The following is a 144,179-nucleotide window of genomic DNA, read 5'->3' as shown; positions in this document are numbered from 1 at the left end:
TTATACTTTCAATACCATCCAACATAAACATTTCCATTTTTATTTTAAAGTCTCTGGTGGTTTTTTTCCAGAATCCTGCTGAGTTTATACACTCCCAGACTTAACTTTGTTCATCTCATTTGGTTAACTCATTATTTCAGTGCTGTCACATGTACAGAATTTTGTATTGGCTGCACATGTTTATATAAATGGATTTATATTTTTAAACTAGCAGTATGAGCTTGCATACCCCAAAATTATGTGAAAAATCCCAGCACATAAATAGCTGTCTGAGTACATGTGTCTAGAAGTCCCAGTAGGCCATGAAAAGTGGTTAACCTACCAATATATAGGCACATACCAATTTTGTGTTCTCAATACATTTGCACTAAGAGTTAGATTTTCCACTCTAACTGGTCTATATTTGGAGATGGTAGAGAAAAGTTGGACATTTAATTCCTTAATTCCAGGAGATCTAGATTTAGAAGTAGGTCCTTTTATTTTCCACTGCATGAAGAGCCCCAGCAAATATACCTCAGTGTTAACCTGCTCACTGTTCACATACAGCAAATGGCTTTTATTAATTTCAAGGATGGAAACATGACCAATGCACAAAATGCTTCCATAATACCATGATATTTCTGCAGGCAGAGGATTCTGTTGCAATGTGAAAGGTTCTGTTGGTTACCCCAACAATTTTAAAATCACTTTGTACTATATAAGCAGGCAGGATGATTTAGCCAAGCCTGTTGCAGATAAAGCATTGAGTACCAGAGTGAGCTAAGGTTAGGTGTTGCTAGGAGATGGAGGCATATCCTCAGATGGCACAGGCCATTCCAAAAGCTACACTCATTTAAATTATCAAAGGATCTGATATTCAGTTCATTTAAAAAATGAAAAACTGAATCAACTGAGTCATTGTACAGCAAGTTGTGATCAGATTTTTTTAAAAAGGTAATTCAGGGAATGTACTCCCCAACACTGAGTCATGCTGCCAGGAAAGCATCCACAAGAACATTAAATGGATATAGCTCTTACTTTTAACTGCATACAAGACACAGATGATACTCTGTGTCATGCAACAGGATAGATGTCTGGTTCCCACCACATGTTCTGATGGAGGGTTTTACAGTCCTCCATTACAGCACTGGAAAAGAGTTTATTTCCTGGGTGCAAGGCACAGGAAAAAGTGCTGCCTTCAGGAAAATGCAAAAGAAATAAGCATTCTAAGGCATTTCAGCCAAATATGGGGAATAGATTCTTTTTCTGAGACCATCCAGACCAATTTGGCCATTAGCACAATGACTGATTTTCCTAAACTTTCTAAAAGATATTTTAAATACTATAACATGAGTATTATTGCTCTTCCAGTCTAGGCATTGCCATCAAAAACCACCACCTTTTAAACTAAAATCTGATGTCACTGTCAGGCTATTTAGCATGTTAGGCCCTGGACAAAGCATCAACACAGTCTTCAGGCCTGGTTTTCACTGTCTGTGAAACAGGGTACCCTAAGAAATGGAGTCTTTCTCTCAAGACCTCTCTAAGCAGGTGTTGTGCAGACTCCCAGATCAGCTCCTTGGAAAGAGCTCAGTTCTGCTTCAATCTTTGTCCCAGATTTGCTGGTTGGCCTTTGAGCTCCTGGCTGCTGTTTCTCCAGCCAGAAAATGTGTGCATTGATATTGATCTCCTTAGAATGGCCATGAAGCCAGTGAAGAAAGTACAGGAAATACATTTACAGTGAAGAAATACAGGAAATACAATTGCAGTGAAGAAATAACCAGGGCATTACAGAAAACATTAGCACAAGCCACAGTGAATAATTACTTTGTAATTGTCGCTTTTACTAGGATTTTAAGACCTAGATCAATATTATCACAGGCTCTGTAACACTCCTGGGGTTACAAGACCATCACAAGTTTGCCTTGTTCCAGGCATGCCCCAGAGGATGGAATTACCAAGGAGTAGTGGAGTGCCCACTCAGGTGAGTCAGGAGCTGCATCCAGCATACACACACAGTCCAGGCAGGTGTTGGGTGCAGATCTGCAGCCCCCAGGCAGGTTGGAGGTGGTGGCAGGTACAGCAGCACCACCCCCCTGACCATCACTGGAGACAATGGGGGAAGGCAGCAGGGCTGGCCTCCACCCTGACAGCCCCACCAGGCTCTGCAGGGCCTGGGCTGGCCACAGGGCTGCTGGCATCATGGTCACAGTCAGACTTGGGTCTCCAGGTGGACCTGGGGTGCTGGCTGGTGCTGGGGACAGGAACATTTGGGTAACTGCATGGTAGTCCTCTACATGGCAGACATGTTCTGTTCATTAAGCTTCTCTTAAAACTGTTAGCTTCTTGCCTGTTGCACTAGCAGGGATGCTCCACAGTCCTGCAATTGCAATTTTGTGACTAAAATGCTTCTTTCTCCTTCCCAGTTTGATTTGAAGTACAGTATATTTACCATGACATTTTCTTTCAGTCTTCTTCCTCTTTAGAATTTGTTTTAAATTTTCTTCTAAACAGAATCCTGACTCCCTATCAATAAAACATCCTTCTTCTGTTTTGAGGCAGCTCACTTCCATGGGCATGAGTGAGGGCAGTTGCTCAGCCAAGGATTGCCTTGCTTCCCTTCTCAGAAATAGCATGACCTATGGGCATGTGTGTCTTCTCATTTCTGCATTTCAGGGTGGTCCTGTGATCAGCCAGTGCTCCTGATTCTTCTCAGCCCTAAGTTAGCATTTCCACATCTTTGATGTGTCTGTTGTCTTCAGCTAACGAAGCCCTGGTTCATTCAAAAAACACTTGCACATTTCCCTTGTAGCATCCACACATTTCTATCTATCATTGTAATTCTCAAAGTATTTCAATCCTTCTCATATGATAGTCTGGTCGTGCTGAATATTGGCAATACCTCTTCACTTTAAAGCATCAGGAAACCTCATGATCATCCTCCAGACTTTTGTACCACTTTCTGCAGTGGAACTGCTAAATAAAATCTGTCCCCAAATGGGCTGCATTGTTTTCTCAGCACTACTGGTGGTCATATAATTGCCAATAGCATTTGTTCATCTATTATTTCTACATTAATAAAGGGGAAAATGTGCAACATATAAAACTGAACTTCAAGATCTGTTCATAAAATAATTATCTTAATTTTTTTCCCCAAATTGAACCTATTGTCTTCTCTGTATGCTCATTTAGCTCATTATTTTTCAACATTCCACATCTAAACATGTGTCATGCCTGCCTGGTGCATTTGCTTTCTTCTCTGAGTACTGCAAATCCTTCAACAGGTATTTCTCTGTCCTTCTGGCTCTTTTACTACGTCTTTTTTTTCTCTGTAATACTTACATTCATGTGATGTATCCACTGTTCACATTCCTTCACTCTCCTTTTTAGGTTCTTTACCTTATTTCTTTCAGTCTTTACCTGTTTCAATTCTTTCTTTCTAATTTCATTCAATTCTCTGGCTAAATTACATTATTTTAGCTGCACCATCCATTTGACTGTGATTCTACTCATTAATTATTTCTCTGTATTCCTAAACTTTTTACCCTTTTGTTGTAATTTTTCTACCCTTTACCTCATTTCACTGTTGCTGTGAAATAAAACATGAGTTTTCTTTGGAGATTATGTAAGCGTATCTCAACATTATCTGTGCATCTATTTGTTTAAAATTTTCCTTATGAATTACCAACTTAGTTCCACAAACTGGAACCCACAAACCATCTCATTAACCCAGTTCTTTATATTATTATTGTTTTTTTTCTCTCTCACTAGAAAAGATATTTAGGTTCCCTGATTTGCTTCTTTTAAAATGCTACCCATACGGCCTACTGCAAATATAGCAAAGCTGTATTTTTCTCACAATAAAGACTTTTTGTCAATTTGTCTCTACTTCTATGTATCCCAGAGCCTGAAAACCAATATGCCTTTTTTTCCTCTGGGTCTGTTCAGGAGATAAGCCCATTGATTCCTCTTAGTGGGGAATACCAATCACACAATCCATTTTCCATGATGGCCTAAAGAGGGTTCTTCTACTTGTTTGAAACTCATTTAATCTCATCTATAGTTCTCTTTCAAATCAGATGTGTATTGTCTATTTTGGCTGTTGAGTTCTAGTCCACAGCCATCCTTCATACTCATATCTTATTTTCTTGCATCAGCACTCCCTTTCAGTTCTGCCTTTCATGTTTTCTTTTCTGTAGCAGCTGTATTCTGTTACCCTGTATCTCTTCTGATATCCTATTTTTCTTCTGCTTATTGTTGGATGTTTCTTTGGATCTCCCTTTCCAGCAAACTCTGTTTTCCACATCTTCATCATCCAAAGTTATCTGCACCTTTGCAGTTACACCTGTGCCATGTTCTCCTGCTCCATCATGTCCCATCCCTGATGTTGGATTTGACTTATGGTTGCTCTTCTAGTAGTCCCAAGTTCTCCTCTAGGGGTGTGAGTAAACTTCTGGCCAAAAGTGCCTTCTGCCATAAATGCTCTGGAAAATAATACTCATCCCACAAATTCTGCAGCTGGTAATCTTTGTCTCCTCTCTTACTTGAGGCACTAGCATCTTTGATTCCCAATCTCTAGCATTAGCAAAAAATTAGGGCAAAATGCTGACCTCACCACATAATCTCTTCTTTTATTTACTTTAATGTTTTTTGCACTTTTTCCATTATCTAAAAGAGTAAAAACATAAAGTGGTCCCTCTGCAAAAATCAAAATCTGTAATTAATTTGGGCAAAGTTTTCAAAAATAGGAATTTAAACTCCCAAGTCTGTATTTGGACAATGGCTCAAATTTCTCAAATGAATGGCTGTCCACATTTCCCAGTGACTGAACTGCAGCAAAATGGAGACTTCAGGGTTTCACTTTAGGGATCTCAAAACAAACCTTGACCAAAGATTATGTACCAAAATCCTTATAATTTAAAAGAGCAAACGTTGCTCAAATAAAATGTGGAAGTGAAGAAGTGCCTGCAACAATGGACAGATAATGACTTGTAAAGGATCTGTAGAAAAATACAGGTAAAAAAAGGAAAAATTCACTTATTTTATGTTACTAGGAAGCTCTGCATTTACGAGGACTGAAAATTAATTATACAGTCTAGCAGTAGTTGAAACAGCAGCTCTACAGGGAAACTAAATAGGATATGAACTTGATTATCACTGTATCTTCATGATCCGTGACCAGACAAAGGTAGCAATGATAAATTGAGACAGTGTTATATTAACAGTCCCTCGTTCTGATGTGAAAAAGCAGTGACATTTAAAGGAGGAAGTTTACTGAATATCGAAACAGCCACCTTCAGGAATTCCCAAAGTGTAACTGGGAAGGAAACAGTGTCAAAAATATTATAAACACCATGATACATGTCTGTGTTATATGGAGAGTTATATAGACTGCATCCTACTAGGAAAAGGGGATAATCCTTGCAACAGAAGTATATAGACACTGTACTTTTAGCATGTCTGGAGTTCCCAAGAAAGTTAGTGGAAATTTCCACCCAATTAGAAAGGGTACTAGCTCCTTTTCCCAAAGAAAACTTAAGAATGATTTGGCAATGAGGAAATGTGTTTAAAAAATTCATTCTTAGTATTATTTTCTTTCCCCCAGTAAAGCAGAAGTTATAATTACTTAGTGAGAAATCATAGCTGTGAATAGCCAGTTATTGTTGGCATCACACCCAAGCACCACCACATTTTTTCCCACCTACTGTGTAGCATAGCTGGCAAGTCCCTGAAAATTAATGACCTACTCAGGAACAGATATTTGGACAATATTTTGTGAAGGCTGGAATGGTCTTTACTGCTAATATTGAGGGATAGGCAGCTATGCAGAACCAAGAGAACTCCAGGAGAGACTACAGAAGTGTAACAATCAATCCTATCAATAGTACTTATCACACTATCCATCTTTCCTTGTCCCCAGCATGGAGTCAGTCTTTGACTCCTGACTTCCAATGTGAGTTACTAAACTCCAGTATAAAGTTAATATTCTAGTAAAACAAAATACACTTAAAACCAAATTTCCAGTGAGAAGTGGTGAAAGAGAAGCTGAAAGGGCCTTTTTTTAGTTTTGTTTGCTCACTTTTGTGTGTTTTTCTCTTGCTATATCCTGAATTTTATTTTTTTTCACACATACAAATCCTGAGAGTAAAAAATGCTACTTAGCAAGGCATCAAAAATATTTTTTTCTGGCAGAGCTATGTTAAGGAACTTGTGCTGGTTATAGCACAATGCATTAATATTGCACAATATTGCACAATAGTATTAACCTGTCCAACATTCTTTGTGTGAATAGAATAGCTGCCTTCAGTTACAAAACTCTTCAAAGGAACTGAAGTGGCACAGAAACTGAGCAGACAGATCTCTCTAAAAAGAGAGTGAAACAAAGAAATTACCTTCTTTCAAGGGAAATTGTTGCTATTAACATCACCACATTGAACATTTACTGAAAAAAATACATTAAATGGTAATGATCATGGAAAAGAACTTCACTGGAAATTTAAGTATTCAGGTCTCATTTCCTGGCAAAAATATTTCAAATTTATTGTAACAGAGGGCTTGTGAAAATTAGAATCTGTTCATTTCCCTAATATATCCCCATACACCTGCAAAGCTGCAAATTATTATATCAGTTACCAGGAAGAGGGGACCCAGGCCCAAAAATTAAATACAAGAATATGTGAGAGTATATGCACAATCTGAAACATTTTCAAATTTTCTCAAATCTAATGAGTTCAAATAACTATGGATTTGGGACACAAATTATCAATCCGTTTTCTATCAAGAAGACAATTGCATCAAGACTCACTTGGAACCCAATGCTGAGTAATAAACCACCCATGCAGTTTCCATTTTTGACTTCTTGGTTTTGGGGGGAGTGGGGGGGTGGGGGGGTGTGAAATAAGCTGCAGATGACGGTCAAAAGCACAGACTTTGGTAGCTTCTTTCCAGTGAATGTCTTTTCCTGGACACTTGCTGTTTTGGATTTTTACAGTGTGAAAGTAAAGAGAAACAGTTGTGCAGTTTAACTGAGATTTCATTTGAAGGAATTGCATGATGGTTTCATTACTGAGATGGCAAGTACAGCTCAATCCAGTCAATATGGAATTTCCTTTTTCCATTCTCTAGATATAACAGGATACAACAGGCAGTGAAATAGGCACTTAGTCACTGGTTTTTTTTACAAATCCTTTTAATTCCCTTATTGCCCAATCTTGCATTTGTTGTGAATTTGCCAACATTTTTCTTGACATAATTCCTGCAAAAGCAGGCCCTTAAATGTGAGTTATAATTAAAATAATCTTTAGCTGCTATCCATGGATTGCAAACCATAAAACCAGAAATAATAAAATTATATATATATATAACAGAAATAATGTGACTTTTATTAAAGACACCATCTAATAGGCTAACTAAATGTGATAACTGTCGGCCTGGTTCATGACATTACATCATTTTACTCCTCACAAGTCTTGCCACCACAAGAAAGAGCCATCAACAGAATGTGCCTTCCTATATCCAACATTTGCTATAAGTACTGCAGGAACTAACTTTTGAGTACTCTCTGAAGGGTATTCAGAAGTCTGGTCATAATTTCCAAGAAAATGCAGAAGCAATGAGATTTGTAGCCATAGGCTCAACCCTGGCTGCATAGAGATAATGATAAGGAATTTGACTCAGAGTGTTGGAGTCACCTTGTTAGTGACTGAACATCAAGTGTGCATAGTCAGGTCCACACACCTGTGTCCTAGGAATGGATATCTGTCCCACCTTTTTCCTTCTCTAAAGAATTCTCACCTTTTTTACTTGGCCTTTTACAGGTTCTTTCACGATCTCTTTTTGTCTTTGTACTTAGGTCTTTACTGACCTTATGTAAATGTACATTTGGATGAACTCCAAACTACTACTTTTATGAATAATAAATATTAATGATGAAATAATAAATATGATGATGATGATAAATACTGAGGATGAAAGAGAAACATAAACACTTTAGAAAAAGCAGGAAAATTACTATACACAAATTTTCTATTGGTTATTTTGAAACTTTTTCTAATACTGTGGAAACAGAATAGACCAAATCCAACCAGGAGAAAAAAAAGCAGTTATTTTTTCCAAGTAAAACTAGCAGAATTTGACTGGTAACATTCAAACATGAGCAATATCAATGATATTGTACTGAATTAATGATTTGTATCAGAAATAGTGTGGCCAGTAGAACTATAGAGATGATCATCTCCCTGTACTCAACACTGGTGAGGTTGCAGCTTAAGTCCTGTGCTGAGTTTTGTGCTTCTCACTGCAGGAAAGAAATGGAGGTGCTGGGGCGAGTCCAGAGAAGGTCAAAGGAGCTGGTGAAGGGTCTGGAGCACAGGTCTGAGGCGGAGTAGGTGAGAAAACTGGGGTTGTTTAGAGTGGAGAAAAGGAGGCTGAGGGAAGATTTCTGCCCTCTGCCCCTACTTAAAGGGAGCTTGTGTGAGGTGGGAGTCAGCGTCTACTCCAGGTAAGATGTGACAGGATGAGAGGAAACTGCCTCAGGTTGCACAAGGGGAGGTTTATATTAGATATTAGGAAAGATTTCTTCATGGAAAAGTTTTAGAGCATTTAGAACAGGCTTTCTGAGGAAGTGGTTGAGTAACCATTCCTGGAAATGCTCAAAAAACATGTGGATATGGCATTTGTGGACATGGTTTAGTGATGAACGTGGTGGTGGTGTTAGATGACCTTATGGGTCTTTTTTAATCTTAAGAATTCTAAATATTTTTTTTTTCCTGAAAAAAACAGTCCTCTCTTGAAGTTATTGGGAAAATGCATTGTGTGACCTGGTACTGGATCCACAATGAAATATAATTACCCATTTTTGGTTGTTTGTTTTTTTTTAAATAGGCAATGCAGGCTTTCAATAATGATGTCACCAGTATCTAGATCTTGATTTCATATTGAAGCCTCCATCCAGTTTCTTCAGTGCTATTCCATGCCTCTCCTCCTTGATGATTTGACTATCATTTAAAACACCCTATTTCCTCTGAGGATGAAAAAAACGGGGAGAAGAATCCTCATGCAAGAAGAAACAAGACCTCATCTCTGATTGTTCCAGATTGTTCTCTCTTTCATGTCTTTACACTGTACTGTGGCTTCTCAGGAGCTGTCCTTGTGTTAGTTCACTTCATGGTCCATTAAAATCTGTATATTCAATAAAATCTGTACAAACACATTGCTTCCATTACTTATTCTTTTCACACCAGTGTTAATGAACAGCAAGAGCTTCATCAGGGTTGCAAAAGTACTGGTTCATTCTCTAAATCAAAGGTAGTACTCTATGTTTATATACTTTTTAGGCCATTCTTCTTACCAATGTCAAGTTTTTATATGTTTGGCTCTAAAGAGAGTTAATGTGTGTGAGGATTCAGACATGTTTTGCACACTCCAAATACATTCTGAAAAACAGAGTATGGAATTTTTTCCCCTTTCACTTTCCTGCAGCCCCCTCTTCTCAATCTCTTGCCTTCATGCATTTTTTATTAGTTCTGTAATTTAAATATGAAATGATCTTACCATTCACCTAGGTTAATCAGATCTGACTACATAAGAATGATATTTGGGATTATGCCCTGCATGAGGACATTTGCTAACTCCCTGAGGTCATAACTTTACTGCTGAGGTTTATGATCAGGAAGACTAATCAGTCCTGTGATATAGACTCTCTTACTATGAGAATAAGATTTTTTCTCCAACTGTTGAAAGAAACTGGAAGTAAAATTCACTGTTTTGTATCCATTTGATGGGTTATTTCATATTTGTTTTTCCTTGCTCTACTTTAGGAACTAGAACTGTGTTCTAAATAAAGAAAGAAGATAACATTTAACAGATTTTATTAAGTGTAGAAAATGCTCCAGCCTTTTTAATTGTGTGACGCACACTTAAGATCATAAGCCCACAAAATTTCACAATGGTAGCACACAAGAATCTTCAACAGTACATGAAGTGGGACAGTTTCTTTCCTGGCTATGTTCTCAGGTGACCTACATTGCAAAAAACTTGAAGAATGTAATTCTTTTCAAGATCCCCGAAGTTCAGAGATCTCATCCATGCACTCAGATGCACAGTTTTGGACAGAGGAAGCAAGCAGCTTGCATTTTCTTTCCACACACAGTGGTTGCTCTCAATTTTCCTAATAAATATATTTTCCTTTGTTATCATGAGTCCAATGTCTTCCTTCTCCATCTTTTCCAGTGAAAAATATACATATTGCATATACTTTTATGTATATATATATATATATATATACATATACTTATTGTGGGTAAGGGGCCTGAATTGATAGTACACTTTCACATCCAAGGATTTTAATGGCTTTTAAGCATAGAAAGACCCCTTGGCAGTGAAGTTCTGAAATCATGCTGACTTTTGAGCAGATGTCTGATATCACAGCTTAGCACAACACATAACTATGCACTGAAACATATATTGGATTGGTTCCTAACAGTGACGTGCTTTACATGCTTGAAATGCAGTCTGCTCACATGCCTTGCTAAATCTCATTTACCTATCTTTGTCGGGGGGGGGAAGAAAATACTATTTCAGCAACACTTCAAATAGTATTTGAAGTATTTGAAGCATCACTGGCAAAGCAAGATATTAAACATATGTGAGCATATGTGGTGTACCTTCTCAGAGAGTAGAATGCACAAAAAGGTTACACTTACATTAACTTAACAAATGGGAGCTCTAGCCATGGATCATGTCTGTAGAACACAACAAAAACCGTGTCTCTTCAAAAACGTTACTCTAAAATAATGAGAAAAGCAATAGAAATTTAAAAAAAGGCTTGAAAACATTTCAAATTATGATAAGAAGTGAAGTCCATCTTTGTCTGCTACACAGTTTTGGTTGCACACTAGCAGCCTGCCCACTGATGTTTTTTGCAGGCATCATTTTGAAGAGAGCTGTGAAAGAGAAAACACAAAGTGGCTTGACTTACCAAGTTTTATAGGGAGCTCTTCCCAATTGTATCCTGCAGCATCAGTTGACAAACTTTGATTAGAAATATTAACTGAAAAAGCCCTTTGCAGTGAAATTATGTAGGATGACCATCAGGGACTCTGCTTCCTTTCCTGATTAGCTATTACTGTTTATAGCCAGCACTGTATAAGACTTAAATTTATTACAATCATGAGGGAAACCATCAGAGAGGAAGAAATCATTTAAAAGATTCACATTACCACTGGGTAATTTTTGTGTTTTTCCTGAATCTTTCAGTAACTTCCCTAATTTTTTCTTCATTTGATAATTTTTATTTGACTTTCCTCTGTAGACTCAAGTAAAAAAATCTTAAGTTCTACTTCTAATCAAGTAAGAAATCTAGCATTTGTTTTGTTTTCAGTATTTTTTAGTGTAACTCAGCATAAGGTTTCCTGTATAAAAATTAACAGAAGTTGTGTAAAGAACTTTTATTCTTCAATATTCAAAAATTTATCAGAAAAAAATTGGTTCCTTCTGGGCCCATTAATACAGGCTGAATTCAGTGATAGCAAGCAGCTAAAATTGACTTCAATATATTAAATATTTACAGTAAAAAAGTAGCTCTCTTTGTTAGTTCCAGAAATGATAATAAAAGTTTTCTTCATACACATTTTTTAATTGTATACTTGTATCTTATTCTAAAAAAATATTTTAAGACTGAAGGCATGTCTATTTGAAATATCTCTAGGTTTATATTATGAAACACAGATTGGCAGGTTTTTTCTTTGATACATATGACTTACAAATATGCCACATCAGCTCCATGATCTTTGTTTTAAAATTATTATCATTCTATAGCTTGTACTTACCATGTTATGCCAGTAGAAATGGCTTTCACCAGAGGGCTTAATTCCTTCCATACTTAGCATAAAAGTCGGTAAAAGATGGAAGAGAGCTCAATGGTTCCTCATATTTATGCATGTAAAGACATTGAATATGTAAGTGCTCTTTACTTGAAAAGTGTTGCATAAAATTAGTTGACAGAAAAGATGTGTAACAGGTCCCTGTTTGTTCCTCTGTCGGTCAGATCTGTAGTCTGTGGTGGCATGTCCAGCAGCTTTATTTGATTTGAGTGTGATTCATGCACGTGTAAATATGAAGTTAGATAATACCAGGGCTTATTCTGAAATGTTCATCAGATTTTTTTTTTCAATAAGAAAGATGGAGGACAAAAATCAAGAGTTGGCACAAGAACTGTATATGCAAAACTACAAGTATAATCGAAAGGCTGAATTTAAGCTCTTTTGAGCAGCACAACTGTTTAATCTGGAGGAATCTTGATCACATAATGGCAACTAATTGAAAAACTCATTCACTCCTAAGGATTATGGTAGAGGAAATTATTTGGGGCCAAGGGATCTTAGTGTATGTGAGATTTTATCACCATTAGTACATATTATCCTCAGTAAGAACAGCAGGATTTAGCAAAATACAAAGAATCTCTCACAACATTTTCTTAGCAAAATATGGTACTTTTTGAAGGGAAAAAAGATAAAACCTTTGGGTACTTTTTAAAGGGATAAAACATAAAACCAGGCAGTTTTGAAGATGGTAATCCCCATCCCAAACTGAAATCTTAAAGTACATGGAAAGATGGAATGCAGAACCTGCCAGAAAAGATTTAGAAGCTCAAACAGGAAGGTAAATGAAGCAGTGCAAGAAAAGCAAAACAATTTCCACTGGCTGATCACCATAGTCTAATTAGAGCACCAGCATTGTATCCAGTTGCCTCACCTAACAGCCACTGAGGCATAACGACATAAAAGAAATCACCAGGAGAGTAGGAAAGCAACGAGCAGTGGAAAGTTCCATGAAGTGTTCCTGCTGCAGATGGCTTACAGGGATACTCAGAAATGGACACTTCATGTGTATTTTGTCATAAATACATCACGCAGGAGATCTGAATTAGAGTAAATGACACTTGTATTGAATGACTTTGACAGTAACTAACTGCTTAGTATCTTTACCTTTAACATAGAAAATTATTTCCAAAGTAGTTTTTGGACACCACCTCAAAGTTTTTTTTAATTGTTTGACTAAGGTATATGTCTCACAGTGCATGATGCCAGTAAAACTATCTTTCTGAAGTTATGTCTTTGTTGTGACTGTTTCCCATGTTAATAATGTGGAAAAGTTGGATTGTTTTTCCAAGAATCTTTTGCTTGGCGTAAGAGATCGTAAATTACTCAATCATGCACTACTTTTCTAAAAATGAAGGGCCTAACCCACCTCATGACTTATAGCTCAAATTTGGTGTCCTAAAGAGTACCATATTTTATTAGCCCAACCTTGTCATGATCATTCATGGTGATAGATTGTGACATATTTAGGAGAAATGCGTAGATGCTGAACCACACAGTCCATACAGTGACATTTGGCTTACAGGGAGCTGGCTAGCTGTGCCTTCTTGTCCACTGTGAAACATGAGCCCTTCGTTATCACTTCCATGTGACAGTCTTCTGTTCTCCATCTGCCCTTTTAATGGTTATTTTCCCCTTTTTGTGGTATAACCTCTGGTATCTTTTGTTTGAGTTGACGCTGCTTGCCCAGGAAGGATGTTTGGCTTAGGCACAGACCACGTAGGTTGCTGTACATAGCATGAGTTGCAGGGAGTGGAAGGACAGTGTCAGCCTTACTCTTCACCTTCTGTGTATTCTTGGAAAGAGTTGGGGCACTAAGAAATATCTGGGCAGAGAAAACCACCTTATTTCCAGCCAGCAAGGAGACCTGTAAAAGGTCAATGGCTCAATGGCTCTACCACTACTACCTGGCCCAGGTCACCTCCACTCCCCTTTGGAGCAGCAAACAGCAAAGGTACCTACTTTCCAGGGGTATCCTGGCAGTGTGGTGAAAGGTATTTCAAGCCAGTTCCTGCCTTGTGATGTTGTTAATCATATTTCAGCTTCCTCCCTTTTTCACTTCATCTGTCTCCAGAGCCTTTAATTTGTGATTAGTTTTTGGGCACTGGTCTGAATGTTCCTGGCCATAGAGAGCCAGCCTAGAGCTATGGCTTATAAAGAAGTGTAATTCAGGTATCAGCAGCCTTCATATGACTTCTAGTTACAGAGACATACAGTAAAACAGATTTTAATATGGTAGAAGTATGTAGGATTTAATTTTGAATGCAAGATTTCTGTTTCTGCATGGCATATAGTTCTTGTTACTCTAGCCTTAACATCGGTTTGTAACAACTCACCCTAATTTTAAAATTCATCTAGAATTAACTTACTGGACTTATTTTTTAAGGGCCTATTAATTAACTTCATTACTGAGGCTTATAATTTTTATTGGGAATTTTGGGAATTTAATTTATTTGGAATATTGGGAATTTGCCAATAAACAAGATCAAAATCTCTTAATCTTGGTGCTTTATAATGGGGCTATTGTGAGACTTACACACATCAACACTGAATTTAATTATGTATGCATAAAATATGTAAAGACAAAGCCACGTATGTCCTCCACATATATATGTGTACATGCAGATACAAAAGGCACTGGGAAAAAAAATAAATATATATATAAAACTAATTGGTACATAAATATATAAGCAATTTTGGATCCTTACTTTTTTACCAGTAGGGTCAATTTCTAATAAAGCCAAGGAAAATGCCTTTGTATCTAAGCTGGTGTTTTATTTTCACATCTTATTGAAAATAATCTTCTCCTTATGACAAGGATAACATGTAAGGGTAGGGTCAAGCCATCCCTACAGGCTGATCTTTTTTGCTTCATAAATAAACAAGTTGCTTGATATGACTAAATACAAGGAGAGAGATATGAGGAATGAAGAAAGGAAGTAAAATTGAAAAGAACAAGCTCATTATCCCAAACCACAGCATCACTGGAATATTTTACAAAATCATGATTATTGACTAATGCCTGTTTTCAGTGTGGTGTAGACAGAGAACACAGTCCCTGAACATAGGGATGTATAACCGTGTCAGGAGTGGAAATTTCAAAGTAATATAATATTAATTAGATCATTGCTGAAACACACTGCTGTCTGCACTTCTAAAGGAATCTTGGAGGCAGGGCCTTAGAAAAAAACTACAAGAATAGAAAATGGTCTAGGAATAGTTTATTTGCAGTGAGAGAATGACAGAAGCTCTATTCATTTAGTTAATTAAGAAAGTGACTGGATCATATTCTACAAATATCCATGAGGGGAGGAGATTTTTGATAACAAATCAGTTTTTAGCCCAGCAAAGGAAGGCATAATAAGACCCAAAGATTATGTTTAAAATGGTGAACAGAGTTTTCCAGCCATCCAGTGTTTTGATAAACAGAAGTCAGGCCTCTCATAATCTCCATTTCCATCTAATGACTTGTCAGCCTACAAGAAAATTTTATATTTTCTCTATAATACCTTTCTGAAATGCTTTGCAGCTCTTACTGCTGAATCTCCTGTGTAGTTCCCTGGGTTCCCAAGGCAATGCAGTTATTTTCATCGGCTATCCTGATTATCTAAGCTTCCCAATACTATACTCTCAGGATATTCCATTCCCACTTTTCTTTTATGACTATCAGGGAAAAGATTTCTCTTAATGCAGATGACTCCTTTCCAATATTGTCCTAAATCACCTACCATGGTCATCTCACAGTTGTGCTCTTAAGTTCCACTTTCTTCAAGCAAGTAAGCAGTTTTCAGCAGCTTAATGAGTGCATTGTAAAAGGACAGACAGAATATGACCCCTTTATTTCCTTTCTCTAGAAAATGAAGTCATTCTACTTAAAAGAAAAGAAAAAAATAAAATTAAAAAAAATATAAAACAGAATAGAACAGATGATGTTCGTTTGGCACATCCTGCTTTCTCAACCAATATTCCACTTTCCTTTTATCTGTAGCTTTAATAGTCTTTCCATCCAAAACCTGTTTTAAAACTACATGCATTACTGAGCCACACTGACAAATCTGCAGTTGCACACAGCAGCTTCCTCTTCTTACACACAGGCAAAGCTCTTGTTTTTGGACCTAGTACTATCACTAATTCAGTAAGCTTGATTTAAAGCAGTTACTACTTGATCTGTGTTTTGGTGCAAATTCCCTAAAAGGACAGCCACTGCTGTGTTTGTTGCCCTTTTATTAAAATCACCTGTAACTTTTTTTTTTAATTTCTGTTACAGTTATTTCCATTATTTCAATCCCATTTATATTTCATTTTTTTCCTGGGGTCAGTAATCATCAGCTTATTGAAAAGCGGAGAAAATTACTCTTTTGTTTTGTGTCAATAGCTATGGTTTCTTTAACCTCTTGACCATTCAGCTAATTATTTTAAGTTTTTTGCTTTTCTTCATCCCTAGGTGTCTCTAGACTTCTGTTTAGTGCATGAATACAGTGAAGAATTGCTGTAAAATAGTAATCTTTTTAACATATAGTTTGTCCACTGCTTCTCTGTGGTCATCTATGCCCATCTGGTGGTTAAATGCAAGGCAGCTGATTACTTTCAGTAATCAGGGACTTGGGCTAGTGTGTTTTTTCAGGACTGAGGTGTGTTTATAGATCATTTCTGGGCTTCAGAGGACAGGTGGCCACTTGTAGAGCTGTTGCTATTCACCGGACATGTTCTGTACCCACACCTTACCAAACTCTGGCCTTTTGAAATACTAAATCCACCTAAATTGCTAAATCTCTGCATCCTTCTAACTAATTTTCCAATTGCTCAGTCTAAAGTTATTTTTAGAATGCCTTCCTTAAATGCAAACTGCTCCAACTACTTTTATTAACTCTTTCAAATGCTCTCCAGTTGTGTCAGAAATTTTTGGTGAAGAAATGTGTATGCAGTAACAGCACAGAGATGAAGCTCTGTCTTCAGAGTGGTATTTTTTAAAATACAACTAAATATAATGTAAAATGAAAGTCTGTCATAATGACATATTCTCACAGAAATGGCTTTCTCTAGTATAAGCAATGAACCAGATTATTTGAGAAAGCAATTCTATTTTTCAGCAAGTAAGTATGATAATAACCATGATTCCTTGCATTTTTATTTAAAATAATGAGAATTATGAAAAAGCCCTCAGACTGATGGGGAAATGATTGGCTTACATTCAGTTTTCTAAACGTTTTGACCCCAGCAGTATATAGTGTACATATATAGTTATAGGAGGTATCACATTGCACTGAATAAAGAACACAATAATCCAGTCTAGAAGCAGACTCCTTTTAGGAAATACTTCCTTTTGTCACCTTTGTTTATGTGTGGAGTCTCTGGAACCCAAAACTCTGAAGACTTGAACTAAAATTCCTTGTGATCTCTTCTTGTGATCTTTTCCTGCCTTTTATTTAAGTGAAGTGATTCCAGAACAAAAGCCAACCAAACATTCTACACTTTTCGATGGTGGAAGGTGACACATACTTTGGGCTGCAATTTTTCAGCATAACCTTGATACTGGCTCCTATTTATTTCCAGAACTAAAAGAACTTCCAAGAAGATTAACTATAAAACTTTTTCAGTTGCCTCTCAGTTGTTGACTAATACTCTCCCCAGGCATGCATTTTTTCATACTTTGACAAAAGTACCTACCTAAGTGAAACCCTGGCCCTTTTGATGTCAAAGGCAAAACTCAATTTCATGACTGGATTTTAGCCTCTGGTTATATTTTCAAAATATACACTTCAACAGTATAAAATGTCCTGTAAATCCCATGCCAACACAACCAGCACCCCACATAGTAGGACATTTTTACATTGGCATGAATAATCCTGGCACCTCCCTTCCTGTGGGTTTGCTTTTTCTGTACATAGGCATTTAGTTTTAAATTTTGGGAGGAAATGTTATTTATACTTCTGTCTACATAACATCTACATCAGTATAAACAACACTGGTAATAAATAACAATACAATTACGCTTGGTTTGCTTTTTACATTGCCTTTATGGTAGCCCTAACCAATATTGTATTGATTTTACATTTCTTAAGTGTTTTTCTATTTTCAAGTCCTCTGCACTGCAGGCCTCTATTACAGCAGAGTGGTTCTTGACCCTCATCATAATGGGCATGTTCTCAATACCAGCAGTCTTTCTGGCTCAGGATACATTCACTGTAGTGTGGTGAGTAATACACATTTAGAATTTGGCTTACTCCATTACATTTCACATCACTGTAAAACCCACCAGAAATAAGTAAAGTACTTTTTAATGGACACTGTATTGTTCCTATAATGTACATCCTTCTTAAGAAAATCTGGTTTTTCCCCTGTTACACTGAAGGGTTCCTTTTCATCACAATTCACTCTTGATTTGACTGACTGCAGACTCCTACTTACCAAAAATTCTCATGGGCTTGGCTCCCCGTGGTATTAGAGAACACAAGCCTTTTCAAATGCATTAAAGATACAGTAACCAAGGAAAAATAAAATGCAATTCAGAGAGGAAAAATTACAGGTTTTAACACAAGGATCACAAAAAGATAGACCCAGAGAATCAGGGACGATGGACCAGTGCTCTTTCTTCAGTCTTTTTTTTTTTTTTGGACAGAATCCTTCTACTTAGCAACAGCAACACACAGTTTATGAAAACAAACAAGAAAAGCTTTTATTCTGTCAGATGGATTTCTTTTCATAAATATAAGTTGAATAACAGGTAACTATGTTTCTTAAAGAAAAAACAGCAAAATAACCTCCTCTGGTAAAAGAGCCTCATAAAACTAGACAAGAACCACAGGCACAAGAGCTTTTGGCATGGATAGTTATAGAAACAGCACTGAAAAGATTACTTGGCTTTTGGGAAAACTTGTCCCTAGTAAGAATACATAATCCTCACCAGACTTGAATAACAGATAATTTTATTTAATATACAATCCATGGTTCTTATGTTTAGAGATGTTATTTTCTTTTTACAGATCACCTTGTGTGAACAGGAATATATGGCAAATATAGATGGAAAATGTAAAAACTGAAATGGAAGATCAAACTCATCCAGTTTTTATAACAAACAAGCAAATAAACAAACAAAAATTATACATGGGATTTAAACAAATGTCTTACATGTGGAGACTGCTCATATTTTCCCACTCCCTAGTGTTTCTGTATATAGTTATACTGCATAATATACAAATCTAAAATGCCAGAGAACTGTCGTGCACTACTCTTGTTTTCATTAGGTGAACAACCTATGCCAGAGCTCCTTGATCAAACACCATTCAACAGTCACACAAAATTCTATCAAACAGAACAGAAAAAACCTTGCTATCAACACTCACTTATTAATATTATCTTCTTACTCAACTGATCTGCTTCCTCTCGGATTATTAGGTTTGTATCAACTGACTTTATTGACACAAAAACCTTTTGCTAACTTCATAAGCCCCACAAACCTAAAAAGTGCTTATTACTACATTTACTTATGTTTGTGCAAAACTAAAGAGTTGCTTGTTTGTTCTAATCAGACTCATGTTTTTCAGTCCTATTAGGAAAATAGAATTAAATGGAAATCACCAAGAGACTAACTTATCCACATTTTTATAACTGGTGAGAAAATGTAGTCAAGAAAGATATCATTTTCATTGTTTGCTCTCACAATTTGCAGCTTTGGCAGTTTACACAACACCTTTTTTTTCTTACTTTACAAACTGACCTCTTTTATTTTTGGACTGTTGAGATTCTGCAAACATGAAACATAAGGATATCAGTTTTATTCAGTTTTCAGACTAAAAGTAAGCTTTACGTGTTCGTGAAAATCCATTCCCAATCCTATGGTTCATGAAACACAAACTGCCCCACCATGTGAGCTGCACCTTTCTGCACACCTGACCTGCTCCAGTTTCCAGTTTCTATCTTCACAGCTCAAAGAGAATTACAGAAGATAAGTTCTGATGCAGTCGAGTGGCTACAGGGTACCGAAAGCAACATAAAATAAATGAACTATTGTTAGCTATCAGTTTGACCCTCTGCCAACCAACTAAATGAATCACTTTGAAAAATTAAACAAAAAGAGGTTTAATTTGACATGACTGTTGTTTGACTTTCCGCTTTTTTGTTTTAGTGGGAACTCAAGGCTGATGCCATGCCATGCTAGGCATGGAATAAGCACCACATATTTGTCCATTACCAACCCATAACTAATGCATTAAACCCTCTTATTTTTCACTTCTATTGTTTGCTATTAGAAATCTGTAGTGCAGACTCATAAGTCTACAATAAAGCCCCTGGATATTTTTCAATTAAAACTTCTCTATCCTCTTAAAATATTTAGCTGGTTTTCTTTGCCTTTTATGTAGTAAATAAGCCTGTAGGGATACTGAATACAGATAGCTAAACAATTTTAGGTCTTTTAGCAGTTTATGGTGCCCTTCAATCTCTTAGAAAAAGCAAAGGGCAGGAGAGGCAATAAAATGTTTTACACAGTGAATTTGGCTTGGTTGAGTAAAATGTTAATGTTGGAGTAAACCACCAGCTTGGCAAACAAAGTTAGCATGAGGCCTGTTGCCTGGCCATTTACAGTTTTGTGTTTCTTCTCTTCAATAGGTTTCTTTTCCTTGTTGCTACTTACAATAAACACTCTGGGCCAAATTTTCCACCCTGCTACAGCATGTGACCACATTGGCACTAATTCAGTAACACTGGTGTAACCAGGGCAGAAGAATTTGCTCTTCAATTTTATAGTCTTCCTTTCATCTGAGGATATCAAAGAACAATCCTGACCAAAGTCAAGTTCCAAGATCTAAACCCTCCAAAGCTTTGTGAGAATGTAGAGGCAGCCTGCACAGCCATATCCATTTCTGATCCATATTTAAGGTACTTCTGCCTTGATCTGAGTGATGCGATTAGTTACAATGCTCCCTACACAGAATTGAAACCTGAAGGAAATATTTAGAATTATTAGAACTTTTGGCTTATTTCAAAATCAACTTCTTGTTTAGAGACATAATTGTGGTTCTAGAGGGCATAAGCCCAAAACAGTTCTGAATATTTTATTTTCTGCCTAGTGCAAAACCAATTGCACAAATAGTTTTGCCTGAAAGAAAAAAAAAGCCTATCTAAGGAATTTGAAAACTTGGTTCAAGTTGCCTGCAGAAAGGATTAAACAAAATAAACTGTTACTATGAAACACATTATTCCATGCCTTCTAATCAAAACAGCAGAAAACCATTTCAGTTCCTTCAGTCAATCTATCAGTTCAGTCAATCTGATACATTTCCTGCAAGGTTCAGAAACTAAAAAGTAAAACAATACAGAAGTGTCATCACTACAGAAGAGAAATAATTCATAATAATTCATAATTTTAAAAGAACCTGAAGTAGGGGTCATTTGAATTGTGTTGGTTTCCATTACAAGGGTTTCTTTAAAACATGCCCTGTCCTGCTCAAGGACCCTGGCTTTGCCAGATGCAGAATTCACCTGAGCAGATGGCTGGGCTGATCTGAAGACAACACAGCCTGTTTCAACTTGTGAGGATGGAAGTAACAGCATAACTCCTTCTCCTTCCTTGCAGAGGGAGCCAGGGAGGTCAGTGAAGTTTCCTATGACCTTCTTCATGAGCAGACACTAAACTCACAATTTTTCAAGCTACTGTAAGTTGCTTTTACTTTTTAAAAAAAAGGAAATAGTAAAGATGAACATAGGCTGGCAGATGACTTGGTAGAAGTAAATTTTGAACTGAATTAATGGCCTTTAATTTTTCTCATTGATTTCTAAAAGCTGGGGGGGAGGCACAGGGGGCGGGGGGGAAGGGAAGAATAATTACTAGAAAATACACAACTAAGAAATTTAAATACCCCAGCCTCAGCATGGCACAACATCCCTTCTCTACAGAGAATTCAGCTGTGGGGCAGATGAGAGCAAAACAACAATTTTAAAAGTTGTAAGTCTGCTTATGTTGTTCTAAAGTATGACCTGAATGCTAATGGGGCAGAGCCAGGCTGTGTTTCATGGACCTCCCACTGAGTATGTGCTTCACCCACTACACAGAAAGACAAATTTTGCATGTTAGACTAAAATTAACTCTTCCTTTCCTTCCCTCTAAATGAAGAGATGCTGCACTGTGCACGATGCTGCTGTGGGCCTGTGAATCCAGCTCCCACCAGCCAGACCATGAACAGCAGCACAACTGTCAACAGCAGCACCCCTGCCACCAGTGGTGCAAGCTCGGCACTCCTTCCAGAAAAAGGATTTCCATTCACAGGATTTCTATCCACCTAGATCACCTCTGGGAGTGATCTGGAAAAGCTACTGGACAGCCGTGTCAGAGGTGACTTCTCTGGAAAGGTTTTTATTGATAGACAACAGGCAAGTCCTCTTGAGAGAGGACTTAATTCACATTAAAGTGAGTTTTAATTTTGGGTTGGAAATGAATGGATGTAAACCAACGTAACTATCAGTCACACTCCTCTCTCAGAATGGGTGACTGAAAAAAGATACCTATCTTTTTGCAGTCTTTTCTATGACTCAAATATCTGCTCCTTTACTACTTGTATTTTATAGGCTGAAATTTTTCATTGAATAATTGCCAACAGGCAACAGCTACCTTTATGTTATACCTTTCTGTGTTTTATAAAATTATCCTGAGCTCTAAGTTCTTAAACTCATAACAGCTACTTTCACAATTTCAGTGTCTAGAATTTGAGAGCAACCTAGAAGGCTGACAATAGCTGTCTAATGCTTTAGCTCTCCTGACAGATTAACTGCAGGTTCTCTGCTTTGAAAAGTGGGAGAGATTTAAAAGATGTTTTAGAAGCAAGATTATTCTTTTCAAGTTACTGAATGTAACACATTTTCCATTTTAATATATCTACATATAAGTTTGAATAGTAGTAATATAATTGTTACTTGTAGTTTCCCCTGAGAAAGTACAGAACTATTGTATTCAACTTTTAGAACATTTCTTCTAACAAAAGAAATATGTGTACACAGCTTCTAGGCCAACATTATTCAAAAGAAGGTCCCTGTGTATTTTTTAACATCTGCCCTTTCTTTTCATTTCACTCACTCTACAAATCTCAGGTTTGTAAATGCTAAGAAGTGAGGATTTTGTGGTATTTGAGATTAGCTAATTAGCTCTGACAAATGGAATTTACATGCACAGAAACACGTATTATACACTCTTCTAACTTATACCTTACTTCACAAAATCAATAATGAGACCTGAACAAAATCATACTGGAGAAACCAAAGACCTCCAAACACTTTCTATGGAGTAGCTGAGCCCTAAGCATAGAGAAAGGAGAAAACTATTACATTTGAGGTCTTTACAGACCACCATTAACCTATCAGGCTTCTTTTTACTCAAAAGTGAAAAAGAGACAACACATACATAGTACAGAGTCTGAGGAACACTTAAGAATAACATCTTTTCCTCAGGGCCTCCATGCAAAAGCACGCTTGAACAAAGGCACTGGTGTTCTCTAAAGCCTTTGTGTTGTATCCAGGAGGGATGCAAACACTTAAAGCAAGGCTGAAGTTGGAACTGAGATCCTGAGGCTAAAATTGGAATCCAAATAAGACTCATCAACTGTTGCCTAATCTTGAAGTTGCCTAAATTTACCCAGAATATAGGTATATGATTGATTCAGTGTTTCGTCGGATATTTCCAGCCCATTTATGGCCAAGATCCAGAAAAAACATGTTCCACTAGCTTAAAACCTCTAAGCAACTAAACAACAGACATTCAGAGAGACATTTAACACATATTAATGGAAGTGGGCTTTCTAGAGGCAGGAGTTGTGAGACATTGTGTTTATTTTTATTTAACAACCAGAGGTGAGTGCACTCCTTTTTAAATAAGATACTACACCATTTACCCAGAAAGGTAAATTGAACTACATATGGACATAATTAGAGAGCACTCAGATTGTGCCCTGGAGCTGCTGGCTAACACAGAGGCTATCATACATACTAAGATCAGTTGTGATACCACAGTTTACAGCACAGAGTATGTTTCTGAGTGGTAGCAGTACAGACCATTTGCCAACCAGATGGAGTATTCTGGGTTCTGGTATTTGCTCCCAAGGTTGGAATAAGGACAAAAATCCAGAATCACCACTGTGATGTATGTAAATAGTAAGCACAAAAATGGGTTTCTTCTTGGCTTTTTTGGCTCAAGTATCTTGAATGCTTTTCTGGATGGTGTCACAACTTCAATAGTATAGGCAGGGTGTAGTGTAAAGGCATTTTGTTGGAAGTAAGAAATTATCGTTTCCTGCCCTTGGTTATATGGAACCCTTGACTCAATAAATGTCCCCCCACATCAACAACCCAAAGTGGAACAAACTGCAGCTCTACACCATCACCTCCATGTCCTCCTGGCAGAACAAAACTGATGAGTACAGCCTGAAATCGAAGCCTCTATGTGTTATTGACAAGTTCCTGACGAGATCACAATGAGACCAAGACTGCAATGTTCATTTCAGAGTCCACCTGCCTGCATGCAGATTTGCCCCTCAAGACAATGGCTGTGATCTCAGCTCTTTCAAGTCCTCAGATTGTTAGCCCTTAAGCTGTCAGACAATTAAGAGAAGCAGATGGCTGTCACACCATCAATAAATGTGTCATTAAATACCCTGAAATTTGAGAGTCTTTCATGAAAAGGGTTCTAGACAGGTATCCAAGGTAACAAACATAAACCCTTTGAAGCTGTAAGTCAGATTTGTTCCTTCAGCAGAAAATCAAGATTCCTAATGTTTCTTTCTAGCCCTCTGCAGAATCTGCCTGTACAGGTCTCTTGCAGATGTTTTTTGGTTTATCCTCTCTCCCCATGCTTAGCTCAGCTAACCCTAGCACTTAGCATAGCATGTGGGATGCAGTCTAGAGTGCCTTATTTAAAAGTGCCTAATTTTTAAGGAACTTTTACAAGGGTAGCCCTTAGTCTGTGGACTGAACCAACTGTTAACTCCTATGAAAGTATAAGTGTTCAAAGAAGCTCTTTAAATGACAGTCTGTGAATAAATTTTGGCTCATCTAGGTAGTGTCTGCAGTACTCTGTGAGACTTCTTATATAAAAAGCTCTGAAAAATCTTGCTATTCCAGGTCAGTAAGTCAGGAACTTATTTAATACTTAAACTAAGGGAAACATCCTCACAGAGTGCTTAACTGAAATCTATTTAAAAATTTAAGTTAAACCAATACAACTTGTTTCTACAAGCTCAGGGCATGCTGCCCTGCATTTATTCTGCATATAAAGACTTCTCCAAAGGGAACACAGGGAATAAGATCCCAGGTTTGAGAACAGTCCATTCCATATAATCCTGAATTAACTTGCAAAAAGGCCAGCCACTGTTGGTTAATGCCATTCTGGCTATGGGTTTAGTACATGCTGTTCCCTTTAATACCTCATTGCTCTACATTCTTAATTCACTTGAGCACTGTGCGCACTCAGTTTTGGGGCAACATTCATGTTTCACCCATTGTGCCAAAATACCCCCTGCCATCACAAGCAGGCCTACCAGGAGATCTGGAGATATTATAGCCCTTATTCATAGTTCTAACAAAAGGCAGCTTGGTTTATTGCTCTCTCCTTGTCAAAGTCTTTACATTCAAAGCCATTATATGCCAGAAAGCAGGCACAAAGGAGACTGTCTTTATTTCTCATGACTGCTAAAAAACAAATAATAGGTGGCTATACGAAAAGGGAACTAAGGTAGATATAGCAAAGGACACATCCTCTCCTGTGTGTCACCAGTTGTCACCCTATGCTTGCCTGATCTGAAACCCAAATTTGAAGAAAGATGGATGCCTAGAAATAAAAAATCTGCTCACTTTTTAACTGAAACTAAACTCAAGTTTCATGTGTGGAATTAGGAGACTTTCATAAAGCCTTGTCTGGCCTTGGATGATTCTGAGGTATTTTTGTTGGGCCCCAAACTCTATAAACTAGCCACTACTAACAGCTTCCTTCTGTGAAAGGCTCTGGTTCAAACTACAGCAAAACTCAAAGGCTAAGTCCAAAATAAACAGTTCCTGTAAAAGTAAATTGATAAATAGCTCCCCTGTAATCATATAATTAGTGGTACAATGTGCTAACCACTTTTGTGAAAGCAATTTTAATGCTTGCCATTCACATTGTCAAAAATATCATTGACCCAGTAGCTTAAAAACAATTGCTGAAATCAATGTTGGTCTCTACTGTGGTTATTAATGCTGGGGCAGATCTTGTTGTATACAGATAGCAACAGATCCTTCATTGGTACACATTCATGCTGAATTTTGTATTTTTTTATTACTTCCTAAGAAAATTTGGAGATTGAGGCAGGGTGGCAAGGATCCACACCTGGCCTGCTCACTTATCCCCAGCCACTGGATCCACTAGCCAGACTTCCTGCACACTGAGGACCACTAGCTGGTAGGAAAAATTGTATGACAGCAAATTCAAAAGTTTTGATATCTAAAGCCTCAGTTATACAATCATACTTCATAGAACATAGATGTGATCCCCACCCCAAAGGCTTTCTCATCATAGGGATAGACTCCTACATTTGCAAATCGGGTAAAACCCAGAGTAACAAGAGGGACTTTAAGGAAATTCTGCACCTCTTACTGGGAAATAGAGATCAAGATGTTTAGAGGTCCATACAATCAGGTCTAAATAAGTGTTGGAATTCAATCAATAGAAGCAAATACCCTCCTTTTAACTTTATCCAAAATAACCATCAAGACTGGAAAACTTCTGCAGTCTGCAAAATGTTTTATCTTTGTAAAAGCTCTAGCCCTTATGTGTGAAAAGAGTTTTCCACTTGCCTACCATTAAGTCAGTAATTATAGAACAACATTTCTCAAGATGTAGACCATTCCTTAGGAAATAGGAAATAACTTCAGTGGGCAACATTCCTAACCTAGGCTAAGAAGCCATTATTAAAAATCAAAGCTCTAACTCTTGTGGTTGTGATGGGTGCCTGCAAAAAAAAGGGAGCAATTGGCTCAGAAGGATCTTCCTGCAGCTCTTACTCCTGGACATGCACTAAATCCACCAACTCCAAGAAGTGCTAATGCCAGTACTGCTCACTATTTCACTACTAATGCAAGAAAAAAGGAAAAAGTGCCCTAGAAGGAATTTTTAACCCAGTGATTCTGAGTGTAAACATTAAAAGATGGCATATAATAAGGAAAAACTAGAATATACATATGCTAAGGTGTTTGAAGTAGAAAGCTCATGGAAAAGAAATGGTTTCAATTGATTTCACTTTGGAAATGAGCTCAGCTTTTAAAAGCCTGAGAAGTACTATTACAGGAAGATGTAAAGATTTTACAGTAACAGCAGATGCCCAAATAGCAACAAAGCACTGCACACAAAACTCCTGATTTGCAAGTAAACAGCTGTGCAGCCCATGCCTATTATTTTCAACTCTCAATTTTCAACTCCTTGCCTCCTGTGCTTAAAAGAAAATTCCTTATTAATAAACCAATAAACCTACCTATAAATATTATCTTCCATTCAAATGTCATTTAACCATAGTTTGACCCAGAAAAGGGATTCCGAAGCTTTCTTTATCAGCACACCTGGTTTCAGTACAGTAAACCAAATTCTTATTGGTTTCTCATCTCCCACTCCTCAGAGTGATTCTGATCACTCCCCATGAATGATACAGCTTCCCTGTCTGGGAAACACTAATCTTGATTGTAAGACTTAAAGAAGAATGAGCAGAAGTGCCACCACCTTCAGAAATAGGTATATAGTCAATATACCTTTCACTTTGAGATGTCAGTATAAATATAGACACACTCAATCTCATACACAGGTACACAAGGGTTAATTCAGCCAATCTATAAACTAAGGACCTTTTTCCTACACTCTGGACCAAGTAAAAGGAAAAAATAAGCTTATATTGTTACAGATATTTTTATTTCTAAATACTCAGGAAGAACATTGATACTTCAGTAATGGACTAGATGGACTGTAGTAATAATTGTGCAAAAAATCATATCCAGGGCAACAGCATCAGGGTTTGATGTCTAAATAAAACAGTATTCTGGCATGTGCAGCTCCTGTGATGGACTTGGAAGAAGACAAACCAAATTTCAAAGGAATAGCAAGCCAAACCTATTAAATATAAACATGATGTTGAAGCCAGTCCTTCAGTCCTCACTAGTTCAAATGTTCTTCCATACCGACAGGACTTGGAAGCCAAGTCATAGCAAAGAAAGCCATTTAGAATCAGTGATGGAAATAAGTACAATTAAGACTGGAGCTGTAAAAGCAAATAGAAATATGTGATGTAGGACCAGGATTGTCATGTGCTGTTTGTTGTGGAAAATACCTTGAAGGTAACTTTGTCTGTAAAATTGACAGTATATGAACTTTTACAAAAAATACACTAAAAAAATAGCTCTAAATCAACAGGAAACACTGAGAAGGCTGGAATTTGGATTCATATTCAGCCCTTCAACGAGTTCCATTCTACAATTACTCTTTTTCAGAACAGCTCCTTTTCTACACGTCCATACTATTCAAAACTTCCAAAGACCATCACCTGGAGGCTGGGTGTCAGCTCCACTCATAGACCATACCATGCAAACACTGGAATTTCCACACAGCTTCAAGAAACGCAGCTCAGCACAAATCTAGGAACAGATGCAAAAGGCAAAACCAACACACTGTTACATCAAGCAGGTAGTATGTCTGCTTGTTTGCTTTCAGCTCCTTCTCTTACTTTGAGCACAAACTGCCTTTTAGAAAAGTAGAATTGGGATCTACTCAATCTTCATATTTTTGCGCTTTTAACAGAAATCAAGAGTTAAATCCTTTCATGACACAGCTGCATAGAACAGAGTAGAAGAAAACTTGATCATGTTGGGGAAGGGCTGCAGGGAAGAGGAGGCAATGGTCTTTCATTGCTTTGTTCCGGACATGCAGGAAGACAAGATGCAAGGGATGTGGTTTATTTTGGCTGCAGCTTTATTAACTCAGCTCCTCTGGGAAGTGCCATCAATAACTTGTACAGTACAGGTCGTCATTCTTTCCATAATCATTCCCACCTGCTGGGGAGCTGCAGTTGGCCTCCTTTCTACCATCACTCCTCCCCTCACTCCTCCCACCCCCACCTCTACAGCTGGCCACCAGCTCGCTACTGACCACCATATCCCCCCAAAAGAGAGTAAAGGGGCTGGAAGAGACAATTGATTCCTTGCTGTTACAGACTTTAGCAATTCTTACTCTCTCTCAGCTTTTTACTTTTCTCTAATTCTTCCTTCAGTCTCATTTTATCACATATTCAGACCTTCACTGAACAAATGTCAATATTGCATATCTGCCTTATGGAGGAGACAGCAACTAGCTTGGCTGAACTTGTCTGCCCCTCCATCCTTTTTCCCACAGAGTTAACAGTGCAGATTTGTGGCTAAGCATAAAGCTTCTATCATCCTCTGTGTATACAGACTCAGCAAAGGGCCTCAAATAGAAATAAATGCCTTTTATCCAGAATTCTGATTATCATGACATTTACAATTGCTGTAACAGTTCGAAAATACCATTCTAAAAAGCAAAGGTTTTTAAAAAGCTGGTTTTTACACTGGTCAGAGAAAGTGAGAAGCAGAGAACAATCAAATTTCCTTGATTTTTATATACACATCAGAAGATCTCTTTTACTTGCACATAGCCTTTGGCTGTAAGAGTGGATATGATACCAACAGAGAGGGAGACCAGAGGGCTTGGAATGAGAGGGACAATGTGTTTCACAAGTGCCAAGCCTGCACCTAAGAGGGGATGTACCTACTGACTATCTGCACACACAATCAATCCCTTGGGCTGCTCACACATCAAGTTTATATGAAATGTAAAGGTCTGCATGTAGACCTGCTCCCCACGTTTCCTGGCAGGAAGATGGGCTCAGAGTGTGCAAATTCTGTGTGGAGGAATGAGGGATGAACAAAAGCAGCAAGAATTACACTCCCATCAAAAATCTCTCTTATAAGAAAATATACAACCAAAAGCACACACAGAAAAGGTTTCCTGATACAATGCCAGCTATTTATCAGGTAAAAGCCACAAAAGTGTATATGGAAAATTCCATCTGGTATTCCAGTGTTATGACTGCTGCATCTTAAAAAGCAATCAGTCTATTTTTGTACTTCTGTTCGTCTAAGATTTTTTTTTATTTGTTTTGGCAATGTATCTACATTTTCTATGAATTATCAGTGAACGTGGGAAAGGCTTTCTAGGACCTTCAGTGCAACAAATGTGTTTGGAAATACTTATATTTCTTAAGCCATTAAAATGCAGTTTTAAGCAGTAGCTATGATATCACTGCCATGTCTTTTTAGATAATTATCTCCCTTCTACAAGTAGAAGCTAGTGCAGACCCACTGACCCTTCTCCCTTCTGAACTAATTCTCTTTTCTCCTCTTACTGCTTCAGTAACCAAATTGAAATAATTAAAAGCTATACCAGATTTAGAGGCAGTGTAAGACCAGAAATGGATCCGTTCCCATTGACTTTAGAGAAAATAGGACATCAGGATGCATGATGCTGGCTCCAGGAATACAAAATTAGAAGGACTTTGCATTTTTGCTTTCATATTTATTTATTTTTCGCACAAACTTCATTAGTAAAATCAACTGCGTAAAGAAAAAATGCATTACTAATAATGGAACACATTTTCATATGTTTTTTATGTTTTCTAAATTAATTTCCTTGAAAATTAAATACATAATTGAAACATAAACTATATATTTATTGCTCACAAAAATATATCATGATCAAGATGTTAAATGTTGAACTACTTAAGAAATTTACTCCTTTGCATTTTTCACATGAAGTTGCATTATGGGAACTGATGGATCTTTTCTGGAATCAAGGACATTTTTCTCTGTTCCCAAATGCAGAAGAATGGAAATATAGTATTCTATCATTATGCTGTGCTTGGTCCAGGTCCATTCAATTTTTTTCCTCGTGTTTTGGAAATATACAGACATGAAAACCAATGTCTGCCTGGCCCAGCAGGAGATAGTAAAATGCTTCACAAACACCAGATGGGATTTTAACAATGTTTGTAAAACATAAAACGCTTGAAGCATTCTCTGCAAACCAAAAAAAAACCCCAAAAACTGAGCATGTTTCATCTCATTATAAGTCTTTTTTTTCACCTAGTGGAAATTTTCACATTTTTATTATACAACTGACACTAACAGATATCTGACGTTTAAAACAGACCCAAAAATCAATTATTTTTGAAACTAATATTGATACAGATACTTATGTGATGTCACCAGTGTAAATAATAATATAATCTTTATAATGTGACTGCATGGTCTCAATGTTAGAAAAAGAAAACAATCTATACTTTTGTTTCATTCTTCTATTAAATAACAAAGGCATTTGTGGGTTTCAAGATACTGTATTATGTTTATGTTTCTAACCATCAGATAACATTTTAAGAGTACAAAAGTAGACTGCCTATCCATCATCACATCGGAAGAAATAATAATGAGCTTCTACTCCTCCAGGATTAGGAATGCTGCTGAATGGAAAATTCAAGAAAGCTGCTTTTACCACAAGATACAAAATGATTTAAGCTGAAATTGTCTGGGGGAGATGAGCCAAAGGCACTGAATTTCTTATTAAAAAAGGAAAACATTTCAAAAGCATTGAGAATACTTATTTAGACTATTTTCTAACTAATTTTTTGTTAGTTCAGTTTTCCTTTCAAAGCTATCATCTTAAAATGTAAGGCAGCAATAGCTGAAATAATACCTTTAAAATGGAATTATATATTTAGAAACAATCAAAAAGAACAACTCATGTCAAAGTAATAGTTAAGTTCACAACCATTCTGAAATTTCAGCATAGTGCCTGTATAATGGATGAACAGAACCATCAAAATCTTGAAAGTCTTCCCAGGATGGAAAATCATTTTAAGCTATCTGAAACAATTAAGTTAATTTTCATGTAATATAATATAATTCTCTAAAAGAGAGACTACTTTTCCTCTTAAGTCCAAACATAATCTGAATTAACTGAATAGTTGAAAGCATACTGTATAGAAGTATTCTTATTTCTCTTGCTAAACATTTCTGCTTATATATTTCTGCTCTTTGCCAAACAAAGGATATGCAGCTCTTGTATAATCTGACAATTTGCTGCCTCCATCAGACAAAGAAGTTATTCCAAGATCAACACATCCTGGACGTGTTGCTAGCATTAAGGGGTGTGTGCTGTCCTGATCAAGGAGACCTGGTCTCCCCAGCTTGGTAAACTGCAAAGTCACACTTTATGGCTCCACTTGGATGCAATCCCTTGTGTCCCCAGAAGCACAGCAGTCCAGGTTTAACCAAAGGGCTGTCCTTTTGTCATGCACTGAAGATGCCACTGCTGCACTCTCAGGGGAAGTGACAGCCAGTGACTCCAGAGAGCCCAAAGCTCCTCTTTCTCACCTCCTGGCAGAAAACTGAGAGCAAACAAGACAGTAGCACTAGCATTGCTCTTGAAGTCAGTATCAGGGTGTGACCAGTGTGTGTAAATGGAAGGGTGGCTTTGTATGAAGCAGGAATCCCAAAGTCCTGCAAGCCAGATGAAGAACTCAGATGGGGTAAACTCCTACCCACCCTGGGGGTCACTTCTGCATGGGCCTGCTGGCAACTTCAAGGGCAATCAGAGTCATACTAAAGAAGCACTAAGCAGCACAAGATGTAATGGTGATAATGGTGGAAAATAGCTTTTGTGGCTGCTTCTTCAGGAACTAGACACCTCATTTAATGCAGTTTCAGCAATCTTCAGCTTAGGGAAGTAAGTGGTGGTAATGCAAAATGGCTTAGGTTAGAAAGATTTAATTCCAGAAATGCCTGTTTCCATCTGAAGGTACTCAGGAGAGTGTGGCAGTCTAGATATTTTTGCATCAGGTTTACCAGATCCTCTCAGTTGCAATTTATATCTATCATATAATTTTAAAGAGGTGTCAAAGGAATTGTGGCCCCCTAGAATATGCCCCTTTTAGTTGTGACTCTTGGATGACTTTATACATAAAAGGGCAGGGTGTTGAATGAAGTAAAGCCACAAATGAGTTATGCATGGTCATCTTTAAACCAGAAGAGTATTTAGTGCCTTTAAGTTTCCCTATCCCTTTGCACTGCAGGCCAGATTTTCATAAGGTGAAGCTTGATAGCTATATATTTTATGAGCCTAACTTTTGCATCAGAAAATGCCACAATTGCATTAAACACAGCTTTATTTCAAGAAAACACATGGATATTTGTGTGACTAAAGGATCAGTGAGGTCTTACTGAATTCAGTATGAACCTTTCCACCAACTTCAGTGGGATTAATGTCAACAGTAAAATCATATTTTATTAAGAAATGAAAGATTTCTGTAGACAATTGCATAAAACAAACAACAAAAGGATGGAGTAGATATGTCATGATGTTTGGCTTGCTTTGTGAAAGTCCTACCCTGAAGGTCGTCCAAGAATGATTTCAGAAGAGGCAGTGCTGGCATAACATTTTTGTTATGCTTTTTGTAGAGTTCATTTTTATATTAATTTCATAGCAGATATGGCTATAGCAACTGAAATGTTATGAATTATTAATTGATTATTTTCATTCTTTTTTCCTGTGCTGCATTATTGTACTTTCTGAGGGTTTCATATGAAGTGCAGTTTGTGCATATTGGTTAAATATTTTTAAACCAGTAACACTATCAGGCTAAAGAAAAGCCAAAATATATTCTACTCATGAAAATTTTATTTTGGTTAAGTAATGTATAGATACATACACATGCTACACATTTGGCTGCATCCATTTACAGACAAAATCTGCCTCCATAGAAATTTATGTGCTGAAACAAGGGACAAGCTTTAAAAGCTGGAACACTTCAATAGAGATCTTTTTATAACAATCCTATAATTTGAGTTACTCAGTTCCACATGTGGCACCCCCTTGACAGCTACAGCAATTGTGAGGCTACAGTCACAGAATTAGGAATATAGCATATAAACAACCAGTGTCGGAAGGAATTCACAGGATAAAACATCTCTCACTATGCAGTTCTTTACTATAATACTCCCTGTAAAACTCTGGTCTTTGACTGTTTTTATTTCACAAAGACCTCGTTGATTTTGTATCAATTTTATGCAGTTTACAAGCTAAAATATGTTTGTGCTTCCTTTTGTAAATGGCACCCCTCCAAACTAGGCCTGAAATGTAAAAGTCAAAATAGATTTTCTCAATTTTATACTCATCAGTATCACCTGTAGAAGATGCTTCACAGCTGAAGCTCCATTAGAAATGCTATTGTGCAAGACTGAAAATAAATCAGATCCCTCTCACTAAATTTGTTGGCTCTTCAGAATAAAAAAAAAGCAGCTAAAAGATACTGGCAAGGGCTGTGCTACCTTTGGAACAGCTGCAAGCACCACTGCTCGCACATGGCTGTAGAAGGATCTGCTGCAGGCTGCTTACCAGGGCCTGCCTGGTGGTGCCTCAGCTTGCATTCTGCCCCGCTCTGGCTTGCTTTCTGTGCCATTTTAGGCTTCAGAGCTCCTTAATCGGTGCCTCCATGCCTTCACAAACCCTGAAGAAGTTCACAACTATAGCGCATGAGTGTTGTGGCCCTCTGGCTTAAATGAGAATGACCCTCTAGGGACCACACTCATCCTTAACGTCAGCACAGCAAGCTGGCAAAGCTCAGCAGATAATAGAGGCAAACAATCAGAGGAAAAATGAATCATTTTTAGTGCACAATTACTGTGAATTGGAGTTTATTCACAGTAATTTTCCTCAAAATTGCTTACATGCAGAGAAGTAGGCTCCGAATTTCAGTGGGAAATGGGAAGCTGTGACTCCCTTTGCCTTCTTTGAAAATGGCTCTTTATACATTAGATTTGATGCAGCAAGAAAAAAAAGTCAGCTTGAAAGAACTTTTTTTTTCCAATTTCTTTTTGGCTGTAGAACAGAACTGTCAATTACTTTTTCTGTGTGTGTATGTGTCCAGGTGCTGCTTTTCAAGTAACACATCCTACCCAAACTCCACATTATGACTCCATCCATGCCTATAGCCTTCAACTCCACTAAATTCTCATTCCTGCCTTCCCTTTCTCATCCAAAAGAGAGTATGAAGCTGCATGAGTACTGAACTACATCAATTTTAATGAACCCAAATGCTAACTGCCCTCTCTGCATTTAAAAATTTACATCTGGAAACAATAATAAAGTAACTTTCCCTATAAGTAACTCTATCCAAGCTACTTACAACTTAAAGAACATTTTATTTGTATTTCTATTTAAATAATTTGAGTAAGGTATCTCTGAGATGCTGGCTGGTTCTCCTTGGCGAAAGAATGCAGTGCACCCTTTCAACCTCCAAATGTGGTCTTTCAGTCTCTTCTGAAAGAAGTTTCTAAGGAAAGCCAGTGGTGTTGGTTCACCTACCTTTCCTAAAACCTATTATTCATAATTTAGAACACCTACTTGAGGACTGTAAAGGCACAAGCTACTGGCTGGGATTCAGTACATTTTAGCAAACATTATCCCATGTTATTATTACAGCAGACAAACATAATGTGCAGAAGAAATTATTTCAAAAGAATTTGTGATTGCAAAGCAGATACGCCTAACATAAAATTAGGCTAGAAAAAAACCTAGATTTCACAGAATGTATGCTGTATTTTAATAAATAGTGCATACTTCTCACAGGATTTTTTTTCAGGCTGCATATGGAATATTTTTTCTTTTGCATTTTGTGATAGGATCACATATGCCAAAACACAGATAGAACTGAGAGTAGGGTAATCATATTCATATTTTTACAACACATCTTGAAAACCCAGGCATTCATGTCAACAGAGTATTGAGTTCTCCAGTGCATCAGAAATGTGCTAGAAAATAAAAAGCCGAGTAAAACTAATGGCCAAAGCTGTGCTCTATTTTTGTTTCAGAAAGCAATGTCTTTGATTCTTCAAGTGCATCTCTACTTTGCAGAATTATTTAATGCAGCCACTTGGCAATTTGCACAACTTGTAGATGTAATGCTTAGGGACATGGTTTAGTGGGACTTGGCAGTGTTAGGTTAATGGTTAGACTCAATGATCTTAAGAGTGTTTTGCCATCTAAATGATTCTGCAATTCTACGGCATGAGCTAGCTCAGCTTTGCATTTGTCCTGAAAGATTTATCTGCTCAAAGCCAGCTCAGTTATTTCAATATAGAAATATAGACACCCTATTCTGTGTCATAATACAGCCTTCGTGAGTCAAAATTTCCACTGAGATAAATTAAAATTAGCATAATAGAGTATGGACTGAAAGACTGGCACCTACAGTTATAGAGTTAAGACAACTATGGAAGAAAATTATTCCCTAAACTTATATTTGTCTCAATGTGAGCTCTGCCATTCATAACATTATATCCCACCTCAATTATTATTAGATTTTTTTTTCCTTTGGTGACAGAAAAACTAAACCTTGAAACCTCACCCTTCAAATTCCAGTATTTTCCATTGTGTGTCTGAAAGCCAGGTATAATGGCAGAGGAGTACCTAAGGTGAGGGTGCTTTCAAAGCAGTTTTTTTCTTCCACTCATTGCCTGCATGGAGCTTAGAATGGTAAATGGTGCCTTAAGGGTTTGAATGTAAGTGAATCGTGCACAGCTAATAAATGCTGTTTATGTGGGAAACTTCTAAGGTAATCACATAACAGCAGTGAGTTCTAAAAATCTACAGTTTATTAAATCCACATATATGTATAAAAATATGCATACTATACCTATACCTATACCTATACCTATACCTACACCTATACCTATACCTATACCTATACCTATATTCTGTTGTCCTGGCAACATCTGGGTCACTGCTGAAATACTGAAGATGCAGGTGGTTCATAAACCTGAAGGAATATTGTTTGTTTTCTGTGTAATATCTACAGTTATCATGCCAATTTAAGTATCAAAAGGACAAAAAAAGTTACAGATGTGCTATTATAACTAAAATTATTTTGAGTGTGTTTACATTATACTACAAAGTCAATCTAAGGATTATTGTGGCAGGTGTTACAACATCATCTGGAAATGATAATATCAGCTGCACACCTTTCTTCACTCTTCTGATAGGCTCCATTAGTGGCCAGTACTACCATTAATCCCATGGACTATATTTTAGGTTCAGCATTTTCAGCAAGTATCTCTAAACAAAGCAACCTGTAAAACATACACTGACTTCAAAGTCTGTTTTACAAATGACATTTGCAATGCCAGTTCCTCCGGGTAAATAGAGAGGCAACTTGCAAAAATAATCCCATGAGGTTTCTTCAAGTTACCTGTGTAACTTTTGCTATTTTTATAATTATTCAGTATAAAATATATTTGTAATATATTTTATAATTATATATTTTATAATAACAATTTTTGTATTTTTTCATAATATTTTTTATTTTTATAATAATTTTTATTTTTATAATAAAATTCTTGGATTTTCTTATTTTCTGAAAAAAAATCAAAAAAATATCCTAGTAATGGTATTGTGACCAGGCTATCTGAGGATACAGTGTTCTCATCAGATCTATAATCATAGAACTATCAGGGTGGTTTTTTAATCTTCCTTCTCATATCTGCTTACCTTGTAGCTGGGTTCATCACTGCTAATATGTGACAGATTTAGCCACCCCGTTTCTTAAAAAGTTCAGAGGGTTCATTCGGAATTACCCCTTGGAGACTGGGCTCTAGTAACTCCCCAAAAAACCCATCTTGAAATATAGCTCACAATAATTCTGGTAACATGTTTGTAAAAGAAGTTTTCCAGAAGATTAGTAGAAAAAGCATGTCTTTTCTTTGACAGTTATCCTAAGTGAAAATCACAGCACAGGCCCAAACACACCTGTAACCTGACATGTCCATGGCAGAATGATGGGAATTTGTTGTGTCAAGATGATCTCACCGCTTTTCCACATATAATTCAAACTCATCAGGTGAAAAACCTCCATATATATCCATGGCCTGAAGAAATGAGAAAATCACTGGACACTGGAGTGAGAGAAGGGAAGGAAACATTCACAAAGGTTAAGTTTAGCCTCCAAAGACCAGATTTGCAAACTAATTCAATTGTTAATAAAAGGAAGTAAGCTGTATTGGAGTGAAATATCAAGGATGCCTAGATAATGACTTCTACTCTGTACCATCTTCTCACTCTTGTTGTATTCTATGTTGCCCTGCTTTCCTCTGACAATGAAAACTTCTCTTTCAAACAAATTATGTGCTTCTGTTCACTACTTTGGGGAAGTAAGGAGAGTTCACCTTCATCTTCCCCCTCTCCCATGCCAAGCATGGGAACAGTTGTGCCAAGCAGCTCTGTGATAGCTGTTGGTCACAAAGAAGGGTGTTAAAACCTTTCCCTGTCATCTAGACTGTGATGCCTTTGCTGGGTGTCGAGGTATGTCAGACCTGACTCCTCTGTCTAAGAGATGATGTGCAAGATTGCTTTGAGATGAGCTGTAAGTGGTTTTCTTCAGCTTTATGAATAGCTGGTACAGGGGACATGCAGCCATTTTCCTGAATGCCCAGGGAGGTGCCAAATCTGCAGCCTTGTCCTCTGCACCTCTCCTCTAGCAAAGGCCTGCTGGCATGTAAGGGGTCAAAGTGCAGAAAGGGGACCCAGGCTTCTCTCTTTACACAAACAGAATACCATTTTCTACCCTGGAATCTAAAAGGCCTTTCAAGATGAACAAGGGGCTAAAGGCTGTACTATACAAACTCTTTTTCAAAAGTGTAATCTTTCACAGAAACACAGAGCAGTGTATGCTGGAAGGACTTAAAGAGGTTACCTTGTTTAAACTCCAGCTCAAGGACCAACTTTAGATTTGGTCTCTCATGGCTTATTCAGTTGAGATCTAAAAAAAAATTAATGGACCTTGAGACAAATTATGCCCAGAATTTGGGGCCAGCTAAAAAGTGAGAGTGAATATTAGTTTACTGCTGGGTTTTACAAAAGAAATAGGATTAGTTAATCTGTATTCTTGCTTCTCCACTTCTCGTTTCTCTCTTTTAGTACCTGAAATCACAGAAAGTGAAAACTTGTTTCTGTCTAGTATTTTATTTTCTGGTCTATCTCATGCTCTTTCACCATAAAACTACAGTTACATCAGAGTGCCTGAGCATTTCAAATGCAATTTTTATACTTCTGATGCATTTTGAAGATTATATCTAATCTATTTTAATAGACATTTGATTGCACTTTTGTCTCAAAGTGTAATTGGTTGAAATAAGCTGCAACTTGTGCTTTCTCAGTTCTACTGCCCACAACGCCCGGAGGCGAAGGGCTCAGAGCTCCTGCAGCAACCAGGAGAGGGAGCTCATGCTTTTGGCTTGGTCTTGTCTCACTGACGGAGGGAGCAGTGTGGAAAGGCAACATAACATCAAGCATGCAGATTCTGCACAGATAAACTCGAGTTTTGATAAGAGATGGCAGCCAAATTACTTTTTAATTCAAGCAGAAGTATCTATCTCTTGGGTGTGTGTGCTTTTGGCAAAACAATAAATAAAATCCACACCTTCCAGTAATAAGCAGTTAAAAAAATGAACTGTTATAAATACAAAAATATATGGGAAGCCGTTCAATTTCTTCACGGATAAGCTTGTGGATATGGTTGGAATCTATTAATTATACCTTGGCCTCATATGCTTTTTAATGTCACTTCTTCTTCAAAAGTCAAACTAATGACTTCAGCTACTGCTTCATCTTCCTCAGTTCAAGCACAGCTTCAGACTCCAGCGCTGCAAGCAAACCTATGGACTTATTTTGTCCATATGAGGATTCTCAAAGAAGTCATACAACGTACAATAAATAGGTTTATAAGATATACCTGTGACTTTCCCAAAAACTAGTTCATCCTTTTAATATGCTACTGAAATCTAATTGCTTGTGTTATTTCTAAGTTGTCGTATTGGTTTTAAGTTGTTTTTGGTTTATTGTTCAGATACCTTTTTTGCAACACCGTCTTTTTGTGAAAGCAAAAATAAACATACTTTTCATGCACTATGGCTATGTTTTTACAGAGATTTCTGTAAAACTGATTTTCTATAATCTGATGAACAGATTCAATTCACTTAAACACAATTCTAAACTTGTTAGGTTTTACTCTGGAAAGGTACTGAGATAGAAATAGAAAGAATAGCTTTGCATGCCAAATGTTATAGCACTACCACAAAAGCCTCTTTAATTTAGACAGACCGCAGTAAACAGTATTTGTATTTGAGAAACATCTACGTACCTGTTATAACATTTTCTTTGTATTTGTCAACTCAAAGCAGCTGTAAGAGATGAAATAACTCAGTCTCACCACATTACACCAAACTTCTACACATCAAAATAATTTGATAACAAAATTAATTTAATGTTAAATTTAATGCTTTCCCTTAGATACATATTCTCAAAAAATATAAATTAAGAGTTCTTACCTCATAGAAGAGGCTTCTCTTTAAAAATGCTGTGGGAAAAGCTTTGTTGATATACTGCTGGACAACTGTAAAACAGGAGGAAGTTCTAAACATTAAAGCTCCAAAGTACAATATACCATAAACAATCTAATTCAATCAGTGCAATAAATCCAAATTTAGGATTTCAAAATACCTTTACTTGGTCTAACTTTTGAAACTCTTTTTAAGTTATTCTCAGTTTGTAATTAAGTTGTTCGAAGTTAGACAGCAAAAACTATTTCTGTAAAAATTAAGAGTTAGATTTTAAAAACAAATAAAGAGAAACATCACATTCTGAAGATTTCTGAGCACAAATGAGCATTACTAAAGAGTGGAGTCTGGTTTGACACCTGTATTCACCTGTAAATTCACTTGTAAATAACATGCTTCTGCCCTAAATAAAATTTAATACAATGTTAATATATATGCATATTATAATGCAAAATTGGACAATTTATCCTTGACACTGTACAGAAGGGGGAAAATTTGCTCTCTGTTACAAATGGGTCAAGCTGTAAGCTGTTGAGGGAATAGAAGCCTGAAGCAAAATAGGACAGTTGAATTCTGTTTCATGGCCACAAGCAACACAACATCCCTTCTGCAGTCTTCCTCTCCTTCCAAATCATTTCAATTGTGATAAGTGCCCATGTCCAAAGAAATAATCCCTAAGATCATTAGCCAACAGACTAGACATCTCTTACTTTTTCTGTAGGAAGATTTACTAAAATTCTGGATGAGGAGTAGTACTAGTAGTAGTTGTTGTTGCTGTTGTTGTTGTCATTATCATTATCATTATTAAGTACATAGAGCGTGTGTTTGTTTTACAGATGAAGATATTTCCTGAAAAGGAAAACTTACAATGGAAATGAAATTGAAAACATACAAATACATTGCTTTTGACATGTGGCATTTGAAATCCATTCCAAGGAGCCAAAGTGAAAAGTAATTGATTTTCAATACCATGCATTACTCTCTTCTTTTGTCATTTTCTTTCTCTTTTTAATTTTTTAATTCCATCTGTTTTTACCATAGTTCACAGAAATATTTCAGAGAAAAATTAAACTTGACCAGCTGCTCCTTCCTATACCACTGCTGCTCCAGACAGATTCCAAGTGGCATTAGACCAAAATGGTCTGATTTACTTTCGATCTTCTTTTTCACCAGTCTCAGGGGCTCATATATTGAGCCAAATGCAGATCAAAAAATGTGCATAAACAGAACATACTAAACCTGAGCTTTTCATATTAGTCCTTGTTTGCCAGTGTTTCCTGCGTGTAATTTCTCAGGGTTCTGATCTATTGCAGCAGTAATACTAATTGTAATCAATGCCAAGATACTTTTGCATAGTGATTTATCTACAAATACATGAAATCATTAACTTAGGTGCTTTGAAACACTTTCTGGAGGAGTCTATTACACTTAATCAGCTTCAGAAAGATGCCTGAGAGATTAAACTTGGGTGGTATAAACATTTTCTCCTCATATCCTACTGTCTCCATTAATTGCTGAAGAAATGTAGCCAAACCCTCAGAGGCCCAAGTTGTTAACAGAAATAAATACACTGGCTTCCATGGTCCAGGTCCATATAAATTTGGATTTCTTTCAGGCAGCCATTTAAAACAAAACTCCTGCAGCAACTAGGCATTTGGAAATTTCAGTTCTCATGACAGCAATTGGAGGGATATCTGAACCATCCAGCATGGGAAACTGCAGTAGCTCTGAAGAGGCTCTAAGGTTCCCTGGGAGATCTCAGTGGACAGAGAAAAGGGCTCTCCCAGCTTGAAGCCAGAAGCCAGCAACTGCTTTGAGCAGGTACCTCTCTTTCTTCAATGATGACAGCTGAAGCTAAATGGAGCCACATCCTGCTCCCTGTTTTGTAAAGACATTAGTGTCATGGGTCTGTGCTGGAGCTCTGTTGAGATGGGATTTATAAAAATAAAACTCTCTCAAGTAAATAGCTTGCTTCAAAGACAAACACATCCCAAAATAAATGCCAAAGAACAGAAGAGCAATGCAATGCAATGCATGTTATAAACATGTTGATGTTGTGTAAGGCCCTGATTCTGACATTCAGTCCAAAAATACATCTCTACAAAAAAGTTTAGCACAAATACATAGGAATTCACAGAGTATTAACACTGTTGGGGTAGTTTGTAGAAGAAAGAGCATAGAAACTTGTCAATTGTGTATTTCAGCTGACTGAATTTATTGCATGTACCAAGGCCTCTTGCCTCTTTCTCTTGCAAGTTTTTGTGGGCCACCTTCCTTCCTCTTCTCTGTAAAGACCTCCCTGTCACTCCCCTGCTCTAAGACTCCAGTTTGCTCTGAGTGTCCCCATTCTCTTTTTTCAAAATACAAGGGCTCATCCAACTCACTCATTTTCCTACACACATCCCTGCTGCAGTCATTCTTCCTCCCTTTGCTTCATGCCTCCCTGCATAAGGGTCCCTCTCTCTCCAGCTCCTTGGCAGCTGCAGATATCCCACTTTTCCTTTCTGATGGTAGGTCTATCCAAATTCTTGACCAGTTCCCTTCCTCCACCTACAGTAAGGGCTTTGTATGATTGCCAGCAACACAGAAGAAATAGCATTTCTCATACATCCATGTATCTCTGGCAGGCACTGGTGGAGACTTTGTGTATGTGTTGAAGGTCACAGATAGTATTTTGCTCCTTCCCTCCCTTTGTGTCATTTTACATTACTGCAGATGGGACTGGATCAACTTCAGAGACTCAACACAGGTGGATAATGTATCCTGACAGTTTACCACCATGGTACAAAGTGTGAAAGAAGCATGTGAGTCACAGAAACAAGGACGCTGCAACAACTGTTCTGATTAACTATAAAGCTTTGGGAATTAATTTTGCACCAGGCAGTATGAAAATACTTTTCAAAAACTTCTTGAGAAATTGAGTCCCAGAAGGCATTTACCATCTGATTTATTCCAAAGTTTCAGTCAATTATAGAAAAAGCTCTGCTGTCAAGAGGACAGAGATGTTTGAAATTTTTTGGTCTTACTTATCAACAAAAAATCTTGACCTCCTTCTCTGCAAAGAAATTTACTTTTTCTGTTCTTACACCTCAGATGACAAATACAGAGAAAGCAATAAAAATACAGGTCTCTCCCTCCTTCTGGAGGGGAATTTACAGGAAAACACAGTATTACACCACATCTAAAGCCTTCTGACAATTTGTCACAATTAAGTGATCCTTTCTTACATACAATTCTTCCTTTTGCATGTCGGCTAATCCCAGAATGACTAAAGCTATTACAACCACCACAAAAAAGAAAAAGAAGTACAAAAAATATTATTGTGACCTCCTTCAAACTACTACAAAACAATGTAATCACTCATTATACAATATCATGCAAATATACTTCAAAACCACAGGAACCCCAGGGTATTTGCCACACAGACACAGTGGGAGAAGGAGGAAAGAATTGGACAGAATTTCTGTAGGTGCTGCTGAATTAAAAAATTAGTCTATTCATGCTCATGTACTCTTGTCTTTTACCCAGAGCAGAATGCAGATTAACACAGCACATACAGGACACAGAAATACATCATGCCTCTCCACATGCACACATATTCAAAGGTTTGACATTTTATAAGGGTTTAAGGAAAATAAATTCATGCTGTGGAGTTAACTTCTTCACAGAAGTGGAAGCATTGACTTCCATGGGAGTGACGAACTTTTGTTGCATTAAGTGAACAATATTTTGAAGACCTCCCTCCAAGTCCCAGTGACAAACCCAACAGAATGCAGAGCTCTCTGGACTTAACTACAGTGCGAAAATGCACAGTAGTGCATTTCTAAATGTTTGGTTCTCACACCTGCTATTATAAGGAGCAGATAGCTATTGATTATTGCTTTTGTCGGGTGAGAAAGTAGAGACCCAAGACTATGCAATTCAGAAAACAGTGATTGTCTGGGGCTACAAATGAGACAAACTTCAAATGGGCAGTTAGATATATCTTGAGAAAATAAGACTTAGTGAGCCAAAATGGGAGCTCTGGTTTGTTTTCAAAGATTAGGTGTTCTGGTAAAAATCTTGTTCCTCATTTAATGCTTACCATTCTTCATGTATCTTTAGACATACCTTACATGTTCTCCTCTTTCTTCTGGATTTACCTGAGACATACAAGGATAAGGCAACAGACCAGTAAGTGCTAGAGTTTAAAAGCTTTATTTAGAGTAAAGTTTAAGCACATAGTTTCTGTGTTGGTGAAATACTTAATGCTTTTGCAGCCTGGCTTTGATTTTCCAAATGACGTCACATCCACCCCAACTCAAAATAATAGGAGGTTCTCTTCATATATCTTATTTTCAAATTTTCACCTTAACACATGGATTTTATTTGCTAAACAGAGAATTACTATAGCAATCAGCTTTCATTTCCTCAAAAAAAATATTCACTACATCTGCAGCCTACATATTTACATGTTTCCCTTGCTTCTTTCCCAAATTTCTAACGATTAAAATGTGCCTGGATAATCCTGATTTTTGCACTAACGTTGTGAACTTTACCATCAGATGTTTTCAGACTAAAAATAATGCTCATACCTATCAATATTTGTTCCAAAATTATACGTATAAGCCAAGTGTCACTGTATGAATTGTAACAGTAATAATACCTGTTTTCTAGTTTTGTCCCTTCCTCCCATTAGAAACTTGAGTATTGAAGAAGATTCCAGATGAATCCAAGTAAATCTTAGCTGTCAGGTATTTTGCCTCAGTCCTACCACCACACTGACTACAGAACTGCTGAGGGAACCGTGCAGCTAGATGGCAGCATGCCAAACTAAAGAATCAATATGATATTGACTATTTCTAATAAGGCATGACATAGCATGCCTTAAATGGCATGAAAACCCCAAAAACCAAATCCATAATGATAAAATAAAACTGTCCATAATATTATTGTGACTGAAAAGCTGTAGTCAGGTGGTAAATTGAGCCAGGGCAATTAAAAATCCTGTATTTCATTAATTTATTCATACCCTACCCACCCTACATTTCAGGTACCAGCTCTTATCACTATGTAAAACAGAAACAGTGCCATTTGCCTTGGTTTGAACATACTCGTGTTAGTTCAAGTTTGTCTCCACAAAACAGGACAGATAATGCGATGCAAATGAACGGGAACATACACCAATAGGTAAATATGGAACCAAGAGAAGACAGCACATAAATAGCCTTCTGCTGTATGTATAAAAAGCCTCTATAGTGATAGACTAAGGCATGCACCATTCTCCAAGGCTAGCTGGGATAAAAGGACAAATGAGGTGTCCTGAAAGGAGGAAAGGATCCTTCTGCTCAGATCACTGGGAAGTTGCTGTACTGCTCTCCAGCAGAACAGCCTCAGGGCTGCAGAGCCGCACACCTGCCCACTGAACCCTTTCAATGTAAGGATTTCAACACATTTAATGAAGAATTTCTTAACCCAATAGTCAGAAAAAGAATTCCACCCTGCACAGGATGTTTGTTTTCTCCATAGTCTAAACACACAGTTGTACTTACTGCCTTCTAGGAATCTAGCCTTCATCCATAGGCAGGAAAGGAAAAGACATGCTACAGTCAGCTACTGTGTTCTCTGCTGCTGTGCTTTTCCCTTTGGCCCTGTATTGGACTTGTCTTAATATTTAAACTAGCTGCTACCTTTGCTAGTACAAGGTCTGTTAACACTTCTGCTTTAAACTCCATTTTGGCTGGGATGACTGATCATTTCAGGATTAAACACAATTTTCCATTGTCAAATGCTCTAGCCACACTTTTTAAAAATAATTTTATTGAGTTTAAGTTTACAAAACAGAAATAGCAGTGAATAGTTTAGATAGACAGTTTTCTTTTTACAGTCCTATATTTAAAACCCAAATTTCACATAAAGTCTAAAATCTGTCATGCTGTAATGATGTTAAGTATTTATATATATTATATATATATATATATAAATATAAATATATATAAAAATATAAATATCTGCTGTGCATTCTTAACATATGAATTGTTACACATTTTTTCTGCTAAGAATATATAACACAACATATAATTTTGTTTACTTGTATAGTATTTCATAAAGATACCTTTTATACTGATAAACCTCAGGCTAGAGCATCATCATGTCTTATATTCAAAAGATCGGGGGTTTTGCATGAGTATCAGGAAGACAGATTCAAGAGAACATTCTGCTGACATCCCTGAGGGATTTGGTTTATTGCCTTGATGAAACCCAAAGACCACTGATGGTTTTACATGGATGTCACTTCAAGTGACCGAGACATTACGGTGAGATGTTAGAACCTGCAGGAAATCTTACAGTCCAAATAGCCTTTTGGAACAGTAACAGCACCTCCCAGAGACCTCAGCAAGCAGACTCCTGCTTTTTCTTTTTCCCTTCATGGCGAACTATAGACCTGTGAGAAACATGAAAAGGAAAAAACTGTACAGCCTAGTTTAAATGTATAAAGGTAGGAATTATCCATATCCGTCCTTACAAAATCCTTCTTTTAATCTTCAAGCTACTTTACTTCCAAAAAATATTTAAGTAAAATTGTATAGAAGTACATTTAGTATTTTAAAGAAAGCCACTAGCTCAACAAATGTACTTATGCAAAATAACATACAGAGGATGACTTTTACAGTTGAATTCTCACTACTAATTAAACTATGCCTAACTTCAGGTATCTTGTGGAAGCTGATAAATCCTTGACAGAAAATGAATAAACAATATACTCTTGGCTTTCTAGAACAAAAAAACAAAGCAAAACAAAACGAAAGTATAAAAGCCTCAAGTTAAATAAATACTGTTTGTTTTATTTATGAAAAATAAAAACTTATAGACATGGGCAAAAGACCGCCAGAACTTTTGGGGGAAGAGGTCTCCTGGACACATATCATGACACAGATTGAAAAAAAATCTCTTCCTGGACAGTTTTTCTCTTTAGGAATTTCTCACAGGCACTTTATGCTTTCATCCACAGTTGTTATTATCTTAGGACAAGGTGATGCTTGGGGAAAAGTTTCACAGCAGCCCCATAGTCCAAAACATTTTGGTCTAACTAGCCAGACAGCAGATTCCTTTTTTATTATTTCAAATAAAACACTTGAGTACCAGTACAAGATCATTCTGCAACTCAGATTATACCAGATTATGGTCCAGAGGTGAAAACAGGTGTTATAAACTGGGTGGAATATAAAACCATGTATTTTGCTGGCCTTTTCATTAGGCTCTCATTTCAGACTTAATTGTAGATTCAAAGAGAGTGTAGCAGAAAACCTTTAACTAATGTTCTCCATTGTATATTGAGTAGCCTGACCAACAATTTAGTTACCAGTCTAAACAGGAATTGGGCTGGGACTGGGTTCTTAAACTTGCAGCTAGTCTCAAATCTGAAGTTTGCGGCCAACTTTGTTCACACTGAAAACTGATTTGGAGGAATAAGGTTTTAAAAACCTTGCCATCCTCACCTTTGCCTCATTCAGTCACAGACATGTAGCACAAAGGCAAGTTTTTTGCGCACTATCTGAGGAGAACCTCTGGCAAGAAGCTGTGTGAGGGACATCTCAGTGGCAGCCTCACTGTTTCCCTCAGCAGCCAGGCCCATTTAGAAAATGGCTGCCTGCTGGCAAGCCTGTGATTCAACCATGTGGGGAGAGAAGAGAGTGGATCACCATCACTGACCGGACCATGGTCTGCAGCTGGGACCGACCAACTAAACAAGATCTTAGAGGTTAGAACTCCCTACCAGCCCACTAGAGCACCCAAGCCTTCAGCTCATCACCCCAGAGACCCACTCCTCACCCCATGACCTCAGGACCTTACCCCCACTTCCACAACTGCCTGTTCTCCCACCTTCTAGAAATGTCCACATGTGCATCCCTATTGTGAGAAAGGATTCCCCCTTAAAAAGAAAGGACAGAGAAGGCACTTCATAAATATGTATGAATACCCAATGGGCAGGAGGGAGCTCCAAGAAAGTGAACGAAGGCTTTTCTCAGTGGCGCCAACCACTAGGACACAAGGCACCGGACAGAAGTTGGACAACGTTCTCGTGCACTGAGTGATTCTTGGGGTGTCTTGTGCAAGGTCAGAATTTGGCCTCGATGATCCCGACGGCTGCCTTCCAACTCAGCTTATTCTATGGCTCTATGATTGTATGATGCACAGGAAGTTCCACCTGATTACGAGGAAGAACTTCTTTTCTGAGCGGGTGATCGCTCATTGGAACAGGTTGCACAGTCTCCCTCACTGGAGTTACTCGGGAGCTGCCTGGACGCAATCCTGAATGCCATGTGCTCTGAGATGAGCGCTTGGGCAGGGTGCTTGGCGCATATGACCCGCTGCGGCCTCCTGCAGCCTGACCCACTCTGTGAAGGCGGGACGAGGGCCCGAGGCGGGCGCCGAGGCGCGGCCCGCACGGAGGGCAGGCGGAGGGCGGCGTTCCCCCGCTCCCTCCTCCCGCCTGCCCGCCGGGCCGCGGCCGCCCCCGCCCACCCGCCCGCTCGCACGGCGGCGCGGGCAGGGCCCGCTGCGCCACGGCGGGCAAGGCTGGGGCGGCGTCAGCGGGCGCGCGGTGCCGGCTCCAGGGCTTTAAAGCAGCGTGTAAGCTGAGATGCTACCACAGACAGCGGCGCGGCGGCGGCGGCCGCAGGAGCTCCTCGAGCCCAGACGGGCGCCCGCCTTTCGCCCCCGCCGCGCCCCGGGGCATGAGAGCGGCCGCCCCGCGGCTCTAGGTACCCCCCGGGCCCCATGGCGACGACCCGCGCTGCCCGCGCCCTTCTGCTGCTGCTGCTGCTGCTGCTGTGCCCGCCGGGGCTGCGGCGGGGGGCGCGGGGCGGCGGGCAGCGCCCGCGGGGCTGTCCGGCGCCGTGCCGCTGCGAGCTGGACGGAGTGCTGCTCCGCGCCGACTGCTCCGACCGCGGCCTCACCGCCGTGCCCGCCAACCTCAGCGTCTTCACCTCCTACCTGTAAGTGCGGGCGGGCCGGGAAGGGCGCACCGGCGGCGGCGGGAGGGCTCGGGCCGGCCCCCGGCGCTGACAGGAGGCGCTCGGTGCCCGGAGAGAACGCCGGACTTCAAATAAGTTTCTAATCGCTTTTTAATCAGCGGACGCGTTGTAAAGCGTTTATAGGTATCTGGCTATCGCGGTGCCCGGTCCGGCGCCCGGAGGATCGCTGTGTGATGTGCCGTTTGGAGGGTAATTAAAAGCGATTGCAACAGCAGAAACTCGACGCGATCCGCCGGGACGTTATCTTCACCTTTGCTTCCCGGGACAGGGCTTTGAACTGCGGCCGCCGCTGATTTAATCGTTAACAGATCTCCCCTGTGCTGAGTGGAGCAAAGGCAGTGAAAAAAGCGCGCTCCCGGGGGTCAGGCAGCGCTCGGGGACCGGAGTGCCCGTGTCCAGACACAGGTGCCTGTGTCCAGATCCGGCCTGGGGCCGGCGCACCCCGCCCCTCGGGAGGCTGCCCCGGGCCTCGCAGTGCCCGCCTGAGCGGGCATCCCCGCCGGCACGGGCTGCGGTGCCTGCGAACTGCGCTGCATCTCGGGCGCGATGAGTTACAGCGTGTAGGGACCGAGCCGGCGAGAACGGAGAAACTTCGTATTAGCAAAAAACCCACCCAGAACTGTGGTGAAACTTTCTTTATTTCCTTATTTATAGCCCAATATTCGTCGTTTAGCCTCTCGTGGTTTTGTCTTTCGTTGAAAGTGCTGGTGCTCCAAGTGTTGCTTGAGTGTTCTCCTTACTGATTCCATAGTTTTTTGTGGTTGCTTGACCAGTAGGTTGTTAATTTACTGCTTATTCTTCGTACCCAGCATAAGGTATGTCTGGCTTTGGACGTTGTTAGTCCAGTCTCTGTATCCTGACATGCTGTTAACACGCTTGCTATTATAGTTACTGTGAAGATGCTTTCACAGTGTTATGTGTCTGGGGTACTAAAGTAATCATTCTGAGCGCACTTCTCTGTTAATACCATACTTCAAAGGACATGAAATATATCTTACATCTGGAAAAATAGAACAAAGTAAGCTAGAAATGGATTTCTGTGAGAAGTAGGAACATGACAACATAGACAAGGTGGAAATTAAGTGCAGCCAACCAAATATAAGTATGTATTAGGGGAAAGCCTAATTTAAAGAAAATAACATACATTTTTAAAGAGGGTGAGCAGCTGAAAGACTTTTTTTATATAATATGCATGTAAATACTATTCTGAACCTTTTCTTAAGATCAGTTTTAGCTTATTTCATCAGAAACATTTCAAAGTCAAAGCTATTATAATGTTAGAAGGCAGGAGTCAGCAGCCAGCATTACTGAACGACCGCTTGAAGTATAGGAAAACTTTGGCTATGTGTAATGAAGATGCAGTCCTGAAGACACATAGAAGGTCTGCCACTAGTTCCAAAAGTAGCAGGTCAGTATTTTGGGTAAACATGAGATACAATGTTTTCTGGTGCTTTGGAAAGCCATAAACAGAAAGGTAGATGGTGATGGTATGAAGGCATACTTAAACTGTACATATCCAGTGTTAAGAAGTAGAGTCCCTAAATTCCTCACTGCTTGGAGGAATGCTAAAACCAGAAAAACATGAGAGAATCTACTGTTTGACTGTTTTATGAAGAAAAAGAGAGCATATATATGGTGTTGTCAAAATACTATTGCTGGGGTTCTTCTGCCTCTGGTAACCTGCTTCTTGGGAGGATTGTGGTCTAGTCTGTCTGCCCTTTTGTTTTTAAACCTTCCGTCCTTCAGAAGGAATGTCTTTCTCCAGTCAAAAATCCTCTGTTCAGTAACATACTGAAGTGAAAAAATGTTATTTGGAAGGGCAGACTTCTAAATGACTAGGACTGCATGCAGGCAGTATAAAGTTTAAAAGACTAGTTCATACACATAGATGACTACACTTACCATTTTCCAAATTTACAAGGCTGCTATTCTTGGATTGATTAATTATTGCCTAATTATGCAGAATTGTAGCTCCTGCCTGCCTTCTGTAAAGAACTGTCAAGTCTCATTGTCTGTAGATGGCTAAGCAATGGCAAATTTTAAAACTTGCCTGCTTGTTATAGGCATGTTTGCCTCCCTGAGCTCAGTAATGGCCAACCAGCTGCTTCTTGATTATTCTCCTTTCTGTTTTGTTTTTTTCCCCCCAAAACCCCAAAAATGTCTTTTTCTGCTCTGACAGTTTTTACCTCAGATCAAAGCAAGAGATTGATTCAAATTGTATACTCACATTTAATCTCTTTCCAGAAAAAAACAATCTCCTTCAGTTGATTCTGTTCTTCTACCACAGATATATCTGACCAAAACCAGTGCATAGTACTACTTGGGATTAAGTTTGAGCTTTTAAGGCTTGGGGTTTTTTTCTAAATTACTGAACTTTTTATCTTAGTTTAACACTCAGGAGAAAAAGGTAACTGTTTTCTTGGCATTCACTGGAGATGGTGTGAAAAGCTGAAATGCTGAGGCCATTAAAGGTTTCTTTTATTTTGAGACAGATGTCTATAGAGCACGATGTATTATGGTGACTGAATTTTGCATGTACCATCATTTATTTTATGATGGTGCTCTTGCAGCAGAGCTCAATGTACTCTACAGATGGACCTGCTACAATTTCTCCATTCTCATTTATAATCCCAGGCAGCATTTCTTGCCTCCTATCAAAAATATTTTTATTTATGATTATGTGTCTGCTGCCATGAGCTATTAGACTTTTTAGGAGCAGGCAAGGAGAGTCCAGGAGTTTCTTTCCATTCCTTTTTCTTCATTTACTTTTAGGCTAAGTAACGTATTCAGTGTATTCAATGCAACTCCTGTTGACATAAATGAGAATTCCATGTGCTGATGAAGGGCAGCCCTGAGTCTCTGTTTCAAATTAAGAACAGGTCACTTTCCTATCAGTTCACAGTGGAAAGAAGAAGCCAGAATCTACAGGTCTGTTGCACATGGGACCCTCATTAATTCTCAAACCAAAACCGTGAGTTAGTGAAATATTGTTACCATTTGCTGTGATGTGGAAAACTGAAGTGGAGAAGGGCTTGCTCAGAGTTAAAGTTTATGACAAAGTCAGCCATTAAAGAAATCCTAACTCCATTGTTTAACCGTAGGCTTGTCCTACTTTACCTAAACAATTAGTCATTAAAAATTGTGTAAAATCTGGAAACTCCTGTTGAAGAATATTTAGTATGACAAGTAATGAAAACAGATTTTCTTTTCAGTCTCATGTGATGACAATATAGAAGACAGCACTTAGAGATTTTTAGGTTCTTTGTTTTGGGCCTGGACAATACAAAAAAGTAAATTTATTATAACTGCCAGGGCTATCTAAGAATTCATATGCTGTGTTTGTGATCAAAACCTGTCAATGATAAGCAGAATGTTTGCAAAATGTTAACATCATAGATTGACAAAGACACGCATGAATACAAATCTAAATGTTGCAGCAGGTTGCCTTTTACATTATAGTTTACTTTAAAAGTTTAAATTTAAGTACATTTTAAATATGTGTTCTAACACTTGGTGAAATACGATTAATTTTTTTTCATATAAATTATTAAGAAAAATTATTTTTCAAAACTTTGACAATGTTGATATTATTACAGTAGAACCTATAAAGAAGAAATCAGTGCATATTATAAGGTTTCAAACCTATCGATCTTCTAGTAAATTTTGACCTTCCACTTCATTGATTGCTATACTATTTTATTTGATGATAACTATTCCTGTGGAGCGCAGTAAAAAAAGATTCTGAAAGTATTTAAGACTACTAAACATAAAAAATGAAAAGAGAAATGTAATGAACCTGAATGAAAAGATTATTTACTATTTTGAAGGTAAAGAAGTACAGTCCCAGAAATTAACAATACTTTTGAAATAAGAAATATAGTCATTTCTGTGTCAGGAATACCCAAAATCATTGGGTATCAATAAAAAATTGATTAAAAAAAATAAAAAATCAACAAAACCAATCCTTTAAGGTAAATTTGCATCCTTTTAGTCATTTTATCTCACAGTGCAAATTCAGGTCTTGTCTGTGTCTTCTTGAGAGGTATTTTGGGAATGACCGTGATTTTTCAAATAGATCAAACAGCAGCATATCTTCTTACAAAGAAGTGAGATTTTTAGTCTCTCACACCTTCCAGATCTCTTGACAAGACTTAGGAGTTAGGTATTTTGTAAAATGTCTATCTTTTCTTAGAAAGTAATTACTTACATTCCTACAAACTTTATAGACCTTAAATTAACTGATTGTCATGTGGTTTCAGTTAGTAATGTGAATCTTGTCCTGTTTGAGGATGAAGGTGAATCCAGGTTCTGGATTTAGAATTTAGTGCTAGATCTCCGCTTTTGAAAAGGAAATAGAACATTTCCTCTGTACTCGTGGTCAAACAAAAACTCAAGTAACAAACTATGTAAAGTATCATGTTCGTCAGTTTTCAAGAGATTTGCTTTTAATTTCAAAACATAGTGTGTTTTGAAAACAAAGTCAGTTTCTTTGAGGAAAAAATTGGATTGAAAATGTATTTTGAAATATCATTCTTCTCACTTGAGAATACAGTGTTAAAAATAACTTTACACTGCTTCCTAAAGAGCCTTTTGCTGCTCACAAAGGAAAAAAAGGCTCTCACACTTTACCTCTCTCCTTTAGCATTTGCTGTTTGGAAACACTGCATGAATTGACAGGGAAAAGGAAGCTGGCTTTAAACTGGGAGAATATAAGGTGCTGACAGAGTGAAGGCACCTTCCCTTTGGTTGGTACCTCAAGTGCATAGGACAATTGTCCGGGCAGAGGGAGCCTGACTCCAGCTGAGAACGCGTGCACCGGGCTGACCTTCCCAGCCAGCATGCCAGCAGAGATTAGACTTCCCTCAAGTGCTCCCTTGTTAACCCAGTCTTTTCTGCAATGTGGTTTGTCTTTCAAATGCTTAAAATTGCTACCAATCTTTCAGTAGTCCAGATCACTTTGTTTTATTCTGTTTGTTGGCCAAGATAATAATTCATCTGCATGCACTGCTTTCTTATTTCTCTGTTGGCTATTTAAATGGTCATGATTAATACAATTTATGGTGTTTTCCCTGACTTCCTTGAACTGTCCAGCAGATCTGATTCTTTTCCCAGTAAAAATCATGGTAAATAAGGTGTGGTTCCCTTGGCTCCAAGTAAACTGATTGAAGGCAGAACATGATGTGGTGTTTTTGAAATACCAGAACAGCTTTAGACTTCGGTTAGAAGAAAATACCCTAACATCTTTAAAAAAAAAATAAGATGTGATCAAAGCATGCTTACTCCTCGGACATTTAACAATTCATGTGGCAAATCCATATGCTATATGCTCTGTACTGTTTGCTGAGAAAACCTGGGAATCTCCTGTACAGTTTTACTGATTAGATGTGAGAAATTTATCGCCTGGAGAACCATAAAAGAAACACGTGGTTGGGGAGGCGTAGGGCCTGAAATGGTGTTGCTGACACTTGTTGAAGGAGTGCTGCCTTCTCGTATCTCTGAGAATTGAGGTTTAAATTAAAAATGTACAAAGGTAGTGAGCTGTTTCAACTGTACAGGGTGGAAACTCATGGTACCCCTGGCTTAGTCCTAGTGTTTTGGTTTTTTTCCCTGAAAGTCTACAGGCAATATCTGGAAATTTTTGAATTAGAGACCTTAAAATGAGTATTAAAGAAGCAGCAGCACCCAAATGGAAACACTGTTCTGGAATATCTTTGCCATTTATATGAAAAAGACCCCAGCCAGCTTATATTATGCTAAGCACCAGCAATCCTTGTATCTCTAAGCAGTAATGAAATGGGATTTCAGTGCAAGTTCCCAGGAACTGGTGCAGTTTTATCTGGCTTTGCTTAGACAGTACATTCTGTATCACCTTCCAGTTTTATTATTTTTTTGTGTTTTACTAATTTTTAGCTATGAGTTTTGGGTTTTAGGGGCCGTGGCCACAATACTGAGGCCATTCTCTGAAATGACAAGTTATATTTTCATGTCTAGTCACTGCTGCAAAAAATAATTAATTTGAAGTGTAGTGTTATCCAACAATGATAATTATAATAATCAGCCACTCCCAAACTGGGATTTTATTGGTAACAAATGGGCTCTTAGTTTAGGTCCAATTGTATGATTTGGCTTCAGTCCTGCAAATACTTCTCCAGATACTTTAGTGTCAGGAATGGTTCCACTGAAATCACATGTGCAAATGTTTGTTGATGAAGACCTTTACTTATTCTAAAATAATTGTCCCTTTCCCAAGTATCAGCTCTGGGGAATAGTTTCATTAAGCTGTTCTACACCACTGTCTCATTGCACAGCCTAAAGCATTGTATATATTATAAATCATTTAATATCATTGCTTTTAAAAACATGTCAAAATCTTAGACTGGTTTGAATATTCAGCTTTATCTGGAATGCACCATCTTCCATCAGTATTAAATTATGTCATTACAGTGAAATAATTTGAAGGACATATTTTGATTAAAAATTTCTAAAACCTTTTGCCTTATTTTTCAGAAGTATAGTTAGTTTTGCACAGGTGATACAATATTGTATGCATGGAGGTGTCTGTGTATAGACAGATGTTGGACAAATTTTTTAAACTATCCATCAGTCTAAAGCAGCACAAACAACTGTAGCTCTCGCCACACAAAATCTCTCCCCTTATTTGAAGACACTTGATGAAGCGGTTTCTTTTTATTGAGAGTAACCATGCTTAGTGAAATTACTGAACGTAAGCATTAATTACTTAAGAAATGCAGAAGTATTTTTTTAATTGAAACTTAATGTGCGTAATGATTGTGAATAAAATTAACCCTTTTTTTGTGCTTGTGTCATACAGGTTTTCCCATGAAAAGTGTAAAATAATTTGATGCTGATATTTATGAATGGGAGAAGAGTAAAGCTGGTGTTTGGTACTACTACTTTCCTTTTTTTTACATTTTTTTTTTCTGTTCATTTTTTTACGTGACACTTCAGGCTGCTTTGTTTGGGGATAGAACAGCTAAAGCACTGATATTACACAGAAATTGGAATTTCCTAGCCCTCATTTCTGCAGCAGTAGGCATCTTATGATGCCAGTTATACCATGTCTTCTGGATCCTGGGATAATAAAAACTCTAGTGTAAGTGAATGAAAGAACAGATGTGAGATGATGTCAGCATCAAGGGAAGTGTAGCTGCGCTGATTTGGCATTCACTGAGTTTGTAAATGAGTCTCTGTGTAGCCTCAGGGAAGAAGAAGGTCATAGCTGGCAAAGGAAGCAAGTAAGATAAGACAAAACTCTCTCTCATCCACAACTGAAAGTTACCTGTTCTGAATCACCTTGATGAGTAACTTGCCTTTGAGCTTGATCCTTAATCAGCTTGGTGTGGAGGCTGCCTCAGAAATTAAGTATTTCTCCTGTTGGTCTCGCATATGATGAGGCTGCATTTATGTTTGTAGTGGACGGTGAGACCAAGTTGTCCAGTGTCCAGAAATAAGATTCATCCTTAGGAAGGCATAGAAACCAAAGTTTCTTAAACACCCTAAATCACAGAGATTGTCATTTTGGAAGCATGAAAACAGGGGAGAAACTGCTTCTGAGAACAGGGAATATAATCAATTAGCCATAACTGGGATTCAGGTAGAGATCTTGAAGTTCTTCTCCTGGATGTTGTATGAATTCAAGTAAACACACAACTTTACTCTTACTCCGTATATGTAATGGCTGGGAAAACTGCCTACATCTGAATTTGACTAATTTGGTGGTGGTTGAAAAAAGCTGGAGAATGATTGATAGATTAAGAATACTTAATTGGGTACTAATTATGACATGGTAAAATAAGGGAGGTCCCAAGGAATTTTCTTCACAAGGATGTATGTCTGCCTTTCAGTTTTGTTCCTGGATTTGTGACCTGAACTCTGTGATATATAAGCTTCTTATTGGAATGAGTAAAGTCTGTGCAGGCATCTGAGAGTAATATTTGACCTGCTGACAAGGAAATACAGGATGCATACGCTTGGTGCAATATGGAAGTATTGCCTGCACTTGTGCTGAAGTTGTGCAAAGACAAGGATTTGGAAGCAGTCCAAAAGAGTTGCAGGTTCAACCGTGTGACCTGAGAAGGGTCTCAGGGAGTACATTCCTGTCCTAGAGTGTCCCTGCATAAAGCCTCACTGTATTGACTGTAACCTGCAACAGGCAAACACAATTACAGGAGGGTTGACAGAGCCACAAAAATTACGTGGAGAACAAAGAGGCAGCAGGTTGCCTGTATTGGTGCTATAGAGTGACATGTACCTCTTATCAGGCAGCTCAACCAATTTTAAACTTTTTAAACCCTCAGAAGTGTCATTCTAGTCTAGCACTAATTTCTAAATCCCCAGTTCACATTTGTGCCATGTGTATGCAGTAAGACTTTGGCAGAGTTATCAGAAATGTTTGTTTCTTCAGTGAAGATAAGACCTGAGGATATAATTGTGGTGGGGTGAAGAGTAAGGATGTGCAGTATTGCTGATAGGTGTTTTTAAAACTTGAGTGTGAGGCACTGTGGAAGAGTAATTGGTAGCAAGAAAAGGGTCTCATGCTCTTTTTTTAGGCCTAGCACTGAAAAGGGACAATGTGAAAGCTCTTGATCAGAGATTAGTATCTGGGAATACTGTAAATTCCTCAGTATATGGAGACTTCACTTTGTCTCTTACCTATCGCCTGCGCATATGGAAAGTAGTGTGAACTGTGAAGTGCCAGAACTTTATTTCCTTCTAGGCAAGACAGAAGATGTTCAAAGAAAGACCAGGACAATGACTTAGGAATATCCTAACTACCTGAAGGCCAGAGACAGTACAGAACATAGTTAAATACATTCTTGAAATCTTGAGGTACATGTTTTTAAAATAAAAAATGTTTACTGAATATTCACTATGATCTCAGAAATGCTTGCTACCCCTCAGCCTTGATGAGAAGCACCTGGGCTAACCTTTTTTTTCTTATCAGAAACCCTGTCTGCTCCCAGGAACTAGTTCTGTCTACTGAGATCCTGTTTTTTAAAGAACAGCCATGGAAACTTATTTTTCTTGCTTGAATGACAATCCAAGTGGAACAATATTTTTGTTATTAAACTTTCAAAGAAAGTTACCGACCAGAATTGTGACCATGATGAAAAATTACTGTGACTAAAGCCTTGAGACCCTACAAACAGGAGTCCTAAGTGAGATCCTTTGAGCTCTCCTGGTTCACAGCAGGCTGTGAGTGGGAATCTCCCTCTACACGGGACACCTCTCAGAGCCAGCGAACTCTCAAGTTTCTTTCCAAGATACTTGGAGGATCACTGCCAAATGCCACCCATGGGACCTAGGTCAATATCCCCACTCCTTGAAGCTCAAACCTTCACCCATAGAGAAGATTAAAAGGTGTCTGATATGTGTACTGCACTGAAACTGGAATTTTTCACAGATCTATACCTTGTACATATTCCTTTAGGTGTTTGTGTGAGTGTGACTATGCTACAGCAAATGTAATGCAAATGTTTCTCTCTTAGATTTTTAAGTGGGTTAGATTAATAAGGTATGTATGAGTTGCTATTGTGCTTATATAGTAAATTCTATTGAATCTTTCGACAGATTGTTCAAATTAGGCTATTAAGTGCTGCTAAATTTAAATGTGGTTAAAATGTTTATGTGTAAGCCATTGGTCAAGTCTAGGGCTAAATTAGGCAGGCAGGTTTACCCTAAACTGTGGGACTAAAAGAAAGAGTCTCTCTTACTCCTTTTAATCCTTACCCTTTTTTCATCCTCAGCCTCCACAGAGATCATTTTTGTAGATTTTTAGGTTTTAGTCTGATTTTTCTCTCTTTAACCATCTAGTTAGCAGTAGAGTGAACCTTGCCAATGAGCTTTGTCATGTTTTCACTTTAATATTAAACCTGCTTTTACCAGTGATTCTTTGAACAACCTGAGACACCCACTCATGACTCAGATTTCTGTATGCCGTTCCATGCAGGAAAATTAGTAGATTTATGCCAAGGAAGACTTCACATAGTTTCTGCTATGCTTATACTAATGGAACTAACTTAATTGTATGGAATTGGTACTACTGAAATAAATTGAATTTGAAAATTTTGAAGATTTTTTGGAAAGCATTAATTAATTAAATTTAAAGTGCCAACTCTTCACAGAAAAGCTTCTGTTGTGTCATTAGTATGCACAGTGCTCATCTTTTTGAAATAAACAAAAGTCAGTTTTTTCTTAAAAAAAAAAAAGATTTTGGGCATACCATTGAGTAATCATCCTTATTGCCTTGTTTGCATCAGGATGCAGATTCTGGCAGGTGAGTTGTGTTGTGTCAAGGAGTTGTGTCAACTGTACAGATCATGCAGGAGTTTCAGGAAGGAAGGAATTTCTTTTGGTTTTCAGTCCTTTTGTTGCCATTGTTGATAACATTAAGTGAACAGAGCAACAGGTATTTTGGTTCTGTGCTGTGGTACATTCATTCCGCTTATAGGCAGAAACAACTGTCATACCAAATAGAGTTATCAAAATCACATTTCTGTACATATTGCTGCCTCAGCTGTTCTGCCTTCAATGGCTGTCTCTGGTCAATTTGTGAAGAATCCCATAAACCTGAATCCAGATGTGGTCTGTTTTCTACATTTATCATCAATCATGGGTACGGCATCTTGTAGTCATGCAAGCTCTATGTTCCTGCCTGTCTTTCCATAAAGCAGTGCTGGAGGAGCATCAGATTTCACAAGGAATTTGTAATATCCAGATTTACTGGATGGTATTATTTGCAGTGTTCTATCTCTGTGTGGGAAGTCTATAAGGAAATGCTGTCTGCTCTTGATGTGCTGCTGTCTTAATCCCTTCTGATAAGGGCTTGTGAAAACTAATTATGAGCCAGCTTGGTTCCCAATGAAGCTAGAACTGAAACTCCTTTCAATTATGTGGATGGAACCCTTGGTATGTCACAGTTTTATTGTAGAGGATTCTGTTGGGACATGATGAGTCTAATCTAAAGGAAATTACTCTTTATCCAAATACTTCCATATTGAGTTGAGAACTCAACTTTTTTTTTTTTTTTTCAGTATTTAGTGAATGAGTTATTACTGAAGTATCAATGATAGTAATTCAATTGTTAATGACATTCATTAGTGGTTTGGATTGTCTTAGCATGGAGAGCTTCCATTAAGTTGTGTTCACAGTTTTTATAAAGCAGTATTAAGGTGGTTGTTCAGTAATGACCAAATGAAAATAAGAAATCTGTTTATCATCATTTAACAATATGAATTTGGTAAATGGATGGATGTCCCAACCGCAGGAGAATTATAACAGAAAGACAAAAAGGAAAAAAAAAAATACACCTTACCAGCAAAGGATTATGTCTGTGTTCTTTCAGTTAGTAATATCATTACTAGTATTAAAGATAAATGTTTTTTCTCTATCTGTAAAATGGTGCTGCTTGTCAGAAAAAATTCCAAAAATTAAAAGACTTAGTAATTTAACATTTATGAGTAGGTTTAGACATAAACAGAGTGTTCCTCTATGCTGCTGAGTCTGTTTACAATGAAATGCTTTGGGCCAGCACTAACCAATAGGACACTTGAGAAGATGGATCTAAGGAGTGGACCAAGCAGCTGGGGTATTTGTACACTGTTTAACTCTCAGAGCAGCTCCTGGCTCACTGGGGAAACAGAAGTCCTCGAGCAGAGTGACAAGCAAATGCCCAAGTCAGTCCCCTCAGGGGCAATTAGAGCAGGCCTGTCGCCCCTGCAGTGACCCTGGGTGCACTTTGGGAATGCACGGTCCAAGGCTGTGCAAGCTGACCCGAAACAAACAGGGCTGCACCAAGTGGAAGAATGACAGAGGACAAAGGGAGTTCAAAATTTTTCTTTATACACTATGGCACAGTTATTGATGAAGATGAAATATGAGGTGGAATTTCTCAGCAGAGTGCGAGATAGAAGCCTTGAAGTTACATCATAAGATGATTCTGCAGTGCTGTTTCAGAGCATATAATTATTGAGTTAGTATTTTAATGATGTACTATATGTATATTTTCATCTCTTGTTAAAAAAGATGTATTGAATATTTTGTTCTTTGTCAGGGAGAGTATAAAGGAAGAACTTCAGAGATTGATTTCAGTAACACAGGGTTTAAAAGGATAGAAAGAAACCTCAACAACATTCAGATATTTATGTTCTCTTTTATGTCATCCACCAAAACAGATAATGCAGAGTTTTATTTCCTGTGAATATTTCCTTTTCATAGTAGTCTTGTTTATGCAGTTGTCTCTGACTGCCAGTTTAAGTAAAAATGCATCATTAAATGTTTTGATAGGCAAGATAATGGGGTTTTTTTCTGATAGCATGACATCATAAACTAACATTATTATCAAGCACTCAAAGAATAAATTGTATTAACATAATATTTTGAGTATTAACATATTAATTAACATGAGACACAATATTGATGGATAAAAATTCAAGCTGGACAAATGAAAGTGAATGTTAGACCAATGGAATAATGTCTTCAAACATACGACACTAAATAGATGTGCAGTTTCCTATGAATAAATTACTAAAATGCCAGATTGCTGCTGTAGAGAAACAAGTCTGGGATGTCACTGGGTAAGTATATACATAAGGCTGAGTGGTATTAAAATGAATAAAAGCTTGATTACCAGTTTGAATACCTCTTCTGTACCTCATGCTACTCTATCAGTATTTCACAGAGTATGCGATGCCTCTGACTGCGCTACTTTTGAAGAAATATTCAGTAAGGGGTATTGGAGCAGAGTTTATGCTGCTTCTAAAATTCAGGAGCAGGGGTGGCTAGAGATATATATTGCTATTTTAAAGTATTTTCCTTTGTAGGTTACTTAAGACAGCAACACAGCTCACAAAGAAAGGCCTTAAAATGCTTCTTAGAAAAGCAGTCAGCTCATGTATAGATAGGGAATTGTTCTGCTAGTCAGAACTGTCAAGCAGAGAACGTAAAATGTCTTTGTCTGGCTTCTGAGGAGGTTTGCCATATACCAGTGTCTCATCCCAAGAGGGCTAGAGGCAGATGAGGACTGTTCAGACTGATCCACTCTTCCTCAGTTCTGTTAAAAACGATGATCTGTCAGAGCTTTAAATTTAGTTCAGCAGTTCAAGTCCTTGGCTATTCTTGGATCTTAAAAAAAATTACATTTATGTTCTTAAACTATCACATGCAGAATACATGACAGTATACTACAAGCTTTCCTAGCTTTAAGTAAAGCTCACCACTAAAATGATTTTATTTATTATATATACTGTGTTTTCTGGGGACATAAACAAGTGGCTGATGCCGAAGTGTGGTAATGATTTCAGCTGCAGTGGTTCTTTATAGTGCAGTGCCTCCACACACCCTTTAAGTAATGTCTTTCAAGTGTAAAATATGTTAAATTTCTCAGTACCTGAATCCTTCATTCTGTCAAAGTGGAAATACTGCTCACCTGTGCATTAAATTTTTCATTGGATACAAAGATATCCTGTGTTCATGGGAGTCTGGCAGTTACATTATTTTGGATCCAGCTGTTGACCTAGCCGGTTTGTGTCTAGAAGGAAAGATGGATTGTGCTGTGACTGGGGTGACATCAGGCAATCAGCTGTGGAGTCTGTTACCTCCACATCTTCTGCTCAGTGCCTGGTTCCTTCCTGCTATGTCTGTTTGCCTTTTTACATCTCTGAGTGCCTACACAGATTTTATGACCTTTAGCCTTACAATCTTTAATGTCTTACACCTGAAAACAAAGCTTTTTCAAGCTTCTCACATTACTACTCCAGATCTAGGAAGACACTATTCCTAAGATTATTGTAGCTATTGAATCTGATTTAAATGGCTCATTCTTTTTAGACATTACCTGAAAAGATAGACTATTTCCTTTCTAAGTTGTACTTGATGGAATACATAGAGATACTGTCTGTGCCTGTATTTGGCATATATTTGAGCCTTGTGATATTTATTTTGTTGTAAGCTCTTATGGTAAATTGTTTGGGATTTTTAAAATTACTTTAAATTAAAGTAATTACAAGCACAAAATTTCATCATTCAAAAGTAGGAGAAACCAAAATGGGATCTTTCTCCAGGCTGTGAAAGGAAACAGATTTAGGACTGGCTAGATCTGTGAGGAGAAAGAATTTAGGAAAAGTAGACCACCAAAAGTGAACTTCCAAGGTGCCACCATGTATGCTGACCCCTGAGAGTCCTGGCTCAAGTGCAATTGATGATTTTGCTTAGCAGGCACTGGGAAAAGAACTTGCTTTCTGCAGCAGAATTCCCTGTGTAGGAGTTACTTGTCTTTGCTAGTTAAGTTTCTGAATTCATAGAATTGGAAAGAAGATAGTGCTCAAAATTTTCTGGAAGATTGGAGTTGGAAGAGCAAACTCAGGAAAAAATGTGCTTCCATATTAAGAGTCCCTCTGAAGCGGAGATATGTTTAGATGTTCATATTGGCCTTCCCCTCCCCTTGGAGCCAGTTGGTCCCACGCTTCTGCTCTTGGCTCCATCATTTTCAGCTGTGCTGACTCAGCTGTTTTTGGACTCTGCTCCTAAACAGTTCTGTGAAATAATCTAGTTTAAAAAGAAGCACATTTCTGGTTGAAAAGTATGTGTCTCATTTCACTGATACACTTTAGAATGTTTGGCAGAAACAGCCAAACCAGCTGAGCTGGATGGACAGGGACTACAAATGTGGAGTTCAGTGAGCAGGTGAGGGGATCAGAAAACTTTTCAAGTGCCCTTGCAGTGTTGCAGATTGCAATGCAAAAATGACCCTACAGAAAACCATAAGGACGGGATTTTCTTATCTTTGATTTAGTTGTAGTCATGTGCTCATTAGCAAAGGTCTTTTCCCTTGATTAATTTGGTATAGTTGATGAACAGTATCTTGTAAAAATCTCATTGGCTATGCTTATAACAGACACAATATAAATTCTTCAGAATTTTCCAGATGAATCTAGAATTCAGCAGAACTGAGCAGCCAAATGTTCTCAGAGAATCTGAGTTCAATTACAGTCTTTCAATTTAGTAGTCAACCAAGAGAATAATTTTTACCCAGACATAGCTCTCTGAAAGTCACAGTTCCAGAATTTGTGAGTGTGGTAAATGGGAACTATATACACCAAATTTCATATATATATATATATATATATATATATATATATATATACAAATGGATAATTTCAAAATAATGACTGGGGGGAAAGCTTTTTCCTAAAATAAGAAAAAAAAAATCCTCTTTATTCTATATTGGAAATATGGGTCACCCCAGATATATGGATATAGATATCATTAACTTATAGAGCACACAAGGCCACATTTAAGAAAGTGAAAAGTTTATCAGGTATGACCTTAACATTGAAAATGTCACCTTACTCTGAAAAAGCCATGAAATACATCATCCAGAACAGATTATTAACATTGATAGTAGTTATTAACTCTATAGAAAGAATTATGGCTTATCTGCATATACTTGACATCTTGCTACAAAAATAATTCCATTCCTTTGGATACCATAGCATTATTATGATACAATACCAGAACAAAAGCATTGTAAGAAGTGATTGCAGCAGCCAATTTCAAATATATTTGCTGGTTTTGCATATTCCGTATGCAGAAAGGCAATATTCTCTTCTGTCTTCCAACTGCCATTGCTTGCTGTGAAAATCAGCCAAATTCTGCATCCACAACCAATACTCAACAAGTAAAACAGATAAAATTACAGCAATCAACCAAATTGATAGGTTATCGTTTCATATTATCCCTTGGGAAAAAAAAAAAAAAGAGGCAAATATTTGTTTTTTTCAAAAAAAAATAAATCTTCCAATTTTATGTTTTGCTTTTCTAAAATGTAACAAATTATACTCTTGAGACACCAAGGAAAATGTACCTTCATAAGTGAATCATCTCATTGTGAGTCTCTTACAGTAGCCAGAAATTGCATTTCACCTGAGGCATACAGCATGACAACATTCATCAGAACTTTTTTGTTGCTGAGATTCGTATTTTAACATTTTCAAGGCAGTTCTGTATTTCTGGATTATCAAATATCAAAACCCTCAGATGCATTTTAGAATCATCACCCTCTATATATACTTAGCATTCTTAGAAACTATTTTAAATGTATAACCAGGTAAGTACAGCTGTATGTTAGACTCTCATTTCTCTTATATGGTGTTTAAGGCAAACAAAACTTATATATACTTCTGTAAAAAGTGTTTATTAAAATTGGCTTTGTTTTACAGTTTAGCAAACTCTGCAGGTAGCCTTAAGAGCCTGCTCAATTCATTATCATTAAATCAACAACCAGATCTTCTTCCTGCCATTCCCTGGCAGGATTAATGGATTTTGGCATGATTTGTGTGTTTAACAGTGAAAGCTCTTGCTGAGTAAGCTAGCAAGCTTGACTAATTCTCAGTTGTGCTAACTTCATAAACCTATTTTAAAGTTTTAACTTTGACTAAAGAGTAAAGATAGTGACACATGCTGCTACATTTAAATGTATCTAATGTGATTATGGCTAATAAATGTAACTAAAACATCGAATATATGTTGTATGGTACTTACGAATATGTGTATGTTACAGATATTTCTCAATATTTTGGGGTTTTAAAGTGAGATTCCACAAAGCAATTGATGGACTAATATTAAAATACCTGCATATATTTAAGTAAATAAATAGAAATAAGAAAATTAAAAGAAATATTAAATTACACTTTTTAATTACAGAATTACTAAACTCTGTAAAACGAATGGATTGTTTGTATTTCAGAATAACCTACAGCTGAATCAGAAAAGTGAGCAATTATTTTATTTGATCTAAAGCTGGCTTTTTCAGTAAACCCATTTTAACCCATCAAACATTCCAATTTCTATAATTTTTTTCACCTTTTCAGAAAATCCTAGAATCAGTATTCAGAAAAACCTGAAGAAAGGAGAAAAGAGAGGAAAAAATATTTTCAGCCTGTCTGACAAGCCTACATAAAAAGCTTGTGATCAAAGGATCTTAAATACACGTTACTGGTGTGACAAACAACATTTTTGTCCTTTTATTAGATTTATTTTCCTTCTGAAAACTGGAATGGCCAGAGTATAGGTTGTGAAAGAAAGCTGGCAGGGTTGTATTCTTTGATTCCTAATTAACACCTTCAGTCTCAAAAGAGAACTAACAGAAATACCATAAAATGTTGCAGCTGCATTGTTATTCCGCTTGGTTGGTTTGTTAAAAGTCGGCTGGGCATTGGCAGCTGCAATAAAGGAAAAGCTCAATGGATGTTTTGTATTGTGCCCACTGAAGTGAAAGAAGGCAACCATTTTATTTTCAAATGGGCAGCTGCATAGTGATGTTTAAATGGAGCTAAATGTGAGATTTACTGTTAATTTATAGTAATTGGTTATAAATAAAGTGGCCATATAGCTTGGCTTTTATCTGTTAAAGCCATAGAACACAAACTGAAGGGAACTGAGTTATGAAGGGTAAAAAGTGAAGGATAAAATAGTAGAGAGCTAGAAAATGCAGTTACTTAGAAGGAGTAATGGTATTCAGTTTTACAATGTGATGCAGCAGCCACCTTGGAAGCAAGTAGTCAAAGCCTTCTTTAGATAGTGCTTTGAAAAGTAAAGGTAGCCATCCCTTTGTCCCAGTGTAGAGGAAACCAGTGTTTTAATGCTGAGATTAGAACCAAGTGCAACTCTGCCTGGAGAGCATAGGTTTGTATTTTCAGTAGTGTAATAAAGGGAGCATTTAACTCTGGTCAGATAAATCTCACTCACATTCAGAAAATGCAATTAGGGAAATATGTAAATCTAGATGTTTCATCAAATGCTAGCTAAGGGGTTACCAGTTCTTTCCTTGCACAATGACTGAACTAAAGAACTTCAGTGTCTGTGTAAGAACCATTGTCCCAGCCCCAGAGCCCGTTGGAAACCGAGTCCAGACTGGTCGTGGGAAATACCTACATATTTGACACAGGCCCCATTTCTGAGAGAAAAGGGGGTGGAATAGAAAGTATGGAGATTTTACTGTTGCATTCTAATCAGCCATGATCTGCCTAATTTGCTTTGATCAGGAAGATAAACTAATTTTCCTATAGGCTAGATAAAAGTAATTAGCAATCCAATGCTTTCATGCTTTTGTAAAGGGTAAAGAAAAGAATAGCAGAAATTATAATGGTGGGAGCAAAGTACCCCTTTTCGGCTCATCTGAAAACATTGTTAATTGAAAATAGGATGGTGCCATAGGAGAGAGGCCCTGATTAAGGTGCTTTTTTTGGGCTGGGATAGCATTGTTCACTGTGATCTATAATGTTACGCAGCTACATGTTTCTGAAGACTAATTTCACATGAGTTTTAGTATATTTAGCTTCTGGAAAAAGCATATTCCATGTAAACAGTACATCCATCAGTCTGCTGTTTGATTTCACAAGGCATTTTAATATCTTTTTCCACAATTGCATTAGAATAATTCTGTGGTTCATTAATGTCTGGTTCTGCCGCTACCATAAGACTTCAGGATGAGGGTTTCTGAAGCCATAATAGTGAAATCAAAAACTCTGTAGCCATAGCCAAAGCTAAATTACAGTCTCCTGATTCTATTAGGTAACAATTGTGTGGTTCTGAGGGCCTGAACTGTGACTGTTAGCCTGACACATGTGCTGTGGTGTAGTGTGTCTCAGCTGAGTTTCCTGGGAGCTGTCAGTCCTCCTTGGCTTTGGCTGTTCTACTTCAGTATAAATCAAGATGTCTTGCAAAAGTTTCACAGTAAACCCCTTAATATGCAGACATAACGGAATGCCATCTTTATCCAGGCAAAATAATCATTCAGATCCAGGCAAAATACTCAATTCCATAGGCTGTAGAATACCTCATTTTTAATATCTGTCTTCCCCTACATTTCCTCATCTTTATATGAATAGATTAGTTCAACCAGCAATTGCAACCAGTTTGCTTAATAATTCTACCCACCTACCTTTTGTATTTTCAAAGTCTTATTTAAAAAGTCAGATAAGCTTATGGACTCTATTTATTATCATTTATGTTACAGTTGAATTGCAGTCCACAGCCATACTTGGGATTGTGGGTCCACTATGTCAGGAATAGCTAAAATACAGAGGCAGGCTCTATAAAAACTTTCATAGGAAAAAAAAAAGCAGCTATTGGTGATGAATGGGGAAAACATTTTATGGTGTGGATAGAGAAACAGGGGCATGTGTTCTATCTCAAAGACGCTCCTATTAAAAAAATAATATCCTTTAAAGATGGAGTTTGGAAAATTAATTTCCCCTGCCAGCAAGATGCATTGAATAGTATTTGGAGGAAAAAGAAAAGCTCTGTTCTTGTATGATAGTAGTCTTAAACTGAAGTATATAACAAATTTTTCAGTTGTCTTTCTACGTTCTAAAATATGTTGACATTGTGATATTCTGCAGTGTTTGTATTCTAATATGTGATGGCAAAAGCTGTGTTAGTTTCATTGTGAGAACATAGTAACAAAAACTGATGTAAGAGTTATAAAAAAAGTAGAAGCATTCATTGAAATAGCACTGAGAGTTGTGTTTAGCCTGGGAATATTTATTTACATTTACAATATTTATTTGTTTTGCTTAAGAAGGCAGCACCACCTCATAGATAAAATATCGATTTGATATTCAAACTTTGATTTTCATTTCCTTATTGCATTGCTTAATGCCACAGCAAAATTGTCTCCCAGTCTTCAGTCTCCTCAATTCCTACTTAGCAGTTAGCTCTTTATATTGTTCCTTGAAAAATATTGCATAATTGAATATTGCTGTACAAAAAGTGCAAGAGGAAAAAGACAGCAAGCACATAATTCCCCCCACGTGTTGGCAATAAACATCCTTCATGCATATGGGTGGGCAGAAGTTGCTCCCCTGGCCCTCTCAAGAGAAGACATAGCAATTCTGTTTCAGACTTTCAAATTACATCACTTTTTCTGTAGAATGGGAGCTAAGAGTTTAGATTCCTACAGGTGTTATTCACAAACCTGAGGAAGGACTTGAGGAGATTGCCTCTGCCTCTTTTTCAGTTGCACAGAAATTAGTTTCCTAAATCCTTAGAGTTTTTCCACATGAAAAGCATGAGGAAATCAGACTATCTCTCACTCTTGCAGGAGGAAAAAACTGACTCAAATTATGAATAATAATATTATTCATTTATTACTCATATTAAAATAATATAATTATGAATTTTGTTCTTATTCCATAGTGCTCTGTTCATTAGAGGCTGAGATATTTCTTGTGATAATATGGAAATACACAATTGTCAAAATGATGCTGAAAAACACTTCTACAAATTTCACGATTTTGCAACGTCACTTGTTTCTTGTCCTAAAGAGTTCAGCACACGTATGAAGTCAGACCTATGTAGACTTAGGAAGATATGTGTAAGCTCTACCCTTGTTCTGAGCCATCTGGAAATCATCAGCAAAGCACTGAGCCTGACCTTACCTGAGCACTAACCTTACCAAAAAGGATGGTTTTTATCTGGAGACACCTAAGAAACTGTACAGGAGAGAAACTTGTACCACCTCATTGAGCCTAAAGGAGTCAGACTACAAGATTGAAACCTACATGAAACTGGGCTCTCTAAGCTCTGCTTTTGGGAAGCATATTCTGATTTACAGAGATGAAAGATATCAAAAGTGTTTTAATTGTTGTTACAGCCTAAATTACATTGAATTTCATTAGGGTTTTACTAATTTTTAATGAGTTCTCCTTACTAAGTTTTCTGTATTTCTAGGAAAATCTACCTATATATATTTTATAGAAGAAGGCCCAACAATCAAGTCACAAGTCTTAATAAGTACTGACAAAAGTAAAGACAGCTTCTCACTTTTCCATATAAAGAAAATTAGTTTATTTCACTAAAGGAAAAGTTTGAATAACCAACCAGGCATATACTTCTGATGTCAGAAGACTTGTATTGGTGCAGATTAGAAATCAGATCTCTTCATCTACTTTCCTTGTTCTACCAGTAGTATAAATATTGTGCATACATTTTGTCTTCTGATACAGTTTCTCACCCATACCTGCTTTATGCCATTTAAGACACTGCAGGTTCTCTGAGGTGTTTCCATGAGATACATATGATATGGGGTCTACAGGAAATGCATCCTCTACAGTGTAAACAGCATTGCCTGGAAGCCAGGCAAGGGATCTCAAGAAGCGACAAACCACAGCTAAAACAATCTGGCAGTCTGGTTTACTTTTAGTCGGCCCATAGCCATGGCATAGTTCCCCCAGAAATCTTAAAGATACATACAGAGAGTTACAGTATTGTTAACACAGTAACCTGTGTGAAGGAGGAGATTTGGAGTATAAAACACCTTTTTTCAATTTTGTATAAGGTTTACAGGGAGTTGGGCTAAGTGTGGACGATCTGTTACTCCATATCCAAGCTGCAGAGCATTTTCAAATTTAAATTATGAGGTTTCTTCCTTTGATAGCAAAAAAAGTGGGGGACATTGTGACATCCTACCCCTGAGGCAGAGGGAGCAGTCAATATTTGTAGGTGCCCATGGTTGAAAAGGAATGACAAAAGTCAGAGAGTCTGCAAAAACTTAGTTTTATTAGCTAATTCTACACTTGGCATGGAAATTGGTATCAATTAGTCTTACAGTATAATCCACACTGTTGTTGATTTTGAATAAGGGGTAAACGGGAAGGGAAGGAAAGACTTGGCTAAGCTTCTCCCTTTCAAAAGCAGTAGTGGGAAGGATAATCTTTGTGTATCCTGGTAAGGGTTATCCAGTGAACTTTGTTGATCCCCAGGCTATGTGTCCTTGACATTCACAGTAAGTTTTCTAATACAGTGGAAAGGTTAATTTGTTCAAACAATGAGATAAGTCTAGAATGGGGGAAATTTGACAGGGGTCTGAATTAGTTTATCTTTTAATATTGAAAAATTTGACTAGCATTGTATCACTGGTATCTCAAACTTTGCCTAGGGTGTCCAGTGTGTGATGCTGTTCTGTTTTTCTTCTTTTCTGTGGTGCCTCAACATTTTGACATTATAATAATAATAATAATAATAATAATAATAATAGTAATGCCTTGTGCCTGTCAAAGTGGCTCATAGCTCTGCTCTGGTTTAAGCTATTAGATACAAAATGAAAAAAAAAAAAAAAAAAAGAAGAAAGAAGAGAATAAAAATGTCCCTGGGATGTAAGAACATCCTAAAAAACGTTCGTGTGTAAGGGGCACAGGTTTTGAGGGTTTAAAGCCTGTCCATTAGCTTTATTTGGAGAAAGTTAAAACTATGTTGTCCGAAATGACAAACACAAAGCAGTATGTAACATGTTAGAAATTGTTAAACCTTTTAAGTATATAAAGTTTTTATAAAATATCATAAATTATGAATGTTGAATAAGGATTAATATCAATTTCTTGTCCATACTTAAAATATAAAACAAAAAACTTCTGACATCTGATTAACAGAAATTCTAGACTTTTTCATTAGATAGAGCAATCAGGTTGTGATTCAATCAGTTTCTTTGTTGAATTAGAAGAAACATACCTTCCAGTCTTAAAATAGTAACAAAATTGTAAAGTTGTCAGTCTACGGTTTCTGTTTGAACTGATTACACTTGATAAAAATAACAAACCATGACAAATAGTGGGGCTAGGTTTCAGTAATTCACTGAAGAATGTCTCTACCAAGTCTTTGTGGCAAAACGTCTTGTTTGCAGGACAAATGCAGAGTTGGAATAACAACCCATGAATACCACTGGTGAAATGGCTGTGTACACAAGGTGAATGCTAAAGTTTTCCCTTCTGAATGGACCTTTTAATCTAGGCATTATCTGAGCTCTGAAAAAGTCTTCAGAGACCTTACGTACAGATTAATGAGAAAATCTGAGACTTGGAGTTGGGCTATTTGCAAAAACAGTTTTCAAGATTTACTGATGGTTGACAAATGCCATTTAAGCTTTCAAAGCCATCAATATGCTATTGAAAGGGATTTAGAGGGAAATCCTCCCACTATAGAGAACGAGGACTTTGAAGGATCTCGGTGGAAGCCCTTGGTCTCCCCACCCCTTCAAACCTTTCACTGGCTTCCTTCAGCATACAGAGCCCTGAAACGCGTGGCTATGGGGAAGGGGGGGTGGCCCCTTTAAAAGGCATTTGTATATAACTGAATGTGCCAATCTGCTTTTGTTCAGGCATGAGAACTAAATAGAAGTGTTTCCAGAAAAAGTCTCTTGTGCTCCTGGTCAGTTTTTCAATGGGTGTTCTGCTAATAGATTTTTAATATGGGAGCTGGAAATGGTGAAATACGAGTTTGAAAATTCTAGTGAATTGAAAAATTGCCCAAGAAAGACTCTCTGCCCTATAGCATTTGTTAGCCATGCTACCATATCCTTTTTCTAATAGTGGCTTTCAGACAAAAGGAAGTTCATACATTATACATGTGACAAGACAAATCACCTGAATTTAATTTTTTGAAATAATGTCCTTTATTCCACAGACATGTGAAAACCTGTTTCTATGTTACTTCTTTCCTTTGGTTATTTAAAAACTCATTTTCAAACCATATGCTTTTATTTTTAAATATTCATTATGGGATTGAGCTAAGAAAAGATGATGAACCTTAAATGGTCATGTTTTAGTTAAAGGGGTCTTAATTTAAGATGGGGATGGCCTGAAGTCCTTGCTTTTGCCCATGCTGTTCAAAATCAGCAGGATTCAAGATGAAAATTCTGAAGAGCTTAATAAAATTGTACAAATGAAAAAGTGGCAGAACCTGCTGCACAGTTCTGGAAAAAGGGATCTCTGGAATCTCTGGTGGATTATGCAAGGATATATTGGGGTTTTATTCATGAAGTTCCTGAGAGATTTGTGGTTTTCAGTCAGAACAAATGCCCACAAAATCCCCTCTGTGCTCCTTTTAATAGCAACAGTGGTTTTGCATGTAAAACCATGTGGTGCTGTCTTCCAGTCTGTCACAAGTATGTGAAAGTTGAGCTTCAAATGCCAAGACTATGACTGAGGGGGCATCCTTCACCTCTAATCTTCACTCCCCACGTGGGACAGGAGAAGAAAGCCAATGATGTGGGCTGCTGCGGTCTCTTTATACCCACTGTGTGGTGTGAAGAAGAACATCACTGTGCATCCCATCAACTCCAAGCTCCTCATGAAGGGAAAGGAAGGCTGACTGGATTCTACAGAATGTGGAAAATAGGACAACACATTGCAGCAGAAGACTTGCTTTTGCTTAGTGAGTGCTTTGACTTTACTTCTGTCCTCTATTTTATTTCTTTCTGCACCTTTTCATGCTGGCATCCATTTTGCCACCATTTGGGAAGGAGAGCTGCAGTAAAAGCGTGTGGCAGGTACTGTCTCATGTGAGGTGACCAGTGATCATAAGCCAATGTCATGTAGCAGTTGGGTGTTGTGGTGTTCATCTGTGGTTGTTGTGTTGTGGTGCTACCTGTTCATTGCAAAGCAAATGAAGCCTATAGGAGAACTCCCAGATTGTCTAATGCTTCTAGTTCTTAAAAAACAATGGTGCATCTTCTCCCAGAAAGAGCCAACTCCTGTTACATCCCACTCCTCTCCACAGGTTAAGGGGAATGTAGTTTGATTCTCTTTAGATGATATGTGGGAGAAAACAAAATTCTCAGGATGTTCAGTACCAAACTTACTTGCAAACTTTAGAACATTAAGGTAGAATAAGGTACGTGGCAAATTTTAAATAAACTTAGATAACTTTAACTTATCCAGACATACAGAGGCATTTACAAAACATTGACTGGAATTTTTTTGTCTAGCTTACAATATATTTTGAGAAGAAGTTAGAATAAGAAAGAGAGAAGGAAAGGGTAAGAGTAGAAAGATATTACCGCCTATGGATCCAGCAGTGAAACTGGATTGTGGCAATTTAGATGGCTGCTGATCCAAGTGATGGTCACAGTGTTGGTCTGACAGGGGTGGGGGAAGCCCATGAAACACAAAGTTCAGTAGGTTAAGATACAGTGAGGTTCAAGTGGGAATGCCTAGGTACCTCCTCTGGGTGGGGGGTAGAATTTTACACTGTTGGATGCAACACTGTGGATCATGTGCAGTCTTCTAGTGGAAGGACCTAGAAATGAGTCTGGGGGTTCTTTGGGGATCTTGGATGGTTTATGACACCAAAGACATGACAATTGCCTCTCATTAGAGTAGCCAATAATGTCCCATCAGAAGAGACGAACACCTTCAGACCTACATGTGAATGTCCCAGTATCTCCCCCAGAGCGAAGTTTTATGCCTGAGCCAGTTGCATAAGGGAGGGCATGATCAAAAGCACTACTCCACCTCCCAGGATTTGCTGTTTATCAGCCTCTTCCCTTACCTGGCTCAAATCCCAACTTCTTGCTAAACAAAGGTTGATTTGTGGTGGTCATCCTCTGGTGCTCACACCCACTGCACCTGGGCTGTTACCTTGCACATTGTCAGCCAAACACCCACTGGTTTTGCAAATGGCCAATTGCTTGAGCCTTTAACCATTAACATTTCAGTCTCTCACTCTATCACCATGCACTTTATTCTGAGTAATCCTTCTGGCTTTCTGATGGAGCTGATTGGAAACCTGAACTTGATGTTAAAGAAAAATTGAGCAAAGACTATGGAAAAGAGAGGGTGAGAAAGGAAAAAATGGACAGAACCAGCTCATCACTTTGAAAAACAACAGGAATGAAAAGTTATGTACCAAAAAATTTGGATCAGGCATGATAACCAAACAGAAAACAAAGAAAGGCTGTAACAGTGGAAAATGTCACACTTTCCACTCCATAGTGACCCACATGACATCTTGCTTTTAATTCAGCAGATTTTAGAAATTATAAAACGGCTGAAAAAAATACATAGAATACTTCCCTGTGAACCTATCAGTACCACATGCACTATTTCAGGCAAGCCAGTGAGCTGTTGCATAATTTCCACAACCATGAAATACTACCTATTGGGTAGAACCTGGCATTAGAAACTTGTAGGCCTGGGATGATGTCTTCCATCCATGGGAGTCACTGGGTTTTCTGCTACCAGCATCAGTAGAGCCAGGTGTTTACCCCCAGGCACTGTTCTAGTGCTGACATTGACTTGCTGTATTAGGAGTTTAAGACTGGTAAATAATAGGGTGACTGTATGTTTCCAACATTTTTATAACATTTGGAACAGAAGAAGAGATCTTGGAAAGTTCTTTTTGTGAGCAAAATAGGCAGACTAGTCAGGTCCAGTATGAGGTTACACTATTTCACATATGCACACAGGTGCAATACAGTTGGCAGCAACTGTTTACATTTGGTAAAGGTTTGTTTTGGTTACTGATGTTTTGTGATACTGTTTTGTGATATTGCCTCCAGGAAAATCCAGAACTCATATTTGAAGCCTGAATCAGAAACAAGGCAGAGGATTTAGCTGACACCACCAGCTAATTGCTTGCCCTGAAGAGATTTTTCTGTTGATCATCGTAACAATCACAAGAAGTGTGGGTCATTGCCCTCAAAATAAGGTTGCCAAACAGTGGACTATGTAAACTCTGTGAATAAAAGGAAGGAAACAGGGATCATTTTTTTTCTGGATCAGAGTGCAGTCTCTGTACCTACTAAGTATTGGCTTATCCTGTGAACAGCCCAGCTGAACTCAGTAGAAATAGTTCTGATGTATTTTGCCTCCACATATTAATTGTAAAGCTCTGATCCCATTAATTTAAGTTGTAAAAGGAAATAATTTATTGAAAAAGAACACATTTTATACAAGAGAGTGCAGCTCTTTCTAGTATGATTATGCTGTCGTAAGCATATGAAGAATATGTGCCAGCCCAATACAACACATGAAGTCTATCTGCTGGAGATTTCTCCTTGGTAGGATGACTTAGAACATCTCAGCCCTGCTCCTTGACCTGAATTGTTTAAAGCTAGCTCAGGTATTTCAGTAGTCTGCCTATCTGAAGGGCAGCTGATCAGTTAAAAGCAAAGAAAATGTCTGCAGACTGGATACAAGTGATGTCAGTTTAAGGTTAAGGATCTGGTATTTATGTATATTAAGACTGTTTTGTACCAGTCCATGTGAAGGTATCTCATGATGAAAGTGAATTTTGATTACTTAAGAAAGAATAAATCATTACCTGATGGAGAAATACAGTGGTTTTAAGTGCGTTATCTTTGTAAGAATCAAGCTACATATTTCTTGGCACTTACTGTTGGAGAAATTTGTATGTTCAACCGGTCAGGGAAAGATCTGACAGTTTTGTCATTCCTCTGAGCTCTGCAGGAAGTGTTGGAAGAGGCTGTCAGCCAGCCAGGAGCTGGCAGATCTAGAGGCCTATTGTATTTCAGCTAACAACCTCTGTCAGACATAAAGGAGAGATGTGCACAGAAAAAAAGTCCACAACTTCCTGTATCTGAGGAATGTTTACAGTATTTACATCCTAGGTATAACATCAGCCTACATTAGTCCAAGCCAAACTGCCAACTAAAATAAACCGGTTCTGCTTCACCTTTCTTATGTGTTTCTCCTCTGTATTTGCGTTTGTGGAGGCACAAACACCAAGGTAGTGAACAAATTCAGGCAACTCATTTCAATTAAAACTAATTTTTTTTTTTCTTGCTGGCTATTTTTTTTAAATACAGATCAGTTCCCAGCTCTGGTTAAACAGCATCTTTACAAGGAATGAGCAGTTCTGGATTAGGGGAGAGATCAGGAGAAATCCTTTTGGTAGCAACATTGAATGAAAATGAGTGTGTTGATAATATGACATCCATTGGCTTGTCCATGCAATAAAGAGAAGATTCTGTAAATAATTATTTCAGCTAAGCAACAGCACAAAAATGATCAAATTAGTATTTCAAAGTAGAACTCTCGTAGGTGTAATGGAGCATAGCATCATTTTTGCTGCTGAAATTCTTCAATTACTGTTCAACAGCACAAGGTGTTACTAAATTGTAATAAAAGTAGAAGTGACAGTGCTCTGCTAAAATGACTGGACATGATAATATTAATGGTTTTTCCAGCCTAAACAGTTCTATGGTTCTGAGCCTATGATTCAGCACCAATGCATAGGAAGATGGAAACTTATAGGAAAAGAGTAGTAAAGAAACTTAACAGCATTTTACTGTTAAATCTTGTGACAAAAAAAAAAAAAAAATCAGTTGAGATCAAGGGTATTGACTCTTGTCTTTGCTGACTTATTTTTGCCATCTCCTTTACCAAACCAGAATTTCACCCAGAGTACATGTATTTTGCAGTGAACTATTTTGGGAATACCCAGTGTATATATTCATGACACCTGCTACATTATGTCACGCAAAGTGGCATTGTGCAGAGATCCTGTGTTGTGAAATTGGAACAGTCAGAGCATCATCCTGCTGTACGTGGGATAATTAACCTCTCTGAGGGTGCCTAATGTGGTAATTTATCTTCTAGCTCTGGACCCAGCTCACTCTTCTGAGCTTTGGGGACCTTTGTAATGTAGGAGATGCATTTCCTGCCCTGAATACAGGTCTTTTGTGGACAGAGCTCCAGATACTCATGCTTACACCATCACCATTGAAATGTGTTTATAGTAGATGCTCTTAAAGCTCTTTGGGTTTAAATTCTTCAAATCCATGCTGTGGAATTGAGTTGAGGCAAATTAAGATGCACAAAATAAATTACTTACACCGTATCTTGTTATGAATGAAATCAGGCTAATCATGATCAATTTTCACCCTCAGCAGGCCCACACAAGTAATCTTGGGTATTTTGGTAAAGATGAGTTTTAAAATTGGTTTGTGTAACTTATAATTTGTGCTGTACATAATTTATGGTTAGGTTTTCAGACCAATTCACTACTGGTGAGCCATAATAGTTAATTTAGGAATTTATAAGTTTAGGGTTATATTTTGAATCTTTGTTTACACTCACATATATTCTGAATTAGTTTCTGCTGTAGACCAGGGGTAGCATGCATTATGCTGTGCTTTTTGTACATGTTCTCCTCTCATATAAATAACCATAATTTAGAAACAGCTTCATTGAAACCAGAAGGATGAAATTATAGACAGGGAATTAGAAGAAAATGGGACCCCCAGTTTCTAAAATGGATGAATGTGTCCAGTCATTCAGGAGAAGGGAAAAAAAAAAAATGATATTTTTGTCATTTATGTGGCAAATAGTTGTAAAAATAAGCAACATCTGGAGTGGCAGAAAATATTTTGAAACCAAGGGTTTCTTTTTCCAGACTTGGTCACATCTAATAAATATCTCTTGTCAATTTAACTGTGCTGTTCTTCATCAGAATAAGATAAACAGTACTTGATAAACAAACAAGAAATGAAAAACACAATAAACATGCTGGCAGTTGTCTTCATAAATTACAATAAAAACTGATATTATTTTCCTGTTGTATATTGTTTTAGTATTTGAACAAGATTAATCATGTATGCAGTACTCTTGTAATCTGTTTGAACTAGTGCAGCAGAAACAAGCAGTAACTCACAAAGTAAAAATGTACTCATACAATCTGTGGGCATGGCTAGGAGTTCCATTCAGTCCTGTTTTAACTGCCTCTGCTGACTTCTGTGTTATAGAATACTCCTTTAGTTATTTAAGTTTTTTAATATGTGAGTTAAGTACAGCAAATGATTGACATGTTGGAATGTTTTTGTTATTGAATTTATTACCCTGGTAATAAATTCTTTAGCAAACTGAGTCTTCATCCTCAAATGAACAGCCACGAATCAGCTTTGAAAGGAAATGGTTAATTTCATCTAGTGAGCATCATGAATTTGGTATTTTAAAAACAAATAAATAAATAAAGCAGAGAGCCAGAATCTTTTTGCCTAAAATGATATGTCAGATACTTGTCAGATTAATTCAGCACTGGGTGTGTTTGATCTGATCTTTGATCTTTACTTTCTTTTTTTGACCCCAATTGTTTGCTCTGACCTGCTCCCTCTGCTGGAGTCTTGGATAAACTGAATGGCAAAATTGTTTCCTGAAAAGATTAATCATACACGTACTGTTTGCTTTACAAATGTTCTGCAGTCCAGATATAAGTAAGATTTTGATGGTTGTTTATATGGTAGAATTGCCTATGTTCAGGAATAATGCATGGTGTTTAAAATCACTGTGTTAGAGAGCTTCTGCGTTAATAAGCGAAATTTTGCTGTCTGTGACATCAGGGGAACTCAGTGACAGGTGTTGGGAGTGCAAAAGTCTGGCCAAAGCATTTTGTTACTTTGTGTTGAATCCAGATGTGGCCTATCAGCCTGCTTTGCCAGAATCCTGTGTTATATGGGCCAATACACAACAGCACAGAAGAGATGTAGACAGAGCCCTTCTGACCTTACCTTTGAGGTTTCCCTAAGTTCAAGGCTCTTGATGCTTACAATGTATTTCTATTTACAACTGCAGTGACTGGAACAAGCACCACTGGTGTGACCAGGAAAGGTGTGAGAGGGACAGAGGGAGTACTGTCCATTTACTGGCGTTAAACATTCCGTGAGTTGTGCAGGTACACAGGCTCACTGCAGAGTCTGTTCTGACGTGACTACACAACATCATTTGCTTTACAGGGCATGTGTTAATACAAAGGAGTTGGGTCTCTGGAAAGGGTGAGCTTCAATGTCAAGTAACAAAATTTTTTTTTAACAAATGTGTAACAATTGATCTCTTTTAGCCTTACACCCCTTCCATGTAAACCTGTAGCATAGGATCTGTTGCTGGTAATTTGCTATTGCAAATATTACATAGGATAATGAATTTTTAAATACTTAATAATAGCATTTGTCATTATCAGTATGCAGAAGGGCAGAAATATCCATGTTATTGCCACTTGTTATTTACCTTGAATACCTTGATAGTGAGATTTCCTACTCTGTATAATGTCTGTCTGTAATGGTTCTCTCTACTAATTTACTACTTCTTCTTTCTGAAGAGTTTTCCAAATACAAAGAATCACTTAGTGGAATGATTTAGTGGAATGTGAGGGATTTAGTGGAAATTCATATCTCAATCATAGTTTACTATAGGATCCTTCAAGAAATTGCAGATGAATTTTGAAGCTAGTTATGAGAAGTGCTATGGTTTAATTTTCAGAAAACACAATTCTTATTTATGCACCTTCATACTCTGCCCTGTGCTGCTCTGCATGGGTGTATTGAACATGCAAATACATGACTAGCAATTTTCATGTTGACTTTGAAAGATAATGCAATCTAGGAATGTTAAAATGAAAATATGGTCTTTTTTTCTTAGTCCGTTGACAGCTTATGCATTGTCCTTTGGTATATTGGTGTAAATACCATGATTGGTCAGTGTAATGTAATGAAAAGGGTGCTGGACAACTCATCAGTGTAGTTTTCCCCTCTGTGTTGTATAAACATGTGTTTGACTGTGAACATAGTCATTATGTGACTGTGTCACTTAGCCATTAGGTGTCTTAGTTTCCTTTCTTTCCAAAACGATGGTAATTATTATTCTATTTATTTATTGATACCCTCAAATGAAAACATCTGTAGCAATTTTTTTGTAAGAAACAAGAGCTTCTATTACTACAGTGTTGGCAAACAGATTTTTTTCCTTAATGTAGCTGTAGCATATGAAGATATTTTGCATAAAGGATGAAATATTTGCATTAGTAGATGGCATGCAGTTAATAGCCAACATATTCTTCCATCGTACAGTGGAGCTAATACTAGCTGTGTTCTGCCAGTACTAGAAACAAGTGCTGTGTTAAAAGGATGGGCCAAGAGAGCAAGGGAAGAGCAGAAGTAGGATTCACCTGTTTTCATTATTTTGTGTTACTACATTTAAGCTAGTGTCAAATTTTGCTGTAAATTAGTTAAGGAAATTGTCTTAGTTTAGAAACTGTTCTCAGCTGGTAACAACTAAGGGACTACATTCAATCTATTGACAATATTTTATGAGAGTGCTTTATCTTTCAAAGACTTCCCTAAAAAGAATTGTTAATACATCTTGGATAAGGCAACCTTAGAAGAATCAAAATTAATAATCCTAATAATAAGTCTTGATAATTTTTTTAAAACAAACAGGTTGCAACTGTTTAAAAAAATAGGCTACAAAATTCATTGTCTTTAATACTGGATTATTGTATTAGACCTGGAATGGATAGACAAGTTTCTACCATTCAGTATAGTAGATGTTTAGCCTAGTAGAAGTTTTTGCATGTATCCCTAGGCATACTTTTGTTCTCCTTTAAAAGACATAAATATAATGTGAAAAACTGATCTTTGAAGATGAATAGTAACTGAAACATCTCTTGTAGTAATAGTTAATAAAAGCTTAGTAATGTGGCCTGCAGACTCATCTATTATATGTTTAGAACTAGTTCACTTAACTTGTTTTACTGGCTCTCTGGAATTCATTGTGAACTACTCGCTTTTAAGATGGTGACTGGATATTTTTTCAGTGTGTTTATGCATGGACAATAAAACTGGGGGAAACAAAGACCTGTTGTATTTGCCTTCTTGGGTGCTGTTTTGCAAATGGTCAGAATTTGCTCATCTGCTCATCCAGAAAAAAACAGATAGATGCATGGTGCAGTTTTCAATATTTTCTGGTTTTCAAAGATTTAATCAGAGCTAAGATTCCTTTAATGAGTCACCAGAGACACTGCATGGTGATTGATTGGAACAGAGTATAATTAAGATATCATTGTAGTGAGCCATGTTGCCAATGTAGTTACTAAAGTAAAGCTTCTTATCTTTTGAAAAGGTGAAAGTTTCATTTGCTGGTATATTGCTCTTATAGTCAGCAGGTAGCAACAGACTGCAGGAATGCTGATGGGAGAAGGGACAATGCATTCATCTCACTGTTCAAAACAACATTATTACCTTTTCAGTACGATATGGCAGATCATGGTGGTTTTCATCAAGGTAGATGTGGGACTATGGCTGTCTCTATTCAGAGCATTTGTACACTTAGGGTATACTCTTACCCTATACTTACTCTTACTCTTATATTGCTCCTACTGTCACCAGTGGGGTTTCTGTGTGCTGTGATGCTGGGAGATGGGAGTAGTTCTGTTACATTGTCTTATTTAAAGACTTTCAGTATTCTAATAATTCCAGGTTTTTCATCACTGTAGTTTTTAAGAGTCTACCAAGATTTGATACAAAATCAGAACCATTCCACTGAGGATGTTTAGCCAACTGGTACTGCTGGAGGAAGTAGAGTTTTGATTTCTGTTCCTGAAAGTTTCTCAGTTTTTCTAATTGTCTCCCCCTTACAAGAGTAGCACATTGCCAACATAGACTGTAATGTCCTGTGTATTAGTTGCTGATACGTTAAAAGCTAATTTAAAAATAAGTTCTTGAGCAAGCTTAAATTTCTGTTACCTCCACCATCCCTGAAAGTATTTAAAAGATGCATACATGTGGCACTTAGGGACATGGTTTAGTGATGAACACGTGGCAGTGCTGGGTTAAAAATTGGACTGGATGATCTGAAAGGTCTTTCCCATCCCAGACAATTACATGATTACATGAAATATGCATTGGTAATGTTCAGTAGTTTGGTTGCACAAAAACACCATGGTATGTTATGTTCCAAGAAAAGAATCGTCTGGGAAAAAAAGTAACCAATCTAACAGAAGGAAATTATTTAACTGGTAGGTTTAAAAATAATTATAAATTGCTGTAGTGTACACTGGGAAAAACGAGAGGTTCTCCTCCACCATATGATGTGGTACACATACTTTACCACATGAATGGAGTCCAAAAAGGAGACTAGGACATAGCAGTTCACTGTTGGCAGATCCACCTCTGGGGTATAAAAGATGTTATGAAGGAAAATGCGCTTGTTGATTTTCTCCTTGGGCATCAAAGCACATAATGAAAGCCACCTTCTCTTGCTCTAATCCTCTTAAGATATTTGGGTCTGGTCAGTAGACTGCTTCTGACTGGTTTGTCATGGGGTCCTGTGAGTGATACAAGCAGACAAGTAATAGAAGTCAATATGCTAGAAAAAAATGACTGCAGGTTTGTCTCATCAGCCAGAGCACTGATTAATGCTGGGTTTGTAGAATATCCTACATACATGTGCATCTGAAGATGAATCATTGCCATCTTTCACCAGGGCTTGCTTTTTAAGTCTAAAATATGATTTGGCATGTTTTCAAAAACCCATTAAGACATGTGTTGAAAATATCGCAATCAAAATGATCTTGTTAAAATATTTGGTTTATCTTAATATTCAGTAGTATATAATTCACTACCTGGATGAGTTTTTTTTTTGCCAAATAAATCCATGTTTTTGTTCCTTTGCCAGAATAAATCCTTTGAGCCTTTATCAAAGTGAAAGGGCAATAACCTGCTAAACAGTATGAAAGAATTAGGTGATAAAGTGTTACAGTAAAAAATGAATTTAATAAGTACACATTTCTCAAATTATACTTTGATTTTGAAGTGAATGCAGAAACCTTACTCAACAGTGATTTGATAATTGTTGTAAAGTATTAACACATTTCCTTTATTTCAAAATCTCTATGTGAAATATGTTTTTAAATTATGCATTTTAAAATTCACCAAAAGATCAAACATCTAAATTAACTATGCTGACTGAAAGCATATATTCTGTAATGTGAAACAGACTGTGAATAATAAGAACTAGATGGAGTAGGAATAGGAATGCCTACCCACTGAAGTACAGATAACTTATTTACCTTGTAAGCTCTCAACAGCTGGAAGAAATAAACTTATCTAAATAGTACCCAAAGTAGCTGGAAACTATAAGCACTGCTACAAATGCATAGATATGTTTAAAGAGTGGGGAGTTTTAAATTACTGTATAATGCTTGCATAAAATATGCAGGTCACTCCTAATTTTATTTTAAGAATCTACAGAAATGCTGATACAGTTGTGTAAGTCGTATCTTCCACACAGAATTTTATTATGCAGTTTGTTTACAGTCTTGATGCTCAATGAAAAGCAATTATAATTATACTGTAGGGCATGGGGAAGATGGTGGAAAACAATGAAAAGGCAAGTTAAGAATAAAAGGGTATTTTATGAAATTTAGTCTAAAACTTGAATGAGCTCTGACAGAGCTGATATTGCTGGTAGTTTCCTGTACCAGGAACTACCATGGAACCCCACCAGGAAGTGCATTACAGAGCAGGATCACATTACACCCTTGTTTTATGGTTCATTTCACTTATTTAATGCAATTTGAGTACCTGTAACAAAAGAGCACTCAAAAACGGAATGTTTATTATTTGAAAATATTTCTGTAAGTCATGTTGGGTTTTGGGGACACCTGATGTGCCTGGGTGAGGCAAGGCAGATCAACAAGCTCTGTGGCAAAAGCAAAGCATTTCCATATTCATAAAATTTTAAGGATGATGCAGATACTTTGTATCTGTTTGCTTTTGCCTGTCTACTTTAGTAAACCAAGTGTGCTACAGTGCTACAACAACAAAAATCATAGTAATTTTCCTTTACTACTCCAAGTAAATTTTAATACAGTACAGTGGTTTATTAAAATTATGTCAACTAAAAGTGTTGTTTAGTGTTCCAGCTGATTTATAGAGCGTGATAAAACATTCCAAAATCTCTGGAAATGAGGAACATGCTACAGCCTGTATTGGTTTGACAAAGCTGTGTTCGTACGAAAAAGGAATGTTTAACGTGCTAAGTAGATAATGATTCATCAATTCTGGCAGAGGAACTAATTTTTATTAATGTAGTACTTAAAAATGAGTGGAATGAACAGCTGGATGCCACAGTTGTGGCATGCCATATTAAGTCTCTGTCTGTTTTCCCCTACAGTGATCTCAGTATGAACAACATCACTAAGCTGCCCTCAAACCCTGTGCACAACCTCCGCTTCCTGGAAGAGCTGTAAGTATCATTGTATCCTTCATGGCCATAGTCAGCACTAGACACATTCCTGTGTTTGTCTCTCCTGCTTAATGTGGGAACCAGATAAAATGGTGCAGGAAGGCTGTCAGCCTGACACTTTTGGCACATGCGGAAACACTTAGCTGAAAAAAAACCAATTGCTTGTGATTCTGGAAATGAACTTATAAAAGAGTTACCATGAGGCTACAACTTCTCTAAGCAGAGACAGAGCCAAACAAATTAAAATTTTTAAACAAGGACTGTTTAAAAGAGCTGGATTGCTTTTTGGAAATAGTTAAGCAGCAGGATATTAAAAGTTTGAATACTGGCTCATGTTTATTAAAATCCCAAGTAAAGCTGTAATCAAAACCAAAACCTGCTGCCTTGTTCTGCCAGTGTCAAGGACAATTGAGTCCACATTTCATAGTATGGAGGCTTCTTGTTCTGATCACTTTTAATTACTGTTTCCTTAGTCTTAAACTTAGCATCCCTGAAGGCTGACTGTAGAATGCAGAATCCTGCAAAAAGCTTAGTTACGCTATCTACTGTATTCACCGTGGGGGAAAAGTGCATTGCAAAAACTTGCTGATCAAGCACAACATCAAAAGAGGAATGTTGGCTTGAAGTGATGGTGACTAACCAAAAGTGAAAAGTATTGTGCATTCATGAGACCTGGATTTGGCAGTGACTCTAGTTATAATGGCCCAGGCTTAAAAGAAAATTTGAGTTTCTGAGGAGTGATGGAGACTATAACTGATGCACCATAGATCTTGTGGAAAAAAGCTGGCGCCTGTATTTGCATGAGTACCTCTAAATATTGATTAAAAGCCTTCTAGGAAATGTGGCTTTTAAGTTTTTAGAACTGAAAACCTGCTCTTTTTTTTTAGCATGCTTAGCTGCTATCATGCCATAAAATTCATGTATGATGTGCAAAGTCATGATGCTACCATTCTTGCAAAGATGTGGTCTGTTTAAAGCTATGAATGTGTACAGCCCTCTGCAATTTAGGTGGGTATTCCACTGGCAACTTTCAGTGTGCTTGCTAACACTCAAATGAATTTTGCCACCTGGTCTTTCCAGCCAGCATCTGCCAAAAAAAAAAAAAAAGCTAAAAAAAAACCAACAAAAAACCCAGAAAAGAAACAAAACTAAAAAAAACTAAAATCCCCAATCAAACCAAAATAATTAAAACTATTTTGTATGCTGACTTTGGACAATACCCTATTTGCAAGCAGGTTTTCCTTTCTTGTCTTAGTTTTATTCCTCTCAGCACTTCTGTTTGGAAAGCTTTATTTCATTTTATTCTTTCTCTCTTCCCTTTTCCTTGGTTATAGATATCTTTCTTGCCATTGTTGCAACTTCCAAATAGCATAACAAACATGAACATAATGCAGAGGGATGTCACACACCAAGTGTTAACAATATTAAGTGCATATGGAGTGAATCATGCCTCAAAGCCCCTGCTTGTGAAGTTCTTCATCATGTTCATGTTTGCTTGTCCAATCTCCTGTCAATTGTAATAATCCTGCTAAAGCCTGCCAACCCAATTGCTCTCTGGCTATTAAAGGAAAGAACTTAAACAAAAGTTTAGGCTTTTCCTGGAAGGACATTCTAATACAGCCAGGTTACCTTTACTCTTTTATTTTATGATTAGATCACAGAATCACAGAATCAGTGGGGTTGGAAAAGACCTTTGAGATCATCAAGTCCAACCTATGATCTAACATCACCTTATCAACTAAACCATGGTACTGAGTGCCACATCCAGTATTCTTTTAAAGACCTCCTGAGATAGTGACTCCACTTCCCTGGGCAGCTAAATGGCTCAAATTGTAAGACTTAAGTCACTGCCTGAGAAACTGTTCTGTGGTATATGTTTATCCTTCTAGTTTGTATTCACTTTTAAAATAAGCTTTAAAAACTGAAGCCTTGGAAGATGTGAGGCAACTTACTGTGCTGAGAGATTGTTTGGTGATCAGAGGCATGCAATGCAATTCAGCCTAGTATTATATAGAAAAAGGTGCGAACAATGGAAAGGGAACTTCTTGTTTTATTCAGTTTTGAAGTAGAACAGCCATTGTAGTTCTTATGCTACCCTATATTAATTTTTGAGCAGTGATTATACATACAAAAATTATTTTTCCCATCCAGCCATTGCCACATGATTTTTTTCTTGTTTATCTGAGAAATATATATTTTGTTTGTGTGGCTCTGTTAAAAAGTACTCCTGAAAAATGTAACTTAGTCCATAGTTCAGACATTGTTAAAATAAGATTTTATAAGACTTTTGCTAAAGCAATGTTTCATAAAATTAAAATCCATCTTAGAAATTTCTATCTGATCTTTGAAGTATGCAACATCAGGAGCTTGAAATGCAGCTTTCAGGGTTTTTCTAGTGTTGAAAAAAGTCTTACTAATCCCTTTTTTAGAGATCTGGTTTGAACATCTGATAAAAGCTCATGGCTGAACCACTGAATTTTAGCTTAGATGTTACATCCTCAATGCCTGGTTTGGCAATACTATTAAGTAATCACCTTGAAAGAACTGAGATTTTGTTAAAACAGTTAAACTAATTGTTTTGATTCCAAAGCAGTGGCGTATAACACAGGTCTGTTTAGCCAGTTCTGACCTTCCAGGCTGAATCTGATCCACTTTTACATCCAAGGTTAGACACCTCTACATGCAGCATTTTTGCAAACCTGATGATCATGACTGATACTTATTCTTAGCCAAAGACTATGATCACTGAAGTAAAACATACTGAAATTGCTTTTAAGGTGCATGTTCCTCTGAAAATTTTGGAAAATGTTGAAGTACTTGAGACTTTCTGATTCTCAAAAAAATTAGTTCTGAGCAAAGTCTTTTATTTGCTCTGAATTTATTTTTAATTGTGAAAATGATGGGCCTTTCAGATTTAATTTTATCTTAAAGCATATATGACAGAACTCCCACCAAGAAAGAAATATTTTTCAGCTGCTTGATTATCAGCAAGTTGCTCTGCATGAACTTGTACAACACTATTAAGTCAAATTCTTCATTATAAATTAAAAATAACTGCAGATATCTATCAGTCTGACTGAATTCAAGACTCAATCTCATGGGGATTATTTCTAGACATATGTCATTATACAGGATGTGTAGAATGCCTGTTTTAATAGAGCAGTGAATTAGAGTAATGCATGGAAAAAGGTTTTTTTAAAAAATCTAAAGGGTGGGACTCTTAACAGTTTTAGAGGCAGCTACATCTGAGTGCAGACCTAACATTTTGTGATTAGTTACACTTCAAAGCAGTGCCTGAAACTATTTTATTTTATAAATTAATGTCTCAATGAAATGTGAGGAAGAAAGCCAATAATAATTTAAAACTATTTGAATCAGACCTACATACAAAATCTCTCCAACTAGATATATATCCAGATATACGTACATATGCATAAATATATGCACAGACACCCACACATGCACATATATAAGGTTTTCGTTTTAATTTTAAACATAGGAACATTCCACAGATAGCTTTGATATTAGTGATATTTAGTAAATTGCTATTTTTCAGCACCTTATATTTTTATTTTAAGCATCTTACTAGGTGCTTTAGTAAAACAGCAACAAAAGACTGTTGTATTACAATTACTTTACTACACAGCATGACAGTCCCAAATAACCTCTTTTCTACAAAATCAAGCAATGAGGTCACCCCAAACTATTTGCAATCTACATACAAGTGCAACAGTGTTTTCTGACACATGGTTATTTTGAAATAATCTTAAAATCAAATAAATACAAGTTTTTTAGATTGATCTTGGCATTTTTATAGTGGTCTCTCAGGCAAAAGTGCCTTTAAAGGTACAATTTACTGTAATACAGAAGTGCAGAATTGCAGATACAATACGTAAGAGATGTATTATGTGAATCTTACCATGATTTGTGTTGAAATCCCTTTACACTCCAAAAATTGTCAAGAAGCCACTATATATGTGAAAATGAAGTCCTAAATTACCAGGCATGATCCATTATGGACTGGTTTGGATTTTTTTCTTTTTACTTCTCCCTCTTTTTGCTCTTTCTCACTGCAAAGAGGTTTTCAAAGGGTTAATGGGAATTAGGTGTTCTTTTCCCCACTGATTTTGAATTGTGGGACTGACATCTCTGGTCATGTACATTTTTCAAAACTGAGAGCATTTGCTCTTGGGGTTCTGTACAGAATTTTTTTTTGTACTGGTGTAGGCATATTTGACTAGCATTGAAAACAGATTCTATGCTTTTAACTATAACATAAACTGGTAGAAAACATGAAAGTGCTGCAGCCATAGTCCAAAACTTTTTTGAGAAAGTGGGGGAATCATGTAATTTACTTTTAATAATTTTGGAACATTATCATGAAATACTAAAATATTTCCTAAAGGTTAATCTGCATATATTTAAAAACCTCTAAGGCAAGAGTAAAAATGGTGGCAACTGACATGCAGAACTAAAATAAAAACAGAGTATTATCAAACTGTCCACACATTCCAATGTCACTTCAATACCAGTTTTACAGTTCTTGCACAGCAGGTGGAAATTGGTTTGTGTCACCTCCACCAGCTAAAGTTTCAAGAGCTTCAAGAGTCATTGCTAAATGACTTGTGATCCCCTGGATAATTTCAGAGCCGTGCACAATCTAACACCTAAGTTGTGAATTCAGTTTCTTTATATAAATAGCAAATTTGGTTTCTTCATGTGTGCTTCCATGTGGATCAGACTGTGTCACTGTGTTCAATATATGATGTTTGTCATATATATATATGATGCTTGTAAGAAGTGTCTGTCACCAGCCCAGTAAAGGGCCCATGGCACACTGTAAATTCTGTTTCTGCAAGACAGATTTTGTTGATACCTGAGGACAGTGGTTTCCCAGCTTTGCTTTAATACAGGGCTGCACTCCAAGTACTGACAGAGAGAAGTGCACTAGTTGTCTTGAAATATGTTGATAAAAACATAAGAAGATGTTTACCTAGTTAATCAGTTGGAAACAATGACCACAGTTTTCTCCCCTAGTTTTTGCATGCATAGTTTAGGTTTACTAGAAAAGAACAGACCCAAACACAGAAGATTCCTGCTGTATCAGCTAACAACTTGTAACCTTCACATCCACAAAACAAGGGCCCCGATGTTCTGAAACTCTCACTGCTTTTGATGCCATCCTTTTGATGCCAGCAAAGTGAGTAACAACAAAGAACTTGCCCATGTGGATGTGTCAGCCTGACATCCTCCACGCTGCCCTTTTTGCCATCTTATCAAGAATAACAAGATGAGGAACAGGGAAAAAAAAATAGAAAAACAACAAAACAAATGCCTTACTAAATCAGAGCTGCTTGCATTTCTTGTTGAATAGCTTGTGCTGACAGATAATCATTCTGGAAATGTTAATGCAAATTGCATGGAGAGTAACCTTGACACTAGAACTGCTGTGCATCTGTGGGGTAAAGGGGAAGAAGGGGAGATGGTGGGGTAGGAAAAGGATAAAAGAAAACGGAAAACATTCAGATATACTTGCAAGCAGAAGCAGTAATTATTCTAGGTTGATATCCAAGAAACCTTGTCAGTGCTGCTGTGTTACTCGTATCAGGTGTCTGTTGAAGTTTGGTTTTGGCTTGTAGCTTATAAATGCTTTCTGGTACTAGTAATTTATTATCCAGCAATATTCATTAAGAACTTGTTTAGAACATCAAAAAGAGTCACTGGAAGTGCTTTTTGTGTTTTGAGATCAATACAGATACAGTGACATTACACTTAATTAAACTAGGGTGAAGTGTGCTATATATCTGTAGGTCCTGAGGCAGGATTTTAATTTAAGTCTTACACATTCATTGTGTACTGCAGTAGCAAGTATGCAGAAATAATTTCCTTTTTTTTTGTCCGTGGAAGTTCAGCCTGTTTGTAAACTGCTGAATTTCAGTGCAGTGAGAACTTTTGATACCTACATGGGTCAATTTTTTTCACTTGCTTAGGATGATGAGTAAGGAATTCAGATCACATTTATATCTAATAAGTTCTCGAGCACAGTAGAACCAAATTCTTCCCTCTAAGTGGTTGGTTCTTTTCAATTTCCAAAGGGGAGTACCCATAATTCCTCCAGTAATTCATTGCTGTTGCCTCATTGAACCACTCAGAAAACAGCAGCAATCTCAAAACCTGGACCTACACAATTTGTGTTCTTTGCCTGTAACACTGAAATGACTAAACAGCTAATACATGTTTAATTATTTTCAGTTTGATCATACTGTGTAGTGTTGCACTACACTTCAGCCAGTTCCTGCTGTTAATGTTTATTATTTCCTGTCTTTTCTGATGATAATGACACTACTGGGATAAAACCAAAACCAGCATCAGAAGCGTAAATGACACTTGGGAGACCCAGCCTAGGAAGTATTATGTATATGATCCACCATTTATTGCTCCAGGTTGCTGTAACATTTAAATACTTAGAAAGAAATTTTAACAATTTCGTTCTGAGAGCTGTGATTTGGTGACAACATTCTTCAAACACCAAAGTAGTGCCTCTAAATGATTGTATCCATGGGATACAATCTGCTGGGAATCAGTGTGGGATGTCCTGGCCAGTGCTGGAGTCCCTCCTGAGAGTTGTCCTTGCTGCAGCTGAAGGCCGGTACTTGGATACCTGTTCAGGAGAAAAACCTGCTTGTTGTCAGTGTCAGCTAGGGACAGCTTCACAAAGGAAGAGATCAGTTGTCTTTAGCAGTGACTGGATCACAACCATGCCAGATGCAGAAAGAGCATGTGCCTTTTTTAAGTGGAGAAAGAAACAGTATGTTTTGAACCAACCAACTGACAAAAATCTGTGATCTGTTTCATCAAAGCCAGTTCAAGATCAAATACACACTGATTTCATTCCAACTGCTTTAGGTCTGTTGGAGTTATTCCAGTTTACACCCTATGAGAATTTGGCACAAGCATTTTAAAAGGCAATTAGGCCCTAAAGCAAGAGCAGACTGTGTTGTATTTGAATTTCTAACTGAACTGTAAGTAGCAATAAATATAAGATACAGCACAATTATGACTTGCACACTCTCCCTTATTCAAGGAAAGGAGAATATCTTTACATTTTCTTCTTTGATCTCTCTAAGCATTACGTTTCTTTTTATAATACTGTAATTTTATAGTCTTAATTAACATGACAGATTGAAATATAAAAAGATAATTAAAATACAGACTAACAATTAAATTCCTACGGTAGCAAAGTAATTCGCAAAAAACATTTTGAAATACGTGCTGATATCATCTGTGAATTATTAACACTTTAATTAATCACCCATTAATTCATACATTGCTATTGCATTGGCCTGAGAATAATCATTAATACATATAAAATGAAACTCTTATCCCAAAATTTTAGTTGACTTTGGTTAAGTGCTATATGGATATCCGTATTGTCAAAGATTTTTTGATGTAAGTAGCAGGAATATTTCATTTTACCTATTTATTGATGTATATGTAAGCTGAAGAAAATTAGAAATAAAAATATATAAATTATATACTGACTATATATAAGGGGAGTAAATATATGTGTAGTTGTCTGCTTGTGTACCTTTAACAAAGTTTGACAGGAAACAAAATTGAGGTAAGATTCAAGATTGGTAAATTTTTCCTTGAACAAAGGCAATTTTTTAAACCAGAAAAAGTTGTTTGAGAAAAAATATTTGAAAAATTATGTTTTCTTGTTATACTTCCACGTTGTTCCTCCCCAAAGAGTAATTTTCCCCATTAGAAATTGGGGTAGTAGGTTTAGGATTGATAGTAGTGTTATTGGTGTAGCTCCTCAGAGAGAAGTAAATTACTGGCAAATATGATACTGTGGCAGGATGCAAATGAGAGCCCCATTTCTACTTGTGTCAGCACAAATTTTTTCCCCAGACTTCAATGAGACTGATTTCACCATGGATCTTTATCAGGTATTTAGAACAATTATGGCAGTTGGAGGAGGCAGATCAGGCTTTTAAGAAAGAAGTTTCAAATTACAAAAGAGAGTTTCTTATCTGTACACAAGGTATAAAAGACACAGTCCATGATTACATTAATTTTAATGGAATTTTCTACATACTAGTGTTTTAGCACCAGATTCAGGAGCATACACACAGTAGAACAGCCCCATCTTTTGGGGCTTTTACTGTCTCAAGCCTTCTGAACCTTCAATTTATATTCACCAGAAAAAAGTACTCTTTTCACTTTTCTGTCTAGAGAGGTTGTTAGCTGTAGCATGTAATGAAGTAAATGATGAATATAACATCTGTTTTTCAGGAAAACATACAAATACAAAACTGACTGTATTGTGACTCTCTTGGTATTAACCTAGTCATGTATATAGATGTAGATACAGAAATTGATATATAGGTATAAACATATCCATGATAACATTGTCTTAGTGTGTGCAGTCTTTGCTCTCATTCCTTAAATAAAAGCAGACAACCAGTTAATGAACAGAAGTAAAATGCAGAGTCAGAGACATACAGAAAGGATTCTAGTTCACAGAATTATTCTTGTAGAAATCTTGTAGAAATCTTTGCACACTTCAAGAATGATTTCAGATTGCACTCACAATTCCATTGTGTATAGGATATTGCACTGCATGGAAACTGATAAAATATAATGCAATACAAGTGATGCAATGATATATAACCTAATGTGTATGAAAGGGCATGCACTGGCATTAGTCTAGAAACATTGAGTCAGTCTGGTATTCATATCATAGTTTACTGGCAAATACTAAGAGTCAAATATATTTATCAGATATTTGAGTGTAATGAATTTCTACTTAATTGTATCTGTTCTGAAATACAATTACAACAGGTTCACTGAATTTGCACTTTTACTAGTAATGAAGCTTGACTCCTTTTACATTGTTTATTCTCATTATATATTGAGTCACACTGAGATCCAGTGTCATCTGTTCTCCTATGTTAGAGCACCTTGCAATATTTGCTAAGTAACTTGTCTCAGAAAATTCCATTGTTCTGATCCTGTTAGAACACAGTATGAATATTGACGAATGTAAAAATATGCTTTTTCCCAAGGACACAGTTACTTCCCTTTCATGTCTTTTCTTTAGGTTTGATACTACTAGATTTGGAAATACACAGATGCTTGATCAGCATTTGTTGGACTAGATCTTATTTAAGCAGAGAAGGAAAACAACCACTATTGGTATTGTACTGTCACTGTCTTCGGCAGACTGAGAAAAGTAGCTGGGTTAGATTTCCCATAGGTTCTTTCTGCAGTTAGTGGAAATGTGTTTTCTTTATTAAATGCCACAGTTTTTTATCTGTAGAGAAGACTTTTTAGTGTTTCAAGTTCACCTTCATCCCAGCAGGTATAGAGGAGATAATTACCAGGTAAGGTTTTTCCTGGTGCATAAAACATCTACACAAAAAGCTGTTTTGAATTGGCAAAAAAAAATTATTGTACTAGAAATGTAAAGTTGACTATTCTCAGTCACAACTCGTATTTATTTGCTTCTTTCTGATGAATGAAGTTTTTCTTTTCAGACAATCAAAGGAAAACAAGAAAGGGGTTTCTGATAATTTTTTGAGCTTTAGTTCTCTTGTGTGGGAGTGTTCTTTTGACTGGATGACCACCATATAATAAAACTATGACAGTGCAGGAGAGGTCAGAATATGTCAAAGGGGTCAACAGATGGGGAGCACTCAAAGGAGAACAAGACAGACCATTTCTTATATCTGATCATAGGCCATGAACACGACCTGCAGCACTACAACTATTCCAACAGTGCACACTGATTGCCAGTATGGCTCAGTAGCATTGAAAGATGTTTTATAAATTACTGCCGTTTAAAAGTATGGAGGCCAGTTGCTTTTCTCTCAGTTCATTTATTTTACATCTTTTAGAAAGAAACTTGCAGTAGTATAAAAACTATGCCTAAGCCAAAAGTATCCTGGCTTCAAGCACAGCAAGTAACAACTGCTGAAGGAGGTGGCTCTTCCCTGTAAACTTTTCCAGCCTCCATTCATTTGCAAGATTATTCAAAGCAGTGCAAGTAAAATCTATTAATGCAAAAAAGAGGATTCTTTTTCATTACTTACATTAAAGACCTGTGACATATTTAAGCCTGAATGGGATATCTCTGAGAAATTTTTAAACTAGTGTCAGAAATGCTTAAAATAGAAGAACTCCTAAAAGTGGATATTCAAAATTGTGCAAACATTAAAAGTCAACCATTTGGTTATGTAAGTTCTAAAAACAATTTCATTTTTGCTCTCAGAAATTATTAACTAAATACTCAGCTATGGGGATAGGTACTCTGTCCATTTTCATGTGTTCAAGGAGAAATTGTACCTACCCATTCAGACTAAAATTGCTATCCAAAGTACATCCAAAATTCAGTAAAATACTGGGCAACTTCCCTCAAATAATTTAGCTAATGGAAAACAAAATCCCTGAAGTGGAGAAGAGTAAACCCTAGTAGACACTTGATACATACTGTAGTGTCAACAAAGGGATGAATTTTCCCTTATGCCAAGGCTGAGAATAGAAACACAGTAATAGCAAGAAAATGCTGAAAGGAAGACATTAAAAATTTTCAGGAATAAATAAGCCAAATTTCCTGAGCTTTGCAGCATGCCGTAAAGGGCTCGTGCTAACTTCTATCCAAGAATACTAAAACAATTAGACAACCATCCAAATGAATAATTTTTGCTGATTTTTACCAAATACTGCAGTACTGGGGAATTCTAATGGGCTGGGAAGATGCTACTATTGTGCCAGAAGTTGTTTCAGAGAGCATCTTGGGAATGAATAGGTGCTTTTGCTGATCTTGTTCCAGAGAAAATCATGAAAAGTGCATAATGGAAAAGCATTTTGCATGGTAAATGAGGGTCAGACAACATCATTACATCAAAAATAATTGTTGCCAGATGTCTGCCTTTTCTGACACTGTCAGGTTGCTTGGTGGGGGAACTACAAGGACATATATATCCATATGTGGCATTTGTGATACACTTGATGTTGCCCTATGCTGAAGTACGTAAGGTTGTACGTGAAGAACATGATCTGCTGCTGCATCAGCAGAGGAATGTCATATAGGATAATTCTAAGTACTGTCTGTAAAATTAGTGAGAGCTCTTTTCAAATTAAAAAATATTCAAAGCAGAACTTCAAGAATGACCTGAGGTTGAAAAAAGAACTTGTAAGGAGTAAATACAGAAGTTGTGCCTACCAAAAAGTTTAACATGTTGCTTCTGCATCTGTCTAAAGTGTTTGTACAAGAGACATTTTTAATAATTAGGAAGTTGTGATCTAAACGGAAAAGAAGCAAAAAATTTTAAAGAGGTTGTAATCTGAAAAAAAACACAAGAAATAAAAATTACATTTTAGTTTTACAGTTTAGGTAACTATTGCTCTGAACTGCTCAGGAGCATGGCTGTACATTTTCAAAAATGCCATACATTAAGGTTTGCTGCAGAGAGCCACAAAGGTGCTCCAAAGCTAGGAAAAATTAGTATTTAGATACTGAAATGAAATGTTAAAGCTGCACAGTGTCCCAATCATATTGCCACAGTCCTGCATTTACAGGTAATTTCCACAGCCCTTCTCCAGGAGCTCTTTAAATAGGTCTGAGTTTCTCAGCTAGCCCACTTTATGAAGAGTATTAAGTTCAAACAGGGGGTATTAATTAACATGTGGTGCATTCAGCAGTTTGCATTGCCTCAATTATGAGTGAAGAAGGGGTGGCAGCCTGAATAAGCACACTCTTGAGTCTTCAGACATGTGGGTTTAGTTCTCTGTTCTTTATCAAGTTTTCCATATGACACTCACAGCAGTAATTGAAGGGAAAATCTCAATACCTGCCCCTTCTTATTTTTCTCATAAGGTTTTGCAAACTCATAACTTTCTGGTTCATCCAAGCTCATGTCCAGAATTCTGTCCAATCATGTCATTAAAATGGCAGAGCAAAAAAGTGCTGTGGGGGTGAAGTAATCTTTAGGTTTTCTTTTAAACAACCATATCATAAAAACTGAATTAGACAGGTCTCAACCTCTGCTCGTTAGTGATCCACAAAAGGAATTTACTGTTAGGAGCACAATCTATTGTGCCTAACATAGCACATGCTTTCTTGATCCTAACAACCCAAAAGTCATTGCTGTTTGTGTTCAGAATGAAAGCTGAAGCTTGCAGAGGGCCCTCTCACATCTGAAAAAAGGCCCTCACATCTGAGCCTGTGAGTGCCTCATCTTGGAGTAAGAGTGAGCCAGGTTTGGCTTGCACGTCCACCTGCAGGAATTCAGCTGCGTGTACCCGATACCAGGACATCTCCAGATGTCTGGAGATCAGACTCCATTACATTCTGCAGTGAGAGACAAGCCCAGCAGCTCTGTCTGATGCTGATTGTCATTGCAGAGCAAATTACCTTCATGTAACAGAGCTAGCTCAACATTACAGGTTATATAGCTCAGCAGGGATGTCTATACAGGAAAAAAGCCTTTTCCACTAACTGAAAAATCCTGAAAAGTCTCTGGAGTTAAGATCTAGATGTTTTCTTTTTATTTTCTTTCTTTTTATTTTTCAACATAAAGCCAAATATACCATTTTATTTGCTGTATGAAAGCAGTGGCTAAAAGCAAGGCATGCACAGGACCCTGTAGTTAGCTCAGGGAAAGCTCAGCCCCAAAAGAAGACAGCATTTAAGGGCCAGTCAGTGCTGGATCTTTGGGACTCCAGTCAAAAGTACTTGTCCTTTTCTATGAACAGTATTAGCAAATCAGGTGCCTATTTCAGCGCTGTAGGTTCCTCTCTGGCAGGGTGGTACCCAAGGAACTTCCTGGGACTAGTCCTGTGCTCTCTCCTAAGGGGCCAGAGGCCAAATCAAATGTCAGCTCTGGTATCACATCAGCTGGGCTATGGGCTCTGCAGTTCTGCTGTGCAGTATCTTGGCTGATGGGATGTACAGTTCCACTTGGCTTAACTTGTTCTGCAAAGAGGGTTACATCATACCAGTTCGAATTTTTTTTTGTCAGCTAGGAGCACACACTGGGTCCCTACTGACTCAAGGTATCTTTACTGGGAAGTGTCCTTTAGCAGATTTCCAGGTAGGGTACAGGCATCACAGCGAATTCAGGCTGAGTTGCGATGTCAGAGGCTGAATGCAAGATCACAGAGTGGGTTGGGTTGGAAGGGGCTTTAAAGACCATCTAATTCCAACCCCCTTCCATGGGCAGGGACACCTTCCACGCTACCATGTTGCTCAAAGCCCTATCCAACCTGGCCTCGAACATTTCCAGGATCCTCTGGAGCTGCACTGATGGAAATGGCATTATTTCATATCAAATAGATTCTCTCTTTCCTAGATACAAACCTTACAGAATGATGCAGTCTTTTTTTGTTGTTCTTTTGTTGTGTGTTTTTTTGTTTTGTTTTGTTTTTTGTCAGAGTAACATGCTTTACAGAGGTATTTGGTGTACTTACCTAGGTCTGTAAAATACCTTCAGGCAATCTGAGAGCAAGATGCAGTAGAAGTGGGGGGGAAAAAATTTTAACAGATTTTTTGCCAACCTATTACACATCTGCTTACAGGAAAAACTGTTATTCCACCAGTACAGCATTTTTATGTGTAGTTATTTCAAAATGAACTCTAATCATTGTTATGTACATTGTTATGTACAAATGAGTGAACTGTTCATGGAAGTCATACATGCACAATTCCAAAAGTGCATGCTTGTAAGTCCTATGATGCTAGTGGCTGCCACTATATATTTTAGTTGCTGGGATTGCTCTAAATCCTGAAAAGAATATGAATAATTCAACGTACATTGTAAACCATAAACTAAATTTGCAATGAAATTGAATTTTTTTTCTCTGCAGTCCAACTTTCTGTGGATCATTTGTGCAGTAACAGGCTTCTTTTTTGGGGGGGTTGGGGTGGGGGGGAGTTTGTTTGTTTGGGTTTTTGTTTTTGGGGTTTTTTTGGGTTTTGTTTTTTTGTTTGTAAAAGTGTATTAATGACAAAACTAGGCTCTTAAACCACTGCCTCTGGCATCAGTCGCTCAAACATAGCTGTGTTGCACTTTTTAGCAACCAAATTAATTCCACATGAAGAGAAAAACTATTCATTCTTTTCCTTTTTCAAACTTTGCAGACGTCTTGCAGGAAATGGCTTGACATACATTCCTAAGGGAGCATTTGCTGGCCTTTTCAGTCTTAAAGTGCTGTAAGTAAACTGTGTGTTGTTTGATATATTTCTGATTTCCTTAAATGCTCTAGGGGACTAATTAACCAGTGAAGTTTTGATCAAGTAAATTACATATTTTGATCAGCTCATTTTGAACAATTCAATTGAAGATACATATGAACACCATTAAATCTTTGTTTTTTTCACATAGAAAGTATCCTAAACAAAATTTGGAAAACATTAATGGCATTCTAAAAACAACTTGCTCATCAAATAGATGTGTCTGTACAATATCAAAGGTACAAACTGATTCAGTTAATAGTTTCTTTAATTATCTCAAAAGTACTGATTTCAGCCGAACTTTCCATGATCACACAAAACTGGGGATTTCCTTTTCTTGAGAGACAAGGGAGGGAAAAACGGTATTGTAAACAACACAATGTAATTTAAAACACAATTCACATTTCATATATTGTTCTTTGCAGTGTAATGACTATTAGATAAATTATTAAAAATATTACAAAACCCTGTATTATTTGGAGTAATATGACAGGATGTATACTTAATAAAATTACTAGCAGGCTACATCTCACAGTGTTTACACAAGGAGGGATCTTTGCCCGTGTAAAGTTCACAAAAACTGTATTATTAGCAGGGACCAGAAGCCTCCTAGGCAGTGTCAAGCCAGGCCTGATGCTACTGTACAGATCTCTACTGAAAAAATACTTACAAGGAAAAGAAGCATGAAGAGATTCCACCTCCATCTACTTCTAAGTTGGCGAGCTCTAACTCTTGTTGGCCCAAGCAGATTTAGGCCTGCCAAGAATTATTTTATTTACAATGTCCCATTGAATATGCCTCCTTTTGAAGGCAGCATGTACTACTTCAGATTTAGTCACATAGAATATTTATAGATGTAGTTGGTCCAAAAAGGATGTTAGGTAGTGTCAGTGAAACCATATTCAAAAGGAGGAAAATATTCTTTAGGAGTGGAAGGTGATTTTTCAGTCTTTGCAGGGAAACTGATGTGATCTTTCAGAAAAAAGATTTGTCAAGTCATTGCTAGCAACCTTTGGTTTGAGAAAATTTATTTCCCTTAAAAAAAAAAGGCAGTTTATTTATAGAAATAAAATTTTATTCAAACTAAATCATAAATGCCTCACACAGTTAAGAGTTAATTTGCCATTGTTGCATTTTCCTGAGTAAGGATTTCAAGGGTCAGTCCTTCACAGTTTCATCAGTAGAGAATCACTGCAGAAGGACAATAATACCAGTACACGAGAATGAAAATTTCAGAGTCACTGGAGGCAATTAGGCAGTTATAAGCCCTATTGAAAGCAAATCGGATTTATTCTTTTAACTCCCTTAGCTGCTTTGAAAACCCTGCTTAAAGCTGATGCCTAGCTGTTAACAAAGCTAATATGCTACAGGTATTTGTTTGCTTTGAAGAGAGCGGGCCTTTGACAGGGGCAGGGGAATGGACTATTAGTGTAACTTTATTTGTAATCTTGAAGTAGGACCAGTACAAAGAATGTAAGCTTGGAAGAAAATTTGCAGTAGAAAGAAATTATCTTTGCTTTTGTGCTACTCAATATGTAGGATGCTGCAGAATAACCAGCTACGCCAGGTTCCTACCGAAGCACTCCAGAACCTGCGCAGCCTGCAGTCTCTGTGAGTATTCCTGATTAATCAATTTGCAACCTTGCATGAACATTAATGTACAATTGCCTAATAATTATATGTTAATATTACTTTGTAATGTGCTGGATCAACCTTTTCTTTTAATTCTCTTCGAGCTGCTTTTCGAGAGAATTGTACTCTCAATTAAACATCAAAAGTGATTGATTTCATTCCAGTAGTTTATTGACACTGGCAGCCTCTTTGTGGTGTTATAGACTGGTTCAGCCTCTGAGAAGACACTCCTTGGCCTGCAATGTTTTCTGCCAAGAACATGATTTCTTGTTAGTATTCTTTACCAGGGAAGAGAAGGAATCCCAAATTACTCCCTTCCTTTTTTTTTTTTTTTTTTAGGTATAATTTTTTTCTTTTTAAGCAGTATGGAAAACACTAATAACTCATGAAACAAAGTGTACTAGAAGATGCTTAATTATATTCTGTGCTTCAGGCAGAAGCACAGAATAGTGCTTCTATTGTATTTATAGTTCTTGATTGTCCATGCTGACTCAGTCCACAAGCTTCAATTTTAACAGAACTCCTGCCAGAACTGCTAGACCAAGACTGAAGAGTGGCTGCTTCGTGGTATGAATGAAATTATTTTGGTGTGCTTCTGCCCAATAAGAGTGCTTGTACCAGGCCGTGCTAAAAGCTGACCTAGCCCAGCATCCATCCTGCAGTAACAGATGTCAAAGGAAAGCAAGAAGGTCCAGCAAAGAGTATAACACTGCTTTGGTAAACTGTTCCAGCAGAGATTTGCACTCAAGGACTCACTGAGTCTATCCTGGCTTTGATAGCTAAAGGGTTTTCCTCTGTGGGTTTGTACAGTTGCATTTTGAGCCAGTGAAACACCCATGATTTTTTATGTCTGCTGATCAACTAGCCTATGTAGCATGGTGAGGTACCTTCTGATATTTACTTGGAACTCTTCACCACATTTGATGTTCTCTGCAGCATCAGGACAAAGCAGAAGCAGCAGTTCTGTATTCGTGTACACCAGTTTTATATACCTCTCTTCCGTCTCCATTAGTCAATTTTGCAGATGCAATCTGTTAGGATTGTCTCTTTTGTGGAAGCTATTCCATTTCCTCTGTCATCCTTGTCATGTTAATGAACTTTTTTTCAGTTCTCATGTATTTGATCTCAGACAAGTGAAGGAGGGAGAAGCCCTGTACAATGTGTTTAAAGTGCTTGTGTGCCATGTGTTTATAGAGGGCAAAAATGGATGCTTTTTTGTTTGCTTTGCTACTAATTCAAAACTCTGTTTTGTTTAATTTTTTTAGCCTTTACTGAATGCCGAGCTGTTACTTTCATTCTTATTGCAACTGCAGGAGCTCTTTTTTGCATGTTAGTAGCTACTCAAGAACTTGTCCTGTAAAGTTCGAATTTCCTTTTTCCCCCAGTGCCTCTCTTGACACCTATCTGTACTGAACTTCATCTGCCATGTTCTTGTTCAGGCACTTTGGCATCAGGAGTTTCTGCTGCTGCACTTGCATTTCGTATTTTGAAACCACAAAGACATATTTGCTGTCTAAACACAGGCTGTGGTAAATTGAGTTAGTTTCTGAACTACCAACAAAGTTTTATTGTCACCTGATACAAAGAAAAATTACAAAATTTTCTAAAGGATATATACTGATTTTGAATCTGCAGCATGAAATATGTAGATGGCTGAAAACAGAGAGGAAGTTCTTTGCTCAGAGGAAAATAACAAATGACTCTTCTCTGTGCTTTAGTTAACCACTTTATATTGTCACAGAATTATTCTCAAATAAAAGTATTTTCCTAAAACGTTGAAAGATCCAAGCAGAGAATTCAATCTGGAAGTTCAAATAGCTTTCACAAGAAATGTTGTTACAGTGTGCATTGATCACCAATGTCACAGGTAAAAGTCTAATGTTGACAAGGATAGAACAAGCATTTGTACCAATCTGGTCAGAGTTGTGTTGGTTGAGAAATGTGCTATGTTGAACATACTATTCTTTTTTGTGTAGGTAAAGAAGTTCCACCAGAAGGTTAACATATTTTGTATACAGTTTGTTCAGCCAAAATCTGAAGACTAGAATTAATGAAATTAGTTTATTTTCAGAAAAATCACTTCATCTGTGTATAACTTAGCACTACAGAGACACACATTATACTATAATAACTCCCATATTCTTATGCCTGTCTTAAACTACTTTTGCCTCCTTAATGTACAAAGCATTTGTTAAGGTTTCTAAAGGTGAAACAGCCCTAAGAATTAATTATCTTATAATTGTTATTTGGTCAGTGCCTTTTTTCTTTATTGACCAGACACAGACAGAAATATCTCAGCCCTATACTTTTGAGGTTACAGTTCTTTCCTTTGATCTTTGAAAAAGTCTTGAGAAAATGCTGGTCTAGTGACTATATTAGGTTTTGTTTCTGCTAAACAAACAAAAAAATCTTGCTGAGATCACATCACTCTATACACATTCTGGACCAAAACATGATAAGCCAAGCCAACAAGAGTTCCTTTGTTACTCTGAAAGAGATTGTTAAATTTTCAGTACAGTTTCTAAACAAAATGACAGTCTCACTCAGGCTTTGTTGCAAATTTTTTTTCCTTGGTGAAGAAGTTGAAGAAGTAGACTGGAATTTATGCTGTCTATTTAAAGGACTGAATTAAAACAGAGGAGAGCAGGAATGGTCAGTAGAAACCTTTAGACAGCTGCCTAGCAGACCCAAGATGGAATGATACGGGTTTGTACAGAAAAGCTACTATCACCTGAAAAACGATCACTGGCAAAAGAGACCTCTTTGAGGAAAAGAAAACTATTATTCTTTTGTTTGCTTAAAAGGGGTTGTGCCTGCCAGATAAAGGTGTGCACAGATTCAGTTTCTTGTTTCATATAGTCTAGGACTTTTCTGTTCGCAAGGTTGTTTTGCATTGGTTTCTGATTTACAATAGGATTTCTTGAAGCCTTTTTAATATCAGGAGTCTTTTCAAGAGTGTAATTAAGAGGTTAAAAGCCTTCTCAAAAGCAGTTTCTATAAGATAACAGCTTCTTCTATTTATTATGTTTAGGTCTGCAGGTGGCATGATTTCTCAAAGCCTCTTAACCCTTTGCTTCAGGTTAGCATCTATGCAGGGGAAAAAAAAAGCTGGTGATGGGACTCAAGTCTCTTCCTTTTGTGATTTTACTCAAGAAAGGCAGTCATGCAAAGGGGTAAACCATAGCAACTACCTTGATACCTTAATCAATGTGAAGAGGATTACGTTCAAATCCTTTTATAGAAGTATCCATGTCTAATTGTGCAGGTGTGCATAACATGTACATATGCACACATTAATATTCCATGTTCACTCATAATGCAAATTCATCACAAATTTTTGCAACCAGGGTATTTCTGAATGATATGCTCTGCCTATTATCCAGTTCCAGGCTAAAAAATGGCAGTATAGGTGTCAGTATTGATAGACCCATTTATTGATGTTAAATGTGGTACAGAGAACAAGAGCTGATGTGTTGCAGGAACAAGAAACATTTTCTTCCATTTTATTGTCCAAGTAGTACTTTTGCCAGTATGTAAAATGGTATGACACATTTGAGTGACAAATATTCATAAATTTCTTAAGGCTTGACTTACCTCTAGAACAGATCAATCTTATTCAGGCAGCAGATATTATTCAATAATTACTATAAAATGAGAAATAGACACAAAAGTTAACCAAAAACATGTAGGATTTGTGAATTTCACCATTGACAGGAAAAATCTATGAAAAAACCTTAACAAATGAATGACACATTTTTTTCTGTCACTGAAGCAATAAGATTGAACAATATTAAATAATATAAATAATATAAATATTAAAATATTCTCCAGTTTTATAAAAGTCTTTGTAGTTCAGTAGTCAAAACCAGTGATGTGCTGCTTTGATTAATAAATAAGTTCAGCTATCAGAGCTCGGGCAATGTTTGCATAGGACTCTAGTTCCCTCTGTGGTAGGAGAATTAAGGAAGTAATGAGCACATGCTGATTTTGGGATGTGGTTTTGAGCAGAAGGGTATCTGTATTATTGTATGGGCTGTAATTTTCCTCTGATATCTAGTGTGAACACAAATTATCCAGATTGCTAGTCCTAACAATTCAAATGGCATTTATTTCTGTCAAGCACCAAATAGTGTGCAGATACCTTGATTGAAAGGGACGAACACACAATCACTGATGTGTCACAACTTAGTACTTGGCAGCAGGGTTCAAAGAGTCACTTGAATACTCTCATCCCTATTGGTCACCTTAAGCAAATGTATTTCTTTAGTACAGACTATAAGCAGGAAATCTCTGGATTCTGTGTTTCGCACATCATCGATATCTCCATTCTGTGTTTAAATCGAGAAAACTTACAGTGATTTTTAACATATATGTATAGTTCAAAAACTTCACATACATATATTGATATGTTATTTTCAATTAGAAGCTTATTTTCTGACAATTTTTTTTTTCAGTTAATGCAGATACTTTTTTAAATAGGTATCTTTATTTCTCTAGTATGATCAGCTTGTTTTCAAATACACCCTTTATATACCAGAACTGACCAGAATTGACATATAATTTCAGTATTTTCGAGCAAGAAGAGACAGGTCAAAAACAGGCAAGGATATATCAGTAATCTTTTTTTTACTATTTTCCCAAACATGTTACTATATATTTTATATTACTAGCCACTGAAAAGTTGCAGATCTCCATTTTCAAATGTTGCTGAATGAAGAAGAAAGGGTAATTGGCATTGCAAATGGAAAAGCAAAGCTTCTGCTATTCTTTTATTGGAACTATTGTAACACAGCCCTTTGCAGTGAATTCTATAGATGAAACTTATTTCCATTTATTTTCTTGTTTAGACATCATTGTTAATGAGCAGCTCTTACTGCTATGTTGCCAGATACACAGATAGTCAAAATTAATAACAGGTCAGGTGTTACTTCACTACCCATGCCACACAAGCCATAAAGAACTTTTCAAAAAGTAAGCATTATTTACTGCATCACCTGCTCTTGTTCCTGTGAAATTTAAAGGACTTTTACTTTGACAGTGGAAAATAGGGCAGAATACAATATAGCCCACAAAGCACTTTAAACAGTTGACACATGGCAAAAATAAACCATCTTTTTTCCCTTAACAACCTGCAAAGCTGCAATTTAGTGAAGCAAATTAATTGGACTTTACAAGTAACAGCAAAGTAGTATCAATGAAATTTCTTAAAATTTTCCAACATACTTTGTAGATTTCTTACATTTTATTTATATGGTATTTCAATATTTACAGACCCCCTGATGGTGACACCAGGTTTTACACAAAATATTGTCTAGAATTCATCTCAGATGTTCTCAGTACTTGCCTGTCTGGAACAGGTCAACAAATGGATTTTTCATTGTCCCTGTACTCCGCCAAATATTTGACATTTCAAGAAAAGTTTCCATGCTTGTTGTTTCTGATCAAGCACTGGAAGACTTTGAGGGCACATAGTTCTGAAATTCTTCCAGTTCAGGCTTAAAATTAAAAAGCCGCTTCCCCCCCCCCCCCGAAATGTTAAATTTGAACAATTATTTTCCAGTGTGATGCTTCTGTTAATAATCCTGATTTTTAGTTAGAAGACCAAACAACTTTGATGAAGTTAAATTCTCTCCAGAGAGCTGTTTTCATGAAAAGACAGCAACCTTAGTTGTGGTTTTCCATGTCACACCTCATGATAATGAAGGCTACAGAAGGAATTATCCTTAAGAAAGCTGGTACCTCAACAGATGCCCACAAACTCCCAGAGGAGGAATTTCCCACATTTGAAATTGAGGTTGTTTGTACCCATGCAGATGTCTACACATACACAAAGACATCTCAGAACTTGCTGTTGCAGTTCTTTTATTGCACACCTTCACCGTCTGGGCTGCTACAGCCCCAGGGCACTGGGCAACAGAGGAGTGACTGAAACATCAAGCAGCAGTACAGCATCAGACCACCCCTCTCAGTCACAGACCTTTTTCTGGATCGATAACCAAGGTTATCAAGGTAGAGGTGCAAGGTTACCTGAAAGTAGCAATTGCTACTGGATTTTTTTTTATGTGCAGTCCCAAACTCAACCAGGCAGTTGCTCTCAAAGTGGGGTGCAAAGAGACTGTATTAGATCAGCAATTCCAGGCCACTGGGTGATGTTTCCTTTCATCCAACAGAAGGCACCAAATGCTCCTGAACTGTGACCTGTGATTTGTCTTTTTTGGTCCTGTTGTTGCCATGCAGGGTTCTTTGTACCAGTCTTGTAAAAGTGAGATGTGAGAAGTGCTGGGCTGTTGTGTTGTACTTAAGCTTTTTACAATAGTCCTAGCATTTTCCCCTGTGGACTGAAGGGGATATCCTGCTTAAAAGACCAGGTTTGAAAAACATGGCTTACAACAGCCAGCTCTATTTTTATTACATCCACTTTTCAAAGCTAGTTTAGATGCCACTTGCCATTACTTAAATAAGACTTTAGTCAATCCTGTGAACAAACCCTTGAGAGGATCTGTGTAACAAAGATGGTGGGCTACAAGTGACCCTCTCCTGGCCTTTATGTCCTCCCCAGACAGGTCCTGTCCACAGCCCCCATCCATCACTACTCCACACTTCATGGAGAGACTTGACTGAGGCTCCCTGCATACCAAAGCTGAGTCAGGAGAAGAGAAGAGAGAGGGAGAGAGAAGCACACTTTCTTTAATCCACCATGCCTAAAATCAGTCCTCCTGTGCCCCCACTTCTCTGCCTCCCCTACCTGCTACAAACACTCCCTTTTCCTTTGGTTTTACTTCTCCTACTTTAAACTTAAACATCAAAAGAAACATTTTATCCTTGACTTGTCTATCCATCTTTGTGGCTTCCCTCTTCTCCAAACCTTTCATTGTGTTCTGGCCCTCATCCATTCGAGATGAGGCAATTCTGTAATAGCTGTTCATTTCAGAGGGAAAAATGGCTTGGGAGAAATCTCCTTACTGATCTATCTAGCATTTGATTTAAACCTGAGTGAATGAGCAAGGTGCTCCAACAAGATATTGAGGAATATCTTATATATATATATGTATGTATGTATGTATGTATGTATGTATGTGTGTATATTCCTTTAGAAACCTACCACTGGCATGAAACTTAGCATCCATTCATATTAAATTGATAAAAAAATGCAAATCAAATCTTTTTCAAACATTTGCCTTTGTCTGTACCAGTAAATGAGGTTTTCATTCTGCAGGAACAGTATCTTTTCATAATTTGTGTGCATGGTCAGAGAATTCACAGTGTGTCACAGGAAACACTAGTGGGTTACAGTCCACAAAGTTCAAGCATTTGCTTTGAAAGGTTTAGACATTTTAAGTGAGCTCATGGTGAATTTCATAGTGGCTGCTTTATTTACAAGCTGCCTATCAGAAGAGATCAAGTATTTCTGTTTCCCTAAATTAGCTCTCTCTGGAATATAATAGCAGCTTTCAAACTCACCACATGTTATCTACATATATTTTCAGTTAAAAATAGGGTCATGTTTGTGAGTTAATGGGTTTAGTTCTGAAAGTGCCAAAACTTTGATCAACACATGTAAAACAATTGGCTGAAAAGGGTGATTTTGATCAGTCCTTTATACATCAGTGTGCATTACCTACAGTATGACAGGAAACATAACCACTATTGAAACCTTTTAATATCTGCAAGAGGGAAAACGGTGCTTGGAAATTTTAAAAAGATTAGATAACAAAAGAGCACTTGAGGCAGTACTTCTTATAAGTACTCGCAGGATACGTAATCCAGTTACAGAACCTGAAGCACAAGTTATTGCAGCTTTTTTGTTTCTTCCAAGCTTTATTTAAACAATAATTCAACTATCTAGAATTTCATTTGCAGTATAGCAGTTCTGTTTTTCTTTCTGTTCTGTGGGTTTTGTTTACATAGCCAGTGGTGAGTTTATATTTGGAAACTTCAGCTATTAAAAAAAAATAAAAATCAGTTCCTTGATTTGCTACACAGTATTGGTAAGATAAAAATCCCAGTCTCACCGAGGACAGCAGAAATGATGCCATTTCAGCCACAGGTTCACATACAATTAAGTAACTGTTGGCTTCTCCACACAGCCAGGCATCCTGTGAGTGACTTCCATGGAGTGAGCAGGGGACATCAGGGCTGCACAGGCAGGCTTCCTGTTGAACGAGATGTTAACTGCAATACTGCAGCACATGTAGTTTGAATAAAGCCTCCATTCTTTAATCAAGAAACTGTCAAACTAAGGCAACTGTAACTTCTTAGTTTACATACCAGCATCACCAGCAGGGAAGAAATTTACTTTTGACTGAACACAAAGAAACCTCATCTACTCATTCAAATTATACCTTATTTGAAAACACAGGCATAACATGGTTGTTGCCTGGGGAAAGGAGGAAGAACAAGAGTATTTCTAAACATTTCCAGCCTTATCCATTTGTTGACAGACCACTGAGTTATTTTGGAAGCTCTGTCTCTGCTGCCTGACATGTCAGTTATTATACTGAAAATTTAATTGTACAGGGGCTTTGACACTGAACCTTATAAATTTGTTCCAACTGACCTTGTCTCAGTTATTTGCCAGCCTGGCACGGAGCCTTAGCAGTCATTATTTGTTCTCATGCAGTAGGTAGGGCCAGCATGGAACAGGAGATAGAATGGACCTGACATTTTACATGACTGTAAATGAGGAAGCAGCTTTAAATAAAGAGATTAATATGCCCACCACAAAGAGTATTGCATTTCTCTCAAAGAGACCAAATTTAGGTTGTACAGAATTACTCCTTTGTACCCCAGGTGTGGCTGTTTGTTCTTCGTATTTTCAAACATATATTTAAATTTATTTCTCTATTACCATTCACTTAATTACTCCTCTCTAAACATTTCATGACAATTTTTAAGGACAGCTTTCATGTTAGGGAAAAGGTATAAGTCACTGCAACACATTAAAAGCAGAAAAAGTGTATCAAGGGCCCACATCCCCAACTGAGTGTTTCACAAAGTTTCAGAAATCTGAAGTGCACTTTTAAATCTTTTCCCTGAAAGAATAACAATGAAAAAGCAAAACACAGCAAAAACAAAAGCCAGTGAATAGATGATTTTATATATGTAGCACCACATCTGAAAAAGGTTAACTAAATTTAATCCTTAATTACACAAGTATGACAACAAAGCATCACCTCCATACTCTGCAAAGGTACAATGTGCAGTTGAGCTCCCTCTGTTGGCTCTGCAGCAACTGAAATGCATTTAGTAACTTCTTTTTCAATACAAATACATCACATTGGCAATACTGATCTCTAGGTAAAAAACATTATGTTCCACTACTAAAAAAATGGGAACTTCAGTTCTCATTAGAATCACTAGGATGAACAGTATTTGCACTGGAACAGGCTCTCCAGGGAAGTGTTCACAGCAGTAAGCCTGACAGAGTTAAAGAAGCACTTGGACAATGCTCTTGGACACATGATGTGACTCTTGGGATGGTCCTGTGCAGGGCCAGGAGTGGGACTCGATGATCCTTGTGGGTCCCTTCCCACACAGTTTATTCTGTGATTCTATAGCTGTAATATTTAAAAAAAGATAAAGCAGGAATCTCCAGAGACTCAGAAGTGAGTTCTATTTATGGGTCTTGGAATGGGTGTTTAACATATGGAAATCCAAATTATTTTGCAGCTCAGTGATTTGTAAGTTCTGAAAGAGAATCTCTGGATGAGTTCCTTGCACTTCTTTGTTCCATGATTTCAAACAATTGGGAAAGGAAACAAAATCATAGCCAGTCTTCAGGGAGACTTTGCTCAAAAATGATCAGTGTGTGCTCTCAGTGAGTTGATGGCTCCAAAGAAGAGCTGTCTCTGCAGAGCCAGCTGACAAGCAGATGTGTAAGCACAATTTGAGATCTCAAGGATGAGGCTGCAAGCAAGATGGGAAGGTAGAATCTCCAGGAAATGAAAACTGGAAGTGGCAACCCATGTCCATCCTTTGGGGTTATGTTCATGGTGATAACTTCTTATAGCCATTGTGCAAAGCCACTTCACTTGAAGTCAATTTTCTCTGTTTCTTTTTCTCCTAGGCGTCTGGATGCCAACCACATCAACTATGTACCCCCCAACTGCTTCAATGGCTTGGTGTCCCTTAGACACCTGTGGCTAGATGATAATTCCTTGACAGAAATTCCCGTCCAAGCTTTTAGGAGTTTACCAGCACTTCAGGCAATGACATTGGCACTGAATAAAATTCATTACATACCAGACTATGCCTTTGGAAACCTCTCCAGTCTGGTAGTTCTGTAAGTTCTGTTGATTGCTTTTTATACACAGTGTCTTCTTGCAGGGCTTTGGCCTCTTGGAGAAACAGATTTTATTGCATCTTCGTACTAGCATTTTCTAAATCACTTCTTTTGATCTCGCTTAAAAGTTTCCATCTCAATAAAAAAATACTCAAGGGAATTAAAAATCACCCTATCTGGTCAGCAAAACAAACAGGAAAGGATGCATTGTGTGCTATCTAAGATTGAAAGAGGGAAGATTAGAAACAGGAAATGAACTGAAATCTTTCTGGGGGACTTGGAAAGAATGCCATCCAGTAGAAAAAAATATGTATTTCCTGTCATAGAAAGTATATGTAGTTTTGTATTTGGTCATGTTTGCATACCGGTTCAACTAAGTGAAACATGCACGGCTGGCACCAAAATCTGGAAGGTATACTATGAATCATGGTTTCAGCTTCTTATCTTCTGGGAATTTACCAAGTGGAAAAAATCTAGACTGGCTGGAAAAACTTAAGTGGAGAAGTAATTTCAGGATGCTTTGGAAAACATTAGCATTATTATAGAGAGAATTACATTATAGGCTGCCAGGAACCATGGTCTTATATGTAAGACACGTAGCATGTTGTAGCATACTCAAGCCCCAGTGTAAGCATTGAACCTGGCACACATCAGGGCTCTTCGTTGACAGCTATAGTCACTATCTCTGCCTCCATGGGGCCCCAAAAATGGGGATTAACACCTGATTCGTGCTGCAAAGCCTTTGGCTTCTCTTTACATTAAATATCAATCCCATTCAAATTAAAGAATGGCTGGACTTGTGATTTGATTGACCTTCTAGACTTACATCAGCAATGGAAAAGACAAGAGGCTGTTTTGAACTCTGTTCTCTAGACCCATACCTGAAATAGAGTGGTAAGAGCACAGTTAAGAAATGCAGAACATAATTTCTTTTCAGGCCATACTTGCGTCTGCTCAGTTAGGTTTCCTTATTTAAGCTCTGCCTTGCTTAGTTCTAATCTTCTGGGCTTTATAGTGATTAATAAATGAATCATTCCTCATGACCTAAAACAGCTGATCTTTTTGGCTCATCAAGATCTTTGTGTGTGGTTCTGCTTTCATTGGGTTGCAATTCTATACAGTATGGCAAATTTTCCACATGGTGCAAAAGTGCATGGTCAGTTGGAGCAGCTCAAAATCTTTATAATTAAAGATCCAAACATAATTGGAATTTGAAGATGCACTCTTCATGCTAGCTAAAGTATTAAAGGTCAGAGTACTCATAAAAAAATACAGAGTTGATTAGGTTTCTTCCTAGAAAAGGAAAAACCCAGAGAACATTTTTATTGTGATGTCAGAATCCTTGCCTTTGATGGATAGATAGACTCAGTTTCTCTCGATTCTGCAGAACATTCGGAGAGCCTCTGATCTTTAACAATATTTTTGGAATAAAATGAGGGGCCTGGCAGCCACTCATTCACAGCCTTTCTTTTCCCTTAAAGCCCTTCTCCCTTAGTTCCCTCTACTACAGGGGCAGGATTTTGAGGACAAAATAAAAGGAAAAATCTGGGGAAAAGGCATTCCTTTTAAATTAAATGACCTGAAGTGGATACAAGTTGAATCTAATCACATTAATTAATGAGCTTCACTCAGAGTGCTTTTTTTCTATGTCAGTCTAAAAGGCAGAAATAGGCAGAACTCAGAGTCTTGGGATGGGACAGGGGGTGGGTAGAATTGGTTAAAATATATAAAAATTACTTTCAATTACTAAATATTTCAGGAAGTAGTTATTGATTTTCATAATTTCAAAGAAAGGCAAGTTACAGCACTTCTAAGATTACTGAGTTCACTCATCTCAGAGAAGCTACAACTTTTTGTGTTATGGCTTTGTGCTTTTTTGCATTCTGCAAGCCTGATGCGAATTACCTGTCTGCTGTGTTACCCATCTCCTCAGTGGCTGCCCTTTTGGGCCATACCCTCTAACACGCTCAGAATATATATCTTCCAAATATACACCTCACACCCCACACACAGTTTTTAAGACATGTTACTTAACTGATTAGCTATCACTGAGAATATGTCTATTCATTATGCAAACCCCAGCCTGGAACTACGGGATATAACACTTTTGAACAATCTAGGTGGTGTTAAAACAGATTCCCTCTGTGAAACCAAATGGAGAGGTGTTGGGAGAATGGGTGGAGTGTGGTAGAGCTGCCTCCTATACATGCTTTTGCAAAAGCATGGGTGCATATAACCAATGCATCCCTGAAAATAAGTTAATTTTGATTTAACCATCAAAATGTTTTGCTTCAGTCCACTGTGTGCAGTGTGCTTTCCTGACTGCATACTTAATGTTCCCCTGCAGACATCTCCATAACAATAGAATCTATTCCCTGGGAAAGAAATGCTTTGATGGGCTCCACAGCCTAGAGACATTGTGAGTTGACCTCTTATTTGTTTCTTTTTTTTTTTTTTTTTAGAGTGTTTTCATTAATATTCTGAAAGAATAAAAATAGCCCAAAAGCCAAATGTGGGTTTGGGCTTGCCTAATCGCTACAGGATCTAAGTGATAGTTCACAATGACTCTGTGTAGTAAATCCTATTTTTGACAATAAAATTAGTTTGCCTTTTTAATAAGCATTGTCAGTTGATAAATTGTTTGAAAGACAGTTGAAAACTGTGTTGAGCATATAAAAAGAAGTGACTATTCATGAACTTATGGTTGCCTAGTTTAGTACTATTTATTTGTCTTGTTCAATCAATAAAGCTAATAGCTAGATTGGGAAATTGCCACAGTGAAAAGTTTTAACATTAAGAAACTCTCTTACCATAGAGGAGAGTTATAAAATTAGGTAGGTTTATTTTTTATATGTGGAAGAAGCAAAAGTTCTAGGTAGTCAAATTATGCATGTGCTTTACAAGTGGGAGAAATACTTCAGTTGTATCCAAGGTTTTGTCTTTAGAGAGCTCTGATAAAGAATAGCACTGGTAAAGACTGAAACTTCCTCAAGTTTTCACTGTAATTCTGTTTAGACCAATTCAAATTTTCTTAAGTTATCTAGCAAAAATATATTCTACATAAAATACCAAACAGGAATGCAGTGCTAATGGTTAGCAGAAATTATTTTGCTACAGTTAGTCAAATACAGATGTTGTCTTCTGGAGTCACCCAGACCCCAGAAATGCCACAGGGACAGTAAAACTGCATGTGCTTCCTCTCGCACCTGCTGCAGTCAGCTGCATCATTTTCAATGATTTTGGATGCTTTACCCAACCAAGATAGAGGTTAAAAACCCAGTTATGAGAAACAAATAGTTTCAGACATGGATATTGCTAGTCTAAAGGTGACTATTTGCTTTCCCGTCAGCAAACCTGTGTCCTGCCCACTTTCAGCTTTCACTAAGATTAGGAAGCAAGAAGGTTTGGGCTTCTTGGGGTTTTTTATCACCAGTTTGATTGCCTTGATCCCTTGCCACTGAATTGCAATTTTACAATTTGGACTTTTAGCCGCCTGTGAGTTGAGAGGAAGTCCCTTAGTGTAGCACCGGAAAGGGGGACGGGAAAGGAAGAAGGAAAATGTAATGGTTTGGTTTGTTTATTTAAGTGATACTCACATGGCACTTGGTCACAAATGGGGAAAAACAGAACAATAGAATAAGTAATTGCAAACCCAGTCCCAGCCACCTGGCATGAGAGAGATGAAAACACAGAGGACAGTCACAAACCCAGGAATAAATGTAGGTGCAGCCACTTCCCTGCAACAGGACAGTGTAGCACTTGCCTCAAGCACAGTAATTGTGTAATGTATAGACCAGTTCCCAGAAAGTCTCAAGATAATCTGAAGAGATTTTGGTGTAAATGATGGACGCCAGCTTTAAGATGGTTTGTTTGCATTGAGGGGTAGGTCTGGAAATCACATATCACTAGAGGGCAAAACCAAACCGTACATGCCTGTAATCTCTTTTTGTCAATAAGCAGGAGAGATTTACAAGCAGGAAGGAAAGCCTTGTTGAGTTCAGACAGCAGTTTCCTGCCTGCATTACTTCAGCCTGATACTATTTCAATTTCAATCTATTGTAAACTGTGGCTTGGGTTTTGCCTGTTTAAAAAGGCTTTTGCTCCAGTTTTTCAGACAATTTTCCTCACAAAACATTTCCAGAGCACATCACAGTAAACTGGCATGTCTCAATTTTAGTTTCAGCCATCTCCTAAATGCTAAAGGATACATATGTCATGCTGAGGGCAGAAGAAGGATTATAATCCATTCAGCCTACCAGAATAAACTCTAATTACTGCTGCAGCATGAGCACTTCTTAAAGCAGAGGTCACTAACATAGCTACACTATCGTTTTTACAATTTGTGTGGTTAGAAGTACTCTTCTTGACTGTTGTCAAGTCTTAAAATTAACAATACAGTTAGAAATCTTAATAAAGAAATGTATTAGACATGTAAAGCACAGATCACCAGTCATTGAATATTGTTTTGAAAGATTTCTTTCCCTGATAATACTTTAATGTAATGCAAGGAATGGGCAATTTATAAAACAGCAAATCCCTAAGTAGTACTCGAATTTACTTACATTTTCTTTATTACAGAATATCTAAAATGTAACTAAAAATAGAATGCTGATAAAAAATAGAAACAATAATGTGCTCTAAATAGACTTTGTTGGAAAATATCCATACACTTTTGAGGATTTCCTGTCTTTGCTGTATGCATTTATTCAATACATCGAAGATGATAGTTCATTACAAATGCCAACAATTCTATGTTATCTGTTATGCAGTGCATAACCAAAATAATAAAATCTATTTTCATACAGAGATTTAAATTACAACAGTCTGGATGAGTTCCCCACTGCTATCAGGACACTAACAAACCTAAAAGAACTGTAAGTACAGAGCTTATATTAAGAAGAAGGATGTTTTGTCTAGTGTGTGATTTTTTTTTTTTAATGCTGGTGATTTTATCAGTAGTCCTTAAAAACTGATATCCTAGGAAAAACTAATAAGCATGTCAACATACATAAAAAATAATTTTAAATGTTCAGTTTAGACCATTCAAGTTCTGACAGCTTTTACTTTTATATTGCCTTGTGCAGTGAGTCTTTTCCAGGAACTTCCTCTTTGGAATACAGTAAATAATAAACACAATTAATTTACTTTTAGACCCAAACACAAGAGTTAGATTTTGTAAACTATCCAGTAATATATTAGTCTTCTAGCTAAGAAGGCATGGCGTCTTTATTAGTCCACGAGGTTTAATTAAACTTTACCAACTTCCCTCCCTCACCTCTATTAAATTAAAGCAATTTCTTTTCAATATATATAGTCAGTTCTTTGTAATGTTGTGAACACTTTGTTATGTTGTTCAGTGTTTGTAATATTGTGTTTGAATGTGTGAACACTTTTGTGTGCACAGGCATAGTTTGCATCAAGAAAATCAACAAATTTAACTATTCAAATTTATTTTGAAAAATGGTTGAATTATTAAAAATTAAAATTAGTTAAATTACGTTCACACATCATACACACATTAATGCATATGTTCAGAAATCTTTCCATTTGACTTATTTACCATGTTAGGGGTACTACCAGCATAAATTTTCGACAAAAGTAAGTAATCATATACTAGTTGGACATGGTTGTACCCCTGCTACACCAAAAACTGGTCAAAAAACCAATTTTAAGTAGCCACCTGAGATTCTTTCCAGAGCAGGTACCCTCAGATACTGTGGACTCCTGCTCAGCACCTCCAGTGTTGCCAGAATGCAGCTCTGGAAGTCATCAGAGCTGGGAGTTTCCCAGCCCAAACGTTCTCAGCTGCTGTTTATGCCATAAAATAAATGGTATGAAATCCAGTCACCTCAGAGGATTGCCTTTTTGATGACCTCTGGAGTCAGTAGGCAAAAATGGGTATCTCAGTTTGCACCAAATGCACCAGCAAAGTGCCTGATGTGCCTGAGGTTATGTACTGGCCCCCACAGGATTTCACCTCTCAGTATCAACTATGTGCAAAAAACACATATGAAAATTGCAACCTGACATCCCAAATCCAGCACAGTTCATGGAACCAGGTGGTTCTGTGCTTTGTGTGGGCCCTGGGAGCTGATCTTGTAAGGCTGGGATGTCTTCCACAGAGCGCAATGGGAGCCCAGCCCCACAGAGGCCCAGCTCATTGCAGGGCTACCTCAGTAAAGGTGCTCTGGGTGGGACCTCATGTCCCTCTCGGACTTTGTGCCTGGGCTGAAAACACAAACTGTGACCTTTTTGTGCACAGCTAGTAGCAGATTACCTCTGTGAGGTTGTCATGTCATCTCCTTGGGTTTTTTCTGCCATGCAAGACATCCCATTCAAATCCAGTCAGTTTACTGGTTCTAGTTGAGATTCCCGTTCTGCTTGGAACCTGCATGCAAAGATGACAGGGATGTAAAGCCTTGCTCTGTAGCTCATCACCAATAGCACGATGCCTAAACAACTAAAACCGATAGTGTGGGACCTGTTCAAGTAATGGTCAAGGGTGCTTGCATCAGTGAACAATTGGAGGCTTAGTAATGCATAAATTTAAGCTGGGAAGCCTTCTTCATACCCGACTGAACTAATGGGAGTTTCCCACACAAATCATCATTGTTCTTTTGAAATCTTAGTTGTTCCTTTTGTTTTTCACAATAGAGAATTACTCATATGAATGAAATCAAATAATTAATGATGAGACAAAGATTTGGCTCTCTATTCAGCAGGCTCAAATACATTTTGTTTGTGTCCACTTTTAAAATACCCCAACAAAAATGTGGTTGTGGGAAGATCAACATTATAATATAGTGTATAAAATAATTTCCTTGATAAACTTGTGCCATCCAGCAAAATAAATACTTGCAGTTTAACAAGCACAGGGGGAAATATATTGTTAGCTTCTTAATAATTAATATCTAACTATTGATATTCTTAGTTCATATACATGTGTATATTTACATAATATCTATATACATACATGCATATACTCTGAATTTTAAAATGCCATTTTGAAGTTTACTTTGTCTGGTTTTGTTCATTTAGACAAGTGCAGAATTTCAGCAATTTTGCTCTTCTCTTTTCTCTTCTCTTCTCTTCTCTTCTCTTCTCTTCTCTTCTCTTCTCTTCTCTTCTCTTCTCTTCTCTTCTCTTCTCTTCTCTTCTCTTCTCCTCTCTTCTCCTCTCTTCTCCTCTCTTCTCCTCTCTTCTCCTCTCTTCTCCTCTCTTCTCCTCTCTTCTCCTCTCTTCTCTTCTCTTCTCCTCTCTTCTCTTCTCCTCTCTTCTCTTCTCCTCTCTTCTCTTCTCCTCTCTTCTCCTCTCTTCTCCTCTCTTCTCCTCTCTTCTCCTCTCTTCTCCTCTCCTCTCTTCTCCTCTCCTCTTCTTTTTCCTTTGCTTTGGTTTTTTTCATTCCTGTATTATTCCTAAAACAAGGATATACCTTTACATACAGAGATTTTTCTTTCTACAAAAAAAAAAAACATCACTGTGCACTGTGAATACAGACTGGGTCTTCACTTTTTTTTTCCTTACCATATAAACAGTTTTTTCTTTGTAGGGGATTTCATAGCAATAACATCAAGTCAATACCTGAGCGTGCATTTGTGGGTAATCCTTCACTTATTACAATGTAAGTGATAAGAATCTTTTCAATGACTCTTTGTATTAAAGAATGTTGAACTAAGTATCAATTTTGGCTAATTGTCAAATAGCTTCTCTTGTGAGTACACTTTGTAGCACATTCAAGCAAACAAGTTCATATCTTTTTAGCTTCATGGAAAGAATGGCAGTTTTCAAGCCTGTTAAAGGGGGAAGCAAGTAGTGGTCTCTGGCCTTTGACCTTTTATGTGAATGGTTTCTTCTAAATCTCTTAGCATTCCTGGCAGCGTAAAAGCTGGTAAAAATTGCTCTTGATGGACTCCAGTCTGAATTCCCATCGTCTTACATGAAAATGTATTTAATGGACAGCTTCAAATTAAGAAATTGCAAAATAAGTGTAAGAAAAATAATGACTCATCTTGAGTAATATGCCATGAGCAAAAGCAGCATGACTTCAAAAGGGCAAGGGAGCCTCTTCTGAATAGGGGAAGTTCTGACTTCTTCATGTGCTATCCTTAAATTTGTCTCAGGTCATAACAAAATTCTTCATATGTGAAATTTTGTCTTTGCAAACCTGGGAGGAAGAGAGAAGATTTTGTTGACTGGATTCTGGCATTAAAACAGGAAAACAGTGACTACTTGAATGTTCAGAATGTGACATGTGGGTGGTGAATATAGACTAGAGGGTGAGAAAAGCCCAAAAGTTCTGCTACAACCAGAGGGGCACAGTCTGTGATTCATCATAGAAAGTTTACTCATTTGTTGATAATATAATAATAAATTTAGAATATTTTAAAATATTTTTCATTAAATGTCTTTTTATCCTTTCTTTTCAGACATTTTTATGATAATCCTATCCAGCTCGTTGGAAAATCTGCTTTTCAACATTTACCAGAACTAAGAACTTTGTATGTGTTTAATTTTAGTTTTCTTTTTATATTTCCATACTAGAGTTCTTCCACATTTCCATCACCATAATTTTATTGAAATTGTTTTTTTAAATTGCAGAACTTTAAATGGTGCTTCACAGTTAACAGAGTTTCCTGATCTGACAGGAACTACAAGTCTGGAGAGTTTGTAAGTGCTAAAGAAGTATTTTTGCTTTGTTTTATTTTCTTATATACTGACTTATTGTAAAGAATGTCCTAAAATTTTTTTTGCAAACTTCAAGACGTAATTTTTTTCATAAATTCTTTCAACAGGACACTCACAGGAGCACAGATCACCTCTCTCCCCAGATCAGCTTGTGACCAGTTACCTAATCTCCAAGTGCTGTACGTTTCAGTAAGATTATTAACATAACATTAATGCAAGAGATTAATAGACAAATGAAACTAATATGATTTCAAAATTACCCAATTACTGCTATTTCTGTGTATCACGTTACTTCTTAGGAATTCAGCTCAGGGAATTGGCCCCTGTGTTATTTAAAAAGTTTATAACCCACTTGCCAATCAGGATTTCCCATACATTGCTGAGAAAGATAATTGCGTAGCATATTTTTAGGAAAAGACAAGAAGGGTCTTGATTTTATTTTTAAAAAGACAGAACTACCTTTTTTTCATTCATTCTGTCCATCCTACGGTAGTTTGGTATTTTTTTCTCACTAAGGCAAATAATTCATTGAAGTGAATAGAAAATACAAGTAAGGACTGCAGTTTTGAGTGTTTGTTATGCTCCTCTTTTAGTTTCTTTCCCAACCAGACATAAGTAGCTGACTGAAATTTTAATAGACTATTCCTTGACATAGCTGAGTATATTTGGTATGCTAAATATACAATATTATTTTAGCTTGGAAATTTCCTTGGAGTTTGCTTAATCACTAACGAAAGTAATGTTTGTGTCCAGTTCTTTGAGAATGAGCCAAGAGCACTTTCCTCTATGTATTACATCACTAGGAATCTATTTGGTATTAATTCTCTGGCCAACACTGAAATAGCACTAATTATAATGCATTATTTGAATACCAGAGTGAATGTCAAGAACATTTCCAGAAAAAAATAAGTTTTAGTTAATGGACTCAATATAATCATTTCCAGAATGATAAAAGACAGTTTGCTGCCAGAAAAAGCTCTGCATACAGAATTAAGTTTAAATATGTCCTGTAACATTCAAAAACAATAAATAATCTCAAAACAGAGGGAAAACAAATACAGCAATTAATAACTTACAGAGTTCATACTCCTTCAGAGTAGGACTGTCCATTGGAAATTCACATTTTTTATTTTTGAGTATTACCCTATATGATTTGAGCTGATACTTAGAAGGGAACTGATTTATCAGCAATTTCAAGTACTCGGGAGCTGCCCTTTCCCCATTGCTGCCAGGTTGGACTGCTGAGTCCCCATTTTGGTTTCCACATCAGTTCTGGCTGTGCCATGGAGGATAACGGTGCACTGAACCTACCCACACCTCACAGGGGTTCCCTGGCTCAGATACACTCACAAACAATACAAGTGCAAACACTGTATTTAATTTTTTTATATAAAATTAAATATTTTAATATTTAAAGGCAATTTGTGCATCCTACCCAGCCACCAGTATGTCCAAGTGTGGATTAATGTAACAAGGCCTCCTGGATGTGTGCACACCTGCAGTAAAAGGTGTATGTGAGAACACAGTCCCAGCAGCCCTCAGCACAGCTGGGCATGCACCTCAGCACAGGAAACAAAACCACTGGCCCTCTGCTGCTGCCAAGAGCCTCATGTATCAAGAAAGTGGGGAAAAAAGGGGTCTCAAGTTCAGGGTTTTTTCCTTGTGTGAGCAAGGAGTGTCAGTATGTACAAAATTCAAGCTGGTAACATATTTTTAAGAAGATCTAAGTGGATTACAGAATAGCCAGTGTCTGCCAGACACACAAAACATCCTTTACCTTGGCCTAAAAGCCTCTAGTTCAGTTGAACCTTCCCATGTAATGTCTGATTTGGGCAACAGTGTACCTTTTTTTGGTAAACAAAAAGAAAATTATAAAAAAGAAAATTATAAAAAAAAAAAAAACAACTCCAAACATATTGATATTTGCTTTAATATAGAGTAAAATCAGTAGAATACCTTAAAGACACACACACAGTCAGTACTTGCACTGCTTCCACTAATCAAATATAAAATTGTCCAAATGCCCCTGTTGGAACAATAGTAGTGAAAATACAGTTTTACCAAGGGATTAAATAGGTGGAGATGAACCAGTTTTAGAGAATTTGAGAAGTGAGAAGAATCTCACAAAGTGAAAAGTGAATCTTTTTCATGGGATAATACTGGATAACTGTGAAAAGGGACATTTTTCCTAATTTCAGGCATTGACTTTTTTCTCTATTCTTTTCACATGTAGATTTCCCATTTAGTTTTCTCTGTGCAACACATACACACACAGACACACATATATGTGTGTATATATATATATAGGATGAGACTCTTGGGTGGTGGGGGCTGGTGTTTGGTTCCTTTTTTTTTTCCCCCTCTACTTTCTGTAAATTGCCTGGGCTTGGTTTTGATTAGTTGTATTATACTGTAAATCAGTCCAGATGTTACTGTTATTCTGTAATTTGTTGAGTTTTGGCTCAAGTCTTTTTAAGGTTTTTCTTCCCCCCATGTAGTGATTGATTTCAAACTTAGTTCCAATATTTTTTGACCATTTCCCTCAGTTATAAGATGTAGCAGTCTAAGAGGCAATACTGCTTATTAAAAGTATAGAATGGGAAGCTGACTGTGACTCTTACCAGAAAAGTACAGGATCTTCTCTGAAAAAATATGAGTATATATGCTTAGTAGGTTGTTTAAAATTGTTAAAATATTTATCAGAATTTAAACATGATAAACATGAAGTCTGTGATATAAATCCAGATGGCCGATATCATTGCTGTAAAGCACACAGCAGAAGTCTACACTTCAGGCAGGAAATCTTCAGACAATGCAAGGAATTTGTAAATGTGGATATGGAGTTAATCTATCTTGCCTTTCACCCTCCTCTTCAGCTAGAAAACAAAATGTGACAGATGAGAAATAAGTGAGTTTGTACACTTCCATTCTGCTGTGATTGGGGATAAAAAGAAATTATTTTTAATTGAGCACGAAGCTACAGAATGAAAGTTATTTTTCTTTTAACATTCCTTTGATGCTGTTAATCTGTTTGTTTCTTGTATAATTCAGGGATCTGTCTTATAACCTGCTGGAAGATTTACCCTGTTTTACTGCATGTAAAAAGCTCCAAAAAATGTAAGTGCTAAACTGCCCTAAAAAGCTTGAAAAGAAGCATTTATGTGTGTTTGAGTATAATTAACTTGGGTGTTGCTGGCCAATTTGACATACCCCAGATACACTTCATTGAAGTGCATCATTAGCACAATCTGAAACACCCCAAAGTGCCTTCCAAGTGTCTTTGAAACTGAGGAGATCCTTATTGCTATTTCAGTGACTTGCATCACAATGAAATTGCTGAAATCAAAGCAGACACGTTTCGGCAGCTGGCTGCTCTTCGGTCTCTGTGAGTACCCCCTAAGAGACATTCACACAGGTTGTCTGATGTCTGCTCATGATGTACCCCAAAGATCCTTATTTCAGTTATGGTCTCACTATGATCTTTCACTGTGAGTCCATAACTGTGAAAGGAGAGCAAACATTGTGAAGTTTAGCATCTGCAGCGATGAATTAAAATATATGAGCTGATAGCCATAAAAACTGTCACTTCTAAATGTTTCTGATGGAAGTGGAGAGACTTACTGAGCCAGAGCTGGTATCTGTTGGCAGGTTCACGTTATTATCAGCTCTAGGGAGTGGGAAATCCTTTTACAGAGAACAGCATCTTAAGATGTGGAGTCCAGTCATGTGCAGGTTTCCAGTTTTCACACAGACTCATGTGCTAGAGGAGAAATTTTGTCAGGAAATTACTCATGGTTGTAATTTTTTTCAGAATTGAATCCATACATTTTTTTAAGAGTTGCTTTCAGTCTTTTTGACTTTCCAGGGGTGGCGAAAATTGACATTAGGAAGTTAAGCCTATAGACCATGGGTTTGTTGTTCTTAGTCACATGAGAACACTTTGGCCACATACCCCACCCTTCTTTCTGCTGCCTTAGGAGGCTGTGAAGCAGACTGAAATGCCTTCTGCTGTGGCAGGCATTGAGACATTTTAAGTTGTCAGTTTAATAACACCACAACTGACTAACAAAAAAGGAAAAAACACTTTGCACTATGAGGTATGCAGGAGCTTATTGAAAATATTGGCATGTAATTAATACCTTTTTTATATTTAGGCTTCCTAATCAAGTGTTTGAAAACTTCCATATTCACTCAGTGGGTATGTAATTTTCTACTCTCTTTTCTCGTAGGGATTTAGCTTGGAACAAAATTAAAATGATTCACCCCAATGCTTTCTCCTCTTTACCATCTCTGATCAAATTGTAAGTATTTGAATATCTTACACATTCAATTTTGCATTTTTCTTGCAAGAGCATACAAAAATTTAATAACTTGGTGCTCCAGCAGAAATTGAGGGTTTCTCTATTCTAATCATCTGGTCCATTGAATCCATATATACAATGCCTCCTGCTTTCTTGTACTTTCCCAGCTGACTCAGGTATTACAGCAAAGCTGCATACAATACTATGTAATCATTTGGGGTCTGTGAAGATTATCAGTGCATCTGCCTCTTTTCATTCAATTTATTAGCAGTTAATCTGTTGTAGCAGTGGTAAATATTTCCTGATAGTTGTGTTTCAGGCCTCAGGAATTGGATTAAAAATTAAATAAGAAACTTTTTCCAGAATGCATCTTTATTTCATTGTTCCTCTTTTGATGAAATAGTTTTCCTTCTTTAGTAAGTTCAGCCACAGCAGTTAGTGGTCAAAACATTACCAGCCAGTTTTGCAGGCCTTGTTCACAAGCACTTCTCAATGCTTACTAATTTTTTTTCCCTACTTCCAACTGTCACTGTAATGCTTTTTCAATATGAATCCCTGAGGTATTGGCTGTATGGGGAAGATGTGAAAAAAAATTCCTCTTGAGTCTTGCTGCATGGTTGTCTCAAAAATATGATGCTGGGCATTTGCTTACAGATAATCTGGTAGCTGCTTAACCTAAATTTGGAGAGGTATTAATTTCTGTTGATGTGCAAAGCCCTTTGAATGGTGCACTGACAAATGCCCGCAGTTTTGTCTAAAATATCCCTTTTGGAGCCCTTCTCAAAATCTACCTACTTTGTGATGTGAGCAGTAAATTGTAGCTTTGGACAAAAACATACAACAGTCTGACATACAACAGTCAGAGGGGGTTAAAGAAAAAAGCCTTTGAACACACAAACAGTAACACAGTGTACCAGTGTTTCCAGAAATGGTAGTCTCTAACCTTGGTCCAACTCAAGTCAGTGGTCATTTTTACTGTTGAAGTAGGACCTGAATTTCACCTTTGGTATTTAATGGTGCTGTGTGCAAGAAAATACACACTAAGCCAGACAGGTAGAAGCCCAGTCCATCAACATAGCTTATTTTATGTCTAGGCCTTAGATTTCAGTGTATAGTCCAGACTTTCCTTGTTCAGCCTTGGACATAAAAGCATTTTGACTGCATCAGACTCTGCTTCTTCCTCCTTGACTGTTAACCATTTGAAGTATTGCAGAGTAGATAACTGTGAGGAAGACTGAAAAGACTCATTGAATAAATGGGGGAGAGAGAGAGATCAAAATAGAAAACAGTACCTCTAGACTATCTTTCTTTCACTGCTTTGCCATATCTCCTTGATCACTTACCACTTTTTCATTCTCCTGTTTTACTTTCCCCAAGTTACCTGTCTGTGTTCATCTGCACTGTTCTGTCTTCCCTCAGCCACTCAGACAAACTTCAGCTTGGAAATACCATCTCCCTCTGCTCCAGCCCACACCTGTCCTTTCCTGAAGCACACATCTTCTCCACACACCTGACCTGCTCCTTGGGGAGCTTTCAGGGCAGCCATGCCCTGCAGCATCTCACTGAATCTTTTGAACTGTGGGAAGCTGTTCAGCTCCTTTGAATTCAAGTAGTCTAGGGAGAAGATTTTACATTCATTTGCTAGTATCGAAACTGCCACTGTGAATGTTTTGAGTCAAAATTTGGGAGCAGGACCCAACTAACTACAAGCTGTTACTGTTGGCTTTTTGCTACACATAAAGGTGAGTACTCCTGAGCAGTACTGTAGCTTTGCTGCATTCACTGGGGTCTCTGTTTAATACAGTCATCTTTTATTGAGTTAGAAAACTTTAACCTATTTTTTCAATGTGACACTTCTAGCACTGAAAAAAAAAACAACAAAAATGAAAACCATAAGCTGATTTTTATTTGCTGTTACGCAGGGATGTGTCATCCAACCTTTTGTCCTCTTTTCCTGTGACGGGGCTACATGGTTTAACTCATTTAAAATTAACAGGAAATCATGCCCTACAAAGTTTGATAACATCTGAAAATTTTCCAGAGCTCAAGTGAGTATATCATTAAAACTAATAAGCCACATTTGTGTTCATGTGCAATGGAAGGTGTGTCAGTGTGTAACCCATGTTACTTTGTATTGTCACTCTTTGATCTGTGCCATTAAAACTAAAGCAAATATGATAAAAATGATAGACTTCTTTTATTATGCTCACTTTCAACTGAAGAAACTATGAAGGTTTTGAAATACTAACCCCAGTACTTGCTTAGTACGAGCCACATCTGCTTCCTGGTGATATGTTTCAAAAGCTGTTAATATCGCTGGCAGCCTAGTGATATGTCCTTCTTCTACTGGACTGTGCTTACAGAACTCCCATTATATGGAATGGGAACACAGCAAATACAAGGGAAGAATATACTGCTGAGAGACCAAAAGATTTCACCTCTTTTACTTGAAGATGATTTTTCTGTAATCTTTTGATTAGGATTCAGATAATACTTTGCCAGTATTACTAACACACTTTGATACTAATGATTGCTGTGGGTTCTCTGTGATACAGGAAGGAAGTGTCCTCTAAAGATCATTTGCAGCTCTGCTTGTCACTGGATGACCATGGCCTGTATGGAGCTTGAACCCATGACCTTGGCATTACTAGCACCATGCTGTAACCAAATCAACTAATTTCAGGGCCACAGCAAAGAGGGTTTCTGACTTCAGGACATTTGGGAGTTTCCCCTCACTCTCCTTTCATTTTACATTTTAATTAGAAGATGCCAAGTGCAACATACACTTTATCATGTTTTACTGTAAAAAGTTTGGTATCAGAAAATATGAAACAACTGAACAGTGTGCACTTAATTACAAAATCACAGAGTGGTTGAGGTTGAGAGGGACCTTTGAGGCTGTCTTGTCTAACCAGCTGCTCAGGCAGGGGCACCTGGAGCCCGTTGCCCAGGACCACATCCAGACAGCTTTTGAATATCTCCAAAGGTAGAGAGTCCATCCTTATGTTTTCACTAGATTTGCCTTTTGCACTGCAAAAGGCACAAGAGTCCTAGCAGGCAGACAGCTCAAGATGTGAGCATTATCAAAAAGGACTGGAGTGTTTGGAGTTACCAGTAAGGGGATGATGAATGAAGTGCAGAGCTGATTAAGGCTCTGTGTACAGCAGTGGTGGGATCCACCCTAGGACACTTCTGGGATGGCATGCTAACACAAACTGAGATAAGAGCTGAAAAAAAATGGCTCCAAGGTTAGGAAACAATGTCTTAAAGGTCTTAACAAACCCAAAAAGTTTGTCACAGAGGAGATTAGGCAGTGACTTCATCAAGTGCATGGAACTATAACATTAACATTCAAAGTACTAGAGGCTTAAACCTCTTTTACGTTAGAGATCTTGAGATAGGTCTCAGAGGCTAAGGAGAAAGTACCATAAAAATCATGATTGGTTGAGACTGACCTTATATCATACTTTTTCTGTTCTCACTGGCTTTGCACAAATGCTGAGGTAGTTAACAATTCTAAAATAACTGAAATTTCTTTAAAAAAAAGTAAACACAAGAAAATTGATTACTCCCACCTGACAAATATGTAATGATGCATTTACCGTGACCTAGAGGCGTAAGAGGTGCTGCAGTAGTCCTAGAATAATCCATTATTCAACTGAATTATGTATAACTAAGTTTTTTTTTTTTAATTCTTTTCTTAATATTATACTCTATATTAATTTCCCTTCAGCAAAATTGTGTATATTACTCAAATGAAAGTACAGTGTATTTCATCTGGACAGATTGTTAACAAGGATGTGTCTAGCTTAATTATTTTTTAAAATGTATTCAAAATATGATATTTGGAGTTAACATGTTAATTAATGTTGATTAATGTTAAGAACAAATTATACCCAGTCAGGAGAGAACAAGGTAAAATCCTGACCTGCAGTCTGCATGATTTGTACAATAAATCGAGATGAGGATTTCACACAGGATCACCGCACAGATAATGCACAAAGTACCAAATTTGAACAGAGGTCTAAAATAAAATGAAATTTCACCCTTTGCAATTGTTGTAACTAGCCAGTGGTTACATTAAAGACAAATTTCTGTATAAAAAACTTCCTACTCATCTACATTCATCAAAACAGACACATCAAAGAGTTGAGCATCCCCTTCCCCATCATCAGCAATAGCATTAGTGCACTTTGCAGAGCTGAGCCCAGCCTATTACAGCAAGCCTTGAGGAAGCAAAGTCAGGCTGCCAGCCACTCCTTCCATCTTTATCTGATGCTTTGATTCAGTGCTGAAAAGAACTCAGTGCTTTGCTCCATTCATCATAACTGTGCCTTCCTGTTCACCATTAACTCCGCACCTTTGTGAGGGAGAAAACGACCTTGTGTTCTCTGCTGCTTAATCTAAAAACAGAAAAAAGAGGCATTCCTTGCTAGAGGGAAAAAAAATTATCAAGGGTACAGATATCATTAGTAAGATAAGGAGTATATAAAAATAAAGTTAGCCAGTGTTTCTAAGAGAGTTTAATTTGACAAAGTCCAAATCTAATCACACACATCAAATAAGCACCAGCCATAAAAAGGACTGCCTCCAGCACTGTACACCTGAGAGTTCCTTCTTTTTTTCTTTTTTGTTTTGTCTTAAATGTAGCTTTTGTGAGAAAAAAACTCCTCTGTCACCAAGAAGATCTAATATTTATTTCCCTGCTTTGCAAAGTATGTTTTGTCCTCTGTGATCTGGGTTGCAGCCATTGTGTGCAGCTGGCCTTTGCAGACAGATTAAGCAGCATTTGCTAATTTAAGGATTATGTGTATATCCTAATAACACAGGCTGGGGAGGGGAAACAAACATAAACTGTTCAGATTTAAGAATGGATGCTAGAAATACCTACAGAGAGGATAAGAAATGGGAGTCTTGCTCTTTAGATATCATTTAAAAGCCATGGATATTTTTGGCTACATCATCAAAGTAGCGGACTAGTACCATGTGGGAAGTCCACACTTCCAGTGTATGACAGGCCATAGAGCTGTTTGAATAATCAGAGAACAGAATACATTTCTGTCAGTCTTTTGTGCCCAAAATATCCACTAACTGTTCATTCCCCTAGCTATTATCAATGTCCTTCCAAAGGTCTGAAACCACAAGTTTCAGGGATCACCTTGCAGAACTGTCAGTGTTACTTCTGATAATTATTTTTCTGTTTTTCCAGAAAAAGGGAATTTCTGCTTGGGGATTGGGATAGTTTTTATCCCAGATGTTTAGCTATGGGTTAGTCCAGTAATCAATGGGTTTTAATAATGATTTATTTAAGAATAATAATAAGGCTTCTGGATAATGTGTTCAGAAATATTTAGTCAAGATAATCTCCTTATGTTAAAAGCTGGCATGCAGATGAATGAGTTAGGAATTAAATATTTAAATCTGCTGGCCTGAGGTTGCTTGACCGTTAGATATTGGTTACCTTGAAATTTTATTGAGTATCCTAAAAATTTTGTATTGATTATTGTGGTTAATTTCTAACAGAAATTTAAGTTTATAGAATCTTAATGATCCCAAATGCACCAATTTAAAAAATCACGTCAGAATTTTTTTAAGATTCTGGTTTTTTCCCTTTGTACCAAGCTTTTGGCTAGTGCACAAGGCCTGTTGGCACTGGGCCTGATTCAGCTTGATTTCTTTGCAGATTTCCCAGGGGGTTAGAGGTTGCTTATTACACTCATTATGTTAATTTACATGATTAACCTGTTGAAAGTAATCTGATAGGAGGATCTAGTTCTGCTTTATTCCTTTCAAGTCAATTCAGAATAACTTCTAATCACCTATTTATCTTTGAACTTTTTGGTTTATTGGGCTTTTGGAATTAAGGTGAGTTGTTAGGTTTTACTATGGGCTATTGGTGAACTGTACAAATTAAATAGCTCTGCTTCCAAAGCATAAAATATATCTATTAATAGAAGTAGTCTGTAGAACTCAGATAGTAGTTCTTCTGTGTTCCCCCAGAATTTGTACATCCTTAAAGGAATTAAATTCACATTTAATGTGTACCAGAAATGTGCATTTTTCTGACAACAGCAGCCCTCATAATCCTTGGAACTCACTGACATATATTGTTATGGGTTAGGAATAAAAATTATCTTAAAAGAATTAAGAATTCTTGTGTCCTGCAATGACTGTTCTCATTTTTAAGACAATTAATAAAGTAAAACCTTTCTCTCAGTGACATTTCATACACAATGCCTGATTCATTCACCTTTTTGTTTAGAACACTGCTTTCTTGATCTTCTGCACAAGAAACAATCTCCTTTTTCCCATCTTACTGTGAAATGAGTTAAATGTGGAAAGAAGTGAATAAAGCTTGATTTCCAGAAGATCTCGTTCTCCCTATAGTGGAGAAATTAAATTTGGGAAGTGTTTTGTTTTTGCTTGGTAGGCAGGTTGTGATCTTCAAATGTGGTTTTTTTTAAAAGAAACAGTAAAGAAAATAACTGTTGGAGAAGGCATTGATTTACACAGCAAAATCATTGAAAATCATAAAAACAGAAATACAGCTCTGGGTAACATTTACTCAAGAGCAAGACATAGATATCTCATTTTCATGTCTCCTATGAAAACATAAGAAAACTTCAGTATGCCTTTTCTAAAATTAGCCTAGAAATGATCTGCATTCCCAATGAGGAGTATTATTTGTGAATCCTCATTTTTTTTGTATTATCTTGACTGATTTTTACCCAGAAATGTTTTTTTGTTCAGTTGTGGATATTTAAACTATTTCCTTTGTGTTAACTGTATAGGAGCAGTAGCATCCAGTAACTCTGGTGCTTAACCAGCATCATGGCATGCTGCTTTATTCTTCTGCAGGGTCATGGAAATGCCTTATGCCTATCAGTGCTGTGCCTTTGGAGCTTGTGAGAACCACTACAGAATCTCCAGCCAGTGGAACAGAGATGATAATAGCAGCATTGATGACTTACATAGAAAGGATGCTGGACTGTTACAAATTCAAGGTAACCATCATCTCAGGCTTTTAAATCTACCTGAGGGCTGTGAGCAACCTGTGATTATAAATAAGTCCAATACTCTTTACAGTTGCAGAGGTGGCCTCTCCCTGTCTCTTGCTGAAGAAAATGTTATTTAAGTATTTCTGTGCTTAGCAACCTTATTATCTTAGGTCTGCCATTCAAAATCTCACTCACTCACGCACTCATCTTTTCATCCAAATAATAGCTATAATAAAGTGTTAAATTACATCCTCCCTTTAGATGAGAGACAGGGTAGTTCAGCTTCTATGTAAGTCCACACTAAGAGCAGGCCAGCAAAGATGTAGTTTCTTGCCAGTCTCAGAATGGAACACATCCTAGACTTACCCACACACTTCAGGATGAGTAATAGCCAAAATATGTGGCTCCTTTGATGCCACATATTTCATAGAATCATTGAATAAGCTGAGTTGGAAGGGACCCACAAGGATCACCAAGTTCAACTCCTGACTCTGCACCAGACAGCCCCAAGAATCACTCCATGTGCATGAGAACATTGTCCAAACACTTGATCTCTGACAGGCTTGGTGCTCTGACCGCTTTCCTGTGGAGCCTTTGCCAGTGGACAGCCACCTTCTGGGTGAAGAACCTTTTCTTGATATCCAGCCTAAACCTCTCCTGGCTCAGCTTCATGTAATTTCCTTGAGTCCTGTCCCTGGTCATGAGAGGAAGAGCTTGGTACCTGCCCCTCTGCTTCCCCTTGTGAGGATGTTGAAGATGAACAAGGTCTCCCCTCAGTCTCCTTCAGGCTGAACAAACCAAGTAACCTCAGCTTCTCATACAGCGTCCCCTCAAGGCCCTCCACCATCCTCGTGGCCCTCCTTTAGAAGCTCTCTAATATCTTTAGCTTTATCTCTTTCTTATATCGTGGCACCCCCAACACTCAAGGAGAGGCTGCCCCAGCTCAGAGCAGAGCAGGACAATCCCCTCCCTTGCCCAGCTGCCCATGCTGTGCCTGATGCCCCCCAGGACAGGGTTGGCCCTCCTGGCTGCCATGGCACTGCTGGCTCAGGTTCAACTTGCCATGGACCAGGACCCCCAGGTCCCTTTCTGTGGGGCTGCTCTCCAGATCCCCAGTCTGTGCACATAAACAGGGTTGCCAGAGAGTTCATTTGTTCTCCAGGACATGAGACTACTGCATTTGCTTCCCCTTCAGCACTAGGTCTGTTACTTTATCTGTTACATAGGTGTACACACATTTACACCACCCTATTGCTTTCTGTGCTATCCCTGCTCCTGCAAACCAGTGGGTCTCAGAGTTCAGCAAGAACAGAGCCAAGAATATTTGCTAGTGATGACATCAGAAACACAGAAAACTTGATTAATTCTTAGTAGTATGGCACAACAGCAGAATTCATATTTTAAACTCCTTCCTAGGCAGTCATCACACTGCAAATTAGGCAATAGAGAATGTACCTGTAAGTTTTTGACTTTTGACTTTTTTGAAAACAGTAATCTGACTGTTTTCAGAGAAGTAAAGATGCCAACTTTTAAAGTAATCCTGAGTACAGTAATTCAAAACCAAGTAGGCATATGTCTGCTTCTGCTCACAGTTCAGCAGGCAGAGGGACGAGACCAGGCCTTAAATACCACAGGCATTTTTGCAACTTTTACTAAAAAATTTTCCTGAAAATTGCAGTAACAGTTACGGGTTTTTTCTCCCCAATAGATGAACGTGATTTTGAGGATTTTTTCCTTGATTTTGAAGAAGATTTGAAATCACATCATTCAGTGCAATGCTCACCTTCTCCAGGTATGAAACTACCAGACAGATAGGGATTCAAGGACAGTGTTAGTAGATATTCAAGATGCAGAACAAACTGTGAATCAGATACTAGACAGTAGCAACATGATGTACAGTAATTTTATGAGTCTAATACAAATGCGCTGCACAATAATACAGTTTTGCATTGAATTCCAGGGAACTATTCAGCCAGTATATTCCTCCATGAGTGTAGCAAAAGTTTTGCCCAGTCACCAAGCAGATACTTACTCTGGGCCTCTTTTCACCAGAATTGATACCCAGTCAATAAAGTGAGAGAGGAAAGACTCTTCTACTAAGATACAGATGACAAAGCTAGCGGAATGTTTTCTCTCTCAGTCATTTGCAAGGCTAAAGTAATTCCTCTGAACATCCTCTGAGTTATTTTATACGTGAACAACTTGAACAATACACAATTGAGTTCTGTGTCTGGGAAATACCAAACACTACTGCACTGATGTTTGCAGTCCCTCACAAAGGACACGCAGCACTGTCATTTTCTTTGTAGAATGTAGCCAGCCATGGTCATAAGTTTTGAGTGTTTGATTCAGCAAACGTTTTCACTAGCCGTTGTTTCATTGTGAAACATGAACAAAAAAAACCCCAAGTGACTGCTTGTACTTCAGCATTCATTTTAAGCCATGATTCTTGTTTGCAAAGCAACTTAAAGTAAATTTCTGTAAGTTATATAAAGAGGAATAGAAAAGGCAGGAAGCCCAAGAATAGTTATTTGACTGTCACATATTCTCCAGTGGCCTAAATACAATTTCTGAGTTCATCAAAACATTGCTGTCTTCAAGGTAAGTTATTACCAGACCTGAGAGAAATTTTAGGTTGGATTTTTCAAATAGCATCTTAGAAAAACCTGCAAACTGGCACAATAACTCCTTGTGTTTACTTAATGGCAACGGCCGTAGTTGTAGGGAGGTCATTTCAGCTACAGGGTTTATGTCTTCATGGCAAAGCTCAGGCCAGTGTGAGGGGCTTGCTCTGCTGGCTCATACCGAGACACGTAAGGTTTCTCTGACTGCAGAGCATTCAGCTTCAACTGCACAGCATATGCAGCTCAGTTCCATGAGAATGTATAGCAAACTTCAGTCATAATGATCTGACTTCAGACACAGGAGATCCAAAAAGGCAGCACCCCCAAACACAAAGAGAGACACAATTTTCTTGGACTGTGTAATGACGTGTTATAAGGTAGCTGAAGTACATCTGTCCGTATCCATTACATCATGCTTCACCAGGACTCATTAGGAACCTGTTTTAAGTTAGTGAGAGGTAACATTTCCAGCTTTTTTTGCATACTGACAAATATCACAGCATTTCTTGAAACTACAAGAGTTGACATTCACATTGCAGTAGTACTGCCAGGCATGAAAATAAACCCATAGACTACTCATGATCAAGGACAAAAACTCATGTGCACCACTAATGCAATATGCATCACTCATTGAGCAGCATGTTACAGATTACTCCAAAGAAAGACCAAATTTCCAGCTCCCTTTTTAGACTAAAATTCACTCTTTAGCTGTGCTGAGAATATGCAAAAAGCATGAGCTTTAGTGTCTTAGAAAGTACAAGAGTTTTTTTTTTGTTTGTTTACATGGGCTTCCCTTACCCTTTTTATTTTGGCATTTCAGGTCCCTTCAAACCATGTGACCATCTGTTTGGTAGCTGGCTGATCAGAATTGGAGTGTGGACCATAGTGGGTTTGACCTTTGTTTGCAATGCACTGGTGTCCGCTACAGTTTTCAGATCTCCGTTGTATATGTCCTCCATAAAACTTTTGATTGGTTTAATAGCCATTGTAAATGCCCTGATGGGTCTGGCCAGTGGAGTACTGGCTAGTGTGGATGCATCCACTTTTGGTAGCTTTGCTCAGTATGGAGCACAATGGGAAAGTGGAATTGGTTGCCAAATAACTGGTCTTCTCTCAATTTTTGCTTCAGAGGCTTCCATATTACTCCTTACCCTAGCTGCACTCGAACGTGCATTCTCTGTAAAGCATGCTGCAAAGTTTGAAACAAAATCCTCCATTGCTAGCATAAAAATTGCCACTTCTTTTTGCTTTATGTTGGCACTAATCATTGCAGTGATTCCCCTTCTCACTGGAAGTGAGTATGGAGTTTCTCCGCTTTGTTTGCCGCTCCCGTTTGGAGAGTCCACTGCTATGGGCTACATGGTATCCCTGGTATTGCTCAACTCCCTTTGCTTTCTGGTAATGACTGTTGCTTATACAAAGCTCTACTGTAGTTTAGAAAAGGGAGAGCTAGACAACATTTGGGATTGCTCTATGGTCAAACATATAGCCTTGCTACTTTTTACTAATTGCATTCTTTATTGCCCTGTGGCCTTCTTATCTTTTTCCTCCTTACTGAACCTCACTTTTATCAGCCCAGAAGTGATTAAGTCAATACTTCTAGTGATTGTCCCACTGCCAGCATGTCTAAACCCACTGCTTTATATACTTTTCAATCCACATTTTAAGGAGGATTTGGGAAGTCTGCGAAAGCAAACTTTGATATGGAGGAGATCAAAACATGCTAGTCTGATCTCTGTGAATTCAGAAGACATAGAAAAGCAATCTTGTGACTCAACACAGGCACTGGTAACCTTCACGAGTGCCAGCATATCATATGATATGCCCACCAGCAGTTCACTAATGCCACCCTCTTATCAAATGACAGAAGGCTGCAATCTTTCGTCAGTTGCATTTGTTCCCTGTCGCTAGTTGCAGAAACAGTACAAAAAATACCTCTGTTTACAAAATTTTTAATCCCAAAAGTAACTGTGGATGTGTGCACATGGGTGTAGAGAAGTGCCTCTAAATTATTATGACACACCTCAGAAAACAGACAACGACAAAACTTGCGACAGGATGAAAATCCAATACTTGAGCCTGCTCAGCCTGCTCCTGAGATGCTGAGATGAAGAGAGGAAATTAAAGCTGCTGAAGTTTGTGCAGTTGTATCAGCTGTTCTCATTTAAAGTAGCACTACTCAGAAAGGGCATCAGTTTTGGTCAAGAACAAAATAGCATATTAAATTTGTAACATTTTTTCAAAGTATGACCTGATGTTTTCAGGGGTTGGGTTATTTTTTTCCTGTTTATTGCAATTTGGTTTTAATAATAGTTTTTCAGTGCCATGATTGTTTTTGTAAGCATCTGTGTGTGGCCTTTGTTCAGCAAGGTTTCAAGAACATAAGAGTAGTCCTGCTCAAATCCTAAAGGGTTCTGCAGAACACCCTTTGATGAAGTTCCATGTTTGATAAAGCTGATTAAATGGTTTAACTGGCATTGGGTTTGGACTTTGGAAGTCATTTAATTTGACAAAACAATTTTAATTGTCAGAAAAAGCTAGAAAATTAACATGATGTGAAAGAAGATAATCAAAATCCTGTTAAGCATTTAAAATGTAATTGTAAATGGCAAGGCATTGTCACATGGATTTTTTTCTAATGAGGTTCTGTACAATTGGGTCCTGAATTGCTTTCATGCCAGTAGAATTACTCCCAGAATTACTGATGATAAAACTGGCAGATGACTCATTTAATTTGAAGGTGGAAAATACTACATGGAAAGTCATCAATATAAAAAAAATGGCATGCTGAGAACTATTAAAGGACACCAAGGGCACTCAGACAGAAACATTCATTTAAGGTAATCTGTCTAGGAACAAAAACTGTAATCCTGCTCATGGCATGGTCTCTGTCTCGTGAAACAGTGATTTTAGAAAGCTGCTAATTCATATTCACTAGTCAGTTGAAGATTTACAGGTCACTGTGTCCTCTTGGATAAGGATTACCAATATTCTTAGCCAAGGCAATACCAAGTAGGATTGAAGAGGTTGTGTAATTGTGTTCTTAGCACTGATGCAAGCACTCCCAGGATATTTCAAACACTTACTGCATTCACATGTTGTAAAGAACATTGTGAAATTGGAAAGAATATGAATATAATAAATTTAAAAGAACTTAAGAAATAAGTGATTTAATCAGAGTTTATAAGTAGCTTTTTCTGGGATACAGTAGTTTGATGGCAGAGGACTACTCATCTGAGAGGAGAAAAATCTGGTATAGTCAACTGGAAATTGGCATTAGGGATATGCAGCATAGAAATAAAGGTGAAAATTGTTTATAGAGATGGTCATTAACTAGTGAAATTACTGTCATCAAAAATCCTTAAATTCATATTGGATATATTGCCAAAAAAGATACTGGAGCAGCTGTTGAAAGTCAGGGACTTCTGATGGCTTTAGTTTAGGAAAAGACTTGATTAGGTTAACAGAGTTCTCTGACTTTAAATCTGTTAATACTTTGCAGAATAAAGGCATGTATGTTTACACATCAGAAGCATCCTAGTTAAAAGAAGAGACTTCAGGTCCTTGCTAAGTCTACTGTTAAGATATCTCAAACAGAGCCCCCTAGAATATAATTCTTTGACCTCGTCCAAGCCATCAGGGGATATTCCAGTATTCTTTTCTCAGAGTTGGCACCTTTTACTGAAGTAAGCTGATTATTCAAGACAGAAAAATGCACAAATTTACCTATTTTTGTTGTTGTTAAAAAGAGCTCCCTGAGGAGTAACATTTAATAGCCCAGTTAATGGCCACTCAACCTCCAGGTGAATGAGACTAATTTTTTAACATTAGGAAGATTAGGCTAGGCCCAGCAATTAAGGTAGTCCATTACAGATGATCTCTGTTGTTCATCTGTTCCTGTACATAAAACTTCCTGGGACTCCAAGGATGGATTTTCACAATGAAGAATTTGCTGCCAACAATGCATATGCCTTAATTTTCTTGTCCATTCACACTGGCATTTTTTTAGTTTTGCAGTTACAGATGGCATCAGTTGACTTTGGCTGACATGTTCATCCTTCAGGGAAAAAAAATGAATCAATTCTGAAATTGTGTATGATAAAGTCAGCTGAGTACTTATCTTCATCCTTTATCTGTTGTGGCTTTTGAAGCAGTGCAGCACACAGCTGCAGAAACGATGCCTGAAACCAGTTTGGATTAAACAGAGGATCAGTCAACCATTGCACAATACCTATTACCATGTTTACTTAGCTTTAATTTAACTGGGGTCCATCTGTGCTGCTCTGCTTAATGTCAGTGAGGTTCCTTTCAGCTTGCTATATTTAAGAAGTCTGTAAAGAAATTTGAGAAGCAAAATAATGTTATAATTCTAAAGACTAGTTAAAGCTTCTTTTATCAGAACTTTTTTAGCTTGCAGAAGGTCCTAAAGGCTTTGTGTCTTATTTTTATAAGCATGTTTGAAATATTTTGATCAGATATTTTTAACTTGAAATTGTTAAAATTCATTTATTAGATTTTTAAAGTAAAATGTGTAAATATAGAACTGTATTTATTATTACAGTGAAATGCAACTACAGTAAAGGACATGAGATTAAGCCTTGTACAGTTTCATATTGATATTTGCTATATTTTCTGCTCATATATGTTACTAGATGCATTATCTGTAAATAATATAATGTAAATGTGTAGTGATTGTAAATAGGTGACATGCTTTCTTTTCTATCAGTGTTCAGAACATATGTAAGTTGTAATAAAATGTGACTACACAGTAAAGAGCATTTAATCAATCATGACCTAACACTTCACAAAATGGTGTGCACTCTCAATTAATCCTTTCCATGTTATTGTAATACTTACACTAACCTCCCTAAATGTGTGTAATTCTTGACAAAATATAAGTTACAGGTTGTGTGCCATAAAAATATGTATGAAATACTTGAAAGGAAAAGGTAAAATACCAATGAAGCAAAAACTCTCAGAAAGCGATTGTTTAGTCAGGAATTCATATGGCAAGTAATGAATTACAAAGATTTTTAAAAAAGAAAGTAGAATTGTCCTGTATTTAAATGGATTTTTAGAAGAGCATGCAGGTTCCCGGGATAGATGAGGCTGCTTTGGGGAAGGTCATTTCAGCCAGAAGGGCCTTTACAGAAGAAGTAAGTTTGTTGGGTGAGTTTTAGAATAGTTTTACTGGGATAGGACTGGAGCAGAAGAGAATGGGAATAAGAAAGTCATTAATTATCTTTAGAAGCAAAAAACCAGAAGTGTGTCAAAGAGCATAGGGGAGTGCATAACTCAGGGAGGAAAGAGGCCTTCAAGAGACAGGATGCAAATGGGTGGAGTTTTATGAGATATCAAAAAGCATGATGGAGTTTTGTGAAGAATGAGGAGCTCAGAGTGGATACAAAAAGATGGAAGTGTTGTGATGGCTAAGGACATTGAAATGGTGAGAAAACAAGCAAGTAAAGATGATTTCACATGCAAGTGTGCACCAGACAGTGTAAGCAATATTAGAGCCAGGAACCATAAGGAAGAAGAATGAAATTGCATAATTTTAGGAGGAAGATAGTACAAGTTGAGTAATGAAGGAGAAGAGAATACCTACAAAGGAAGAATGAGCTGGCTGGTGAAAGCCTCAGTGCAGAGGGGAAATACAGACACCAAGGCTTTACATCTTTATATGTGGAAGAAAGACTTTTACTAATTCACGTACCAAATAGTGAGCAGCCATGCCTGAAGTCACAACTTCAGTGTTCTGGGCAACGTGCTAGCACACAGGCACCAGGGACTTCTCTCTGAAAGCACTCACACCACAGATGTGGTGTTCTCTACAGTAACAACTGAAGGAGAGTTTACTGCAGGATCATGCACAAGGTTATTTAGGGAGACCAAACAGAGCATGCCACTACTCTGACTCACTAGATACATTATTGAGTTTTATTTGGGAACTCAGTTCTTAGAGGAGTTGCAGATAGCCAAGGAAAAAGAGCTAGTCAGAGATACAGTGAAAGCCATAAAGAAGATGGGATCACCTATAAAACAATGGATAAAGGCCAAGCCATAGCAGACACTAGCAGAGCACAGGGAGTGCCACCACATAAGCAGTGCTGTACCAGGTGGGCATGCAGTTTCAGTCTCTGCCCCTAAAAGAGGGGAGAACATCCCTGACTAATCTTGTGATCATAATTGATCTCAAATGGAGACCAGCCACTTGTGCAGGCCTTGCTGTTGCTGCTGCTCCATATTTGCCTCCTATCTCTGTGACCTATGTGTACTAGAGAACAGTGATCTTTGAATACTAGCCAGCGAGAAAGCTGCTACCATATAAAGTATCAAACTATCTCCTATCCAGATCATCTCTAATAGGAATTTCAGCTTATCAGGGGCACCACTTATTTCCTCTGACTCTTCCATTAAACACTGTCATAAAAATATCATAATCAGACATTTCTCTGTCATAGTTTAGGTTGTTAAATGAAAGGTAAGGTGATGAAAATTTAGTTGAACAATCACTTAAGAAGGGCTCAAATAATTAAAAATGTAGCAAAAGTCATGTTTTCCTTTGGAAAACACTGAAAGACAAGATAGCAGAGACAGGAGAGTAAGAACATGGATACAAAAAGCTAACAGTATGAAAACATAGGTAGGATCACAACAGCAGCAGCAACAGTGTCAGAAAATTATTTACAGATCCATGAAGCACAGTAATCGTGCAGATGCTCAGGTGCTGCAGAGGACAGCTCTCAAACTCCAGGAGAGCTGTACTGCTTACACCAGCAAGGGAAGGACCTCATGTTCTCCTTCATTAACATGTGCCAAACAAGGGACAAGTCTGTCATTCTGCAACAATGTTATTGTGAAAAATAATTGTGAAAAATATTGTGAAGCTAAGCTAAATATTATGAACTCTAATGTCTTTGCTTGAACAGAATCCCAGCTACTTGTGATTAGAAATTTTAAGGGAAAATGCAAATTTATCCATGCTAACATATAAAGCAGAAGAGATTCCATGTGTTATACCTAACCCTGGCAAATAAAAGGCAGTATCAACATTAGGAACATCTTGTTCGTATAATGAATCACAGACTTGTGCTCCAGTGGCTCTGGAGACACAGTTAACATGAGTATGTTCTCTCCATAAAACAATTTGTTGTGGCATTGTCAAAATTATGAAAAGATCCAATCTCAGTCATAAGAAAAAACAAACATTAAGAATATTCCTCTTGAGAGCTGGCCCATAGCCAGGGTTTCTAAAAAACTTAGTCACAGACAAAGAGTCCACTCAAAATCCCCATTTAATTTTTTCACAGGTGGCAACACTTCCACTTGTGAAGTAAAAAATATGCTTTGTTTACAAGAGGAAAACTGTCTATCTGAATCTAAATACTTCCACTAAGTTTTATGCATGCACAGACCAGAGTCTTCTGCAGCCAGCCTCAAAGGTCTCAGGACTCCAAAACTAATTCTTGAAGGAAGTTTCAAACATCTCCTTCTGCATCTGGTGTCATTCTCTTTATGCAATCACTGTTTTGACAGGTGTCTGCAGTTATTAATTTGATTCCATACATAAGAACAGCTTCTCAGGACTATAGAGGTCACTGCAGTTACTATCAACATTTCCCATTTATGAACAAAGCTATTCCTGGCGGAAAGAGTTCTCCCAGCCTTCTAAAAAAAAGTAATAGGGGAGATTGTTCTACTCAAAACAGGTGTTTCATCTCCCATAGGAGGTACCACAGCCTTCTGGGAAGTCCTTCTAGATCTCTTTATTGGTTGACTATGAAAATGAACTCCAGAGAGCTTTGTATGGCCAGAGAATGAAGGCTAGAGTATGAAATCAATGCTTCGGTGTGAGTTGCTGACAAAGTTCAAACAGCTGGCCATTCACAAAACCAGTGGGTGCTTTGCTGATCACAGCATGCAGAGAAACAGCCCAGGTGCAGATGGGGTGCACACCCTCCACCAGAGGTTACAAACAGGGGTTTGAGCCAGATAAGGGAAGAGGCCTGTAAGAAGCAGGTACTGGGAGATGGGATAGTGCTTTTTATCATGCCAGGGTCCTACGTTTCGTAACTGGCTCAGGTGTAAAACTTCCCTCTGTGGGGGACACTGGGACATTCACATGTAGTCTGAAGGTTCATCCCTGCAACAGGGTAAATTGGCTCAACTGGGCTGATGTGAGAGGCAGCTGTCATGTCTTAGAAGGTGTCATAAACCATCAAAGATCCCTGAGGTGCCACGTGATCCACAGTGTTGCATCAGACAGTGTGAAACTGCCCCATCAGAGGAGGTACCTGGGCGTTCCCACTGAGCCTGAGCATATATTAACACACTGGATTTTGTGTTTCGTGGGCTTCCTCCATCCCTAGCTGATCAACTGCTACCATCACTTCAACCAACAGACATCTAAATTGCATCAAGTCTCACCACTGCATCCAAGGATGGTGACTGTATACCTTTCTCCCTCTTTTTTCTTTCTCTCCACTTTCTCTTTTTCTGTCTTATTCTAACTTCCTCTTCTCAAAATATATTGTGAGCCAGACTAAAAACTTCTAGTCAGTGCCTTAGTAAGTGCTTTGCTATGTCTGGATGAGTTAAAGGTGGCTACATTTAAGTTTGCGAAGCTAAAGCTTGTGATGTTCATTACTTGGTCTGGATTTGGTTTTAAAATGTGACAAGTACCTTAGTCTGCTTTAATGTTCTAAAGCTTTCAAGCAAATGCTTGTTACTGAGCCTTCTGAGAATTCTGCTATTTCTCCTGCGCACCATCCAGAGTGAATCAAACAATATTCCTCTAAACCTGTGGAGTGGGTTGCAGCATAACATTTTAATGCATGAAGTGGGAAAACAGTTTCCTGACATAACTGAATGCTTTACTGTGAAAGCAAAGTATGAGGAGATTTGCTTTATTTGATATATATTTGTCCCAGTATACATATAATCCTCCAAATTGTTGGACTTTCTCATGGTTTTTTGTTAGGGGGTGTTTTTCTGGGGTCTGTGTGTTTTCTCTGGGTTTTTTGGTAGGTTTGGACAACAGGACATACTCTGGAAAAGCCTCTGCTCCCCTGGATACCCAGTCCTGCTCAACCTGGTCAGCCAAGAGGCCTTCTCCATTCTATTCTGGAGGACTTGGAGAGCTAAAGACACCAAGTCCTAGGATGTTGAAGAATATGCCTCTAAGAGACAGTGACATTCATGCTGAGCTGAAATAAGGCAATAAAGCACACAGGATGGAAGCTAGGAACACTGACAGCAGAGTTTGGCATATGTTCATTATCACAGACAGGCAGTCAGTGTGCTCTGTCAGAGAAAAATACACTTTCACTTGGCAGGGAGGTGAAGTCAGAGCAGACTGAAAACTCCGTAGGATCACCATAGGCCAGAACATTTGTGCAATTACCTTAGAAAAAATAGAGACAGCATATGAGAAAAATATTATTTTGGGGTTTTCTTCAGAGAAAGTGCCTCAGTTTTCCAGCCCAGGCTCTCCAGTAGGAGGATTTTGTCTGTGCAGTGACTGGTGCCAAAACATCTGCCTCAGGAAATGCCATCTCTGGAAGTGAAAGCAGCCTCCGTGGCTTCCTGAAAAAAGCCACTTTTTGGAACTGAAAGTCATGAGCCCTCCTTGCTCTGGACAAAGCATTTAACATAAGTTTGCCCATTTCTAAGAGAGCAAATACAGAGAGGTTGTATAGAGATTGAGTTTCTTTTTGTGGAAGAAAAACAAGAAAAAGACAAGCTTTGAAGATGTTTGAGCAAAAGCATTTTTAAAATCTCAGTCATCAAGTTTCTCATTCAAAAAAGCAGTGAAGAGAAACCAAAATGACAGTGGGCAAACTGTGTATGGCTCCATGTGCTGGACACAGGGCAGGATTGTACTATACCTTTTACTGGTATTACAGAAATAGTAGAAAACCAAAAAAAACCAAAAAAAATTGTGTTTTATTGGGTTCATCAAGTGTTAAGTTTGATGAACTGACAGACTATTCAAAATTCAAATAGATTTACACTTCTATTCACTCCACTTAAATAGGAATAGGTAATACTAGCTTGGACAGAAATTAAATAGAGGTCAAAGTAAAATATCAGTATTTATAATTTAGTTTCTGCCCTGAATACTTTTCTACCTGCAAAAACTGATTGTCTTTCCCTTGAAAAAAAATTTCTCTCTTTTTCCCGTTCTCTTGACACTGTTCTTTACATAAGGCTGTGGGTGTATGTTGACTTTGGGTGTATGCAGGGCTTTCCCGGTCT

At 37.6% G+C, this 144,179-nt stretch overlaps 1 protein-coding gene and 1 long non-coding RNA gene across 5 annotated transcripts; one reads left to right on the top strand and one right to left on the bottom strand.

Moving 5' to 3' along the window:
• Positions 1-46,701: 46,701 nt before the first annotated feature.
• Positions 46,702-48,359, bottom strand: LOC147653616 (uncharacterized). Its single transcript, XR_015285518.1, has 2 exons — positions 48,271-48,359; positions 46,702-46,734 (listed from the first exon to the last, which is right to left on the bottom strand). It is a non-coding gene; the product is annotated as an uncharacterized LOC147653616 (long non-coding RNA).
• A 444-nt stretch (positions 48,360-48,803) lies between these two features.
• LGR5 (leucine rich repeat containing G protein-coupled receptor 5) lies at positions 48,804-138,695 on the top strand. Of its 4 annotated transcripts, XM_086884404.1 has the most exons (18): positions 48,828-49,288; positions 85,090-85,161; positions 99,308-99,379; positions 100,940-101,011; positions 111,099-111,314; positions 113,662-113,733; positions 116,120-116,188; positions 118,864-118,935; positions 119,741-119,812; positions 119,913-119,981; positions 120,107-120,178; positions 123,051-123,116; positions 123,313-123,384; positions 124,229-124,300; positions 126,223-126,348; positions 131,159-131,304; positions 133,007-133,090; positions 134,743-138,695. In XM_086884404.1, the coding sequence occupies exons 1-18, from the start codon at positions 49,071-49,073 to the stop codon at positions 135,831-135,833; spliced, it is 2,733 nt and encodes a 910-aa protein (XP_086740530.1). In that variant the 5' UTR covers positions 48,828-49,070; the 3' UTR covers positions 135,834-138,695. The 4 variants fall into 4 exon arrangements, with proteins under 4 accessions (XP_086740532.1, XP_086740530.1, XP_086740531.1 ...); XM_086884406.1 differs by lacking the exon at positions 111,099-111,314 and having other exon boundaries at positions 48,804-49,288; XM_086884405.1 differs by lacking the exon at positions 126,223-126,348 and having other exon boundaries at positions 48,838-49,288.
• Positions 138,696-144,179: the final 5,484 nt, after the last annotated feature.

Source organism: Cyanistes caeruleus, chromosome 4 (genome assembly GCF_971803275.1).
Source record: "Cyanistes caeruleus chromosome 4, bCyaCae1.hap1.1, whole genome shotgun sequence".
NCBI lineage: Eukaryota > Metazoa > Chordata > Aves > Passeriformes > Paridae > Cyanistes > Cyanistes caeruleus.
The sequence above is the reverse complement of the archived record's forward strand: the minus strand, read 5'-3'. Positions and strand labels throughout refer to the sequence as shown.

What these genes read in the sequence shown, in the direction of transcription:
- LGR5 (XM_086884404.1), top strand. Translation starts at nt 49,071, where the DNA reads ATGGCGACGACCCGCGCTGCCCGCGCCCTTCTGCTGCTGCTGCTGCTG. An exon ending in TTACCAGAACTAAGAACTTT is followed by an intron (nt 119,813 to 119,912) that starts GTATGTGTTTAA and finishes TTTAAATTGCAG; the next exon opens with AACTTTAAATGGTGCTTCAC. An exon ending in CTGGCTGCTCTTCGGTCTCT is followed by an intron (nt 123,385 to 124,228) that starts GTGAGTACCCCC and finishes CTTTTCTCGTAG; the next exon opens with GGATTTAGCTTGGAACAAAA.